Source organism: Hyperoodon ampullatus (assembly GCF_949752795.1).
Source record: "Hyperoodon ampullatus genome assembly, chromosome: X".
Taxonomy (NCBI): domain Eukaryota; kingdom Metazoa; phylum Chordata; class Mammalia; order Artiodactyla; family Ziphiidae; genus Hyperoodon; species Hyperoodon ampullatus.
The window spans coordinates 114,243,226-114,387,404 of record NC_136913.1 but is presented as its reverse complement, the minus strand read 5'-3'; the positions used below and the strand labels follow the sequence as shown (position 1 = coordinate 114,387,404).

The window sequence follows — 144,179 nt, the reverse complement described above, 5'->3', positions numbered from 1 at the left end:
CCTGGTTCTGCCACTTAAGAGCTTTGCTAATTCATTACTTTGGATGAGCCTCACTTTCCTGTTCTTAACATGGGGACATAATGATATTTACCTTATAGAGATTATTGTGAGGATCAGATGAGCTAACTTGTGAAAAATGCTTAGTACAGTGGCTGGCATGGAGTAGTTCCATAGTAAATGGCTGCTATTATAAAGATCATATGCTTAAGTGATAATAAACCATGTTTTTCTTTTTTATATCATTCTTATCTTTTGAATCTATTCTTACGTTTTTGTATCACTTTTATCTGTATCATTCTTACCACATCTCCCTCTGAAGAGAATTTTAAGAAATATACCATATGTTTCAGTACTCAAGGATAATTTGTATAACATATCCTTCAAAGGCTTGGGGAAGAAAATCACCTTTTGGAGCGTGTGATTCTTTAATATTTCTCCTGTTTTCTTCTGCATTTATTAGAACGTATTCAGATAATTCTGACAGTTTTGTCCAAGTGAAAGAAAAATATGAATTTCAGAAATTTTCTCTGCAACCTGAGAATGTTGATCTAGTTATTATCTATGTTTGCAATGATTTCAGGATGCAACTAGTTATTGGATGGCCTCATCACTCCTTCTGTAAGAAATACAGTCTGCATCATTTTACAAAGGGGTTACCTTGGAAGCTGACATTTATTTGACTGTCTAAACCTTTTTAACAATGAGAGTCTGCTGTCTTTTTTTCCTGTTTATCTAATCAGAACCTTTGTGTGAACCCCAGCCCCCCAATTCCCAGCTCTGAATGGAAAATGGAAAAGGCTTGTCAGAAATGGATGAATAATCAGTGTCTATAGCCCTTCAACCACCCTTAAATAGCCAGAGGCTTCTGTATGGAGTGGCCACAAATGATGTCGTGGGGCTGCAGGCTGTGGAGCCATTGCTAGAACAGCAGCAGCAAACAGGACTATCTGCTAATGACATTAGGTGGTGACAATAATTCCACAGGTTCAAAAGAGAAAGGAGGTGCTTCACATTTTTGTGCATAGCACGACCCTGCCCGCACGTCCAATACTGTAGCATCAGTTGACCATCTTTGAAAAAGAATAATAAATGAGTTATGTGCCTTCACAGAGGAGTAAAAACATAATTCTGGTAGAATAAGTTGAGAGTTCAAAAATCCCTCAAAACCATGGGGCACTGATATCTGAGAGTGTTTTACTTTTCATCATCTTTAAAAACACAGCATTTGTTTGGTGGTGGATTACAATAATCCTTTTGTTACTAAACCATTACATAACTTTTAGAATTCTTTCCTGTATCCATCCAAGTTAATTAGATTTATTGTAAGAACAGGCCACTTGAGAGGCTGCTACGTCCTTACCTACAGTCTTAACTTTACATCTGTATGTGTGTTAAGACATAACGGAGAGTACATTCCCTAAGCATATTTAAATGTTTGCTTACCTGTTGTATTTGACTGGCTGCAGGCGGAGGGACAGGAGTGAAAATTTAAATCCAAGTAATGTGAAGCACTGACCTTTGAAGATCCATTAGGAGCAGTGGTTCTGAGGCTATCCCAAAACACAACGAGAGAAGTGTAAGTTATTCAGAGACTATAATGTACATACATTGTTTTAAGAACTCATCTAGTGGGTCAGTGATTACACAACTTGATTTTTCCTGGGTTGTGCCCCCAGTCACGCCGAAGGAAAAGAGAAGAAAAGAAAACGTTGTCTAGCTCTACCCACTCCACTAAAGTGGAAAGTAATTCCAAGGTGAGTCTACCTCAGAGAGCAAATGGGCCCTTTTAAAATGCTGAGGGGAGGAGACAGCAATTTCCTACTGCCTTTGAAAACACTCCCTAATGACCTGGATGCATGGAAATTTGCCTAGCTTCATTTGTCACACCACCCTGGATACAAGGAGGACAGTTTACCAGGCTCAAATTTGTTAATAAGGTTGTTCTCCCCTTCAGTGTGAAAAAGAGAATAATAAAGTCTCATTTGCAACTTTCACTGGTCAGAAATTTCCAGCAAGAGACAGTGTTGAAGCTGTGCTACATTGAGAACCAGCAAACTGACCTACTTGTGACTTGAAATTTATGATAAAACAATTATTTCAGCCATGCAATAACAATAAAATCAAGCCAGCTTGTGTAGGATTAGGGAAAGCCAGAGTGTCCCACAGGAGATGTGGTTTGCCACGGTGGGCAGAGGTAAGGGAACCGGTGTTGACCCAAGTTATGTTTAGCATAAAGACTCCTTTGTTGACTCGCTGTGATAACAGTTCCTCATTTGTTAGATCATTGGGTATAAAGTTATATAATTCAGCCTTGCCCTTCTCTCCAGCCTACTGTGGTAGCCAACACCTCCTACTTTTAGCTATGGCAGTTCCTGGACTGCAAAAGCCATTTCCTATGTCAGCCAACTTCGACTTTTAGAGTAGGGCAGGTCATTTGGCAAGTTGGAAGGGAGGTGGGGAGAGGTGGTTAGGAATGAAAGTGTCTTTTTTCCATTTTTTCAAATAACTAGAAACTCCTGCCTTCTGTTTGACTTATGCTAGGATTCTACCCACTATTACAAACCTATCAGACACCGCCCCTGCACGTTGTCCTGATAACTTTCACAGTGTTTGTCAGATGCCACAGAGGGTTTTTCTCAATTATTTAAAGAGCACAAACTGCTCCTATTATCCCACATTTAACAGTGATTGATTTCTTGCCTAATATCAGCTGGAGAATTCTATTTGGATCAGTCGGGCAGAATTGTTTAAAATGTAATGAGCCTGAGAATTCACTCCACTCTTCTCACTGCTGCTTAAATATCTCCTGTAATGTTTTTGCACTTTCTGCAGAGCATGTAGAACTCTGTACTGGGGTGAAGCAGTTCATTGCAGGAAAGCAGCCCATGAATTGCTATGAGCTTGTCACTGAGGATCCTGCATATGTGTGTGTTTTCAGCTACAACTGTCCTCCTAAGATTAAATAAAAGCATGCGTTTATTATTGTGGGGCTCCAATTAAGGGACAGCTGGTGTTCCTATTACACTTGCATTAAATCGAAACTTGTAATTTAGCTATCCAGATGTACATTATTTTAAGTCAAAATATATAATTGCATTTGCTTTGTCCATTTGTCATTCAAAAGTATCTGGTACCCTACCTAAGGGCTCCTCCTACCCTTCAAACTCCGTTAAAGAGGGGGAACTATTCGCACAGATCAATGATTCCCTTTCTGAGGTTAGCGTCTCAAAGGGAAATAAAAGATTTATAGAAGGGACGGGACCCAGGAAGGCAGCTGGTGAGTACTGGTGAGTATATATATATATATATATATATATATATATATATATATATATACATATTGCCTTCAGTGGGCCGACATATTTATTGACTAAGGTCATTTTTGGAATTACCTATTTCACCTTACCTGTATCCGAAGTGACTATAAAAGTACAGCTTTGAACCACACTGCATTTCTCATTGGCACTTCTGTTCCTGCAGCTCTAGAAACTTTGCTGCCTCCCTCCCCCGCCCCCTCCGGGGCTGTGTGCAAGCTCTGTTTGTTCTCGCTTTTGTAAAACCTGAGCCTTATGATTTGTCCCCCCTCCCCTTCCCTTAATGAAATAACAAAAAGCCTTTGCAGCGGGGGCTGGGCCTGTGGGTTGGGGGGAAAAGGCGCCACACCCCCTGCGAATAAAGCCCGCGCTTCGCTCCGGGAGAAGCGAGCACGAAAGAACGAACCACACAAAGAATATATTTGGCGACGAAACAGCGCCCTACAGGAAGAAAGTGCCCGCACTCAGAGCGGGATCCGGCGCGCGACTTTTTGGCGCTCTCCGGGAGCAGCGAGACGGAGGCGGAAGACAGAGAGTCCCGGGCTGGGCGCGGGAGCGTGGGTAGCACGCAGCACGCAGCCCCATTCCCACGCGTCCTGAGCTGGGAGCGGTGTGCGCCGGGACAGGTGAGGTCGTCGGCGGCGGCGGGGCCGGTGCGGGGTGTGCAACGCTACCTGGCCGGGCGGGGCCGGGCGGCCGAGGGCGGCAGCGTGCCGCCTCCCAGCCCGGGAGCGCCCGCGCACCGCTCCATTGCCCGGCGGAGTTTGGCGGGAGTTGCCGTTCGGGCGCCCGAAGCCCCCTCGCCGGCGCCATGCCCTCGGCGCGCCGCGCGTGTGCCGGGCGCGGGGCGCGGCGAGGGCCTGCCCGCCGCAGGGGCCTGGGCACTGCCGGGGGCCGGCGGGCGGAGGGCACGCCTTTGGCTGCGGCCGGGCGGGGTTTGGACCGGGGTTGCCATGGCAGCCGCTCGCCCGGCCCGGAGCCCAACGCCCGCCTGCAGCTGGGGAGCCGGGGAGCTCTAGGTGTGCTCCAAGTGGACTAAACCAAGCGCTAGGGAGGCGCGGGGAGGGCCGGCCCGGGTTCTCCGCTGTTCCCCGGCCCGCCGGCCGGCCCCGGGGAAGAGCCCCGAAGTAGTCGAGTAAAAGAAAATCTTCTGGCCTCTGGGCCCGAAAGGAGGCTCGCCAAGGCACGGGGCGGGGGGGAGAAGAGGGGATCGGAGGGATCGTCGCCTCCGTCCTGGAGTCCCCGTGTGCGTGTCTCTCGCTTGACATTTTATACCCCACCGCGGCCGACTCGGAGCCGGGTTGCCCGTCCCAGCCCTGAAGTTCTGTTGGTGGGGCGGGCTTTAATTTGCTTATATCTAATGATTTCGGGAGCCTCGCTTTAAAATGGCGGCATTGAGTATTCACCCCTGCTAGAGGCTCTCCCGGCACCGGGGCCACCTCGCTCAGCGCTGCTTTTGCTTCTGCCGCTAACAGATGGCATGTGCCGCTGTCGCTGCCGCTGCCCCCGCCGCTGCCGCTGAGAGCGGGACCCCTTAGGCTCTGGGTTCGCAGTAGCAGCCGAAGGTAAGGATGGCGAGGAGTTGGGGTTGGTGAGCGTGGCTGCCTTCCTAGGACGCCGACGAAATCGAATGCCTTTTAAACTTTATTTTTTCAAAATGGCAAAGAGAAGGAAAAGTAATCCTGCAACTTTTTGCAATTTTAAGGCTTTGGTCTGTCTTCTTATTGTTCTGCTTCCTTCTTTCTTTTTTTCCTTTCTTTTTACTTCTTCTTTATATATATTGCATATATAACATATATAATATATATTTTGTAACTTAAAGGAACTTGCATGGCATATTATCAGCAAATGCTTCTAGCCACTCATTTCCCCGTGGCCATGCGATATCGTGGGCAGTGCCCCAGCTTTCATGCTGAGCTGTGTCTCTTCCCGCTCTGGATCAACACATTTGGGCAGCTTGCTTTTACTACCGGCATCTGAAGGGCCTGAAGATAGATTTTAGGAGACTATTGAAAAGGTAACTTTAATTTTTAGCGTTCATACAAATAGCTCTTATGGTCAGAAAATGAAATTAAATCAAGACGAGCAACCCAAGTTAACATTCAGGTGATTCAATTGTGTAGTTTTATCATTAGTAGACCTACTGTGTGTTTTTCTGTCTACTGACTATTGATTGGTAGAGATTGATACAACAGTGAGGGTGAATTTATTGTTGCTGTAATTAAGGTAGTGTGTTTTCCAAAAGTTCTTTTTTCTTAGATGTTCCTTAAATGCTAGTGTTTATGAATTGGGCATGGATCCCCACAGCCTAACGCTACACATGTACTGAGTTCATGGGAAACCATCAATTAAAACAAAACTATTGCAAGATTTAATTTTGAAATGGTTGATAATTTTTCGCTCTGTTGACTCCCTGGTTTAATGTCTTTGGGTGGTTACTGATATAATGGTTGGAAAGTAGACTTGAAATAGCTGTACAAAAGACTAGACATCGGTGTTTAATACATTTGACCTGAGGTTTTTTTCCCTTTGATGAAAGGCATATTGTCAATGAAGCTTAACAGAGACCTCAGATTTTTCTAGTTACATTCACATTTTCCATTTTGCCTATGAAAATCTAGTCCTTAATGGTTTTTTAAATAAAATTATTTATTTATTTATTTTTGGCTGAGTTGAGTCTTTGTTGCTGGGCACGGGCTTTCTCTAGTTGCAGCGAGCGGGGGTTACTCTTCGTTGCGGTGCGTGGGCTTCTCATTGCAGTGGCTTCTCTTGTTGCGGAGCTCAGGCTCTAGACGTGTGGGCTTCAGTAGTTGTGGCGAACGGGCTTAGTTGCTCCGTGGCATGTGGGATCTTCCCGCACCAGGGCTCGAACCTGTGTCCCCTGCATTGGGAGGCGGATTCTTAACCACTGCACCACCAGGGAAGCCCCTTAATGTTTAAATACTTTTAAAAGTTGTTTTGAAAATGTTTCTCAATATGTAATACTTTGGGGGGATGCTTTCATATTTATTGAAACTTCCCTAAACATAGCCTAAAAGGGCTTCTGCCCATAGCCCAGCTGATACTATTCTACCTCTGTCCACTTTCGACTTCTCCCAAAGCAGTAGAAGCTACTTGGCTGGCAGATTCTCCTGTTATTAAATTAAGCAAGCTTCTGGGGAGTGGCGGGGGAAAAGAGATTGTTTTGCACTTATTAGAAATGGTGCAGTTTTCCTGCCCAGGTGCTGTAGTGTGCCTAAAAAGAACTGAACTGTTTGCAGTGGAGTTACTATGTAATCTGTTTTCCAGATTATTGTTGGGAGAAGTGTTTGGGGCAGTTCATTGCTTCACATCTGAAAGGAGAGTTCCTCCTGCAGGTAGAGAAATAGATAGTTGCATTTTTGCAAGAGAGCAGGGGTGACCAAAAGCAACTTCCCCCATTTTTAGTGATTACATCCTTAGATTCCAGCTCATGAAGCTTTGCTTCCTCATGTGCTGCCTTGTTGCTGAATGACTTTGGACCAAATGCATCCTTAAAAAGGGGGTGACGGGGTGGGTGCTAAACCTTGGGGCCAGAACAGACAAGCTGAACTAGTGTCAGATACATTAGGAAGACATTTTGCCAGTTAAACATTCTGCGGCTTCATATAGTGATGAGATTGGAGACCTTGTGTGAAAACAGGTGAAGGAGTTTGTCAGAAAAAGAAACATATTTTGAGAGAGAATTGATACAGTGCTGGGCTAGGGGTGGTGACTGAATGTTTCACTCTATTTCTAAGAGCTACTTCATTTCTCTAATTTCCTTCTCTGCTTTAAGCCCTCATAATGATTCCCAGGACTATTATAAAGTCCCTTTTTTCCCTCAACTGTCCACTCAAAGCATGTCACAACAGCTGCTTTTTAAGGGGGATAAAACCTATGATTCTGAGCTGGTATCCGAATTCTCTTTGGTAATCTCCTGAACCTACCTTTTACCTAAGCAATGCTTTGCACAAATTAGGTGCTTAATAAATGTCGAGTTAAAAAGAAAAATGAGTAGTCGGTAAACTCACAGAGGAGCAGATTTCGTGCGCAGCTTTTAATTTAAACAGAAGATTTTCTGTTTTTTGTGAGCTGGCAAGAACCTCAAAATTTGAAGTAATTTAGAACAGCATTCCCCTAATTGCTTGCATTTTATTTGCCTCAAATGGGTTCTCTTGCTTCTCACCGCAATGCTAGGCACCTGTGTATTTCATCCTTCTGACCAGTAGGTGTATTATTATCTGCCCAGCTCTACCGTATGAAAAAGTAATCACAGCAGCCTGGGGAAGAAAGGTTTTGTCTTTGGAGGCTGTACAGTACTGCACGTGCTGGAACAGTGGCCATATGTGGGCTGCTGTTCAGATGCTGACAGTGTAGTTGGAAGTACAATTTTGTTCTCCACCCAACTGTCTTTATATGCGAGACGGAAGGGAAGGAAAGAAGAGAGTGAGAAGCCCTAACGTGATGAAGATTTTCCTTCCGAAAAATGTACACTTATCCTGCTTAACAGCACAGTCAATTCAGGAAGGTGGCAGAATTGTTCTGTTTCGAAATAAATCACGTTGTCTGATAGGATTACAAACAGGGATTGGGGCCTAGCAGACAAGAATAAGTTACAGTCCATGTTTGACAAGTAATTTGATCCTGTAATTAAAGTTAGATAATGGTCACTGCCATGTTAAAACTATCAAGTGTCTGAAAGAGCAGTCAGGCTACACTCATCTTGACTTCGTTAAGGTGCTTCCATACAGTTGAGTTTTCTTATAACAATGTCTTAGTAGGGTGAACAGATGGATTTTTTCCCCATTATAAATGTATGTGATGTCAAGAAAGTAGAAATCAGTTTTGTTTCTTTGGGGGATTTTTCTGCCTCTCCCTACGTGTGACGCAGTTCTCGATCCAAAAAATAGAAAGAAACCCGTGCCTCAGATAAAATGAAGTGGGCCTTTTTCCTCTAAGAGAATAAAACTGTTTGGGAGCAAGTAGTTTAATTACCAACCAACCCAAAACAAACAAATGCAAATTATCCAAAAGAAAGGCTTTTAGATGTTAAGGAATCCAGATGGTCTGTGGCATTCTGCTCTTCCTGAATGGTTATATATTGCCTCAGGACAGCCAAATGACAATGTTGGAAAGGCAACTTCGAGAATTAGAATAAATAAGTTATCAGTTACATTATCAGATGTTAATGACATCCATATGACCTAAAAGGGGTCAGAAAAGTTTTTTTTCCAGATCATTCTAGTAAAGACAATATAAAACCATCATTTACTTCTACTTGGTTTTAAATAGAGTGACAGTGTTTTTAAAAGAGGGATGGAGAAATAATGCAATCTGGAAGAGGGACCTTATTTTTATTTGAGAAATAAAGGTACTCCCAAGTTGTCTGGGCACATGAAAGCACACACATGTGCAAATTAGTCTTCATTTTACGACAATTTATACAGCCGTGCATTGATTTATTCCTGGAAGGTTATGGGAAAAATACCTATTTTTACAGCAATCCTCCAACTCAATGAAATTAAAGTTTCTTTTTTTTAAAAGCATTCATAATAAATGCTTGTATTACATGATTGCTCTCTGAGGCTCTGTATGTTCAACTCCAGTCAGTTAACTTTCAGAGAAAGGATACATTGATCACAACTCAAGAGGAAACAGAAATGAAAGGAAGCTTGATTTAAGCACGTGTGTGTGTGTGTGTATGTAAGTGAATATACATATGAATGTATATAACATGTACATTGTATATAACATGTACGCTGTGTATATTCACATACGTATGTCACACACGTATATATATATATATTTTTTCTCCCTCTATATGTATATGATCCTTTTCAAGAAACTCAAGCATATTAACCCCAGAACTCTTTATAATAGCCATGAGAACAAAGTGTTAAGGGGTAAAAAGGAGACCGATGAGAGATTTAGGAATCAATTAGGCACGCTTGTTAAAATATTATGTCCACTCTCAAGTCCTTCCTCCATCAGCATTAAGTTGGCTCATGAGTAGAAGGAGTGCTTTGTTTCTGACGTCAGGCAGGAGTTCGTTTTATGCCCACACAGTGGGTGAACTTGAGGGGCCCAGAAGTGAAGGGCCTCCAATTGAGAAAGGCAGTCTGGGCAGAATTGCAGGAGGTTGGTATTAGACTTCGGGCAGGCTCTGTGATCTCCTTAGGCCATAGGGGCATCCTAGAGACTGACAGTTTGCCGGATCTTGTTTTCCAGTGTGGATCACTCAAATTAGCTTAAAATTGTCCCCAACAGTTATTCTTTGAATCTCGAGCTTCTTGGCATTGCCCGCAACTGGTGTGGAAATCTGAAAATGGTTTCTAAGGCTTATTCAGGCTTCCTTGAATGTATGAGTAACTCCTTATTAGGCAAGTTCCTGGGTCTCCTTACCTCATATCACCAGTGCCTGGCACATACTAGGCTCTCAGTAAAACTTGGTTAAGTAAATGGGAGAATAGTCTTTCTAACTTGTTCTTTTATTTTATGAACAGCCTTCCTGTGATTTCAGGTAGCATTATCTATTTTTTATTGACAAAAAAAATTAACACAACAACAAACAGAATATCCTGCTGGAGGCGTTGATAACAGCTCTCTCACAAGTCCAGGGAAAAGCAAGAAATGGCAACCTTTGGGCTGAGACCTCGAGGAGTAGCCTGAAAACCAGTTGCTCTTTTTCTGTCACCTGTAGTTGCATTTAGTATATCTCCAGCACATCCCAGAGAAATCAGTCTGCAACAAGAAGTTATGTAGAAACAGTCCTTCAAATCATTTCACCAGATAAAAAAAGGAGCAAAATCAGAAATACCGTGACTCAGATGCCTTGTGTCATGTATAGTTTAGAAAGTGATGAAGTCAGACAAAACCCAAAAAGGACACTGAGAGCTGTCTCATTTTCAGTCAAACACTGATTGCCCATTTAGAGGGTGAATTTGCATAGGTTTTTATTTACCAAGATACAGGTATGAATAGCGCCTCTTTTTACTGTGTCCAGAAAGCAAAGTCCACACAGTGGGAGAGACAAGAGCTGCCATTTCAGATCCACCACAATCATCTTTTGTGCCCGGAGAACCATCAGTCTTTAGGTACAGCTTTTGTAGTCTCTCCTTATATAACAACATGAAGAAACCAAACAAGGGGGTGTTTTTTTTGGGGGGGGGTGGCCTGTTAGCAAAAAATGAGAGTGAAAGAACCAGAGAGCTTGCATTTCACCTTTTGTTTTTAGTCTTCAACCTTCACGCGGGAAAACAAAGCAGAACAAAAGCAGCGTGTACAATATTAGCTTGGGCATATATCCCATAGTATAATTCCTCAGTTTTTTGCTTTATAAACTTAGAAAATGAGATTGTCACCTAATGTTAAGGTGGCTGCTTTATTATGATTGGATTCATGTACTATATAGTGGTTTTTCTGAGTTCTATTTAAAACGTATAGAGAAACGCGCTCAACCAGAGGCATGGCACAGTGGCGGAGATCACATTTCACCTCAGCACCCAACTGGAGTTTGTGTTTGTCCTCTGAAAAGCAGGCATTCAATAAATGGCCCAATTGTGGGTGCTATTTTGTTAAAGAACACGTTGGTGTTTCCCCAAATTCTTGCTATCTGTGATAGATGAGGATTCCAAAGAAAAGGAGTGGATTCTTTTCAGAAGTGATTTTGAGAAAAATTTAAACTCCCAAGTCGTTGATGTCAGCATTTTTCCTAAGTAATTGGATAGCACGAAGAAAAACCTTATTAGCTCACCCAGAAGTATGAAGTGAAAAACAGTACAGATTATAGGGTCACATTTCTGTCTAAGGTCTTCAAATGCAGAAAAACATGGGGGGGGCGTGGTCGAGGAGGTGCCATGTAATCTGATCTGTTTCATGAATGCCTATAGCAGTGGCCCCAGCCACAGACACGGGCTGTGTCAATAAGCGCTCTGCGGCTTTCTGAAGCCAGGGTCTGGGCTGGAACCAGATTGACAGGCTCCCCAAGAGAAGGCATTTTTTGAGAAAGACATTAGAGTTTGGCGGAACTTTGGCCAACTAGCTGCCCTGCTACCATTTATTAATCCTCTTTCTCAGATAAACCTGGTTTTGCTGGGGGACTCATTCGGACATACTGTAGCAATAATACGAGGGCAAAATGCTTGTACTCTCCGACTGAAACTTCCCCTCCAAAGCTCTTTTGTGACTGAGAAGTTGACGGGCTGGAGAAATGTGACACAGGGCTTGGCGTTTCACAGTGCTAGAAAAAGAAGAGAATACCTCCATATGTTGTGAAGAGTGTGGTGATAATAATAAAGGATCTAAAATGTGATTCCCTTAGAGAGCTCTCATACATGCACATACTTTGAAGTTGCACACGATGTTGTGGGCTGGTGAGAGAGAGAGAGACAGAGAGTCAGAGGGAGAGAGAAACCAAATTTACGAAGCTAGTTCCTCTTCTCTGGGATATTGTAGTCTGCAGTTCTCTCTTACTAATCAGATGCATGCAAATTGTGGTTCTGAAAATAAACCCAAAATTAACAGGAAACATCTAGGCTATCTAATGTCTGATTCTGAGCACTTTTACTTTTCCTAATGTGGTCTGTTATTCCTGTATTCATTAAAAGTGCAGAAGTTCAAGTGACTGGTTGTATGTATGACCTGTGCTAAGGAAAATTTTTTGGAAAAGTTGCATTTTTCATTTGCAAGCTTAAATCATCTAATAGCCCTCCTCATTGCCCTTCCATCTATCCCCAAATAAATTTCCATAATATTTTTAGCCACCTATGAAAACAGTTCAGACGGAGGCACTGAGAAATGGTGACAAGCAATGACAGGAAATGCCGTTTGCGCTGGTCTCCTTCATAACTTAGTGAGGCCACAGCTGGCTGATTTGATTTTAACTTCCTGTTTGGGGGCTACTTGGGTCAAAAGTAGCAGTGTTTTCTGTATAGAGATTTTTTTGGCTTTTTTCTGTAGGGCCACAGTAAATCTGTCACTGGACTGCATGTTTTATATATTTTATGGACTATCATGTGGTTTGAGTTTAATTTGGAAGGCAGTGCTTTTACAATCAAGATTCCCCCCTCCCACCACACACACGTGCAGCTTTAGGGTCTGGGGTTGCATGGGCCTTTGAAAGTTTATAGCTCTATTTACACAATAGTGATTGCTGAGAAGGGCATTTCCTGCCAGTTAATGACTGGTCGGAAAGGCCAACAGTCCAAATCCAGGGAGAGACGACCATTCATTAAATGCCACTAAGGGACCAGGGCGCTTTTATCACGAAGTGGTGAGGAGAAAGTGAAAACGCAGTCTGCCTTTTGAAGAGCCCAAAGCAGCGCCGGCAGAGCTAGATATGGATGTGCTGCCTTGTGGTATGAAGAGCGGAGCTTCTTTTCATGACAGGGACCAACTGACTTTCCCACAGGGTGCCAAATCAAGACGTGGGTGAGGTTGATGACCCAGTGGAGAGGGGACAAATAAAGATAAGGGCCCTGAACTCGCTAAGTATTAGCTGCCTGAAAATGGTCAACTCACAGGTATTACAGCTACCTTAAAAACCTTTAAGATCACATGGTTGAATTTCCTAATTGGTTGAATAACTGATCATTGCCAAAGTGGACAAGAATTTAGGGATGGAAAGAATGATCTCTTTTCAAGGTCAGTTTAGCAGGACGCCGATATTCCGTTTCAATTCCCTAATATAAAGAAAAGGTAAATAATATGTATGAAGAATGCTTTGCCTCTTGTGGAAGCACCTTTGAGGGCTGTAACATTAACCATTTAACCTAAGACATTCCCAGGAAACAGTTTTGTCCGCAGTATAATTCTTGCCTGCTATAAAGCAGCTGAGGTGTGAAGAATTTGGCATTGATTTAGAGCAAAAACAGAATAAGCCGAGATTAGGTTCACATCCAGGAATTACTGACTTCCTGGCCTGTCCTTTGCTCCCTTAGCTTCCTAAGCCTTCAATTCGCTAAAATGTTAAATGTTTATAAAGGCTAAACATCTGTTCTAAGTTCTTTAATAGATACCTCCACATAAGGGAGGTTGTGGGACACCCCGACTTCAGAACTTGGCTTGGTCCTTTACCTTGAAATTTTCTTTCATATCTACCAAATTTGGTGGGGGAATGGCAGGGGTGGACTGAACCTCTAAAATACAGGCCATCATAATAGGCCAGACACCTGGGTTTCTTCATGGGATTGAGAAATCTGTCACAGGCAGCACAAACCAAATATTACGTTTCATTTTTGGGTCTGGAAAATGTCATTACATGCTTTAAAAATATTCAGTAATCCAAAGATTGCTGGTTATAACCAGTTCAAAAAATAAAAGTTTTCCAAAGTTTAAAACAGTACAAATGAACTGTATACCAATTACTGTTGTTATTATTAGATGAGGCCTCGAGCACATTTATAAACAAAGAAATGACTTGGATGAACTAAAAAAAAATTTGAAAACATGATTTTATTATTTTGAGCATTCTTGCATTTGAATGTTAAGATACACTAAAATTCTGCGAGCTCAGATTAAAGACAATATTCTGATTTATAAAATGTTTTGGATTAAGAACAAATAAGGTTCTTCTGAGTAGATGTCCTATTACCTGAATTAACACACATTTGTAATTAGCAACACAGCTGCATTTAAATAATGATCCAGAAACCTTAGAAGTATCTTGTTCTAGGAGTTTAAGTACCCCTTCCATCTTCTTGACATCATGTTTTGTTTAGCAAACCCTTTCTTTGTAGGTTATCCCAGAATATATTTCAAGCTGGTTCGGATTCAGTTACCACAGTCTGTACTAGTGGCCTCAAAATTAATGAAGATTTACCCTACTATAAGTGAAGCCAATACCATTACCTTGTGGCATGTGAAAAGTCTATTTGTTCTATCAGTGTAGTCTTCAAGTGGTGGGCAATAAGTCATTAGTGCATAATGAAGTCTGTTTAGTAGGTTATGACTAACATTACTTTTAAACAAAATTGAATAAAATATACAGCAAGAAAACATCGGAATATATCGTGTAGTAAGCTTAGATATTTTTTGTGAGACTTATTTCAGATCTATGCACATATGTACTTAGTTAGGATGTAAAATGTATTTCTCACTATTTGTTGCTGTTGAAACGGTTTAAAAGTCAATGTTTTAGTAGATGTTATTTCAAACCAGGTCAGAAATGTTTTTTCCTCTTTTTTTTGAAGGGAAAGTGGTCAAGGGATACTGGGGTCTTGGGTGCTGACATACTGAATGATGTTGGTTAAGTACCTTCACAGTTGTGTGTCTGTTTTTCAAACTGAGAAGTGAGACATATTGCTGTAGGAATGCTGTAAGATTTAACGTCTATGATATGTTGTAGTCCTGAGGGTATACACTTTATGTAAGTATTATGTATTTACCAAGTGATATTGATAGACCATGAGACACAGAAAATAATGCTAGCTAGGAACAGAAGACAAAAAAAGACATCTTAGAAAAACAACAACAATAACTAAAAATCTTGGGATGGCTGGATGTGAGGTGCTTGTAGCAGCAAAAGAATGGTTCAAAAGTTTAAATGTAGAAAAAAGCCCACATTAATATAAGATGAGTTTGATGAGTTCAAAAATTGGTTTTGGTTTTTACAAATCTAAAATGGTCATATCAAGAGAGAAGAAAGCTGATTTTTAAATAAATATAAATGTACACATTTACCATGTTTGGAAGAAAACCTGTGGGTGGCTATTTTCTTCTTCAATGAACAAAGGCACACATTAAAATGAATTTTAAAACTGTGGATGGGAGGCATAAGCCGAGAGTCTGTTAAATATACCTAGGATATTGATGGGAATGATTACACAAAGACAATGGTAGTCACATAGCGTTCCTAATTACTTTTTTGTACTGATGAGAATTAGGCCCAGCAGTAGGAAAAACAAGATTTACTCATATGAGGTACTGAGTATAATCCATTAAGAGACTGGAAACCACCTTAGAAATCTGGACAATTTGTGCATATTGCTTTGAATTAGATCATTGTGAGGGGGAGGAAAATTTTGCCTTCTGGGGTACTGTTGCATCTCTCCAGTACATGGGATCATATGAATCTTGTCCTTACGCCCCCCCCTCCCATCCCCAGTTTTCTGCCAGTGCCATGAAATCTCTTTTATGGCTGAACATGCTGACTTCATTCCCAAAGGTCTTTTACTGTGGACATCTTTCAGAGCCTTAATGCACTGCTGCTTTCTCCACATGGAGAATTTGAAATGAAATTAGGCTTTTCATCGCAGACATTTAAATGTTAAACTTAAGTTACTGCTCTGGAAATAAAATACAATCTCAGTAGTAATCAGTTGGTAACTAAATTCTGTCAATTGTAAATGAGTTCTTATCTCCCTCTTCAGATATGCCATATTTAAAACTTGTTAAGAATAGAGAAAGGCTTACACATCTAATGGTTGTGTAATTAGCAATCAATTTATTAAATGGGATGTAAAACAAATTAAACACCATAATAAAGTGTTATACCATCACCGACAAAAACGTTCCATGCATTACTCTATTCATGATGATAAAAACTAAAAAATGATGGATTAATCTGCATACATTTCCCGATCTTTGGAGCGACAGGTTTTAACTATTTCTTTTTTTTTAAATTTTTTACAACTTTATTGGAGTATAATTGCTTCACAATGGTGTATTAGTTTCTGCTTTATAACAGAGCGAATCAGTTATACATATACATCTGTTCCCATACCCCTTCCCTCTTGTGTCTCCCTCCCTCCCACCCTCCCTATGCCACCCCTCCAGTTGGTCACAAAGCACCGAGCTGATCTCCCTGTGCTATGCGGCTGCTTCCCACTAGCTATCTTATTCTGTTTGTTAAAGCTGTTTAGAGAGCACTAATATGTATGTTTTTAGGCCACAGGATAACTCTGCCTATAGCATCTGTTTCACCATAAACAACATTTTAGTAGCGTAGAGTAGATAGAATAAGATGTGGGCAGTTTAAGTGTGAGTTATTCAGGATTTTCAGTTGTAACAAGCATGTGGTTGTTTGTATGTTTTGGGCAAACAAAATTAGTCATTGGTTTGGGGTGTCAGCTACTTTTTAAAATTTTTAAATTTTTTATACAATTTTAAAGGTTACATTCCATTTACAGTTATTACAAAATAGTGGCTATATTCCTTGAGCCTTTCTTATACCCGATACCTCCCACTCCTTCACCCTTATATTGCCCCTCACCTCCCACTGGTAGCCACTAGTTTGTTCTCTGTATCTGTGAGTCTGCCTCTTTTTTGTTATATTCACTAGTTTGTTGTACTTTTTAGATTCCACACGTAAGTGATATTATACAGTATTTGTCTTTCTCTGTCTGACTTATTTCACTTAGCATAATGCCCTCCAAGTCCATTCATGTTGTTGCAGATGGCAAAATATCATTCTTTCATATGGCTGAGTCGTATTGCAATATATGTATTTATTTTTATTTTTAAATTTTATTGAAGTATAGTTGATTTACAATGTTGTATTAGTTTCGGGTGTACAGCAAAGTGATATACATATATATGTAGGTTATTACAATCTATTGAATACAGTTCCTATGCTATACAGTAGGTCCTTGTTGATTATCTATTTTATATATAGTAGTGTGTTTGTGTTAATCCGAAACTTGTAATTTATCCCTTCCCTGATCTTTCCCCTTTGGTAACCATAAGTTTGTTTTTGAAGTCTGTGAGTCTGTTTCTGTTTTGTAAATAAGTTCATTTGTATCATTTTTATAGATTTCACATTTAATGATATCATAGGATATTTGTGTTTATCTGTCTGACTTACCTCAGTATGATAATCTCTAGGTCTGTCCATGTTGCTGCAGATGGCATTGTGTCATTTTTTTTGTGGCTAAGTAGTATTCCATTTTGTGTGTGTATGTGTGTGTGTGTGTGTGTGTGTGTGTGTGTGTGTGTACATACCACATCCTCTTTATCCTTTCATCTGTTGATGAACACTTAGCTACTTTTTTCACTTTAGCCCTGTGGGTCTTTTTTGTGAATACTTGGCAAATTAATAGTGATAAGAAGAAGCTATGGAAGAAAGTGTGCTAAATCCAACTAAACCCCAAGCTGTCATTCATTTCACACATCATCCTAGCTTTTCTCAGTCTGTGAAATATTATGATCCCTTGTGTAACACATCTGTCAAATTTCATTTAAAACTTCAAGGTATACATGGAACACAAGACCTTCAGCAGGTGAGTTTATTTTGTTTATCGTGAATGAAAATTTCCCTCCGAAGGCAATGAGACTGTGAGGGCAAACTGTCTTCTAGAATGAAGAAGGAAGATGGAGAGAAAGAAGGAGATGCTAGATTTGCTAGTCTTTTGCTTGGATAATTCCTTTTATCATATTCCTCATTTTCGTGGGACCCTATTGGCCAAAAGAAAATTAAGATGTTGGTATTGCTGTTGGCAGAGGTTTTCCTAACTGATAAGTGAGGGAAACCTCTTGCTTCCAAGAATCACCACCATTCATGCTTTCAGGAAGCCTGCAATGATTGCACATAAGAAAAACAAAAGCCTGGTCATCTCAGCTCCAGGACAGGAGCTCTGGTTCCTGTTGTTCCTCATGTTGGGTAATAATTCAAACAAGACAAAACAAACCCCTCTTGAAATGAGAGGCTGGTTGGTTGGTTGGTTCTTAAGTGAAAATAAGCTGGGTTTCCTTGAATCCCTGTAGATGGAGTGTTGTGAAGCACACATGCAGACTTCGGAGTCTTCAAATTTTTAGCTTCCTAGAGCAGGACAGAACTTAGGTAATAAGAAGTCAGAAAGTAGAATCAACAACCATTGCTTTTGTGTCGTTAAGGGTCTGTTTCTGATTTGCTGGGTGTGAATAGTGGTATAGAACTTAACCACGTGAGATGTCAGAGGCCTGCGACTTCCCTTGACACCTTCTTATGCTGGGCAGGCCCAGAAAGGGTGACATTGGCTCTTGGAGTTCTTGGATGGCAGTGCTTACTACCACCTTCGCCTCCAATCTTAATATCTGTAGGCAGGAGTTTATATATAGGAATAAAATTTGAACGCCCAATAAAAATGTCCTATAATAGACGTTTAGAGTCAACTGACATTTATCGAATAGTTACTGTAGCCAGATGCTCTGCTAGGTGCTTTCATTATTGTTATGACAACATTTTCTCTAGCTATGAAGTGCAGTTGGTTCTAGCCAGGCAAATACTCTCTTTGGCATCAGTAGATATCAGGCTAAAAATTGCACCTTCAGCCCTTTGCTCACTTTTTTTTTTTTTTTTTTTTTTTTGCGTTATGCGGGCCTCTCACTGTTGTGGCCTCTCCCCTTGCGGAGCACAGGCTCCGGATGCGCAGGCTCAGCGGCCATGGCTCACAGGCCCAGCCACTCCGCAGCATGTGGGATCCTCCCGGACCGGGGCACGAACCCGTGTCCCCTGCATCGGCAGGCGGACTCTCAACAACTGCGCCACCAGGGAAGCCCCCTTTGCTCACTTTTTAATACAACCCCACAAACACAAAATCATTTCTTCTTTGTCTAGTCATATTCTCTTCATTATTTGGGGACCATCTCATGACCCATGGCCTGCCTCTTCTATCAGTGAAGACGTTTATTTCCTTTTCAGTCAAACCAACATTAATCTCTTAATCATCTTGATAGAACAAATGACTGGTTTAGCTGTCTGGTGGATGGTGCTGCAGTCAGGTGGGAAATAACAGGATGAAGAGTAAGGCGTCAGGAGTGTGAAATGATGTTGAGTGGAAGTGCTGCTGAAACAGCTATGTAGCAAAACCTAGAACAAAGTTGGATTAAACTTGTCTAAAATGCAGAGAAAATAACAGAGCAAAACCTTGCGAGTCAGTCTCTTACCCCTAGGAGTGGTCAGGGCACCCCAAGGAGAGCATCAGGGGAGGAATCTCTCTGTGCCACAGAAGCAAAGGAGAAAGAAAGTTTCTAGGGGTGGGGGGGGGGGCGGGAAATCAACAAATATCAAAGGAATTATGTAAGTTGAGGCCACTAGTTTTGGTATTTAAAAGGTTGTTGGTGACATTTTAGAGACCAGAAACCAGTTTACGGAGGGCTGAGGAGTAAATGAAAAGTTGGGAAATGAAAGTCGTGGTGATTGCTTTTTTGAGATAGTTGATGATTAAGGATGAGAAATGTTGGAACTTAACAAGGAAGTAGGATCAAGGGAAGGAAGAGTTTTGTTGCTGTTTTTAGGGTAGGAGTGACTTAGATGTGCTGACAGGGACGCAGAGGTGAAGCAGAGCTTTCATCCTATCTTTACTCATCAAGTGTAGAAATGTCTGTAAATCACCAAATATGCATCGAGTGCCTATATTACTTGCCCAGCGTCTCGGTTAATATGCACAGTATTATTTGTGCAGTCTGATTAAGTAATCTGTGAAGAGCTCTGGTGTTTATTCATTTTGCCCTTAAGGTAAAGGATTAAGCTTGTCATTAAAGAACTGGGATAGGTTTGGACAAAAAAAAAAAAAAAAAAAAAAAAGACAGTGGAATTCACCCAAAATAATAGATAGGATTGTTTTTAAATGGCTTTAGAGACAAGTCAGTGATACTGAATTAGTGAAAATGTGACTGGCATCTTTCTATAGGTCAGGCTCAATGAAAAAAAAAAAGAGAAGGTGGGAAAAGCTATAAAAAATAATAAGGATTCCAATATAACTGCCAAGGATGGACTTTTACTCTACGATTTCCCTTTAGACTAAGATTCAGTGTCAGTCCTTCATCAAGTTAGAAATTTTAACATGTGCAGCAGCTTCCCTGGGTCACATCTGGCAACTTCAGTTTTTTTGTGGATTTTATATTTTAACATGTAATTTAAAAAGTAAACTTTGGGTCCAGATTCAATTCCCCTCATTTTAATCACTATCCCAGTTCTTTCTTCTTGAACATACTTTGTTCTTCCTTTATTAGAAGCTGATGATTATTGGTACAAATATTTCTAATGTAAGCCTTGTATATAATGTCTAGGGTGATGTTTGATTCTAGTCAAAAAGAAATGGTTGCTGCTTTGAGGTTCTGAAAATGCTTTTTACTCTATAGAGAAGATGATGCAAATTTTGTGACATGTTGAAAAACTTAAATCTTTAAAGTTATTGTAAAGGTACTAATTATCTAAATCAGGATTTCCTAAACTGTGTTTATTTTGCCATATATTCCAGGAAGAAAAAAAGGGCTTCTTAGGTGGAATGCCTGGGAATTGATGGTTAAAATGAATACCATATTTTGGGCTTCCCTGGTGGCGCAGTGGTTGAGAGTCCGCCTGCCGATGCAGGGGACACGGGTTCGTGCCCCGGTCCAGGAAGATCCCATATGCCACGGAGCGGCTGGGCCCGTGAGCCATGGCCGCTGAGCCTGCACGCCCAGAGCCTGTGCTCCGCAACGGGAGAGGCCACAACAGTGAGAGGCCCGTGTACCGCAAAAAAAAAAAAAAAAAATGAATACCATATTCTGAGGATTAAATTGTACTAAAGCTACGTTCCCTCTTCCCCCCCAAACTATATATATACACACACACACGCACACATACATATATACACACACACATATATGTATACATATAAACATACATATATGAGTGGGTGTGTATATGTATATAATTTTTTTCAGCTTTTGGTTTTTTGTGCTGCATTTCAAATTACTGTGCAAACATGACTTGTTGATAAGAATTTAAGACTACTCCATCAACAGGAATCAAAATGGTTTAATAACATTTTCCTGCCAAGAGAACACACTGCACAAAGTCAGCAGTAACTTAGATTAAAAGATTCCCCTTACTGCAAGGAAAATGTTAAGTGTAATTCTAAAATGACTATGAAGAATTTGCCTTTAATTTCTTGTTTATGTAGTTTCAACTTCTTCCTTACCATTTTGTACTGGAGAAAGTAGATTTCTGTACTATCCTAAATAGAGAAGCACACCAAATGGTTTCACATTTAAGTTACTGAGAGTATATTTTACTTTGTTCAGGTAAAAATAGGCAGCAGATCCAAACTTGAAATAATAGCCTGAATGGGCTGATTAAATCTGTGATCAACAATTTTCAGCGCTTTGCTTGATAATTGGAAGAATTGCAAATGAAGGCAAGTTTATATGGTTGGTTTCAATTAAGGCTATTGTTTTGAGAGAATCAGACAGCTTGGTAATCAAGTTGTGAACTCTATGCATCTCTTAACGAGCTAATTTAATCTGATATCTCTTCAAAGGCTGTGTTCCGTGTTACCAATTAACTATACCTCTCAGGCATCCCAGCTCCTCTGCCGGGGTCTGCTCTCTGGTTGATAATTATTACAATTATTTATTGGATTCAGTAAAGCCATTGAATTTGCAAATGGATTCTTTTGGGATTTGTATAGTATCAATAATAGCAACCCCAGAGTCCTTTTGCTCAGTGAAATTATGTTTTTTAACAACAAACTTTACACATTGAAATTAACTAATTAAAATTATTAACACTCATTTGAATGTTTAATAATTAATGATTTAAATAATTAAAATTAAAATACATATAGAGAATGTATTTTTCCCAAAGTCTTTACTGCATTATCTTTGTGCGTGTCTGTGTGTTTGCATGTATGATTAACGACTTGTTTGTCGAGCTTCAAGTGGAAAAATTCCAGCAACGAAGACAAAAGTGAGTGATCAGAGGTATTTCCAAACAGACCTCTCTTAAAATGGCTTTTCAGTAAAAGCCTTTGCCTCCACTTCTGCCCAGCTGCATTAAGTTGCGAGAAACATTTAATTTACTTTAGGATGCAAAGTACGTTGTCTTTTTCAAAGCTAAGGAAGTCTGGTTTTGTCGGACTTGCTGTCTTTTTTTTTTTTAATAGAAAGGACTTGCCGACCTTGAGAGGTAGTTACTCATTTCTTCAGATTCCAGTTCTATTCGATTTCTCTTGTGTCTGTTCATCATCTGAGCTCCCTCTTATGTCAAAAGGTTAGCTTAAGTTTGGCCCTTTAGCCTCAGTTCCTGGAACAACATTAATGTTCCTAAATATCCGTGTTGACATCCAAAGGTCTGTAGCCTCTTTTCTTGGAAGGAATTTGATTCTTCCAATATTCAAATTGAAAACTGTAGTCTTCTATGTGCAGAGCAGTAGATAGAAAAAGGGGAAAGGAGGCAATTTATCTTGACTCCAGTCAAGAAGCTACACAAATTCATATGAAAAAAGCGAATCTGCAAAAAATGCATGGAGAAAAATTAGGTACACCAGCTATGTGTGATTTTTGCAGTTGATTTTCTACAGCATATCAACCCTGGCACCCCTCCAAAGCAGCCTTTGACCAGGAAATCACTATATGTACAACCTTGGAAAATTGCCTCAACAATAAAATATCTTAGTGTATCTTCTTTTTGTTTGAAAAGCATATTTACAATTACGTGTTTATTAGGAGTTTATAATAGGGTATCCTACGTACTAAGTGCCTCCCCCCCAACACATATTCACACAAACACACACAGGAACAGTTTTAACTTCTATTTAAACCTGAGTTATGTAGTAGATTGCGGTTGTATTATAGATATGTAGTATCTTTGGATCTTTTTCAAGTATATCTTCCCATGTAATATCTGACCTAAAATAAAACAATCATACCTTTTTCTTTAAATATAACATTAATTGATAACCAGTTTTTAGTTGCAGAGAAGGCCTAACTCTAGAACAATTTACTAGGGAGAAAAAAAAACGAATATTAAGACCATATTAAGAAGTGATAGGAAGAGGGGATGTAATTTTGTACTCTTTTCTAATGGAAACAGCTACTGACTTTGTGCCAGGCACTGTGATAAGCACTTTACACATATTATCTCATCTCATCCTCATTGCAACCCCGTGAGGTTGGTGTTGTTATTTATCTCCTTTTACAGATGGGGTACCTCAGGCTCAGAGAGATTAGGTAGCGTGCCCAAAGACATTCTTCTAGTAAACAGCAGCGTCCAAACTTGAACTTAACTTTCTAACTCCATAGTCTATGTTTATAACCCCTGTGGCTATATTATGGAAACATAAAAAGGCTTCATTGGGAACCTGAGTTTGCTGCTTGTCTCTTTCATTATGTATTAGTGATCTAGGACTGAGCACTGGATAAAGACAGTGCTGCTTGAAGGAAGTAAACATCTGGAATGACCAGATGCTGCAGACTTTGCAATACACTTCTAAGTTATAGAACTATGAATTGTTAGAAGTGGAAGGGGGTTGTTGATCTACTTTTAAAGAGAAGCAATGGATTGGGACATGTTGGGATTCCCACTTATTCTGTAACATTTATGGGGAAAGTTGATTTCTTACATAAAGACTCACGCTGACAATTTATGTTCTTTGGGGTGCCTCCTTTATTGGTCCCACAATATACTGGGCACTTTGCCTTGCTACCCTGCATGTGGACCAAATCTTTGTTTTCCCACCAGCACAATGTCTTCCATATAGCAGATGTTCACTACTTACATTGGTTTAGCAAGTACTTGTTAGGAACTTAGTATATATGAGGTATTGAGCAGACACTGAAGCTGAATAACACATGCCCTTGAGGAGCTGACAGTCGAGCAAACAGATAAGCAAGGGTTACACTATAGTGTGACAAGTGTTGAGATGGAGATGGCCAGACGTGTTTGATGGGGATGCTGAAACCCTGAGTATGGTTCTGTGTCTGGATCTCATTCATCCACTCATCTGATTTCCATATCCCATCTGAGGCATTCTCCCCTACATTGGAGTACATCCAATAAGAAGGCACTCACTTTTTACCAAGAAGAAGTTAAACTGCATTTTTCTAATCTACCAAATGCCATGTATTTTGACATTAAATCTATGAATGCAATGCAATTACATATTTCATTTGTAAATAAAACTTAAGTAGAGCTGTTGTTAGTATTGCTTGGCACCTCCAGAAATCATATTATATCTTAATAGAACTTAAAAGTACTGGGATTCATTCTGTGCCAAAATATATACCTAGGAATAATCCTTTACATTTTAAACATAGGTTATGTTTGTTCACTTTTGTGCCCATGGGAGGCAGTACAGAGTAGTGATTGACAGCAAGCATTCTAGAGCATGCCTGAATTTGACCCGCCTCTTCCACTCATCCACTGTATGACCTTGGACCAAATTACTTGTCTTTCAGTATCTCAGTTTCCTCATCTATAAAATGGGGAAAATGCTGGTATCTACTTCATAGGATTGTTATGAGCAGTAAATAAATAATGTACATGAAAATGCTAAGGTTAGTGCCAGGCATGTAGTAAACACAGTGTGCATATTTCCTGTTACTATATTTTCAATTCATCTGAAATTTCATGCTTTATTACTCTGTTTTTCATAAATCATACACACTCACCTTTAAATGAAATTCAGATCATTGGAAATTGATGTGAACTTTTCTCTTACACAGAGTCTATAGTCCTTTGAGTCTTTTCACACCAAAAGCTGAGTAGGTTCTCTATTATCTCTGCTTGGAAATGAGAGGTCAACTTTGACATTCCTTTTTGCTCCTTTTACAAGGCCACAGCGTTTTACAATAAGTTACGTTACTATTTCCTATCAGTTATCTTGATAAAATTTCCATAGCTCACGCACCATCTCGTTGCTAAGGGATCAATGCTGTTAGAATGTTTGATGTGTAGTTTAAAATCCCCAAGAAATAAAGCATACAACAGAGTTGGATTTACATTTCTTGACTGCATTGATGCCATTCTGTTTGCCAGTCTTGTGATTTACGTGGGCATTTTTTTAGTCAGCCACTAGCATCATTGGCCAATATGCTGTCTAGGGGCCAGAATTTAGTGGTGACTTTCAGTCTCCTACTGCTGATAAAGGTTTTTGGCAGTGTTTTGGAATTCTGCTTGGCCAAAACAGTTGACAAATACAAAGTCATTTAGAATAATAATAAACTAACATTGAGATTACTGTTTTTGCCTTAGTTCACATTACTGTTAGCCTTTCATCTTTCTACATTATGTCACATTTATTATTTCTAGTACAATGATGATATAGTCATTTTCAGAATTAAGCACATGGAAAAATGCCAAAAATGACAGGAAGGAGTGAGGGAGCCAGTTTGGCACAGAAAACAGAAGACTGGTGGGACTAAATGCTATACTAAGTGCAGCTCATCCAGGGTCCAGGGGAAATCCACTTTGTTCTTCCAGCCTTTATGGACCAAGTTGTTGCAATGTCCTCATCATTATACTTAGATTACAATTTTATCTTTGTCATTAAATGGAAACATATTAATATTGTGCCCACCAAGAAAGCTTCCTCAGTAGCAATAAGTAAATGGGTTAATTATAGCTTTCACATGTATGGTCATTATCAATTTTTAATCTGAAGTTCCCTTAAATAAAATATGTAAGCAGTTAAGTTGGGCTTAGAAATTTACCAACAAATAGTCTTTATAACCTGCTGTAATTATCTCTAGAAATCATCATGTGTTCAAGTGACTAACTCTCCAAAGCTTGTACTAAGATAAACAGAAGCAGCAATAACCAGTTCCCTTGTATTTCCTAATCATTGGCATGCCTTTTAGTCATATTTTAGATTTAAGGAGGGCACTGTCTCTCCCTAGGAATCCAAACTATGCTTTTTCTTAGTTGGCTTCCTGGAAAATCTAAGCCTCCCTCTCGCTCAACAACTTAAGTTCAAACAAGCTTTTGTACATCCCTTTACAATGTGCATGTAATGTCAAGGGATCTGAGCATGTGGCATGCGTTAGCAAGCACCTAGCAGAAAGTATCAGTGTGATAGTCCAGCAGTATACATCCGTATGGGCATATCTTACTGAAATATTTATTGGAATAATTCCTTATTAGTTGGTAAATAGGCACTGACCAGAGCACGCTTTCCACTGCTCACTTCCTGGTCACCCCCATGATTCAGGGTGGGGGGAAAAGGCAATTCCTAGCAGAGTAGCATCAGTCCTGCTTGGCTTGTGCCCATGCTAGAAGTGTTGTTTAATATTTTGGATATCATTCCTGGCTCATAGCCAATTGTGAGATCTATCCCTTTCCCACCACCCATGCCATTGGAGCTCTAAGACCTTCACGGTCTTTTCATGGACTGTTTCCTCCTGGTTGCATCTTAAATGCTAACTAGCATTCTGAGAGAAGAGTCATGTCCCATAAAGAGATGGGGCACTACTTCCAGACTTCAGCTTCTAAACAGACACTTGAGATCTCATGAAAGCCAGATCCTAAAGCTTTTGAACTGTCCTCGTAGAGAAGCCCCCAAGCGCTCCCTAAGAGCATTCCAGAGCCCATGTCATTTGTATTTCAAGACACAAATCTAGCATGTTTGAGTTAACACCTTACACAGAGCAGTTGTCTGCTATGTTTTCTTTGATTGAATCTGGTTTTGTAAAACAGAAAATTTAATCAGTGTTTGTAGGGCAGGTAACAGAGGCAGTTGTACTCTTGAAGTCACAGCTAATAAATACTTGCCAGTGAGGAGGAAGACAGACAGACTATAAAAGTAGGCATGAGGATTCCAAGCACACAGGCATTTGGGACATTTAAAAAGTGCTCAACATTTCCTTCAAGGCGTGACTAATGTTTCTTTGTAATGACGACCTAGAATTATCAGAAAAAGTATAACTTTTCTTTTTTTAAACTATCTTATGTCTAAGGAAGCAACAAAATTTTAAAAACATTTCAGAAAGATTTGTCTCCAGATCGATGATGAGACAAATATTCATGTTTAAGAGTTTTGTTTCTTGAAATCTCAATTTTATTGAATACCTCCTTGCCCGATAGTGTTCTAGTAAATGAGGTGTTATTGTAACAAGACCCTAATGTGAACTTATGGACTTTTGTAGTATCTGATGGGCCAGCAATATTAATAAAAATCATTTGTCATAGAAATTATAGCATTGAGAAAATTACTTTGGGACCAGAGTCATTATCATAAAGAGGTAGTTGCTTTCAGTTTAAGCACTTCCAACTTCATAGAGTTTGTTTGTTGGGGGGAAAGAATACAGAATATTAATCTTCTGTGTCCTCTTTTTCAATGAAATATAATTGAAGAATTATTTTCTCACTAATAGTAGTGTAAGGCAGCCTGGTGAAAAAGTCTAAAACAGGTATCACCACTGAATTTTTGCATGTGCAACTTTTTTTTTTAATAAATATGCATTTGTATCTAGAGGGAAAATTATTTTCTTTCATCAGTATCATACACACTCCAAAATATTTGTTCATTGTTTAGAAATAGAAATGTGGGCTAAAAGTAGAATAAAGATGAACACTTTACAAGGTTTTTTGAGTTTCAGTTTGCCAGTGGAAGTTTTTCCAAATAACAGTAACACTTTGCTTATGCAAGGATTTTCAAGTTCTGTGTGGATGGAATGCTCCTGCTACCCTGTTAGAGGGAGTAATCTCCTGAAAAGAATACCATACAGATGGAAATGTCGCTTGTGTGTGCTTAGTGGAAAACTGCATGCATTTTCTTCAGAAGCAGAGCTTTCAAAGTTAAGTTCAGCTTTGTATCATTCACAGTATAATGAACAACAAATATTCTAATTTATTTAAAAGAGTTACTGCTATCATAACAAAATAAATACATAGTAGTTTACAAGATGTGCCCTAAATAGAGTTTTCTAGGTGCGAATATATATACTCAAAGTAATTTACTCAAGGGAGGCTTTTTGATCGGCTCTATGTTAGAATTCGATATTTACACTGACATGTATTTGTGAAAACCTACTATGCACTCAGCACTAAAAAGTCTGTTTTAGCTCCCTTTTTTCTGCATTACTCCCTTCCCTTTTCTTTTCTGATCCTGTTTTATCATTTCAGCTTACAGCTGCTTTTAGGAAACGGCATTTCTGTTGCATCAGATAGTTTTTAAAGCATGCTCTTCTTACCTCTGCTTAGCATAACTGGTGTATTTGGATAGCAAACACAGTACACATCTTTAGCAGGTACAGCACTATTCCACTTATTACTAATCGTTTTCCTGATTTATCTATCGGTATGAATAACCTGGTAAAGAAATGGAATATGGAATGAGTTGTTTTCTCAGGTTTTAAGTCTCATTTCTAGTTCCTATTAGATGTGAAAATTGAATGTTCTTCCATTCTTTATGTTATCAACCTTTGCAATTGTAATGAGCAGATTTTCTTGATTTTAGCTAGCATTATAAGATATATTTAATTTTGAATTTACATTGTAAGATCATCATTTTCCTTTTACTGAGTATTGTTGATACATTTTGTGAAATACAGTGAATTGTTAAATGGAACTCAACTGTCTGAAACCCACAATCAATAAGAATTTTATCTGCATTTGGTCATTAGGAGAAATAAAATATGAATTTACCAGAGATGATAAGAAAAAAAATTACCTGTGTTGTAGTCTAAGGTCAATTCATATTCAAGCCAAACTCCAACAGCTTCTATTAACTTTGAGAAGAATTGATGTCCAGGAATGCTGGCCTTTAGCCATTATAATATCTCTAGTAATGAAAGAAAGATTTAGATAGGTTTACCGTATGTTGTTTATTAAGACGAAAAGCAAAAAAAAAAAACAAAAACAAAAAAGGGGGACATGTATTGAAAAGATTTCTACCAAAGTGGTTTCTAGTAACCATGACTTTTAAAAAGGATCACCCAGGACTTCCCTAGTGGCACAGTGGTTAAGAATCCGCCTGCCAATGCAGGGGACACCGGTTTGAGCCCTGGTCCGGGAAGATCCCACATGCCACGGAGCAACTAAGCCCGTGCGCCACAACTACTGAGCCTGTGCTCTAGAGCCCGCGAGCCATGACTGCTGAGCCTGCGTGCCGCAACTACTGAAGCCCGCGTGCCTAGAGCCCATGCTCTGCAACAAGACAAACCACCACGGTGAGAAGCTCGTGCACCACAACAAAGAGTAGCCCCCGCTCGCCACAACTAGAGAAAGCCCATGCACAGCAACGAAGACCCAATGCAGCCAAAAATAAGTAAGTAAATAAATAAACAAACAAATAAATATAAAAAAAACAAAAAGGGGGCTTCCCTGGTGGCGCAGTGGTTGAGAGTCTGCCTGCCGGTGCAGGGGACACGGGTTCGTGCCCTGGTCCAGGAGGATCCCACATGCCTCGGAGCGGCTGGGCCCGTGAGCCATGGCCGCTGGGCCTGCGCGTCTGGAGACTGTGCTCCGCAGCGGGAGAGGCCACAGCAGTGAGAGGCCCGCGTACCGCAAAAAACAAAACAAAACAAAAAACAAAAAGGATCACCCAGTGTTTTTATTAATTGAATCTATTTTATATGAGCTATAGATTTTGGACAGTAGCGTGCTTTATCTTTTCATAAAACTGATGAAGAAAAGCTATTTCTTCTCATGCAGTCATTTTTTTATGTTCACAATTTAATGCCAGATTATTCTCCTCTTATCCCTTAAAAAGTTTCAGCCAACCTCTTTTTAGGTACAGTGATGGCTGGACCTTTGTTTAATTTACCATCTGTACAGATCATGTTTGTTTGATTGATTATGAATGAGAAATCCACTCATTTTCTAAATCTTATCCATTGATAGAAACTGCTGTGCAATTGATTCAGCTGTAATAATATGAATGTATTTTAAAATCTACCAAAGTGAGAAAAGCAGTTATTGTAAAGGCATGGCCTTAGTTATTTGGTGACATTTTTGAGATATTACATATTTCTTCCTAAATTATGCTTGTACAGCTAGCCTTATGCAGGCAAGCCACTATGCTTGCAATTCTGTTAGCTGCCACTAGGTCATGCCTGTTTGTAAATTGTAACCATCTGGGCTTCCCACGTGTGAATAACAGCGAGAATAGGTTTATAGTACACAAGTGAATCAGAGTTTTTTCAATGAAAATTAATTATTAAAATGGTCAATATAAATATTCCATCAGTTACCTATTATAGACAGGTTGGTACACCATTTTTAGTAATATTTAAGGAAATGAAAGTGCATGACTAAGTACCTTTCTCCCATCAAACTTTGTTATTAATAACCTCATATGCTTTCTTTAATTTTTTTCTTTAGGGAGAATTTTTCTCTTCCTTTTAACTTTGTGTATTAAGAAGCTTTAGGCTATATGCCTTTATACAGCTTCCTGTAGGCTTTCTGCTTATAGCTTTCTCTTCTACTGCCCTAGTTAATTGCTTTGCTGCTACTTCTAGTTGGCCTAAATGACGAAGGTCTGATTTCTTTAGGTCTCAGGTGAAGTATTATTTCTTGGCACTTTTTATATAGGAAAGAACCATGTCATGTATTCAGTACAGTCTCACTAGGTTTAGCCCCTTTTTAGCCAGCAGTCATAAGATTCTATCCCTTACCCCATCAACACACACACACACACACACACACACACACACACACACACAGCCCGAGTGCGTGCACCCTTCCCTCCCTTCATGCACTGGCTTCTAGCAGTATAATATACACATGTAGATAAGTGGCTGTAACTTCTTTTAGTCTCTGAAAAATCCCGTGGTGGTCTCTCTTCCACCAGCTAGCTGCCAGCCACTGTCACTAATTCTAACTCCTGCTTTCATTTGGACTTTGATGCTTGGATTGTTTTAAAAGCTAATTTGCATCAAATAGTAAAGACCATCTATTAACTTCCCTAGCAAGTTCCTGGCAGTTTTATAGTCTGCTTTGTAAAAAGATGCCATTACTCTATTTCTTCTGAACCTTTGAAAGCATTTATTTCAACTTCCCTTTCAATAAATAGAATGGTTTTAAGTAGAGACAGTGGCTTCAGTTCTTATGATCACATGTGTTCTCATGCTGTGAAAATTAAGAGTTTAAATATGAAGAGAACAAGAGAGAGAGAGAATGATACTGATGGAGGAAGGGAAGAAGGGAGGAGAGAGAGACACACAGAGAGAGACAGACAGAGAAAGAAAGAAAGAAAGAAAAAAAGGTATTAAAACTTCTCCAAGATGTAGAACAAAATACTCAATTTTGGTTGTTAGAACTGAGCTCCTGTGCTGGCTGTGTCACTAACTTTCTTGTAACTGTGACCAAGTGATTTCTCATTTATAGTCCTGTTATCTTGTCTGGAAAATGAAGGAATTGGCCTCTAGATCATCATTGCCCACATTGTGAGTCTGTGACTCAGGCTCGTATTAAAGCAAAAATGTAGGGAATGTATCTTAGCTTCAGGTCTGCTTGAGTTCATGACTAAACAACTCAACTACCAATAAAAAGCACAGATTTTTATGCATAATAAAAATGTATAGGTTCATTCTTTCTCCTCTCCTTTCCTGCATTTCCTGGACCTGCTGCTATCAAGGCAATGCTTCACATTTGGGAGACATTGGTAGATATAACACTTTCATATTCACACTAAAGGAAAACAGGAACCCTGGGGTGCTTATTTCTTTCATTCACATAGACACAGTCATTCTGATTTACAATAAATATTACCTTTGGATAAGAGAGAGTATTCTAAGAGGGCACAGCTTGTCTCTGTATTTCTAGGAGTTTGTGGTTATAAAGCAAGGGACATTCAGAACTTAGTCATATGCTACCTCTAATAATTTGGAGAGGTGAGGTTGTCTCCTCAAATAGATTATAAACTCCTTTAGGGAAGAGAATCTATCTTATATGCATTTTTTTTGTCGCTCAAAGACCAAATGCAGTGGTATGCACGTAGCCTACAAGTTAGCAGTGCACTTCCTCTCTCTGATAAAACGTTACTGACTCATGGCATCTTAGCCTCGTATGGTGATTTTGATGTTTCTAGTCCAACTTCCCATGCAGTGTGATAGAAACCCAATGCAGAGGAGCGCACGACCTAGCGAAGCAGATCAGTGCACTGTTGGACAGCTCAAGCTCTGAGCTGGTCCTTCACTGTGTTGAGCTAACATGTGTCTCTCTCTATACTCTATATTTTCACCCCTAGATCCTTCTGGAGAAACAGAAAACAAGTCAACTGCTTGCCTTTATATTGTTCATCTCCAGAGTTCTTCATTTCCTAAGTATTTATATAAGGAACTTGATGGCTTCAGAGTAAATACATGGCAAAACGTTAAAAAAAATTTTTTAGTCATGGGATGAGGTTTGTGAGATTCCTATTTCAATATTGAACAAAATGAATTCTGATGATTTATTTCAGAAGCACTTTTTAGTGCCAAGCACTCTTCAGAGTGCTTTATAAATATTAACACACTTTAATCTACAATCCAACCCTGTGAGGATTGATACTGTCATTGACACCATTTTATGGATGAGAAAACTGAAGTACAGATGATTTAGATAACTTGCCCAAGGTCTTTTAGCTGGTAAGAGGTAAGATTATGAACAAGGGCTTCTTGTTCCAAAATCCTATTCTCAACCACTAGGCAATGATGGGATATCTTTTAGGGTTTTTTAAAATTTATTTTTTAAGTTGGGTCATTTAATTTTTTTCTCTTTTTCATTCTCATAAATTAGTACTTAGCTGTTTAAAGTTTCCAATTTTTCATGAGACTTATTTAAAATTGTTTCCTTTTTAAAGGTCTGGAAAAGGTACTGCTTAAAGATCTTTCACTTATTGTTTGTTTTTGCCACCTTGAAGCACTATACCTTTATTTTGATTATATAAAACTTTTTCCGATTTAGTTAACTGATGTTGCTAATATCTGGGAAAGTTCTACTCCAGTCTCTAAGGATGCTGTTACATCAGCTCTGTTTTCTGTCCCTAGGGAAGCTCTACTTTTTTCCATCTAGGTCCTTTGCACTCTCCTACACTGAATTTATTGAACTGTTTGCTTTGGCTCAAGCCTAAAACATCAAATAAATACCATAATTTGCTCAGTTATATATTTTTCACTTTCTTTAAATTCCTAGCAACTGGCCTACCATGTCTAAAACCAGTTCTATGTAATTAACCTGGATCTTGGATCTATGGAGTGCGTACCTCACACCAGGGATTTTCACATCTGTCATATGATTTAATCCTGCAAGGAAACTGAGATGCTGAGGTTAAATATCTTGACCAAGGGTCAAATCCAGGTCTTTGTGATTCTAAAGCTCATTCTATACGGTACAGAACAACTAGCCTTTCTTCACTTTCCTGGGCCTTAGTTTTCTCATCTGTGCAATGAAAACAAATGGATTGAGAGGCTATTAAGCATCACGTACCAGGCTAGGTCCTGCGCAAAAGTGGTTCACAGAAATAGCTACACAACTATGACATAATAGGCTCGTGGCGGAGAGTTCTGTTTGAGCACACGGTGATGCCTTCTTCTTGGTAGAGGTGAGAAGCTGCCCCTAGAGGAAAAAGTGAGATTTCTCCCTTTCTAAAGAAGCACATTCTATAATTCTATTCTACCATAAAATAGATACATCGAAAAAAATCATGTACTCTTCTTTCTATAAACAGGTTTATTAAGTGTGTGGCATCACAATTATAGTTTGCTAGACTACTACAGTCCATGAGAAGAAGAACCATGTCCAGTGCCTTGTATATAGTACTTACTACATATTTGGAGGATGAATGAAGGAAAAAAGACATTTTTGTAAATATATGGACTCTTACCTACACATGACTGACAATTCAAAGATTTTTTAATGAGTAACTACTATCTGATGCCTACTGCCACCTCTATTATTTATATAATTTTCAACTCAGCTAACACTTATTGAGAACCTAGTTGTGCTAGGTACTGTGCTAGGGAAGGTAACAGTGAACGTACCTACAGTTCTAGCACTGTTTAATTCAAATTAGCATTGTTCTTGAATGCAGTTGTAGAATGTAGAACAGTTTTAATAGAATGGTGGAGATGGAAGCCATCTTGTAGTGAGTGCAGGAGTGATTGAGAGTGAGGAAGAGGAGGAATCAGTTGGAAGATATTCCAGCAATGAAGGCTTAGGAAGCCTTCCTTGAGAGAGAGGCAGCGCTGAACTATAGAAAAGTTGCATGGATGTTTGTGGGAGAGACAGAATTGCAGCTCAAGAGATAATGGGAAGGGCTTCCATGGTGACACAGTGGTTAAAAATCTGCCTGGTTCGAGCCCTGGTCCGGAAAGATCCCACATGCTTTGGAGCAACTAATCCCGTGTGCCACAACTACTGAGACTGCACTCTAGAGCCTGCGAGCCACAACTACTGAGCCCGCATGCCACAACTACTGAAGCCTGCGCCCGTAGAGCCCATGCTTCACAGCAAGAGAAGCCACCACAATGAGAAGCCCGCGCATCACAACAAAGAATAGCCCCCACTTGCTGCAACTAGAGAAAGCCCGTGTGCGGCAACGAAGACCCAACACAGCCAAAAATAAATAAATTTATTTTTTAAAAAAGAGATAATGGGAAGATTCCTGAGAAACATGGTCACACATGGAGTGAATGAGTTCCTGAGGATATTATGGTTTGGCCTATTCATCAGTAACCTTGTGGGCCTAAACATAGGATTTTTTAAAATGCAAGTTATATAACATCTGGATTCCTGAAATCATGTCACCTATCCACTAAGATTATCTTTTCTAAATTTGTTTGAAATTTTGAAAATAAAATGCAAACACGAGGAGCTGTGGCTTATCTGTGTTTATACCCTTGACATCTAGTTATGTGTCCCTGAAGTTAGTCCTTAATAAATGTTTGTTTGAAGAATATATTTATGAAAGAAATTATGGAAAACTACTATCAATATGTATTCAATAACTGGATATGAGCCATCTACCTGAATGGTTTAGAGTCCTTCATTTACTTGCCTGAAGGTAATGAGCTAGATTTGATCTTTCAGGATTACTTGCAACTCTAGCATTCTTGAAGTCTTTATCCTTTGATGAACGAGTCTTGTTTGACTTTTGACAAACCTAATAACCCAAGCTGTATTGTTTCAGTGATTACTAATGTGAAAGTTGTTTTGTTTCTTGAGGCTTGAATGGTTTTAGTGGAACAAGTACATGTGATTGATGATATCATCCATATTTGGACCCTGGGAATTTAAGTTCAGTTTTATGTCAGTGTGAGTTGAAGAAGTTTCTATTATGCTGAGAACTTTACGATCTTTTGTGAGATGTACTGTTGTTTAAGATAGAATCAAGGCATTTTGGTTTCCTTCACTGATATATTGAACTATATGGCAGTCCAATTTAATCATTTTAGTCACTCAGTACTTGGTGATATAGATGATATTATGTTAACCTAATTTCCTCATCATTCCTATAAGGTATACTCACATGATTTTAAATAGATGAACACAACATGGTAACTACAGTATAGAATTTTATCAGTTTTAATGGGATTCCGTTCACCTGAGTATAAATGTAAATGCTCTCTTTAACCCAATATTTAAGCCGTTACTCCTTGTCCTCCTCCTCCTCCTCTGTTTTTGCTTGGCCATTTAAAAATGAGTCGATTTTTTGAATGATTCTTATCTATAGGTATTTTCTTATTTTCCATGTATGTTGGTGCTTACCTTAGTGTACAGACTTCCTTGCTGGTTTGACTTCAGCATTTTCCTTGAGTTTTATTTTCAAATCCTGCTTTCTTTTCAGGCTCTTACTCAGATCATGTCGTGAAATCCTCATGTGGAGAAATCATTTTTATTTTGTCTTCTCCTTTTGATTTGCATACTCCAGGTTTTGATATAACAAGCTTACAAATTAGCAACAGAGAGAGTTTTAATAGGTGCTGGCTACTTTGCTGTAGTATTATAGCTTCACAGTTTTTTCATAATTTCTCAATCTTGGTTCAAAGTTTTCACTTTGATTTGGATAACCATTTTTTTTGTAGAGAGTTTTATTATTGGGGGAGGGATTTAGTATGCCCAAAGGCTTTTATGCTTCCCTTCTGCCAGCTGGATGCCAGATTTCTGGACCACATGTTCTTTTGAATGGGTGATTTTAAACCCAATGTGTCAAGCATTTTCTAACTTATTTGCCAGACATGCATGAAAAGATATATTCAAAAAATTATAAGCAATTCAGGATCCTCTGGCTTCCATGGATAGGAAGTAATGAGCTTTCATATTGTAATTACAGGAAGCTGGGAAGAAAATTGAGAAACTGGAGATTTTTAAATTAGTGCCCATAGCTCTATTATTATGACATCTGAGAACTTTAAATATTGGAAAACTCAATACCACTATTTGATGACAAGTCTGGAACTGAGATTTGTGACAGATTTTGTTTTGAAATTAGACTTTAACATTGCTCCTTAATATTATCTACTTCATAGAGTATTGGGATGATTGAATGAGATAATGAATATAAAACTCTTAACACAGTGTCTGGTACAGAATATGAGCTCCATAAATGTTAAGTATTTTTAACCTCTAGAGATACCAGTTGTTTAATAACTAAGATACCACTTTAGAATACATCATTAAATCTGCTCAGCAAAGCTAATTTATCCTTCTTATTGTGTTTTAGTCGTTATTTTCTGAACCCTAAACTCACTTTTGGAATGTTTACTCAATAAAATCCGCAGTGTCTCAATTGATTCGAAATTGATATAGAGAATATTCTTAATGGAATAGTTGGTATGTATGTTTATCCTGACCACAGAGGATAGCAGGAGAAATGGACTCTCATAGGTAGATATAGGAAAAGAGAAGCCAAAACCAAACATTTGGTTAGCAGGAGAAATATGCCAGATCATATATTTTGGCTAGCAACAGACTGTGGCCGGGAGGGTCAGTCAGCTGGTTATAAGCAGGTAAACTGAGTCTGATTCTAAAAGGTCTTAGAAATTAAAGAAGACGGCGAAGGAGGCGAGCGAGCGGTGCCGCGAGCAGGTTGCGGGCAGCGGGGGACGGCAAACTTTGCTGTTCGCCGTGCTTCCCCGGCCCGGCCCCTTCTCCCATCGCCAACGTCGCCACCCCACTTTTCTCCAACCCCGCACACCTCTCCCCACCCACCGCACCTCCCGTCGCTCCTCCTCGCCGCCTCGACTCTGCTCTGGGGAAAACTTCAAAGCGCCGGATCGCAGGCTCCCTGCTTACTCCCTGGCTGGGGATTTCAGTTTCCTGAGTTTCTGGGAAGGCCTGGTTTCCCCAAAGGAACGATTTCTGGTAGAAGTCTGAAGGTCTGACCCAAGAAAAAAAATCCAGTATAGAGGGGGTCCGGAGGAAGATGGCGGAAGAGTAAGACGCGGAGATCACCTTCCTCCCCACAGATACATCAGAAATTCATCTACACGTGGAACAACTCCTACAGAACACCTACTGAACGCTGACAGAAGACCTCAGACCCCCCAAAAGGCAAGAAACTCCCCACATACCTGGGTAGGACAAAAGAAAAAAGAATAAACAGAGACAAAAGGATAGGGACGGGACCTGCACCAGTGGGAGGGAGCCGTGAAGGAGGAAAGGTTTCCACACACTAGAAGCCCCTTCGCGGGCGGAGACTGCAAGTGGCGGAGGGGGAAAGCTTCAGAGTAGCCGAGGAGAGCACAGCAACAGGGATGTGGAGGGCAAAGCGGAGAGATTCCCGCACAGAGGACCGGGCCGACCGGCACTCACCAGCCCGAGGGGCTTGTCTGCTCGGCTGCCGGGGCGGGCGGGGCTGGAAGCTGAGGCTCGGGTATTGGGTTTCCGTCGGAGCGCAGGGAGAGGACTGGGGCTGGCGGCAGGAAGAGCCTGAAGGGGTTGGTTTGCCGTGGCTAGCCCGGAGGGAGTCCGGGGAAAAAGTCTGGAGCTGCCGAAGAGGCAAGAGACTTTCTCTTCCCTTTTGTTTCCTGGTGCGCGAGGAGAGGGCATTAAGAGCGCTGCTTAAAGAAGCTCCAGAGACGGGCGTGAGCCGCGGCTGAAGGCGCGCACCCCAGAGACGGGCGTGGGACGCTGGGGCTGCTGCTGCCGCCGCCGCCGCCACAAGGCCTGTGTGCGAGCACAGGTCACTGTCCACCCCCGCTACCGTGGAGCCTGTGCAGCCCGCCACTTCCGGGGTCCCGGGACTCAGGGACGGCTTCCCCAGTAAAGCGCACGGAGCGCCTCGGGCTGGTGCAGTGTCACGCTGGCCTCTGCCGCCGCAGGCCCGCCCCGCACTGCGTGCCCCTCCCTCCCCTCGGCCTGAGTGAGCCAGAGCCCCCGAATCAGTGGCTCCGTTAAACCAGTCCTGACTGAGCAAAGAAAGGACGCCCTCCGGCGACCTACGCGCAGAGGCGGGGCCAGGTCCAAGGCAGAGACCCGGGAGCTGTGAGAGCAGAGAAGAAACAGGGAAATCTCTCTGTGCAGCCTCGGAGGCAGCGGATTAAAGCTCCACGGTCCACTTGATGTGCCCTGCATCTGTGGAGTGCATGAATGGACAGCGAATCATCCCAAATTGAGGAGGTGGACTTTGAGGACAAGATTTAAGATTTTTCCCCCTTTTCCTCTTTTTACAACGAATTATCCCAAATTGAGGAGGTGGACTTTGAGAGCAAGATTTTCTATTTTTCCCCCCTATTCTCTTTTTGTGAATGTGTATGTGTATGCTTCTGTGTGAAATTTTCTCTGTATAGCTTTGCTTCCACCAGAGGTCCCAGGGTTCTATCCGTCCGTTTTTTTTTTCTTTTCAATAATTACTTTTTTATTTTTAATAACGGTACTATATTTTATACTTTATTCTATTTTACTTTATCTTCTCTCTTTCTTTTTTTCCTACCTTCCCTTCCTCCCTCCCTCCCTCTGCCCCTTTCTTTCCTTCCTTCCTCCCTCCCTTCTTTCCTTCTTTCCTTCCTCTCTCCCTCCCTCCCTCCTGTCACTCTTTCTTTTTCTTTCCTTCCTCCCTCTTTTCTTCCTTTCTTTCCGTCCTCCCTCCCACCCTCCCTCCTTTCTTTCTTTCTTCCTTCCTTCCTTCCTTTCCTTCTTCCTTTATTTCTCTCTTTCTTCCTTCTACTAATTCTTCTTTTCTACTTTTTCTTCCTTTTATTCTGAGCCGGGTAGATGAAAAGCTCTTGGTGCTGCAGCCAGGAGTCAGTGCTGTGCCTCTGAACTGGGAGAGCCAACTTCAGGACACGGGTCCACAAGAGACCTCCCAGCTCCACATAATATCAAGTGGCGAAAATATCCCAGAGATCTCCATCTCAACACCAGCACCCAGCTTCAGTCAACGACCAGCAAGCTACAGTGCTGGTAACCCTATGCCAAGCAACTAGCAAGACAGGAACACAACCCAACCCATTAGCAGAGAGGCTGCCTAAAAGCATAATAAGGCCACAGGCACCCCAAAACACACCACCAGACGTGGACCTGTCCACCAGACAGACAAGATCGAGCCTCAACCACCAGAACACAGGCACTAGTCCCCCCCACCAGGAAGCCTACACAACCTACTGAAACAACCTTAGCCACTGGGGACAGACACCAAAAACAACGGGAACTACGAACCTACAGCCTGCAAAAAGGAGGCCCCAAACACAGTAAGATAAGCAAAATGGGAAGACAGAAAAACACACAGCAGGTGAAGGAGCAAGATAAAAACCTACCAGACCTAACAAATGAAGAGGTAATAGGCAGTCTACCTGAAAAAGAATTCAGAATAATGATAGTAAAGCTGATCCAAGATTCTATTTCCCAGATCCAAAATCTTGGAAATAGAATAGACAAAATGCAAGAAACCGTTAACAAGGACCTAGAAGAACTAAAGATGAATCAAGCATCGATTAAAAACACAATAAATGAAATGAAAAATACTCTAGATGGGATCAATAGCAGAATAACTGAGGCAGAAGAACGGATAAGTGAGGTGGAAGATAAAATAGTGGAAATAACTGATGCAGAGCAAAATAAAGAAAAAAGAACGAAAAGAACAGAGGACAGTCTCAGAGACCTCTGGGACAACATTAAACACACCAACATTCGAATTATAGGGGTTCCAGAAGAAGAAGAGAAAAAGAAAGGGACTGAGAAAATATTTGAAGAGATTATAGTTGAAAACTTCCCTAATATTGGAAAGGAAATAGTTAATCAACTCCTGGAGGCACAGAGAGTCCCATACAGAATAAATCCAAGGAGAAATACGCCAAGACACATATTAATCAAACTGTCAAAAATTAAACACAAAGAAATCATATTAAAAGCAGCAAGGGAAAAACAACAAATAACACAAAAGGGAATCCCCATCAGGTTAACAGCTGATCTCTCAGCAGAAACTCTACAAGCCAGAAGGGAGTGGCAGGACATAATTAAAGTGATGAAGGAGAGAAACCTGCAACCAAGATTACTCTAACCAGCAAGGATCTCATTCAGATTTGATGGAGAAATTAAAACGTTTACAGACAAGCAAAAGCTGAGAGAGTTCAGCACCACCAAACCAGCTTTACAACAAATGCTAAAGGAACTTCTCTAGGCAAGAAACACAACAGAAGGAAAATACCTACAATAACGAACCCAAAACAATTAAGGAAATGGGAATAGGAACATACATATCAATAATTACCTTAAATGTAAATGGACTAAATGCTCCCACCAAAAGACACAGAGTGGCTGAATGGATACAAAAACAAGACCCATATATATGCTGTCTACAAGAGACCCACTTCAGACCTAGAGACACATACAGATTGAAAGTAAGGGGATGGAAAAAGATATTCCATGCAAATGGAAACCAAAAGAAAGCTGGAGTAGCAATCCTTATATCAGACAAAATAAACTTTAAAATAAAGACTATTAGAAGAGACAAAGAAGGACACTACATAACGATAAAGGGATCGATCCAAGAAGAAGATATAACAATTGTAAATATTTATGCACCCAACATAGGAGCACCTCAATACATAAGGCAAATACTAACAGCCATAAAAGGGGAAATCGACAGTAACACACTCATAGTAGGGGACTTTAACACCCCACTTTCACCAATGGACAGATCATCCAAAATGAAAATAAATAAGGAAACACAAGCTTTAAATGATACATTAAACAAGATGGACTTAATTGATATTTATAGGACATTCCATCCAAAACAACAGAATACACATTTTTCTCAAGTGCTCATGGAACATTCTCCAGGATAGATCATATCTTGGGTCACAAATCAAGCCTCGGTAAATTTAAGAAAATTGAAATGTTATCAAGAACCTTTTCCGACCACATTGCTATAAGACTAGACATCAATTACAGGAAAAGATCTGTAAAAACTACAAACACATGGAGGCTAAACAATACACTACTCAATAACGAAGTGATCACTGAAGAAATCAAAGAGGAAATAAAAAAATACCTAGAAACAAATGACAATGGAGACACGACGACCCAAAACCTATAGGATGCAGCAAAAGCAGTTCTAAGGGGGAAGTTTATAGCAATGCAGTCCCACCTTAAGAAACAGGAAACATCTCGAGTAAACAACCTGACCCTGCACCTAGAGCAATTAGAGAAAGAAGAACAAAAAACCCCCAAAGTTAGCAGAAGGAAAGAAATCATAAAAATCAGATCAGAAATAAATGAAAAAGAAATGAAGGAAATGATAGCAAAGATCAATAAAACTAAAAGCTGGTTCTTTGAGAAGATAAACAAAATTGATAAAGCATTAGCCAGACTCATCAAGAAAAAAAGGGAGAAGACTCAAATCAATAGAATTAGAAATGAAAAAGGAGAAGTAACAACTGACACTGCAGAAATAGAAAAGATCATGAGAGATTACTACAAGAAACTCTATGCTATTAAATGGACAATCTTCAAGAAATGGACAAATCCTTAGAAATGCACAACCTGACAAGACTGAATCAGGAAGAAATAGAAAATATGAATAGACCAATCACAAGCACTGAAATTGAAACTGTGATTAAAAATCTTCCAACAAACAAAAGCCCAGGACCAGATGGCTTCACAGGCGAATTCTATCAAACATTTAGAGAAGAGCTAACACCTATTCTTCTCAAACTCTTCCAAAATATAGCAGAGGGAGGAGCACTCCCAAACTCATTCTACGAGGCCACCATCACCTTGATACCAAAACCAGGCAAGGATGTCACAAAGAAAGAAAACTACAGGCCAATATCACTGATGAACACAGATGCAAAAATCCTCAACAAAATACTAGCAAACAGAATCCAACAGCACATTAAAAGGATCATACACCATGATCAAGTGGGATTTATTCCAGGAATGCAAGGATTCTTCGATATACGCAAATCAGTCAATGTGATACACCATATTAACAAATTGAAGAAGAAAAACCATATGATCATCTCAATAGATGCAGAAAAAGCTTTTGAAAAAATTCAACACCCATTTATGATAAAAACTCTGCAGAAAGTAGGCATAGAGGGAACTTTCCTCAAAATAATAAAGGCCATATATGACAAACCCACAGCCAACATCGTCCTCAATGGTGAACAACTGAAACCATTTTCACTAAGATCAGGAAGAAGACAAGGCTGCCCACTCTCACCACTCTTATTCAACTTAGTTTTGGAAGTTTTAGCCACAGCAATCAGAGAAGAAAAGGAAATAAAAGGAATCCAAATTGGAAAAGAAGAAGTAAAGCTGTCACTGTTTGCAGATGACATGATACTATACATAGAGAATCCTAAAGATGCTAGCAGAAAACTACTAGAGCTAATCAATGAATTTGGTAAAGTAGCAGGATACAAAATTAATGCACAGAAATCTCTTGCATTCCTGTGTACTAATGATGAAAAATCTGAAAGTGAAATCAAGAAAACACTCCCATTTACCATTGGAACAAGAAGAATAATATATCTAGGAATAAACCTACCTAAGGAGACAAAAGACCTGTATGCAGAAAATTATAAGACACTGATGAAAGAAATTAAAGATGATACAAACAGATGGAGACATATACCATGCTCCTGGATTGGAAGAATCAGTATTGTGAAAATGACTCTACTACCCAAAGCAATCTACAGATTCAATGCAATCCCTATCAAACTACCACTGGCATTTTTCAGAGAACTAGAACAAAAAATTTCAAAATTTGTTTGGAAAAACAAAACACCCCGAATAGCCAAAGCAATCTTGAGAACGAAACACGGAGCTGGAGGAATCCGGCTCCCTGACTCCAGACTATACTACAAAGCTACAGTAATCAAGACAGTGTGGTACTGGCACAAAAACAGAAAAATAGATCAATGGAACAGGATAGAAAGCCCAGAGATAAACCCACGCACATATGGTCAACTTATGTTTGATAAAGGAGACAGGAATGTACAGTGGAGAAAGGACAGCCTCTTCAATAAGTGGTGCTGGGAAAACTGGACAGGGACATGTAAAAGTATGAGATTAGATCATTCCCTAACACCATACACAAAAATAAGCTCAAAATGGATTAAAGACCTAAATGTAAGGCCAGAAACTATCAAACTCTTAGAGGAAAACATAGGCAGAACACTCTATGACATAAATCACAGCAAGATCCTTTTGGACCCACCTCCTAGAGAAATGGAAATATAAACAAAGATAAACAAGTGGGACCTAATGAAACTTCAAAGCTTTTGCACAGCAAAGGAAACCATAAACAAGACCAAAAGACAACCCTCAGAATGGGAGAAAATATTTGCAAATGAAGCAACTGACAAAGGATTAATCTCCAAAATGTATAAGCAGCTCATGCAGCTCAATAGCAAAAAAACAAACAACCCAATCCAAAAATGGGCAGAAGACTTAAATAGGCATTTTTCCAAAGAAGATATACAGACTGCCAACAAACACATGAAAGAATGCTCAACATCATTAATCATTAGAGAAATGCAAATCAAAACTACAATGAGGTATCATCTCACACCAGTCAGAATGGCCATCATCAAGAAATCTAGAAACAATAAATGCTGGAGAGGGTGTGGAGAAAAGGGAACACTCTTGCACTGCTGGTGGGAATGTGAATTGGCACAGCCTCTATGGAGAAGAGTATGGAGGTTCCTTAAAAAACTACAAATAGAACTATCATATGACCCAGCAATCCCACTACTAGGCATATACCCTGAGAAAACCATAATTCAAAAAGAGACATGTACCAAAATGTTCATTGCAGCTCTATTCACAATAGCCCGGAGATGGAAACAACCTAAGTGTCCATCATCGGATGAATGGATAAAGAAGATGTGGCATATATATACAATGGAATATTACTCAGCCATAAAAAGAAATGAAAGTGAGCTATTTGTAATGAGGTGGATAGACCTAGAGTCTGTCATACAGAGTGAAGTAAGTCAGAAAGAGAAAGACAAATACCGTATGCTAACACATATATATGGAATTTAAGAAAAAAATGTCATGAAGAACCTAGGGGTAAAACAGGAATAAAGACACAGACCTACTTAGAATGGACTTGAGGATATGGGGAGGGGGAAGGGTAAGCTGTGAGAAAGCGAAAGAGAGGCATGGACATATATACACTCCGAAACGTAAGGTAGATAGATAGTGGGAAGCAGCCGCATAGCACAGGGAGATCAGCTCAGTGCTTTGTGACCGCCTGGAGGGGTGGGATAGGGAGGGTGGGAGGGAGGGAGACGCAAGAGGGAAGGGATGTGGGAACAGATGTATATGTATGACTGATTCACTTTGTTATAAAGAAGAAAATAATAATAAAAAAAATTAAAGAAGACCAGGTAGACCATCATAGAAAAGTAGAGTCTAAAGTTTGTCTACAGTAGAGAGGCAGTTTGGACAAAATCATGTGTGTAAAGCTGGTGTTCTCTGAAACTGAAAGAGGGTGTCAAGGCAGTTGCACTGAAATTAATGGAAGACACAGACTCACAGGGGTCAATAAATCCTTATAATAGCAGTGGCAAGGGACTGCTTTTCCCCAGGCATTCAAAGCTTCAGATAGTGCCCTTCTGGTTTTCAGCAATGTGAAATTCATCCATAGCCAGGAATTAAGCTCAAACATGGATATGTGTTGTCAGTGAAAGAAACTAAATGAATCAGGACAATTGAGTTAAACTTTGGGAATCTGCCCACCCATTCTTACCGCAGATGGACAAGATATCAGATATGATGCAATCGGACCATGTGCCCTTCATGTGTACACTAACAGTTTCAGGCATTTTAGCCAAGTAGATGAACCTTTCTGGGCCACTGTTCAAGGTTGAAGTAATCAATAGGTTACTTTGCTCCTCACTGGCTTTGATAATTCTTTTTATTTTATTTTATTTTATGTGTTTATTTTATGTATTTATTTTTGGCTGTGTTGGGTCTTTGTTGCTGCACGCGGGCTTTCTCTAGTTGTGGCGAGCGGGGGCTACTCTTCGTTGCGGTGCACAGGCTTCTCATTGAAGTGGCTTCTCTTGTTGTGGAGCACGGGCTTTAGGAGCACTGGCTTCAGGAGTTGTGGCTCGCGGGCTCTAGAGCGCAGGCTCAGTAGTTGTGGCACACAGGCTTAGTTGCTCCGCGCCATGCGGGATCTTCCCAGACCAGGGATCGAACCCTTGTCCCCTGCATTGGCAGGCGGATTCTTAACCACTGCACCACCAGGAAAGACCTGGCTTTGATAATTCTGCTGTGACCACATTTACAGTTATTTGGGGTATTTTCATATTTGATGTGGGCTTGATTTTTCTATACCTTCCTTTTTAAAATCTGAAATCTGGATTTAAATTATACACCTTACAGAAGTAGGAACATAAGTTATTACCCCATTTATTGAGGCAAACCAGAGTTGAAATTGATAGATTTCACAGAATTGTCCTTATAGAAGATGAGTATTACATTTCAGGGTTTAGGTGTTGCTTTCCATTTTCACGGTACAATTTAAGCAATCTTCTTCCTGGCCCCCCTCTGCTTTGGGGGTTTTGTAATCTTTCCTTTGAGACTTGTTGAGATTGACTGAATGATAGAAGAGAACTATTCTATCTGGGACAGAAAGACAACTTTATAATGACAGTATTATAGTTACACACCTTTCTTTAGTGTTAGCGAGGGCATTGACTACTTGTCCAAAATTCAGTTAAAAGCTGTTAAAAAGACAGCCTATTTTACATTTTCTCTAAATTTTTCTATAAAGAAACACCTATAATTTCCAATCCAGTATAAATCACTCTGAAATATCAAGAGAAAAATTGAATTCTTATTTTAGAGGCTGTTAAGGATACTCTCAGGCCAGTGTGAAGTTTGGGAAATGTAGAACTTAAGATTCTGACCTGTCTGTGCTCTGAGCTCTTCACTCCTAATTCTTTTTTTAAAATGCAATTTATTTAAACAAACAAAAATATTCACCCATTTCTCTCACTCCCATCCCCCACCTCTGGCAGCCACCAATCTGTTCTCTATATGTATGAACACTTGGATTTTATGTGTGTGTGTGTGTGTGTGTGTGTATTTTTTCCCACATGTAAGAGAAACCATATGGTATTTGTCTTTCTCTGTCTGACTTATTTCACTTACCATAAAGCCCTCAAGGTCCATCCATGTTGTCACAAATGGGAAGATTTCATTCATTTTTATGGCTGATAATATTCCATTATATATACATATATATCACAATTTCTTTATCCATTCATCCATCCATGGACACTTGGGTTGTTTCCATACCTTGGCTACTGTAAATAATGCTGCAGTGAACACGGAGGTGCATATATCTTTTCAAATTAGTGTTTTCGTTTTCTTTGAATAAATACCCAGAAGTGGGATTGCTGTATCATATGGTAGTTCTATTTTTAATTTTTTAAAGAACCTCCATACTGTTTTTTTTTTTTTTTTGGCGGTACGCGGGCCTCTCAGTGTTGTGGCCTCTCCCGTGTGGAGCACAGGCTCCACACGCGCAGACTCAGCGGCCATGGCTCACGGGCCCAGCCGCTCCGCAGCATGTGGGATCTTCCCGGACTGGGGCACGAACCCGTGTCCCCTGCATCGGCAGGCGGACTCTCAACCACTGCGCCACCAGGGAAGCCCCATACTGGTTTTCATGGTGTCTGTACCAATTTACATTCCCACCAACAGTGCGCTAGGATTCCCTTTTCTCCACATCCTCACCAACATTTGTTATTTCTAGTCTTTTGATAAGAGCCATTCTGACTGGTGTGAGGTGGTATCTCATTGTGGTTTCTCTGATGGTTAATGTTGTAGAGCATCTTTTTATGTATCTGTTGGCCATCTGTATATCCTCTTTGGAAAAATGTCTATTCAGATCTTCTGCACATTTTAAAATCAGATTATTTGGGGATTTTTTGCTATTGAATTGTATGAGTTCTTTATATATTTTGGATTTTAGCCCTTTATCAGGTATATGCATTGCAAATATTTCCTCCTATTCAGTAGGTTGCCTTTTTATTCCATTGGTGGTTTCCTTTGCTGTGCAGAAGCTTTTTATTTCGATGTAGTCCTACTTGTTTATTTTTGCTTTTGTTGCATTCATTTTTGGTGTCAGATTCAAAAAAATCATTGCCAGGACCTATGTCAAGGGGCTTATTACCACCTATGTTTTCTTCTAGGAGTTTTATGGTTTCAGGTCTTATACTCAAATCTTTAATCCATTTTGAGTTAATTTTTGTGTGTGGTGTAAGATAGTGGTTTAGTTTCGTTATTTTGCATGTGGCTGTCCAATGTTCCCAACACGGTTTATTGAAGACACTATCCTTTCCTCACTGTACATTCTTGGCTTCTTTAGTCATAAATTAACTGACCATATATGAGTGGGTTTATTGATGGGCTGTCTATTCTGTTCCATTGATCTATGTATCTGTTTTTATGCCAATACCATTAATTACTATAGCTTTGTAATATAGTTTGAAATCAAGGACCATGGTGTGGTGCCTCCAGCTTTGTTCTTTCTCAAGATTGCTTTGGCTATTTGGGGTCTTTTATGGTTCCATATAAATTTTAGGACTGTTTTTCTATTTTTGTAAAAAATCTCATTGGAATTTTGGTAGGGATTGTATTGAACCTGTATATTGCTTTGGCTAGTATGGACGTTTTAATAATATTAATTCTTTCAATCCATGTGCACAGCATATCTTTTCATTTATTTCTGTCTTCTTCAATTTCTTTCATTAATGTCTTATAGTTTTCAATATATAGGTCTTTTACCTCCTTGGTTAAATTTATTCCTAGGTATTTTATTCTTTTTGATGCAATGGTAAATAGGATGGTTTTCTTTTTTTTAACATCTTTATTGGAGTATAATTGCTTTGCCATGGTGTGTTAGTTTCTGCTTTATAACAGTGAATCAGTTATACATATACATAGGTCCCCATATCTCTTCCCTCTTGTGTCTCCCTCCCACCCTACCTAGCCCACCCCTCTAGGTGGTCACAAAGCACTGAGCTGATCTCCATGTGCTATGTGGCTGCTTCCCACTAGCTATTTGTCTTACGTTTGGAAGTGTATATAAGTCCATGCCACTCCCTCACTTTGTCCCAGCTTACCCTTCCCCCTCCTCGTATCCTCAAGTCCATTCTCTAGTAGGTCTGCATCTTTATTCCCGTCTTGCCCCTAGGTTCTTCTGACCAGTTTTTTTCTTTTTTTTTTTAGATTCCATATATAGGTGTTAGCACATGGTATTTGTTTTTCTCTTTCTGATTTACTTCGCTCTGTGTGACAGTCTCTAGGTCCATCCACCTCACTACAAATAACTCAGTTTCTTTCCTTTTTATGGCTGAGTAATATTCCATTGTATATATGTGTCACATCTTCTTTATCCATTGATCTGTTGATGGACACTTAGGTTGCGTCTGTGTCCTGGCTATTGTAAATAGAGCTGCAATGAACATTGTGGTACATGACTCTTTTTGAATTATGGTTTTCTCAGGGTATATGCCCAGCAGTGGGATTGCTGGGTCGTATGGTAGTTCTATTTTTAGTTCTTTAAGGAGCCTCCATACTGTTGTCCATAGTGGCTGTATCAATTTACATGCCCACCAGCAGTGCAAGAGGGTTCCCTTTTCTCCACACCCTCTCCAGCATTTATTGCTTGTAGATTTTTTGATGATGGCCATTCTGGCTGGTGTGAGATTATATCTCATTGTAGTTTTGATTTGCATTTCTCTAATGATTAATGATGTTGAGCATTCTTTCATGTGTTTGTTGGAAATCTGTATATCTTCTTTGGAGAAATGCCTATTTAGGTCTTCTGCCCAGTTTTGGATTGGGTTGTTTTTTTGATATTGAGCTGCATGAGTTGCTTGTGTGTTTTGGAGATTAATCCTTTGTCAGTTGCTTCATTTGCAAATATTTTCTCCCATTCTGAGGGTTGTCTTTTGGTCTTGTTTATGGTTTCCTTTGCTGTGCAAAAGCTTTGAAGTTTCATTAGGCCCCATTTGTTTATTTTTGTCTTTATTTCCATTTCTCTAGAAGGTGGGTCAAAAAGGATCTTGCTGTGATTTATGTCATAGAATGTTCTGCCTATGTTTTCCTCTAAGAGTTTGATGGTGTCTGGCCTTACATTTAGGTCTTTAATCCATTTTGAGTTTATTTTTGTGTATGGCGTTAGGGAATGCTCTAATTTCATTCTTTTACATGTAGCTGTCCAGTTTTCCCAGCACCACTTATTGAAGAGGCTGTCTTTTCTCCACGGTATATTTTTGCCTCCTTATCAAAGATAAGGTGACCATATGTGCGTGGGTTTATCTCTGGGCTTTCTATCCTGCTCCACTGATCTATATTTCTGTTTTTGTGCCAGTACCATACTGTCTTGATTACTGAAGCTTTGTAGTATAGTCTGAAGTCAGGGAGCCTGATTCCTCCAGCTCCATTTTTCTTTCTCAAGATTGCTTTGGCTCTTCGGGGTCTTTTGTGTTTCCATACAAATTGTGAAATTTTTTGTTCTTGTTTTGTGAAAAATGCCAGTGGTAGTTTGATAAGGATTGCATTGAATCTGTAGATTGCTTTGGGTAGTAGAATCATTTTCACAATTCTTCCAATCCAAGAACATGGTGTATCTCTCCATCTATTTGTATCATCTTTAATTTCTTTCATCAGTGTCTTATAGTCTTCTGCATACAGGTCTTTTGTCTCCTTAGGTAGGTTTATTCCTAGATATTTTATTATTTTTGTTGCAGTGGTAAATGGGAGTGCTTTCTTAATTTCACTTTCAGATTTTTCATCATTAGTGTATAGGAATGCAAGAGATTTCTCTGCATTAATTTTGTGTCCTGCTACTTTAGGATTGTTTTCTTAATTACTCTTTCTGATACTTCATTATTAGTGTATAGAAACACAGCTGACTTTTGTGTACTGATTCTGTATCCTGCAACTTTGCTGAATTCACTTATTTGTTTTAGGAGTTTTCTGATGGAATCTTTAGAGTTTTCTATATGTAATAACATGTCATCTGCAAATAGTGACAGTTTTACTTCTTCCCATCCAATTTGGATTTCTTTTATTTCTTTTTCTTGCATAATTGCTCTGGGTAGGATTCCCAATACTATGTTGAATAAAAGTTTCTGAAAATGGGCATCCTTGTCTGGCTCCTGATACTAGCAGGAAAGCTTTAAGCTTTCAGCCATTGAGTATGATGTTAGCTGTGGGCTTGTTATATATGGCCTTTACTGTGTTCCTCTCTACCCACTTTGTTGAGAGTTTTTATCATAAATGGGTGTTTAATTTTGTCAAATGCTTTTTCTGCATTTGTTAAGATGATCATATGATTTTTATCCTTCATTTTGTTAATGCTGTGTACCACATTGACTGATTTGCAGATGCTGAACCATCTTTTCATCCCTGGAATAAATCCCACTTGATCTTGGAGTATGAACCTTTAATATATTGTTGAATTCAGTTACCTATTTTTTTTTTTTTTTTTGTGGTACACGGCCTCTCACTGTTGTGGCCTCTCCCATTGCAGAGCACAGGCTCCGAACGCGCAGGCTCAGCGGCCATGGCTCACGGGCCTAGACACTCCGCGGCATGTGGGCCCTTCCCAGTCCAGGGCATGAACCCGTGTCCCCTGCATCGGCAGGCGGACTCTCAGCCACTGCGCCACCAGGGGAGCCCCAGTTTTCTAATATTTTGTTGAGAATTTTTGTATCTGTGTTCATCAGGGAAATTGGCCTGTAATTTTCTTTCCTTGTGGCATTTTAAATTTTATTTATTTATTTATTTATTTATGGTTGCGTGGGGTCTGTGTTGCTGTGCGTGGGCTTTCTCTAGTTGCGGCAAGCGGGGGCTACTCTTTGTTGCGGTGTGCGGGCTTCTCATTGCGGTGGCTTCTCTTGTTGTGGAGCATGGGCTCTAGGCGCACAGGCTTCAGTAGTTGTGGCACGTGGGCTCTAGAGCACAGGTCTTCAGTAGTTGTGGTGCACGGGCTTAGTTGCTCCACGATATGTGGGATCTTCCTGGACCAGGGCTCAAACCCATGTCCCCTGCATTGGCAGGCGGATTCTTAACCACTGCGCCACCAGGGAAGTCTTGTTGTGGCATTTTTGACTGGTTTTGATATCAGGGTAATGCAGGCCTTGTAAAATGAGTTTGGAAGAGTTCCATTCTCTTCTAGTTTTTTGGAAGAGTTTGAGAAGGAATGATATTTATTCTTTGAATGTTTGGTAGAATTCACCAGTGAAGCCATCTGGTCCTGGACTTTTGTTTGTTGGGAGGCTTTTTGTTTTCTTTTGTTTTTTGTGGGACACGGGCCTCTCACTGTTGTGGCCTCTCTCGTTGTGGAGCACAGGCTCTGGACACACAGGCTCAGCATCCATGGCTCACGGGCCCAGCCGCTCTGCGGTATGTGGGATCTTCCCAGACCAGGGCACGAACCTGTTTCCCCTGCATCGGCAGGCAGACTCTCAACCACTGCGCCACCAGGGAAGCCCTGTTGGGAGGCTTTTGAGTACTGATTTGATCACCTTATTTGTTATTGGTCTGTTCTGGTTTTCTATTTCACCATGATTTGGACTTAGTAGGTAGTATATTTCTAGGATTTATCCAGTATTTCTAGATTGTCCAATTTGTTAGCATATAATTCCTCATAGTAGTCTCATAATCCTTTGTATTTCTGTGACATCAGTTGTAATATCTACTCTTTTATTTCTGATTTTGAGTCCTCTTCCTTTTTTTTCTTGGTGAATAATTCTTTACTAAAGTACCCAGCTTTCCAATTAACTCTAGGCAATTAGCTTACAGATATAAGTCACAGTCGTGTATAATATGAATGTGAAATAATGCCTCTAGCAACAGTAACTTCAGACATAGAGGATAGAACTCTTGTGTATACTTGCTTAAGAAATTTACTTTCCCAGAAAACTCCCTTCAAGTCTTACTAGAACTTTTGGCATTGATGTATTAAATTACTTGGTCCTTGAAATCAGGTTACCTTTGTCCTCTTCCAACTTTTTTAGCCATAAAGCTTTTTTCCTCTATCCTTTTACTAGTCTTATAAGTGCTCCTAATAAGGATTGGAGGCTTTGTACTGAGATTGAGAATCTGAATTTATTGGGCATAATACCAGTGATGAAGTCAGGTAAGGAAGCCCTCACTGGATGCTTACTAGATACAGTGATGAATCCCCTTACATGATCAAATCACTTAGACGCTATTTTGGTTTACCTCTCTGACAAATAGTCATACTTATGTGACTCACAAATTTGACTAGAGAGTTACTCGAGCTGTTCATAAGTATTTAAAGGATAAATAAACATTTTGTGATAGTTTCTGATGATTGTTTTCCAGTGTGTGTCTGTGTGTGTGTGTGTGTGTGTGTGTGTGTGTGTATGTGTTGGTAAATAGTGAATGTTCAACGAAATCTTATCAGTGAGTAAATTGGCCCTGAAAATTGAATTGAGTTCAATTCAGTATGTACTTTGGGAGGAGCGTGAATACTTTCCAGCCACTGGGGTGCTGGTTAAAGTCCTGTAGCAGGAATTTACAGGATGCCATTACAGCCAAAAGTTGCTATCTAAATTTAACTCCTGGCATGAGCTTGTTCTGTAGCAAAATCTAACTGAAAAAAAGAAATTCTTGCTGAAGTTTCAACTACATTTTTAAAAGGAATTTACCTTGCAGAGAGTAAGACTGAAAGACATTTGAGTCACTTTGTAAAATAGGAATACAGTTATGTGTCCTTAATGATGGGGGTCATTGATAAATGTGTAATTAGCAAAATGAAAGCAAGAAGCTGCACTTTTCAGTTTGTTTTTTTACCCACTTTTCATGGCAGCCTGACTTGAATCACTGCCTGTCCTGTCCTCACAGAGCCTGTGAACTAGAGCAACACTCTGACGTCCACTCACTTCTCTCTCATCTTTTGTTCTTCCAGAGTATGTCAGATGTGTAAACTTTGCTCTGATTGTGTATTGTGGGCTCCTTAAATAAAACAATTTTGCAAGGGCAGCTCATTGTTACCATACTACATTTATGGCCACTAAGTTTCTACTCTGCTTAAAATCTTTGAGAGCGGCTCCTATTTCTATAATAAACATTACAGTCCTTGAGCCATTTTCAAGGATCTTCAGAAACAACCCACACGTGATTTCTCTTCCACAGTATGAACCTGCCATTCTAGCCCGCCCATGTCTGCTCACCATCCTACAAATACCTGATACCTAATCTTCTCATCTCATCCTCATTCGTGCTGTTCCTCTTTCCAGGAAGTCTCTCTGCCCCTCCACCCTCACCTAGGTCCTTCTCATTCTTTAAGGCCCAGCTCCACTTTCTTCTCTTGGAAAACTCCCTTGACAACTTCAGGCCTGAGTGACATCCTCTTCTCAGAACTCTCATCACATTTGTTGTTAATGTTACTGAATTTTGCTCTTAATTGTCTACATCATTTGCTTTTATTTCATATTAAGTTGTTCTTGTCTCCCCAACTCAAAAGAGGTTTCTTGAGTACACAGGCAGTGTTTTAAAGCTCATCTGGTTCCCCAGAAACATGTGACGCAAGTCTGTGCATATTGTTGGTGGACACAATAAATGTTTGTTGATTAACTGACACTTTCCCACATGAACATTTTCTTATTTATTTATTTATTTATTTATTGAGATATAGTTGATTTACGATATTATAAAAGTTTCAGATATACAATAAGTGATTCACAATTTTTAAAAGATTATACTCCATTTATAGGTATTATAAAATATTGGCTATATTCCCTGTTCTGTACAATATATCCTTGTAGCTTATTTTATACATAATAGTTTGTACTTCTTAATCCCCTACCCTTATCTTGCCCCTCCCCTCTTTCCTCTCCCCACTGGCAACCACTTGTTTGTTCTATATATCTGTGAGTCTATTTCTTTTTTGATACATTCACGAGTGTGTTTTATTTTTTAAATTCCACATATAAGTGATAACATACAGTATTTATCTTTCTCTGACTTAATTCAGCAAGCATAGTACCCTTTCAGTCCCTCCATGTTGTTGCAAATGGCAACATTTCATTCTTTTTTATGGCAGAGTAGTATTCCATTGTATATTGTATACTATATCTTCTTTATCCATTCATCTGTTGATGGACACTTAGGTTGCTTCCATATCTTGGCTATTATAAATAAATAATGCTCATCTGAACATTGGGGTGCATGTATCTTTTCAAATTAGTGTTTTCATTTCTTGGGATATATGCCCAGGAGTGGGATTGCTGAATCATATGGTAGTTCTATTTTTAGTTTTTTGAGGAACCTTTGTACTGTTCTCCATAGTGGCTGTACCAATTTATATTCCCATTAACAGTGTACAAGCATTCCCTTTTCTCCACATCCTCACCAATATTTGTTATTCCACATGAACATTTTTAAAGACTTCATTGGCTTGAATTTTAGGGAATCATAATAGGTATTTGTTAAATGGATAAAATGAATGATGGATATGATTTTTTATTTATTTTCACCATCCCCCCCATCCCCATTTGTGGCCAACCAATTGAATGTATGATTCTCAGGACAGGGATTTAATCTTGTTCAACTTTGCGTCCCCAGCACCTAGATCAGTGCCTAGGTCATATTAGATGCCGAATAAATATTTGTTGAATGAATCTTCAGCAAAATCACCCTGCATATATTAAATGCAATGTCTTGTGACATTTTGTATTTCTCTCATCTCAAATGCTTGAGCATTATAGGACTTAAATGGCCAAATATGTTAAGTTCCTACTGTCTTCAATTTTAAATCCAGTTTTTTGGTGATCTTTTAATGGCTCTGGGATTTCTGTCCCATGGACATAAGCAAGCAATTAACCAGTGTTGTTTGATAACAACTGTGTGCAGAATCCAGGCTTTAGGTTGTTTTTATATTAAATTGGATTAGTTTAAAATATTTAAATGGCATTTATTAGCAAGTTCTCATAGTTTCATATATTATTTTAAAAGGATATATCTTTTTTTTAAAAAAAAAAGATGAACTCCTCTGACTAACAAAACCAATCACATTTGTTGCTAGAGCTATGTTTGAAAGAGACAGTGTAGCACCTGTTTTTTTTTCTTTTTCTGACCATATATATGCACTGAGGTGGGTCTTTTAATTGCTTTATGAAACAGAATAACTTGATTTACGTGCTTTTTGTAAAAGATAAATTTGTTACCCTGGGAATATTGTGAAAAAAATTCAATGAAACTTAAAAGAAAAGCTTAATGAAAAAGTTCTGCACATAGGTGAAATGTCCTTATTTTCACACTTATTTTTTTCAGACATAAAACTCAGTTTTCTATAGGATGCTTGTGAAATCATGGCTTCCATCTGCAGTGCTGAGGACCTCTTATATGTCTTAAAGAACTGGATTGGTGGACCACTAAGCTAAACATGTGAGGGAAATAGAACTTGAAGCAAATTAGAAAACTTGAAAGCTTTTAAGCCTTGTCAGCCTGCCAATTCAAGCAGCATATAGCAGGCGTGTCATATATTCATAGAGCCAAAATAAATGGCCACAAGGAATTCCTTGTGGTAATACAGATGTAAGGAAAGCTTAAAATGGAAAGAAAGAACACGTTGTTTTCATTGTTTATTCCAGAGGTCGATAAATACATTTAAAGAAATGCCTCTTCAGATATTGCTTTAGGTGCCAAAGAGCATCTTTGTGATCTTCTGGACCAGGCACTGGCAATGTTTCTGTTATGTGCTGGCTTGTGAAGGGAAGGCAAAAGAAAGGAGGAGACGAGGAAAGTGTAAGAAAAAGTGGGACAAAAGTAACTGCTGGCAGTGGCCTTGCAAGCCACTCTGGAACAAGGTACTATTTCCATTATATCAGTAGAAAATATTTATTTATTTTGTTTTACCATCAAGAACAATTCCATGAGAAAATGTGTGAATCCTTAAAAATATAGATAATCTACTTAATAATAAATCTAGTGTGTATGTAATTTTAAAGTAAAAACTTTTTTTAAATTGAAGTATAGCTGATTTACAATGTTGTGTTTGTTTCTGGTGTACAGCAAGGTGATTCAGGTGTGTGTGTATATATATTCTTTTCCACTATAGCTTACTATAAGATATTAGATATAGTTCCCTATGCTATACAGTAGGACCTTGTGTTTATCTGTTTTATATATAGTAGTTCATATCTGCTAATCCCAAACTCCTAATTTCTCTCTCCCCCTCCCTTTCCCCTTTGGTAACCATAAGTTTGTTTTCTGTGTCTGTGAGTCTGGTTCTGTTTTGTAAATAAGAAGTTCATTTGTATCATATTTTAGATTCCACATATAAGTGATATCATATGATATTTGTTTTTCTCTGTCTGACATTTCACTTAATATGCTATTCCCTGTGTCCATCCATGTTGCTGCAAATGGGCATATTTCATTCTTTTTTATGGCTCAGTAGTATTCCATTATATATATATATATACATATATATATATATATATATATACACACACACATACACACACACCACATTTTCTTTGTCCAGTCATTAGTTGATGGGCACTTGGATTGTTTCCATGTCTTGGCTATTGCAAATGGTGCTGCAATGAGACTGTCTTCTCGCCATTGTATATTCTTGCCTCCTTTGTCAAAAATTAATTGACTGTAGGTGTGTCGGTTTATTTCTGGGCTCTATTCTGTTCCATTGATCCATATGTCTGTTTTTTGTGTCAGTATCTTGCTTTTTGATTACTGTAGCTTTATAGTATAGCCTAAAGTCAGGGAAAACGATGCCTCCTGCTTTGTTCTTTTTCCTCAGGATTGCTTTGGCAATTTAGGGTCTTTTATGGTTCCATATGAATTTTAGGATTATTTGTTCCAGTTCTGTGAAAAATGTCATGGATATTTTGATAGGGATCACATTAAATCTGTAGATTTCTTTGGGTAGTATGGTCATTCTAATAAGATTAATTCTTCCAGTCCAAGAGCATGGGATATCTTTCTGTTTCTTTAAATCATCTTCAATTCCCTTTATCAATGTTTTATAGTTCTCAGCATATAAGTCTTTTTTTTTTTTTTTTTGCTGTACATGGGCCTCTCACCGCTGTGGCCTCTCCCGTTGCAGAGCACAGGCTCCAGATGCGCAGGCTCAGTGGCCATGGCTCACAGGCCCAGCCACTCTGCGGCATGTGGAATCTTCCCGGACTGGGGCACGAACCCATGTCCCCTGCATCAGCAGGCGGACTCTCAACCACTGTGCCACCAGGGAAGCCCAGCATATAAGTCTTTTAACTTCCTTGGTCAGGTTTATTCCTAAGTATTTTTAAATGTGATTTTAAAAAGGGATTGTTTTTTTGAAGTAAAAATGTTTTTTATTTTCCTTATGTTATATCTAATATAGAATTTTTATAAAGGAGCATTAATTAAAATTCAAAAATAACTCTTTTACTTTCAAGGAAAAATATGTGCTTTGGGGATGTTTCTTGTTTCTTCCTGTGGCTCAAATTGAAATCTCCTTCACCCCACTCCCAGTTCAGTTTCATCACACTGATTCTTGGGCAAAAACATTCCAAAAATTAGCCTACTATCCAAAGATATAGAGAGAAGTCATTTGGTTATCTCATATTTTTACTCTAAATCCAAGATAAGATCTTGCTGTTACCAAAAGAGCAGGAATTAAACCATTCTTTATCGAGACTGAGTGCTCTATATATCAAGAATCGCAGGTATTAACATTTCAATTTGAAAGCTAGAATTATGAGAAAATACTCAACTTTACAGATCTGATAGATATGAATCTGACAGAGGTGGCCAAAGCTCAGCCAGCCTAGAGGATGCTCAACTGACAAAAATCCTTGCTTGGAAGGGTTAAGTTACCATTTAATCTTTGACCTTTCGAAGTAAGAATCCTGAGAAATGCTGTCATGCTCTAACTTCCAATGAGAAGATAGAGTCAGCAAAACTAAGTAAAACATGATCTCTACTTTTATGGAATTTACAGTCTGATAAGGGAGAAAACTTAAGGGCCTATAATAAGAATGTGATCCGTGCCATAAGGGAGACACAGTATCATGACATGACTAAGAAGGTGGGCTCTGGTTGCAGACTGCCTGGGTTTGAACCATGGCTTGAGGGTAGCTACATGAAGTTGTGCAAGACTTAACCCATCTCCACCTCTGTTTCCCCATCTGTAAAATGGGAACAGTAGTACTCTCTTCAAGAGGAATCTGGAGAGTAGTAAGATTTGGTGTGAGTAATTTCTGGGGTGTTTCTTTTAGTGACTCGTTTCTATGCAATAGTGTTTGAGTGTGTGTTTAAGAGTATTGTTAAGTTAGAGTGCTTGGTGTACCATTCATGGGAGAATGAGAGACCTGTGTTGGAATCAGAATACCTACAGTCTGCTTCCACCCCTTCATAAACTCTCATAATCATTTCTCTTTGCTGTGCCTTTGGTTTCTTCTCTATTTAAATGAGCATAGGAAGTTCTACGACAGCAGGGACCTTATCAGCCTTGTTCCACATCTAGAACAGTGCTTGGCACATAGTGGATGTGGATAAATGTTGGTGCAGCACAACTCAGGAATATTATGAAGATGGCACCGCAACAGGCATGAACGTAATTTTGAGAAGGAATCATAAGTACTACGCAAAATTGTTTAAGATTCCCAAGAGAGATAAGAGATAAGAAATGATCACTGCTACATTTCTCTGCCAGGATCTAAGCACGAGATTTAGAGTCAGAGGATCTTGCCTGGAGCCATGGCTCTACCACTTAAGGCTATGTAACTTCAGATAAGTAATTTAGCTTCCTTGAGCTTCATTTCCTTCATTGGTCTTTTTGGGTTATCACCCATGCTTTAGAGTATTTTTTAGAGCTCCAAAGATCAATGAAATAAAAACACTTGCAAGCTGCAAGTACCATACAAGTACAAATGTACTAAGAAACAGTAACCTTTCACATTCTACATTAGAGGACTATAAATCATGAAAAGCAAACTCGTATTCCTATTACTCAAGTCTAAAGTAGTGAAGATAAAGTTGTATTGTCCCCCAAACAAAGTTGATCTTTAAAATGGACCCCTCCCTGTCTTTCATACAGAGCCAAGCAGCGCGGCAGGACGGAACCTCTCCACTGTCACACCAGCTCTTTTTAGTTGTTGCACCTAGCTTCTTCTGTGCCAGCTCCAAAAATAGTTCCAGTTTGAAGGAAGACATGCAGATATGCACTGGCTAGAACTGTTTTGAGGAACTGGCCAGGGTCCCATCAGAATTTACAGGTCAATTTTAAAAATGAAGAACATTCCTTCTCCCATTCCCCCTGTCTTACATAAAATGCATGGCCAGAGTTCAATTCCTGTTTGTATTTTTTCGTTTGTAAAAGTTTAAAATTCAAATTTATTATTTATTATTTGTTTCTATACTTGATAGACCTCTGTAGAAAAATCTTTCTCCAGACCCTCATTCACTGTTTATGTTCTGAGGAAAAAACCCATTATATATATATATATATATATATTTTCGTTACTTTTCTTTCAAATGTGTTCAGGCAGCCCATGTAATTTAGTTATAGGATTAAATTTGAATATATCTTTAAATATAAACTTACAAACTCACAGAACATACTCTTTTAGAGTACTTTCTATAATACAAGTGTGGAAATGAATTTACTCTTGAAATTCAACTTCGGAACACTACTTAGAAGAATGTGTGTCTAAGAAGAATCTAAGAAAGAAAAGATTGGGGGTAGCCAATTCCATCGCTTTACGAAGCTTTTTTTTTTTTGGATGTCATGTCTCTTTAGACTTAAAAAAATAGCTTTATTGATATATAATTCACATATTATCCAATTCACTCATTTAAAGTATACAGTTTAGTGAATGGGCTTTGGTATATTCATAAAATTGTGCAACCATCACCACTGTCTAATTCCAGAATATTTTCGTCACCCCCAAAGGAGACCCCATACACATTCAGCAGTTGCTCCACTCTCTCCCCTTCCCCAGGCCCTCACAACCACTAATTTGCTCTCTGACTCTATGGATTTACCTATTCTGGATATTTAATATAAGTGGAAGCATACAATATGTGGCCGCTGTGACTGGCTGCTTCCACTTAGCATCATTTTTGGGGGGTTCATTTGTGTTGTGGCATGTGTCAGTACTTTATTCCTTTTTATGGTAGAATAATATTTCATTGCATTGACGTATCACATTTTGTGTATCCACTCATCCGCTGATGGACACTTGGATTGTTTGTACCTCTTGGCGATTGTGAATAGTGCTGCTATGAACATGAGCGTACACATATGTCTTTGAGATCCTGCTTTCAATTTTTGGGGGTATATTCCTAGGCATGGAACTGCTAGGTTATATGGTAACTGCTTAACATTATGAGGAACTGTTACACTGCCGCAGCAACTGCACTATTTTACATTCCCACCAGCAATGTACGATAGTTTCAATTTCTCCAATTTTTCTTTTTTTTTTTTTTTGCGGTATGCGGGCCTCTCACAGTTGTGGCCTCTCCCGTTGCGGAGCACAGGCTCCGGACGCGCAGGCTCAGCGGCCATGGCTCACGGGCCCAGCTGCTCCGCAGCATGTGGGATCTTCCCGGACCGGGGCACGAACCCATGTCCCCTGCATCGGCAGGCGGACTCTCAACCACTGCACCACCAGGGAAGCCCCTCCAAATTTTCTTTTTTATTGTAGCCATCCTAATGGGTGTGAAGTGGTATCACATTGTGATTTTCATTTGCATTTCCCCCATCTGGCTGTTTAAAATAGATACATATTTTAAATATTTTTAGAGGTCATTCACCTGACAAACTTAACCCTCTAGAACGTGGTCCTGAATGGAACATATTGCAAAAGGGTTTCCAAACCAGTAAGAGTAGTCACAGACCTTCAGCATGAAAGCCCTGCACTTTGCCCACAGGCCCCTCATACAGTGAGTAACTAACTCTTATTCAATGCTCATGATTGGCTATTATGTATTCCAGAAGGGAGCTGGACAATCCACCGTGGCAGATATTGTGGCAGGAAGGGAAGTGACAGTAGAAGCGACAATTAACAATCTGCCACAGAAAGAGAACTATAATACTTTCCAGGGCATTTTATGACCCCGAGTCTTCAACCAGAGCCCAAATTATGTTCAGTATTTTTTAAGAAGGCAAAGCTACATATAAAACATTTTAGAAATATTTCCATGAAGAATGACTTAGAGAAACACGTTTTGCTCTTAAATGGATAAGCCTGCATGAATTTTCTATATACTTAATTTCCTAATGGTATCTGAAAAATTAGGTGATATTGAGTTTCATCTTGAATGCGGAAAGAATAAAGCAAAAATTCAGATTCTGTAAAATTATTGAAGAAACTGTTCAAAAAAGTAAATGAAATGTTTTCAAGTACTTTAATTCTACTTTTTTGATGAAGTTTACAATTAGTTGATTTGTCTGATACTCAGAGCTTACTTTTGCTTTAGAACATCCTTCTTATTTTGCTATGTGTTCATGGCATAATGCCAGTAAATTAACATTTAATCTATCTTCTCAGCTGAGTTCCTAGAAATTGTTGCTGGTCGACACTGGTTTAAAGTAGAAACCCTAAAGCTGCACAGTGTTTAATGTATGACCAGTGTATGAACAGTGCTTTCGGTCTCACTTATTTGTCCATGCTGAAACCTCCTACTGAGTTGTTCCAATATCCATTCATAAAGACTAAGAACTAATAGAGCATACACAGAAAAACAAATCCAGCATCTTTTCAAAGGATTTTTTTTACATCTTTATTGGAGTATAATTGTTTTACAATGGTGTGTTAGTTTCTGCTTTACAACAAAGTGAATCAGTTATACATATACATATGTTCCCATATCTCCTCCCTCTTGCGTCTCCCTCCCTCCCACCCTCCCTATCCCACCCATCCAGGTGGTCAAAAAGCACTGAGCTGATCTCCCTGTGCTATGTGACTGCTTCCCACTAGCTATCTATTTTACATTTGGTAGTGTATATATGTCCATGCCACTCTCTCACTTTGTCACAGCTTACCCTTCCCCCTCCCCATATCCTCAAGTCCATTCTCTAGTAGGTCTGTGTCTTTATTCCCCTCTTACCCCTAGGTACTTCATGACATTGTTTTTTCTTATATTCCATATATATGTGTTAGCATACGGTATTTGTTTTTCTCTTTCTGACTTCCTTCACTCTGTATCACAAACTCTAGGTCCATCCACCTCACTGCAGATAACTCAATTTCGTTTCTTTCTATGGCTGAGTAACATTCCATTGTATATATGTGCCACATCTTCTTTATCCATTCATCTGATGATGGACACTTAGGTTGCTTCCATCTCCGGGCTATTGTGAATAGAGCTGCAATGAACATTTTGGTACATGTCTCTTTTTGAATTATGGTTTTCTCAGGGTATATGCCCAGTAGTGGGATTCCTGGGTCATATGGTAGTTCTATTTGTAGTTTTTTAAGGAACCTCCATACTGTTCTCCATAGCGGCTGTACCAATTCACATTCCCACCAACAGTGCAAGAGTGTTCCCTTTTCTTCACACCCTCTCCGGGATTTATGGTTTGTAGATTTTTTGAATCATGGCCATTCTGACCGGTGTGAGATGATATCTCATTGTAGTTTTGATTTGCATTTCTCTAATGATTAATGATGTTGAGCATTCTTTCATGTGTTTGTTGGCAAACTGTATATCTTCTTTGGAGCAATGTCTATTTAGGTCTTCTGCCCATTTTTGGATTGGTTTGTTTGTTTTTTTTTTGTTATTGAGCTGCATGAGCTGCTTGTAAATTTTGGAGATTAATCCTTTGTCAGTTGCTTCATTTGCAAATATTTTCTCCCATTCTGAGGGTTGTCTTTTGGTCTTGTTTATGGTTTCCTTTGCTGTGCAAAAGCTTTGAAGTTTCATTAGGTCCCATTTGTTGTATTTTTGTTTTTATTTCCATTTCTCTGGAAGGTGGGTCCAAAAGGATCTTGCTGTGATTTATGTCATAGAGTGTTCTGCCTATGTTTTCCTCTAAGAGTTTGATAGTTTCTGGCCTTACATTTCGGTCTTTAATCCATTTTGAGCTTATTTTTGTGTATGGTGTTAAGGAGTGTTCTAATCTCATACTTTTACATGTCCCTGTCCAGTTTTCCCAGCACCACTTATTGAAGAGGCTGTCCTTTCTCCACTGTACATTCCTGCCTCCTTTATCAAAGATAAGGTGACCATATGTGCGTGGGTTTATCTCTGGGCTTTCTATCCTGTTCCATTGATCTATCTTTCTGTTTTTGTGCCAGTACCATACTGTTTTGATTATTGTAGCTTTGTAGTATAGTCTGGAGTCAGGGAGCAGGATTCCTCCAGCTCCGTTGCTCGTTCTCAAGATTGCTTTGGCTATTCGGGGTATTTTGTGTTTCCATACAAATTGTGAAATTTTTTGTTCTTGTTCTGTGAAAAATGCCAGTGGTAGTTTGACAGGGATTGCACTGAATCTGTAGATTGCTTTGGGTAGTAGAGTCATTTTCACAATGTTGATTCTTCCAATCCAAGAACATGATATATCTCACCATCTATTTGCATCATCTTTAATTTCTTTCATCAGTGTCTTATAATTTTCTGCATACAGGTCTTTTGTCTCCTTAGGTAGGTTTATTCCTAGATATTTTATTCTTTTTGTTCCAATGGTAAATGGGAGTGTTTTCCTGATTTCACTTTCAGATTTTTCATAATTAGTGTATAGGAATGCAAGAGATTTCTCTGCATTTATTTTGTATCCTGCTACTTTACCAAATTCATTGATTAGCTCTAGTAGTTTTCTGCTAGCATCCTTAGGATTCTCTATGTGTAGTATCATGTCATCTGCAAACAGTGACAGCTTTACTTCGTTTCCGATTTGGATTCCTTTTATTTCCCTTTCTTCTCTGATTGCTGTGGCTAAAACTTCCAAAACTATGTTGAATAAGAGTGGTGAGAGTGGGCAACCTTGTCTTTTTCCTGATCTTAGTGGAAATGCTTTCAGTTTTTCACCATTGAGGACGAAGTTGGCTGTGGGTTTGTCATATATGGCCTTTATTATGTTGAGGAAAGTTCCCTCTATGCCTACTTTCTGCAGGGTTTTTATCATAAATGGGTGTTGAATTTTGTCGAAAGCTTTCTCTGCATCTATTGAGATGATCATATGGTTTTTCTCCTTCAATTTGTTAATATGGTGTATCACGTTGATTGATTTGCGTATACTGAAGAATCCTTGCATTCCTGGAATAAACCCCAGTTGATCATGGTGTATGATCCTTTTGGTGTGCTGTTGGATTCTGTTTGCTAGTATTTTGTTGAGAGCTTTTGCATCTGTGTTCATCAGTGATATTGGCCTGTAGTTTTCTTTCTTTGTGACATCCTTGTCTGGTTTTGGTATTAGGGTGATGGTGGCCTCGTAGGATGAGTTTGGGAGTGTTCCTCCCTCTGCTATATTTTGGAAGAGTTTGAGAAGGATAGGTGTAAGCTCCTCTCTAAATGTTTGATAGAATTCGCCTGTGAAGCCATCTGGTCCTGGGGTTTTGTTTGTTGGAAGATTTTTAATCACAGTTTCGATTTCAGTGCTTGTGATTGGTATGTTCATACTTTCTGTTTCTTCCTGATTCAGTCTTGGCAGGTTGTGCATTTCTAAGAATTTGTCCATTTCTTCCAGGTTGTCCATTTTATTGGCATAGAGTTGCTTGTAGTAATCTCTCATGATCTTTTGTATTTCTGCAGTGTCAGTTGTTACTTCTCCTTTTTCATTTCTAATTCTGTTGATTTGAGTCTTCTCCCTTTTTTTCTTGATGAGACTAGCTAATGGTTTATCAATTTTGTTTATCTTCTCAAAGAAGCAGCTTTTAGTTTTATTGATCTTTGCTATCGTTTCCTTCATTTCTTTTTCTTTTATTTCTGATCTGATCTTTATGATTTCTTTCCTTCTGCTAACTTTGGGGTATTTTTTTCCTCCTTCTTTCTCTAATTGCTTTAAATGCAAGCTTAGGTTGTTTATTCGAGATGTTTCCTGTTTCTTAATGTAGGATTGCATTGCTATAAACTTCCCTCTTAGAACTGCTTTTGCTGCATCCCATAGGTGTTGTGTCGTCGTGTCTCCATTGTCATTTGTTTCTAGGTATTTTTTGATTTCCTCAGTGGTCACTTTGTTATTAAGTAGTGACTTGTTTAGCCTCCATGTGTTTGTATTTTTACAGATCTTTTCCTGTAATTGATATCTAGTCTCATAGCATTGTGGTCAGAAAAGATACTTGATACAATTTCAATTTTCTTAAATTTACCAAGGCTTGATTTGTGACCCAAGATATGATCTATCCTGGAGAATTTTCCATGAGCACTTGAGAAAAATATGTATTCTGTTGTATTTGGATGGAATGTCCTATAAATATCAGTTAAGTCTATCTTGTTTACTGTATCCTTTAAAGCTTGTGTTTCCTTATTTATTTTCATTTTGGATGATCTGTCCATTGGTTAAAGTGGGGTGTTAATGTCTCCTAGTATGAGTGTGTTACTGTTGATTTCCCTTTTTAATGGCTGTTAGTATTTGCCTTATGTATTGAGGTGCTCCTATGTTGGGTGCATAAATATTTACAATTGTTATATCTTCTTCTTGGATCGATCCCTTGATCATTATTTAGTGTCCTTCTTAGTCTCTTGTAATAGTCTTTATTTTAAAGTCTATTTTGTCTGATATGAGAATTGCTACTCCAGCTTTCTTTTGGATTCCATTTGCATGGAATATCTTTTTCCATCCCCTTACTTTCAGTCTGTATGTGTCTCTAGGTCTGAAGTGGGTCTCTTGTAGACAGCATATATATGGGTCTTGTTTTTGTATCCATTCATCCAGTCTGTGTCTTTTGGTGGGAGCATTTAATCCATTTACATTTGAGTTAATTATCGATATGTATGTTCCTATTCCCCTTTTCTTAGTTGTTTTGGGTTTGTTATTATAGGTCTTTTCCTTCTCTTGTGTTTCTTGCCTAGAGAAGTTCCTTTAGTATTTGTTGTAAAGCTGGTTTGTTGGTGCTGAACTCTCTCAGCTTTTGCTTGTCTGTAAAGGTTTTAATTTCTCCATCAAATCTGAATGAGATCATTGCTGGGTAGAGTAATCTTGGTTGTAGGTTTCTTTCCTTCATCGCTTGAAATATGTCCTGCCAGTCCTTTCTGCCTTGCAGAGTTTCTGCTGAAAGATCAGCTGTTAACCTTATGGGGATTCCCTTGTGTGTTATTTGTTGTTTTTCCGTTGCTGCTTTTAATATGTTTTCTTTGTATTTAATTTTTGACAGTTTGATTAATATGTGTCTTGGCGTATTTCTCCTTGGATTTATCCTGTACGGGACTCTCTGTGCTTCCTGGACTTGATTAACTATTTACTTTCCCATATTAGGGAAGTTTTCAACTATAATCTCTTCAAATATCTTCTCAATCCCTTTCTTTTTCTCTTCTTCTTCTGGGACCCCTATAATTCAAATGTTGGTGCGTTTAATGTTGTCCCAGAAGTCTCTGAGACTGTCCTCAGTTCTTTTCATTCTTTATTCTGCTCTGCAGGAGTTATTTCCACTATTTTATCTTCCAGGTCACTTATCTGTTCTTCTGCCTCAGTTATTCTGCTATTGATCACATCTAGAGTAATTTAAATTTCATTTATTGTGTTGTTCATCATTGCTTGTTTCATCTTTAGTTCTTCTAGGACCTTGTTAAACGTTTCTTGTATCTTCTCCATTCTATTTCCAAGATTTTGGATATCTTTACTGTCATTATTCTGCATTCCTTTTCAGGGAGACTGCCTATTTCCTCTTCATTTGTTAGGTCTGGTGGGTTTTTATCTTGATCCCTCATCTGCTGTGTTTTTCTGTCTTCTCATTTTGCTTATCTTAGTGTCTTTGGGGTCTCCTTTTTGTGGGCTGCAGGTTCGTAGTTACCGTTGTTTTTGGTGTCTGTCCCCACTGGCTAAAGTTGGTTCAGTGGGTTGTGTAGGCTTCCTGGTGGAGGGGACTAGTGCCTGTGTTCTGGTGTATGAGGCTGCATTTTGTCTTTCTGGTGGGCAGGTCCACGTCTGGTGGTGTGTTTTGGGGTGTCTGTGGACTTACTATGATTTTAGGCAGCCTCTCTGCTAATGGGTGGCGTTGTGTTCCTGTCTTGCTAGTTGTTTGGCATAGGGTGTCCAGCACTGGAGCTTGCTGGTCGTTGAGTGAAGCTGGGTGTTGGTGTTCAGATGGAGATCTCTGGGGGGTTTTCGCCATTTGATATTACGTGGAGCTGGCAGGTCTCTTGTGGACCCGTGTCCTGAATTTGGCTCTCCCACCTCAGAGGCACAGCACTGACTCCTGGCTGCAGCACCAAGACCCTTTCATCCACACAGCTCAGAATAAAAGGGAGAAAAAGTAGAAAGGAAGGAAGAAAGAATAAATAGAGGAAAGAAGGAAGAGAGGAAGGTAGGAAGGAAGAAAGAAAGGGGATAAAATAAAATAAAGTTCACAAGCGAATTCTATCAAACATTTAGAGAAGAGCTAACACCTATCCTTCTCAAACTCTTCCAAAATATAGCAGAGGGAGGAGCACTCCCAAACTCATTCTACGAGGCCACCATCACCTTGATACCAAAACCAGGCAAGGATGTCACAAGGAAAGAAAACTACAGGCCAATATCACTGATGAACATAGATGCAAAAATCCTCAACAAAATACTAGCAAACAGAATCCAACAGCACACTAAAAGGATCATACACCATGATCAAGTGGGGTTTATTCCAGGAATGCAAGGATTCTTCAATATATGCAAATCAATCAATGTGATACACCATATTAACAAATTGAAGGAGAAAACCCAAACCCATATGATCATCTCAATAGATGCAGAGAAAGCTTTCGACAAAATTCAACACCCACTTATGATAAAAACCCTGCAGAAAGTAGGCATAGAGGGAACTTTCCTCAACATAATAAAGGCCATATATGACAAACCCACAGCCAACTTCGTCCTCAATGGTGAAAAACTGAAAGCATTTCCACTAAGATCAGGAACAAGACAAGGCTGCCCACTCTCACCACTCTTATTCAACATAGTTTTGGAAGTTTTAGCCACAGCAATCAGAGAAGAAAAGGAAATAAAAGGAATCCAAATTGGAAAAGAAGAAGTAAAGCTGTCACTGTTTCCAGAAGACATGATACTATACATAGAGAATCCTAAAGATGCTAGCAGAAAACTACTAGAGCTAATCAATGAATTTGGTAAAGTAGCAGGATACAAAATTAATGCACAGAAATCTCTGGCATTCCTGTACACTAATGATGAAAAATCTGAAAGTGAAATCAAGAAAATACTCCCATTTACCAATGGAACAAAAAGAATAAAATATCTCGGAAGAAACCTACCTAAGGAGACAAAAGACCTGTATGCAGAAAATTATAAGACACTGATGAAAGAAATTAAAGATGATACAAACAGATGGAGAGATATACCATGCTCCTGGATTGGAAGAATCAATATTGTGAAAATGACTCTACTACCCAAAGCAATCTACAGATTCAATGCAATCCCTATCAAACTACCACTGGAATTCTTCACAGAACTAGAACAAAAAATTTCAAAATTTGTTTGGAAAAACAAAACACCCCAAACAGCCAAAGCAATCTTGAGAACGAAACATGGAGCTGGAGGAATCAGGCTCCCTGACTCCAGACTATACTACAAAGCTACAGTAATCAAGACAGTGTGGTACTGGCACAAAAAACAGAAAAATAGATCAATGGAACAGGATAGAAAGCCCAGAGATAAACCCACGCACATATGGTCAACTTATCTTTGATAAAGGAGGCAGGAATGTACAGTGGAGAAAGGACAGCCTCTTCAATAAGTGGTGCTGGGAAAACTGGACAGGGACATGTAAAAGTATGAGATTAGATCATTCCCTAACACCATACACAAAAATAAGCTCAAAATGGATTAAAGACCTAAATGTAAGGCCAGAAACTATCAAACTCTTAGAGGAAAACATAGGCAGAACACTCTATGACATAAATCACAGCAAGATCCTTTTGGACCCACCTTCCAGAGAAATGGAAATAAAAACAAAGATAAACAAATGGGACCTAATGAAACTTCAAAGCTTTTGCACAGCAAAGGAAACCATAAACAAGACCAAAAGAGAACCCTCAGAATGGGAGAAAATATTTGCAAATGAAGCAACTCCAAAATGTATAAGCAGCTCATGCAGCTCAATAGCAAAAAAACAAACAACCCAATCCAAAAATGGGCAGAAGACTTAAATAGGCATTTCTCCAAAGAAGATATACAGACTGCCAACAAACACATGAAAGAATGCTCAACATCATTAATCATTAGAGAAATGCAAATCAAAACTACAATGAGGTATCATCTCACACCAGTCAGAATGGCCATCATCAAGAAATCTAGAAACAATAAATGCTGGAGAGGGTGTGGAGAAAAGGGAACACTCTTGCACTGCTGGTGGGAATGTGAATTGGCACAGCCACTATGGAGAACAGTATGGAGGTTCCTTAAAAAACTAAAAATAGAACTACCATATGACCCAGCAATCCCACTACTAGGCATATACCCTGAGAAAACCATAATTCAAAAAGAGACATGTACCAAAATGTTTATAGCAGCTCTATTCACAATAGCCCAGAGATAGAAACAACCTAAGTGTCCATCATCGGATGAATGGATAAAGAAGATGTGGCACATATATACAATTAAATATTACTCAGCCATAAAAAGAAATGAAACTGAGCTATTTGTAATGAGGTGGATAGACCTAGAGTCTGTCATACAGAGTGAAGTAAGTCAGAAAGAGAAAGACAAATACCGTATTCTAACACATATATATGGAATTTAAGAAAAAAAATGTCATGAAGAACCTAGGCATAAAACAGGAATAAAGACACAGACCTACTTGAGAATGGACTTGAGCATATGGGGAGGGGGAAGGGTAAGCTGTGACAAAGTGAAAGAGAGGCATGGACATATACAGTACCAAACGTAAGGTAGATAGATACTGGGAAGCAGCCCCATTGCACAGGGAGATCAGCTCGGTGCTTTGTGACTGCCTGGAGGGGTGGGATAGGGAGGGTGGGAGGGAGGGAGACGCAAGAGGGAAGGGATGTGGGAAGAGATGTATATGTATGACTGATTCACTTTGTTATAAAGCAGAAACTAATTAAAAAATAAATAAATAAAGCTGCTATGAACAATGATGCGCAAAAAAAATAAACAAAATAAAAGTAAGATAAAGTTATTAAAATAAAAAATAATTATTAAGAAAAAAAACGGACAGATAGAACCCTAGGACAAATTATGCAAGCAAAGCTATACAGACAAAATCTCACACATAAGCATACACATACACACTTAGAAAAAGAGGAAAAGGGGAAAAAATAATAAATCTTGCTCTCAAAGTCCACCTCCTCAATTTTGGATGATTCTTTGTCTATTCATGCATTCCACAGATGCAAGGTACATCAAGTTGATTGTGGAGCTTTAATCCGCTGCTCCTGAGGCTGCTGGTAGAGATTTCACTTTCTCTTATTTGTTCGCACAGCTCCCGGGGCTCAGCTTTGGATTTGGCCCTGTCTCTGCGTGTAGGTCTCCGGAGGGCGTCTGTTCTTCGCTCAGACAGGACGGGGTTAAAGGAGCCGCTGATTCGGGGACTCTGGCTCACTCAGGCCAGGAGGAGGGAGGGTCACGATGTGGAGCGAGCCTGCGGTGGCAGAGGGCAGCATGATGTTGCACCAGGCTGAGGTGCGTCGTGCGTTCTCCCAGGGAAGTTGTCCCTGGATCCCGGGACCCTGGCAGTGGCAGGCTGCACAGGCTCCCCGGAAGGGAGGTGTGGATAGTGACCTGTGCTCGCACACAGGCTTCTTGGTGGCGGCCGCAGCGGCCTTAGCATCTTATGCCCGTCTCTGGGGTCCGCGCTGTTAGCCGCCGCTCGCGGCCATCTCTGGAGCTCCTTTAAGCAGCGCTCTGAATCCTCTCTCCTCGCGCACCAGGAAACAAAGAGGGAAGAAAAAGTCTCTTGCCTCTTCGGCAGGTCCAGACTTTTCCCCGGACTCCCTCCCAGCTAGCCGTGGTGCACTAGCCCCTTCAGGCTGTGTTCACGCCGCCAACCCCAGCCCTCTCCCTGGGATCCGAACGAAGCCCGAGCCTCAGCTCTCAGCCCCCGCCCACCCCGGTGGGTGAGCAGACAAGCCTCTCGGGCTGATGAGTGCCGGTCGGCACCGATCCTCTGTGCGGGAATCTCTCCGCTTTGCCCTCCGCACCCCTGTTGCTGCGCTCTCCTCTGTGGCTCCGAAGCTGCCCCCCTCTGCCCCCTGCAGTCTCCGCCAGTGAAGGGGCTTCCTAGTGTGTGGAAACCTTTCCTCCTTCACAGCTCCCTCCCGCTGGTGCAGGTCCCGTTCCTATTCTGTTGTCTCTGTTTTTTCTTTTGCCCTACCCAGGTGCGTGGGGAGTTTCTTGCCTTTTGGGTGGCCTGAGGTCTTCTGTCAGCGTTCAGTAGGTGTTCTGTAGGAGCTGTTCCACATGTAGATGTATTTCTGGTGTATCTGTGGGGAGGAAGGTGATCTCCGTGTCTTACTCTTCCGCCATCTTCCCCCTCTCCTCAAAGGATTTCTTTCTTGATCTGAAGCACATTTTACATTTCACAGTCTCTCCCCTCCCTCATTTGCAGTGGGTCTCCAGCTAGTTATGTCATGACTGTTTTATGTGATCATCAACAATTACATTTCAAATACACAGTTACCTCTTGGAGCATCTTAAATTTTCCTAGCGATTCCTGTTTTCTGGATTTTGAGAGCAGATCATCAAGACTTCGATCAGATCATAGTAAAGCCAGTTTAATGGCAGGTCTTTGTTAGCCTCTAAAACCTGAAGACACACAGGTGGATCATGAGTACATAAAGGGATGACATGTCAGGCTCTGTCTTTTTCTGTGCAGTGGACCCCTGAATGAATTTCTGCCCCCAAACAGAACAAAATGAAATAATCTCTTTTTTCTTTTTAATTGGGTTGTTGTCCAGTCTTGTATTTCAACAGTAAATCGAAGTGGTTGCTTCCTTTTACTATGTACAGTTCTACACTGGGAAATGCCCTTTTTATTGACAATGGCTGACTGTCTCCTATGTTGCACTGTCAGTATCTAGATGCTTCCTGTTTTAAAGAGGATATGTTACTGCTTTTCCAAATCTAGAGTTTAAAACGGAAGCAATGTGTTATATTAGCTAATTTTATTTTATTTTATTTTTTGCAGGTTTCTGGAAAGTGCCTTTTCTGAAAACTCTGCTGATTGGATTCCACTTTGGAGCTGCCTCTTTATAAACCCCTCGCCCTACCACCATCACTGCCACCTCTCCCCACCCTGCCCCCACAAAAAAACGCTGGTGTGCTTGTAGTTCATTCTCAGCAACTCGTTCATTCTTTTTTTCTTTGATTCTCAATTTTCATAGTCATTTTTCCTTCTCCCGATACTGCAGCAAAAAAAAAAAAGCAAAAAAATTGCAGTTGTATCATCCTACCAATCTTAATCTTTAAAGCCAAGAGATAGGTAAAAAAACTTTTCTCCCCTTAACCTGAGACCATTCCACACATTGACAGGCAGCCAGCAGCATATGCTTTTTGCAATAATAATTGAAAATATCAACTGGAGAGCACAGAATCCTTTTGAAACTCTGCCAGTTATTTGAAGTAACTTCAGCAGAGGAAAAAAATAAAGCACTCAATATCTTAACCTTGACTGCTGCCCTCTTAGGAGTTGGTCTCTGGTTTGATTTTTAGTTACTCTGATACGATTTTTATTTTATAGTGGGCTTTTTGTTTGACTAGACCAAATTTGACTTAAATGAAAACTTAAGTGCTAACAAAGAAACATTTCACCAAAGCAACCAGTTGTCTCTTCACATTTAGCTTGAATTTATTTTTAACCTTTCAACAACAGCAGTAATAGTGTTCTAGAGAGGGTGCACTTGATTTTAACTTTGCTTTCAATATGACGACTGTCACTATTGCCCTGGTTCGTGATACCAAGTGGCTGACTTTGGAAGTCTGTAGAGAATTTCAGAGAGGAACCTGCTCTCGAGCTGATGCAGATTGCAAGTTTGCCCATCCACCAAGAGTTTGCCATGTGGAAAATGGTCGTGTGATGGCTTGTTTTGATTCTTTAAAGGTGAGTCTCATCTAAATGCACATCATTTTTAATTGAAACTTGTTGATTTCTGGTTTTTTTTGAAATATGTTGTGCCTTGAAATTAATCAAGTTAATAATAGAATGAAAGCAGTAAGTTTGGGTTTTTTTTATTTTTTTAATTTTTATTAGTTTCTGCTTTATAACAAAGTGAATCAGTCATACATATACATCTGTTCCCACATCCCTTCCCTCCTGCGTCTCCCTCCCTCCCACCCTCCCCATCCCACCCCTCCAGGCGGTCACAAAGCACCGAGCCAATCTCCCTGTGCTGTGCGGCTGCTTCCCACTATCTATCTACCTTACGCTTGGTAGTGTATATATGTCCATGCCTCTCTTTCACTATGACACAGCTTACCCTTCCCCCTCCCCATATCCTCAAGTCCATTCTCAAGTAGTTCTGTGTCTTTATTCCTGTTTTACCCCTAGGTTCTTCATGACATTTTTTTCTTAAGTTCCATATATATGTGTTAGCATACGGTATTTGTCTTTCTCTTTCTGACTTACTTCACTCTGTATGACAGACTCTAGGTCTATCCACCTCATTACAAATAGCTCACTTTCGTTTCTTTTTATGGCTGAATAATATTCCATTGTATATATGTGCCACATCTTCTTTATCCATTCATCCGATGATGGACACTTAGGTTGTTTCCATCTCCGGGCTATTGTGAATAGAGCTGCTATGAACATTTTGGTACATGTCTCTTTTTGAATTATGGTTTTCTCAGGGTATATGCCTAGTAGTGGGATTGCTGGGTCATATGGTAGTTCTATTTTTAGTTTTTTAAGGAACCTCCATACTGTTCTCCATAGTGGCTGTGCCAATTCACATTCCCACCAGCAGTGCAAGAGTGTTCCCTTTTCTCCACACCCTCTCCAGCATTTATTGTTTCTAGATTTCTTGACGATGGCCATTCTGACTGGTGTGAGATGATACCTCATTGTAGTTTTGATTTGCATTTCTCTAATGATTAATGATGTTGAGCATTCTTTCATGTGTTTGTTGGCAGTCTGTATATCTTCTTTGGAGAAATGCCTATTTAAGTCTTCTGCCCATTTTTGGATTGGGTTGTTTGTTTTTTTGCTATTGAGCTGCATGAGCTGCATGAGCTGCTTATACATTTTGGAGTTGCTTCATTTGCAAATATTTTCTCCCATTCTGAGGGTTCTCTTTTGGTCTTTTTTATGGTTTCCTTTGCTGTGCAAAAGCTTTGAAGTTTCATTAGGTCCCATTTGTTTATCTTTGTTTTTATTTCCATTTCTCTAGGAGGTGGGTCCAAAAGGATCTTGCTGTGATTTATGTCATAGAGTGTTCTGCCTATGTTTTCCTCTAAGAGTTTGATAGTTTCTGGCCTTACATTTAGGTCTTTAATCCATTTTGAGCTTATTTTTGTGTATGGTGTTAGGGAATGATCTAATCTCATACTTTTACATGTCCCTGTCCAGTTTTCCCAGCACCACTTATTGAAGAGGCTGTCCTTTCTCCACTGTACATTCCTGCCTCCTTTATCAAAGATAAGTTGACCATATGTGCGTGGGTTTATCTCTGGGCTTTCTATCCTGTTCCATTGATCTATTTTTCTGTTTTTTGTGCCAGTACCACACTGTCTTGATTACTGTAGCTTTGTAGTATAGTCTGGAGTCAGGGAGCCTGATTCCTCCAGCTCCATGTTTCGTTCTCAAGATTGCTTTGGCTGTTTGGGGTGTTTTGTTTTTCCAAACAAATTTTGAAATTCTTTGTTCTAGTTCTGTGAAGAATGCCAGTGGTAGTTTGATAGGGATTGCATTGAATCTGTAGATTGCTTTGGGTAGTAGAGTCATTTTCACAATACTGATTCTTCCAATCCAGGAGCATGGTATATCTCTCCATCTGTTTGTATCATCTTTAATTTCTTTCATCAGTGTCTTATAATTTTCTGCATACAGCTCTTTTGTCTCCTTAGGTAGGTTTATTCCTAGATATTTTATTCTTTTTGTTCCAATGGTAAATGGGAGTGTTTTCTTGATTTCAGTTTCAGATTTTTCATCATTAGTGTACAGGAATGCCAGAGATTTCTGTGCATTAATTTTGTATCCTGCTACTTTACCAAATTCATTGATTAGCTCTAGTAGTTTTCTGCTAGCATCTTTAGGATTCTCTATGTATAGTATCATGTCATCTGCAAACAGTGACAGATTTACTTCTTCTTTTCCAATTTGGATTCCTTTTATTTCCTTTTCTTCTCTGATTGCTGTGGCGAAAACTTCCAAAACAATGTTGAATAAGAGTGGTGAGAGTGGGCAGCCTTGTCTTGTTCCTGATCTTAGTGGAAATGCTTTCAGTTTTTCACCATTGAGGACGATGTTGGCTGTGGGTTTGTCATATATGGCCTTTATTATGTTGAGGAGAGTGCCCTCTATGCCTACTTTCTGCAGGGTTTTTATCATAAATGGGTGTTGAATTTTGTCGACAGCTTTCTCTGCATCTATTGAGATGATCATATGGGTTTGGGTTTTCTCCAATTTGTTAATATGGTGTATCACATTGATTGATTTGCGTATATTGAAGAATCCTTGCATTCCTGGAATAAACCCCACTTGATCATGGTGTATGATCCTCTTAATGTGCTGTTGGATTCTGTTTGCTAGTATTTTGTTGAGGAGTTTTGCATCTATGTTCATCAGTGATATTGGCCTGTAGTTTTCTTTCTTTGTGACATCCTTGCCTGGTTTTGGTATCAAGGTGATGGTGGCCTCGTAGAATGAGTTTGGGAGTGCTCCTCCCTCTGCTATATTTTGGAAGAGTTTGAGAAGGATAGGTGTTAGCTCTTCTCTAAATGTTTGATAGAATTCGCCTGTGAAGCCATCTGGTCCTGGGCTTTTGTTTGTTGGAAGATTTTTAATCACAGTTTCAATTTCAGTGCTTGTGATTGGTCTATTCATATTTTCTATTTCTTCCTGATTCAGTCTCGGAAGGTTGTGATTTTCTAAGAATTTGTCCATTTCTTCCAGGTTGTCCATTTTATTGGCGTAGAGTTTCTTGTAGTAATCTCTCATGATCTTTTGTATTCCTGCAGTGTCAGTTGTTACTTCTCCTTTTTCATTTCTAATTCTATTGATTTGAGTCTTCTCCCTTTTTTTCTTGATGAGTCTGGCTAATGCTTTATCAATTTTGTTTATCTTCTCAAAGAACCAGCTTTTAGTTTTATTGATCTTTGCTATCATTTCCTTCATCTCTTTTTCATTTATTTCTGATCTGATCTTTATGATTTCTTTCCTTCTGCTAACTTTGGGGTTTTTTTGTTCTTCTATCTCTAATTGCTTTAGGTGCAGGGTCAGGTTGTTTACTCGAGATGTTTCCTGTTTCTTAAGGTGGGACTGTGTTGCTATAAACTTCCCCCTTAGAACTGCTTTTGCTGCGTCCCATAGGTTTTGGGTCGTCGTGTCTCCATTGTCATTTGTTTCTAGGTATTTTTTTATTTCCTCTTTGATTTCTTCAGTGATCACTTCGTTATTGAGTAGTGTATTGTTTAGCCTCCATGTGTTTGTAGTTTTTACAGATCTTTTCCTGTAATTGATGTCTAGTCTCATAGCATTGTGGTCGGAAAAGATACTTGATACAATTTCAATTTTCTTAAATTTACCGAGGCTTGATTTGTGACCCAAGATATGATCTATCCTGGAGAATGTTCCATGAGCACTTGAGAAAAATGTGTATTCTGTTGTTTTTGGATGGAATGTCCTATAAATATCAATTAAGTCCATCTTGTTTAATGTATCATTTAAAGCTTGTGTTTCCTTATTTATTTTCATTTTGGATGATCTGTCCATTGGTGAAAGTGGGGTGTTAAAGTCCCCTACTATGAGTGTGTTACTGTCGATTTCCCCTTTTATGGCTGTTTGTATTTGCCTTATGTATTGAGGTGCTCCTATGTTGGGTGCATAAATATTTACAATTGTTATATCCTCTTCTTGGATCGATCCCTTTATCATTATGTAGTGTCCTTCTTTTTCTCTTCTAATAGTCTTTATTTTAAAGTCTATTTTGTCTTATATAAGAATTGCTACTCCAGCTTTCTTTTGATTTCCATTTGCATGGAATATCTTTTTCCATCCCCTTACTTTCAATCTGTATGTGTCTCTAGGTCTGAAGTGGGTCTCTTGTAGACAGCATATATATGGGTCTTGTTTTTGTATCCATTCAGCCAATCTGTGTCTTTTGGTGGGAGCATTTAGTCCATTCACATTTAAGGTAATTATTGATATGTATGTTCTTATTCCCATTTCCTTAATTGTTTTGGGTTCATTATTGTAGGTCTTTTCCTTCTGTTGTGTTTCTTGCCTAGAGAAGTTCCTTTAGCATTTGTTGTATAGCTGGTTTGGTGGTGCTGAACTCTCTCAGCTTTTGCTTGTCTGTAAACGTTTTAATTTCTCCATCAAATCTGAATGAGATCCTTGCTGGTTAGAGTAATCTTGGTTGCAGGTTTCTCTCCTTCATCACTTTAATTATGTCCTGCCACTCCCTTCTGGCTTGTAGAGTTTCTGCTGAGAGATCAGCTGTTAACCTGATGGGGATTCCCTTGTGTGTTATTTGTTGTTTTTCCCTTGCTGCTTTTAATATGATTTCTTTGTGTTTAATTTTTGATAGTTTGATTAATATGTGTCTTGGCATATTTCTCCTTGGATTTATTCTGTATGGGACTCTCTGTGCCTCCAGGACTTGATTAACTATTTCCTTTCCCATATTAGGGAAGTTTTCAACTATAATCTCTTCAAATATTTTCTCAGTCCCTTTCTTTTTCTCTTCTTCTTCTGGAACCCCTATAATTCGAATGTTGGTGTGTTTAATGTTGTCCCAGAGGTCTCTGAGACTGTCCTCTGTTCTTTTCATTCTTTTTTCTTTATTTTGCTCTGCATCAGTTATTTCCACTGTTTTATCTTCCACCTCACTTATCCGTTCTTCTGCCTCAGTTATTCTGCTATTGATCCCATCTAGAGTATTTTTCATTTCATTTATTGTGTTTTTAATCGATGCTTGATTCATATTTAGTTCTTCTAGGTCCTTGTTAACTGTTTCTTGCATTTTGTCTATTCTATTTCCAAGATTTTGGATCTTGGAAATAGAATCTTGGATCATCTTTACTATCATTATTCTGAATTCTTTTTCAGGTAGACTGCCTATTACCTCTTCATTTGTTAGGTTTGGTAGGTTTTTATCTTGCTCCTTCACCTGCTGTGTGTGTTTCTGTCTTCTCATTTTGCTTATGTTACTGTGTTTGGGGTCTCCTTTTTGCAGGCTGCAGATTCGTAGTTCCCATTGTTTTTGGTGTCTGTCCCCAGTGGCTAAGGTTGTTTCAGTAGTTTGTGTAGGCTTCCTGGTGGGGGGGACTAGTGCCTGTGTTCTGGTGGTTGAGGCTCGATCTTGTCTTTCTGGTGGACAAATCCATGTGTGGTGGTGTGTTTTGGGGTGCCTGTGGCCTTATTATGTTTTTAGGCAGCCTCTCTGCTAATGGGTGGGGTTGTGTTCCTGTCTTGCTAGTTGCTTGGCATAGGGTGACCAGCACTGTAGCTTGCTGGTCGTTGAGTGAAGCTGGGTGCTGGTGTTGAGATGGAAATCTCTGGGAGATTTTTGCCGCTTGATATTATGTGGAGCTGGGAGGTCTCTTGTGGATCCGTGTCCTGAAGTTGGCTCTCCCACTTCAGAGGCACAGCACTGACTCCTGGCTGCAGCTCCAACAGTCTTTCATCTACCCAGCTCAGAATAAAAGGGAGAAGAAGTTGAAAGAAAGAATTAGTAGAAGAAAGAAAGAGAGAGAGAAAGAAAGGAAGAAGGAAAGAAAGGAAGGAAGTAAGTAAGAAAGTAGGGAGGGAGGGAGGAAGGAAAGAAAAAGAAACAGTGAATGGAAGAAGGGCGGGAGGAAGGAAAGAAAGAAAGAAAGGCAGGCAGGAGGGAGGGAGGGAGGAAGGAAAGAAAAAGAAAGAGTGAAAGGAAGAAGGGAGGGAGCGAGGAAGGAAAGAAAGAAAGAAAGACGGGAGGGAGGGAGGGAGCGAGGAAGGAAAGAAAGAAAGAAAGACGGGAGGGAGGGAGGGAGGGAGGAAGGAAAGAAAAAGAAAGAGTGAAAGGAAGAAGGGAGGGAGGGTGGAAGGAAAGAAAGACAGGAGGGAGGGCGGGAGGAAGGACGTAAAGAAAGAAGGAAAGGAGGGAGGGAGAGAGGAAGGAAAGAAAAAGAAAGTGAAAGGAAGAAAGGGAGGGAGGAAGGAAAGAAAGAAGAAAGAAAGAAAGAAAGACGGGAGGGAGGAAGGACGGAAAGAAAGAAAGAAAGGGAGGGAGGAAGGAAAGAAAAAGAAAGTGAAAGGAAGAAGGGAGGGAGGGAGGAAGGAAAGAAAGAAAGAGAAAGGGGCGGAGGGAGGGAGGAAGGGAAGGTAGGAAAAATAGAAGATAAAGTAAAATAGAATAAAGTATAAAATATAGTAGCATTATTAAAAATAAAAAAGTAATTATTGAAAAAAAAAAACAGACCAACAGAACCCTGGGACCTATGATGGAAGCAAAGCTATACAGAGAAAATCTCACACAGAAGGATACACATACACATTCACAAAAAGAGAACAGGGGGAAAAAATCGAAAATCTTGCTCTCAATGTCCACCTCCTTAATTTGGGATAATTCTTTGTAAAAAGAGGAAAAGGGAAAAAATCTTAAATCTTGTCCTCAAAGTCCATCTCCTCAATTTGGGATGATTTGCTGTCCATTCATGCTCTCCACAGACGCAGGGCACATCAAGCGGACCGTGGAGCTTTAATCCACTGCCTCCGAGGCTACACAGAGAGATTTCCCTGTCTCTTCTCTGCTCTCACAGCTCCCGGGTGTCAGCCTTGGACCGGGCCCCGCCTCTGCGCGTAGGCCGCCAGAGGGCGTCCGTTCTTTGCTCAGACAGGACTGGTTTAAAGGAGCCGCTGATTCGTGGGCTCTGGCTCACTCAAGCCGAGGGGAGGGAGGGGCACGCAGTGCGGGGCGGGCCTGCGGCGGCAGAGGCCGGCGTGACGTTGCACCAGACCGAGGCGCTCCGTGCTCTTTCCCGGGGAAGCCATCCCTGGGTCCCGGGACCCCGGCAGTGGCGGGCTGCACAGGCTCCACGGAAGGGGGGGCGTGGACAGTGACCTGCACTCGCACACAGGCCTTGTGGTGGCGGCAGCAGCAGCCCCAGCGTCCCACGCCCGTCTCCGGGGTCCGCGCCTTTAGCCGTTGCTCGCGCCCGTCTCTGGAGCTTCTTTAAGCAGCGCTCTTAATGCCCTCTCCTCGCGCACCAGGAAACAAAAGGGAAGAAAAAGTCTCTTGCCTCTTCGGCAGCTCCAGAGTTTTTCCCCGGACTCCCTCCGGGTCAGCCGTGGCGCACTAGACCCTTCAGGCTGTCTTCACGCTGCCAACCCCAGTCCTCTCCCTGCGCTCCGACCGAAGCCTGAGCCTTAGCTCCCAGCCCCGCCCGCCCCGGTGGCCGAGCAGACAAGCCTCTCGGGCTGGTGTGTGCCTGAGGGCACCGATCCTCTGTGCGGGAATCTCTCCGCTTTGCCCTCCACACCCCTGCTGCTGTGCTCTCCTCCGCTACTCCGAGGCTTTCCCCCTCCGCCACCTGCAGTCTCTGCCCGCGAAGGGGCTTCTAGTGTGTGGAAACCTTTCCTCCTTCACGGCTCCCTCCCGCTGGTGCAGGTCCCGTCCCTATCCTTTTGTCTCTGTTTATTCTTTTTTCTTTTGCCCTACCCAGGTATGTGGGGAGTTTCTTGCCTTTTGGGGGGTCTGAGGTCTTCTGTCAGCGTTCAGTAGGTGTTCTGTAGGAGTTGTTCCACGTGTAGATGAATTTCTGATGTATCTGTGGGGAGGAAGGTGATCTCCGCGTCTTACTCTTCCGCCATCTTCCTGCCTTCCCCTACAATATCAGTTTGTTTTTTAAGACAGAATGTAGACTTTGTAGAACTAAGCCAGACTGAAGCTCACCAATCAAAGCTCACTGACCGAGATAGATAGACTTAAAGAAAAAAGAATTCAAGAATTTTTGTAGGAGTGAGAAATTGTAGCCTTGCTGTACTTTACATCTGTGTATATTATTTAGATTTTAATACAGTGGTCATAGTCCTCAACTTAGAGGAGTCCTTTACTGAAATATAGCTTATTATCTACGTTATCAAAATACACTTGGCAGAGACCAATCAGAGGATAAATAAAGTCAGACAGAGAAAGTATAAGGTGAAAATCTCACCATCCAGGAGGAAAATGATGGCATTTTGAATTTTCTCAGTTAAAGTATATTTTGAACCTTTAACTTAAACATATTGCTACAAAACTAGGTTCACGTAATTTTCTTCCTGAGCAACTGATTGACCATTTCATATTTGTGAGCACATTTTATAAGGAAAGTTCTATTGCCAATGTCATCAAACCTGAATATCATGTACATGAATATAAATAAAATATGAGGACAGGTGAGATATTATGTAGAATAGAACATATATGATTGCAGAACGAAAAATGCACTGATTTTCATGTTTTATCCATGGTTATCCTTAAATTAAGCGTAAACGTACAAATTAAAGCATAGGAGTAAAAAATGGTAATAGATTCCTGGTTTAATTAGTAAGATTTCCTATGATTCATTTTAGATTTTTTTTCAAAATATGTTAAAATGAATTAAGCTTAATAACCGTTTCAATTTCTTGATATTGTTTTATCCTCATCATGACCAATTTTACCTCATTAACATTTTTATTTATGGCTGCATTGGCTAACAGAGATGTATTCCTTCATGTGATCATTTATTCAGAAAACATTTTATCATGATATCCTACTTAAGTAGTTACTTTTGCTTATTTCGTGGTTGCTAGTTTTTGCTGCAGACCATTCCAGTTCAAGAATGGGAACTAGTTATAAAGATAATGGCAATTCCTAACATTGAAAATGTCTGAATTGCTCTTTTTTGTAGCAGATATTATGACTAAAGGGCTTATTCTGTTTTCTTCATTTCATTTTCATTCATGTTTCATCTACAATTATTTTATGTATTATTTAACTCTTCTGTGTATTATTTAAATCAAGGACTGTGCAGTGCCTTAAATGGAAAAGAGCACTGGACTAGTTCAGGGGGGAAAAAAGGAGATGTCTTTTAGCCAGTTCATATAGAGGGTCCAGCACTGCACTAGTCACTTTACAAATCTTGTTTCAGGAGTCCCAGCCCCACTACTGTTTTTGACTTTAGCTACTTAATCTGACAGAGCTTGAGTTGCTTCATCTCTAATGCATGGGTAATTCTTCTCTACCTAACTTCTATGATTATTGTGGAGATTCCAATGAGATAACATAAATGAAAAGCCATGTATCACTATAAAAGTGAATTAAGGACTTCCCTGGCGGTCCAGTGGTTAGGACTCGGCGCTTTGACTGCATGGCCCCGGTTTCAGTCCCTGGTCGGGGAAGGTCCTGCAAGCTGCATAGTGTGGCCAAAAAAAACCAAAGTGAATTAAATGAAAAGTTTATCTTCTTACTATTGACTAAGATGCTTATTTTAGTTCTTCAAAACAGTTCTATTTCTATTTTATTATCTAAAACTACACATTCATGTTTCAAATGGACATGCCCACATCCAGTTGCCATGAGTGTGATGTTAGTTCTTCAAGCTAAGTATCACTGTTTTTATGGCTTACTCTTAGATATAGAGTTCCTTGCAGGCTTTGTAAATTCTATCTTTTCAGGTGTCTCGTGGAAAGAGATGTGTGATATTACTAATCATTGATATACTTCAGATCAGTTCTCCCATTTAAAGGCAAAAGAATGCCATAATGGAAACATTTTGAAGAAAAGTAATATGGAGCATGATTGTTAACAAAATGCATACTGCACTACCACTTTAAAGCTTGGAAAATGTTTAATTCAGAGACTACATAGATAATGGCTAATGAATAGTAATAAGCCACTTAATTATTTAAATACACTGTCTACTCAGTACATCCAGTGTTTTTAAAATAATTTTTGATATGTTAAAATCTTGATGACCAGTCGCACAAGATAAAGATGATTTACATAATCCTTATTTTCTCAAATTTTAATGAAAATCTTAGTATTTCAACATACAGTGCCTTTCAAACAATTAGTTAGTCATTTAGATAGCACATGCATCACAGTTCCACGTCTGCATAAAAGCTTTGTAGTTCTCTTATTTTATTCCTTATCCATGATAAGCATGAAAACTATACCAAATTGACAATAGTTGACCTACGTGGGTTGTACTACTATCATATCTATAATACACAAATAACAAAATAATATACCTCGATGGTTACTGCAGTATTTGCTACCCACTTTGAGTTTCTGTGATTGAAACACTTTTGAAATGTATCTGTGCACTGTTTCTTCTTCCATGAGTGGTTAAATAACTGAAGCAATCACTTGATGAGTTTTGGGCAGCTGCTTTTGTTTTTGTTGTTTTTATAAGGATTCCATTAGCGCTAGGTACTCTACCAGATGGTGATGGTTCTTTGCCTTCATAATAGTCACAATAGTTAACAATATCCTATACTCACCTCATAATGAGGGAATGTTATGAAAATAAGGAGGGCAAGCTTGATGGCTAATTTTGCATTGTGCTGAAGTGCTGTGCCCATCACTCCATGAATGTTGAGTGTTCAGTGATGAAGTTTGCACCATCTTCAGATAGAGATCTAGATAGCACAGCCCATAGATTAATTTCCAGCTACGTAAAAGAGTCTCGCATCATGTTGATATGCAGCTGTTTTTTGACTCAATTGCCTAGTTGGCTTGGCACAATTTATTTCAGAATTTCTCTCCAAAGTATTGCTTAACTCATTCTGTGCCAATTTCTTGATATTACAGTTTGCAATTGATCTAGGTTGGTATTTTTAGCGACTGTCCCTTGACTTTAACAAAAGATCATTACTGAAAATACCAACCTAGAATCTGTGATTGTTTTCATAGCCAATATTATCTTCATGTATTCTGCTTCAGCAATTTCATGTGTCTTAAACCTTCTCCTCCATACTTGAAGCACTGTGATACCTGCCACTTGTTATCTAGGAAGGATATAAATGCTGTCATTATTTAATTATGAAAGATCAACACCCATCACATCTGCCCACTGCACTCACCACCTTGGGTAGTTTTGTAACAAAAATCTCCTGGCAAGGGCCTTAGCAGCAGGCATAGTCAGAGGACAGCCATGTCAACCCATATACATTCCTAAAAGATGAGAACTGGGTGAGGAAAAAACACAAAACAGCCCCATACTATGTCTCCAAACATCACATATGATTGCAAGCATAATAATATTTTGGCAAGTGAAACTGGTTTTATAGACATATGGATGTGAATCTGTCCTTGTAGGTCAATTTGTCCTGAGTTACCAGTATATTCTGTACTAGTATCCCTAGTCACAGCAGTTTTCCCCAGTTTAAAATTTGATTATTTCTGAGTGAATATTTACCTCAACCCTGTTTGCTAAGGGAAAACTTACTGGGAGCAGAAGACTCCTAGCAACATAATCCCAAGGGTTGCTGAATTATGCAAGATTTAGAATCATTTATGAGCTTGATCAGAGGGGTCTGCCTGTATTGTAAAGATACATAGACAGCACCTGTCATCCTGAGACTCAAGGAAAATAACATTTTACTTAAGGATCTCTATCTTCTATTATTGACCTTAAAAAGGATGTATCTTTGACCGGTAAAAGTCAATGCTATTTTGGACATTTCAAAAATCTCTTTTGAAAGAAAAATGGAATTACAGTCAGTACCCAATGAAATACATATTGATAGCTCAGCCTCACTTGTTAAACTTTTTATTTTGAAATAATTTTAGGCTTACAGAAAAGTTGCAAAAACAGTACAAGGAGTTCCTGCATACCCTTCACCCAGCTTCCTGTAATGTCAACAACTTACATACCATACATAGCACAGTTATCAAAACCAGGAAATAACTCTAGTTCAATACTATTAAGTAAACTAGAGACCTTATTTGAATTTCACCAATTTTCCCTCTAATGTCCTTTCTCTGCTCCAGGACCCCACATTGCATTTACTTGTCATGTTTATTTAGTCTCCTCCAATCTGTGACAGTTCCTCAGCCTTTCCTTGTCTTTCATGACCCTGACACTTTGGATGAGTACTGGTCAGTTATCTTGTAGAATGCCTCTCAATTCGGGTTTGTCAAATGCATTCTCGTGATTTGACTGAGGTCATGCATTTTTGGCAAGAAAACCATAGAAATGATGTGCGTCATATTCGAGGGTACTTGATGTTGATGTATCTCCTCTCTCATGTTAACCTTAATCACCTGATAAAGATGGTGTCTGCTGGGTTTCTCTGCTGTAAAGTGATCAGTTTTCCTCTTGTGAAAATCGATAAATATCTTCTTCATTTATTCAACATATCCTCAACATACCATTGATGGTAAGGGTCATCCCAATATCCAAGCTGTCAAAATGTGGAAGTGTCCATCTTAGAAGTGATGAGTAACACACTTCTCTACTAACTGTCAATCAAGAAAGGAAGGGAGGAGAAAATGGACCTAGAGATGAGGAAAGACTGAGAAACTGTCACAGATTGGAGGAGACTAAATAAACATGACAAGTAAATGCAATATGGGATCCTGGATTGGATACTGGAGCAGAGAGAGGACATTAGGGGAAAAATTGGTGAAACTCAAATAAGGTCTCTAGTTTATTTAATGGTATTGTAGTAAAGATAATTTCCTGGTTTTGATAACTGTGCTATGTATGGTATGTAAGTTATTGACATTACAGGAATCTGAGTTAAGGGTCTCCAGGGGCGTTCTGTACTATTTTTGTAATTTCTCTGTAAGTCTAAAATCATTTCAAAGTTAAATGCTTTAAAAAGAACTTTCTTAGTCTTGCACATGCATCTCCTGTCTTTTGATGCTCAGAAATACAGTGGAGTATTATTGTTTCTTTTTTAAAATCTTTTAAATTTATTAATTTATTAATTAATTAATTTAATTTTTAGCTGCATTGGGTCTTTGTTGCTGTGCGCGGACTTTCCCTAGTTGCGGCGAGCGGGGGCTACTCTTGGTTGCGGTGCGTGGGCTTCTCATTGCCGTGGCTTCTCTTGTTGCGGAGCACGGGCTTCTCATTGCCGTGGCTTCTCTTGTTGCGGAGCACGGGCTTCAGTAGTTGTGGCTCGCGGGCTCTAGAGCGCAAGCTAAGTAGTTGTGGCGCATGGGCTTATTTGCTTCACAGCATATGGGATCTTCCCGGACCAGGGCTTGAACCTGTGTCCCCTGCATTGGTAGGCGGATTCTTAACCACTGTGCCACCAGGGAAGTCCTAATGTTTCTTTTAATTTTTCTTTCTTCTCTCTTTTAAACTTTGGGTGTGGTAATGAGAAAACTCTGAAATCCATGGAGTGGCTGGTCTTGGGACTAACCTCAACTAACTAGATGGGTTGGTTAATTTAAATAGTTAAGAAAGCACTCATACCCATAACTGCGCTTCACAAACCTAGCAAATCAAAAATTTTAAATGTAGAACATTCATTTCAGATTGTCACCATTTACAGATAGGAAACTGGAGATCCAGTGAGGGAGAGTCCCTTGTCCAACGTCACATAAGCAGTTATCAAAAGATCCTGAGAACTCCAGTGTTCTTCCAATCATTTCAGTCTTTTTTCCTGTGGTGAAGAAGGAGATGGAGAAAACATCATTTCCGCTTATTGTGTTTTGTTTTTGATCTTTGCAGCATTCGTTTAATTCTAAGAGAAGAAACATACTGCTCAAAAATATGGAATGCGTCATGAATTTTCGTGTCATCCGTGTGCGGGAGCCATGCTAGTCTTCTCTGTATCTTTCCAATTTTAGAATATGTGCTGTCGAAGCAAGCACTGGGCTATTGTTTTACTAAACCAAAAGTATCCAGTGCTTATCACGTCAGACTGTCCCACGTGACATTGGGATGCCCTGTTTTCAACCTTTCGTGTTTCTCCTTCACTTTCTGTTACTTCAAAAGGGGGGAAAAGTCAACTTTCCCTTTCCTAATCTCTCCCTCATTTATTGTTTCATGACATTGTGTTTAGATGAAGACTTTAATTAAGGTTTCATATTTAGTTCTCTGATAGTCATTTGGGCTATTAATTTTGAAAAGGAGGAAGAGAGGCAGGGTGTTTTTATTTTTAGACCACATTATCTAACTTAGTGATACTAAGCTTTGTTTAATCACCAAGAGTCAGAACACTGAGCTGTCTCTACTCCCTCGTCCATCCTTTTCTCCAAACCCTGCATTGCTGAGTTAGCTAGCCAGAATCGGGGATTGTAACGGGCTGTGGATCATGTATATCTTCACTGCATGAAACTCTTTGATGTCTGATGCTGTTATAGATATACTCATTAGTACAAAGTCCTGGCCAGCTAGGGAGGTACCTGTCACAGATTAACTGAAAATATTGCAGTAGCAGCTCAGCCTTGTTATAGGTCAAATACAGTTTTGTAAAAGAATTTGGAATCTAATCCAATGAATTTAAAATGTTGTTTTATGGAAGCATAGCTCAAGATCATTTCTCTCTCCCCCTTGCAGACAAGGCTGCAATTGACTACCTGGTAAGAAAGGACTTGTGATATGGCCAGGGATGTATTCTTCAACCACAGTTTGGTACCATTAAGATGGACCCTTTGTCACAGGAACCCCATTTAGTACGAGAGGTCTAAATATCTGAAGTTTGAGAACTGTCTACTATATGTCAACTCTTTTGTGTGGAAGAAGCTCTTTACATGTTAGGGAAATAGATGTCTGATCTTACTTGATCATATAACACTTCTCTCATGTCACATAGCTGTATGAAGTCATTATAAATATTGTTTTATTCTTCACGTTTTTGTGAAATGTGGATACAAGGTACTTCTGTGCATCTGGAAATAGCAATTAGTTCTTCTAGGAACATGACTTTATTCATAGAACATCATTTACTCACTGCTGTTTTTGCCCTTACAGATTAGGTTTCTGATTGTAAAGTCCCCAAGTTTGCCTTGTTTTCCTCTATCTCAGCCGGCCGCTTGATTGTTGACCTACAGGGGTATATATTCCAGAGGAATTTTAGCCATCTGTTGTTTCCTCATTATCTCTAAACAATCTTCATTTTTTTTTCTGTATTTCCTCCACTGTGTAATCAGTCTTTGGTTTCTTAAATTTATGGGGGTTTTTTTTGTGTGTGTGGTACGCGGGCCTCTCACTGTTGTGGCCTCTCCCATTGCGGAGCACAGGCTCCGGACGCGCAGGCTCAGCGGCCATGGCTCACGGGCCCAGCCGCTCCGCGGCATGTGGGATCTTCCCGGACCGGGGCACGAACCCGCGTCCCCTGCATCGGCAGGCGGACTCTGAACCACTGCGCCACCAGGGAAGTCCCAAATTTATGGGTTTTGTTGCTGTTGCTGTCTAATCCAGATTTGCAACCCTGCTTAGGTTTTCAGTGTTTTTTTTTTCTGTGCCTTCAGTTCTCACCACAGGGTCAAGTTTTACTGCTAGACGTAATGAGAAGTTTAACTCATGCTTCTTCCTGTCTTTCTTGATACTGTTTTCTTAAAAGTCAGTAAACGATTCCATTTGGTCTACGACCTTTTGTTTTGTAAATCATCTCCACTATTTGGACTTAACCATGTTGTCTAGAGTTGGAGTAAATTATTTTTCCAGTATTATTCCTGATGAGCTTGTATAATATGGCTTAGTGTCATGTCAAACTCTGTTACTTACTGAAGTAGATGTGACAATACGATCCATCGGTTTTTGCGGCTGTTGCTTGGTCATAGGCATGTCAATGTATGCTTTCAATTGGACTTATTTTTCTATTGTAAATGGACATATTTTTTGTTGCTTTTGAAACTCAGATTTTTATTTACCCACTGGGAATTTGTAGAAAAGAGATTAGCCTTTTGTTCCTACACATGTTCTTGTGGGTAGACAGTGAAGGCAGTTTCCACACTGAAAACCATCCAACAGCTTGAAAACATAGTCACAGTGATATAACTGTGTTAAATATGGCAAATTTCCTGAACTAAGTAAGAGATGTCCTATGTGTCAGCCATGATCTGCCAGCTAACTAGGTAGTACTAAGGTTCTAAATTCTGTCTCTAGGATGCAGAAATGCAAACAGAAAACCTTTTTCTCTGTGACTTTAAACTCTTAACCCATCTTTTATATGTGTCTAGGTACATTGAGTAGGCAGCATGATAGTATCAATCATCTCTTACTCCATTCCAAATACATTTTGGAGACTATATTTTTAAGATGACATTGTTTTAAGATCACATTGTCATATTGCCTAAAAATTGTTCATCCTATTTATGAAAAAATAGTAACCCTGAAGTATCCGTTTGAGAACGTTGAATATGTTTAAGAACTCTGTGTGGTTTTAAAACATTTGCTAAATACCTATCCCAGAAGTTGTTTTTCTGTTGTTAATGTTTATATTTATCACACACTTTATTCAATGAACTTAAATCTTTTCCAACTTTTATAAAACATAATCTCTAGAGGTGGTTTTTTTTTTGCCATTTCCTGGTTATTTTGCTTTTTCTATTAGCTGGGAAAGCATTCTATATAGAAACAAATTCAATCTTAACTTACTTCCAAGTAACTGAAAAAAAATTTTTAATTGTCCATTTTTATTCTGCTAGTACCCCACTAGAGGAAGGATTTTTTCCAGCTTTAGTGAGATTTAATTGACATATAACATTGTGTACGTTTAAGGTGTACAGCGTGATGATTTGATACAAGTATATATTGGGAAATGATTACCACAATAAGGTTAGTTAACACCTCTATCACCTCACATAATTACTCTTTTTGTGGTAAGAACAATTTAAGACTTACTGTCTTAAGCAACTGTCAAGTATATAATACAGTTTTGTTCACTATAGTCACAATGCTGTATCTTAGATTACCATAACATATTCACCTTATAACTGGAAGTTTGTACCCTTTGACCACATCTCCCCATTTTCCCCACCCCCAGTCCCTGGTAACCTCCATTCTACTGTGTTTCTATGAGTTTAGCTTTTTTACATTCCTCATATCAGTGAAATTGTACAGTATTTGTCTTTCTGTGTCTGGCCTTCAAGGTACATGCATATTGCCAGAAAAGGCAGGATTTCCTTCTTTCTCATGGCTGAATAATATTCCATTGTATATATTTTGGAATATTGTCTTATTTTTCATAGAGGCCTTAGAGGTAGTCTTGATAAATGCCTCTTTCTTGGGTGAACAACAGATGTAACCATGGAAATGCTTGATGTGAAGCATGGTATCAGCAAGTGGCATAAACGTAGAAAATGCTGACTTGTAATAACAGCTCTAACCAAGGCTCCTTGTGTGGCCTTGAGGAAGTCATGAGAATCCTACCTACCTCTGTTTCTCTTCATACAAGAGCAAGCAGCAGTACTCAATTTGCAGGACTATTGCTTGTGGTTTACTACAAGGATTTTATAAATGTCAGGGGTCATTTAATGCTGAAAGTCCTGTTAAATCCATTAAGAGTTCTGTCTATATACATTCAATTCCCCAAAGAAATGATTCATTCAACAAACATTTATTGAAAACTATTACTCGTTAGGCACAGGGCTGAGTACTGCACAGAATACAAAGTTATGGAAGATAGGGTCCCTGCCTGACCTTTTAGTATGAAGCTGCTTGTGTTATGTGCCATAAGCCAGGTACAAACGAACCACTAAAAGAGTCCAAGGGGGGAGGGAGGGCTGGGATTACATCCAGCTGTGGTGGTTAAAGAAGTAGTCATGGGAGAAGTACCGTGTGAGATATTCTTGGAAGGAGAGACAGGAAGACATTCCAGGCAGAAAGGATAACCTAAGCAAAGACAGAGGGGAAAAAACTGTAGTGTGGATTTGGGGAGTTGAGTGTTAAGTCAGCCTGGCTGAAGCATAGAGCTTGTGTTGGTAGAGGAGTAGCCTTAAAAGGAAGTGAGGAGCTTGAACTTGATTTTGTAGCTCTGAGGAATCTGAACAATTTTGAGTAGAGAAATGGCATCATCAGCCTATGCAAGATGAATGGATAGAGCAAAAGAGACTGGCCACAGGGGGACCTCTTAGAAAGCTGCTGTTGAAGCTTAGAAAGCTTCATAGTGAAGGTATGAAATGATAAGAATTTGAATTAGGGGTGGCAGTGGGAAGGAGAAGCCAGTGATGGAGTTGAGATGCTGCTCAAGTCAACATGGTTAAGTAAGAGGGGGTTGGTTGAAATACTACTTCCACCTACTGCTATTGTGTTCACCTTAATATCCAATTTCATTGAATTTGAAATGAAGATTTGTCATACTTTTTTTGGTTTCACATTAGATGGTGTCTTGTTCACCACCACAGCTTCTGTGCCTAGCACACATAGTACATATTGGGAGCTTGAAAAGTGTTCACTGAATGAAACATTGAGCTTGTTGAATCGCTTTGACAGAGGGAGAACCAATATGGGCTCCCCTGCAAGGTGCCTAGTCATCTCTCCACCTGCATCTGTACTTCTACTCCCAGTTCAGTTTTTACCTAAATATGAATGAAAATTGTATACACCCATGTGCCAACTTTCCTCACTCAACCACATTTTAACCTAGATTTCATGGCCTACAGATTGCTGATTTTTGTGAATTTAATTCTGTCCCTTAGCATTATAGAAATGTTCATTGGCCAAACGCCTTGGATACTCTCCGAATTTAGCATTTGAGTGTTTTTACCCTCTGTGGATTTTTTAAAAACTTACTGAATGGCCACTGTTACATATTATTTTAAAGTAATTAGTGTGATAATCTAGTAATATTCAAGCATCATTTTCTGCCTTAAAATGTTTGAAATTGAATTTTACAGCAAGTGGCTAGCTTGCAAATAAAGGTATTCTTGGAAGCATGATTAGCACTAATAAGGTCATCCTGAGTCAAGTACCAGGTCATAATCTGCAGAAAAGGGTTTTGTGTAAAAGGTGACTGCCTAATCCAATAAAAATATATATTTAAAGTTTAATCAATAATGATTGCTTCGAATGTACAGTGATATTTAAAAAGTCTGAAGAGTTTGAGCATAGAAAGGCAAAGAAAAATTCTTAGAGAGAGAGCCTGTGCATTGACCTTTTAAAATAAACTTACCTAGCAATCTGCTTTTTAAAAGAAATGGGAAAGTGATAAGAAATGGGAAACTAATTTCAAGATGGAATTTTAAAAAAGGATTTCTAGGCTTATGAGCTATACCTTGGTATTTGTGCAGTCAGCTCAATCTCTTATACCTTCTCCATCTTCATCTGCATTTGGTATAGTGATTTCTGTTTTTCAGGACAGACATCCTGAGGCCTTGGGTGCAATCCTTAGTAATCGAGATGTGATTCAGGTTTGGGCAACTGACTGTACTTCAAAAATAAGAAAAGTACCTGGACCATTTTAGAAAAATGTTTCAACAGAGAAGGAAACTTAAAATGGTTTTAAGTATTTAGCAGCATTCAGCTGATGTCATTAATAGTTTACAATAATATCCATAATTGTGACTTGCATATTTTAATAGGCAACTGACAGCTAAGACAAAACCAAGACCCTCTTTCACTCTTCCCAAATTCTCAAGGCCTCACTCCGGTGGCACATGACATTTATTCCATCTATGAAATATTACTGATAAAATGTATTTAATCATATTTCACTATTCCTCCCCCAAATCTCCTATTCTCCCACTAGAGAAACACTTAAGGGAAAAAATGACATTACTTCCATGCCGGAGATTGTAGAGAAAAAAGAAGAAATTCGGAGACACCTATTTGAGAAAAGCTTTTCATTCTGAAATACTTCATCTCCAATAATAATGTATTTGAAGCAAAACCAGAATGAAAGTGTAATGAATAAAATAACATACTAATGAAGGGGGGTGGTGATAGAGAAAGTGAGACTCTGCCAGAGAGAGAATTATTTGTGCCATTTTTATCACACATTATAAACTCCTTGGCTTTCCTTGAAGCAAAAATGAAGAGCTGTGATTAATTATGGCTCAGAGACGTCTCATTCTCCCCATCAAATTTCTCCTCCTCCTCAGTAGCACCTCCAGACCCCTAGTTTAGTCACCTTTGATTTCTACCCCACTGTTTTCCTTTGATTTCTATCCCATAATGTCAAGTGCTAGAGCCCCTCTCAGCAACAGTCCTCAGGCCTCTGCAGTTGCAGAAGAGATAAGATAGGCAAACTTCTTGTGGGCAGGTTCCCTGCCCTATTCATTGTCTTCCATTAGTATCCAGCAGTCTTTTTTACAGAGAGGTGCTTATTAACCAGTGTACTTTCTTTTATCAAGTAATAAGAACAGTGTAGTTCAATACATTTTCCTCTTTACAGTGGTTGCCAGAAAGCTCAGAGCTACATTTAGGGCCCAGCTGAAGCGATTAACCTTATCTAGATTTTTGAAGTTTTTGATGTAATTATCACCACCTTCCCCATTATATCACTCTTACTCTTTAGGCCCATGATAATGGTGTTTTTGGAAGTGTGTCTTTCTTGTAAGTTGTTTCCAAGCCCTTGTGGAAGAATGTAGTTGTATACCTAGTGAGAGGGCAAGGGAAGGGGCTAATTCTATTTCTGAATTTCTTATTTACAGCTTATTAAGCTATTTGAGTGTTTTTCATTTAGACGTGTCAATGTATTGCAAGCATTATGGTATTGCAAACTGGGGGCTTCAGATTTAAATAGGCTGCCAGTGATACTCAGAAGTAAACTGAGTACTGCTGAGACTATTCTTAATCAGAAAGGAAATGATGACAAATACTTGGAACTCCTTAGCCAGGTATTTATTTTCTTCACAATGAAAAGGACAAAGTGTTGTATGGGATGTCCTGTTTCCTTACTGCATCACTGCAGGGTACAACGGATGAACTTTGTATTTGGTGCTTGCTTTGAGGTTTGGGAGTCTATCAATACTTCACCTTTTAGTTATCCATGTTGAAATGCTGTGGTCAACATTGGGTTGTTTGCTTATTTGATGTGAAAAGTATTTCCCTCCTTTGAGCTTGTCTTTTTTCCAGACATCTTTTTTGGGGGTGAGGAGAAGAGGTAGTACTTTCAAATGAGTGTGGTTTCTGCAGTGAGTAAAGGTATTAATTTATTAGAGAGCCGAGGAGAGTTTACTAGAAAATCCTTTATCTGCTTAAATTTGGGTATGTAGCAAACATTTTGAAAAACACTCTGGGGAGATTTGTAGAGCAAATGTAGGCAACATGTAATACAGAGCTCTTATATACTTACCTTTATAACTAATAGCACTACTTTGTAAACAGAAAATGAATGTGTTTTCTAGGAGTAGTAGAATAGAATCTTGAGAGGTCCAATCCTTTTTTTGTGTGACCTGGACTGGCCTTCTTTTATACGACTGCTAACATCATTACTGAGGTCAGAGATGTGGAATTAAGATATCAAAACCCCGTCTATATGACCTTTTAGAAACTGATTATTAGCGACATAAGAAAATGCTTAGTAAATAGCTAAATCTATTGTTTGATAAGACAGCCATTCCCACAGTGTTGGGAAAGTGTTGTTGGCTAACTATCAGCACCGGCTTCACCTGGGAACTTGTTAAAAATGCAAATTCTTGGGCCCTACCCAGAACTGCTGAATCAGAAACTTTGAAGGTGGATCTGACAGTCTCTGTGTTAAAAAGCCCTCCTGGTGATTCTGATGAACACTCAAGTTTGAGGACCACTGGTTTAGAGAAATCCCTAACAGTCCAAGAGAGTATCAACTAAAGATAATGTTTCTCAGTTTCAGAACTCTCAGCACTCTGTATTACTCCCTCAATGCTTTTTCCTTTTTTCCACTTTTGTTCAAATGGTGTCATTCTTGGTTTATTGTTTATACTCAGATCTGGTGGAAAGAAAATGACATCTGTTCAGGAAGACTTATATATCTTTGGGAAACTTATTTTATTTCTCTCCCTAGGGAGCACCACAGTGCTTATTAGCTAAGGCTCTGAGATGTACTGCACAAAAGAGCAGTACGTTACACTTACAGTTCTGTTACACTCAACATTTCTCAAAATTCTTTTACCACAGAGCCCTATTTTTGTGGAGCACATAGAAACTTCCCATGGAACATCTCATCACACGTAGCTGGACAAGAATAACATTGGTGTGTAAATGTGTGGAACCAAGAAGAAAAAGATTATTTTAATCATTTGTCTCTTGTAACCCTTTGGAAGGATTAGTGACTTTTTTATACCCCAAAAGGTCTATTGTAGATGTTACTAGCTGCCACAAGTGGACTTTCAAAGTTTTATATGCAGCAAGTGTGGGGACAGAAAGGGCTTATATATGTATATAACATATATAATATATATTTGTATATAATATATATTTATTATTAGTTCTTTACAATAGAAATATATATTCAATATAATATTCAGTACAATAAGAATATTCAATATATAAGTATATATGTTCCAACGTGTTTCACATTTATATGAGTCAGTCTTGGCTTCTAAGCAGTTGGGCCTGTTGAGATGAAAAATAAGAAAAATGAAAAACTGTTCAAATAGTTAGAAACAGTTTTATAATGAGATTCATTATTATTTTACCAACTTATATAAATAATATTCAAAATCTCTTTGCTATAATTAATTACTTGTTAGTATTTTAAGCACCATTAACATCTTCTCTTATAGCCTAAAGCTTGTTTTGCTTTATCCTCCTAACTTACCAGGAAAAAAATGACTTGCTTGATTTCTTTATATCCTTTTAATATGTGTTATAAATAAAATATAACAGCAGTTTTGGCAAAGTTAAAATATAAAAAGTACCAACCAAAAAATGTGACGCTCCCAACTTTTTCATATGATAGAGATTACTTTGAATGTTTTATTCATTATGACTCTAAAGTGAATTTTCATTATGTGAGATCTTAAAGTAAGAAGCTTGTGATGGTAGAGAAGTAGCCTCTTGACTAGGTAAACTGGTCTTCTAAGTAGGCACTGGCTTATTGCCAATTGTAAAGGGAGCAATAATTCCTTTCTCTTTTCAGTTATTTGCAAGGATAAGATTAAAGCTTGGATCTGCTTCTTTATCCTCTGCTCTTTCACCTACCATTCCCCCTGAGCTGTGGGAGCAGTGGCCTTGGTTTTCTAACATTGTATATAAATTCCCCCTCTAGGCACATGATAATTTATATTACTCACAAAATCAAGGATTCCTCATATAATAATGCATTATCTTCTGTGGGGAGGTAAAATGGTAAAACATAGTTTGTAATCTATTGAATTTTTTATACTTAATTCACAGCAACAATTTTAGTTCTAACTAACTAATAAAGAAAATAAATATGTTTTTTTTTTTTTTACTGATTTTACTTCCAAAGCATACTAAATTTCACTTTTTCCCTTTATTCTTTCAAAGTACTTATGAAGTATCTAGGGGCAGGAATTATTCCTAGAAAAACTGATTAACAGAATTGGAAAATAATTTAGCCATGATCTAAAGGTAATTAGAATCCAGGACACTTAAATCCCAGTTTAGCCCTCTTCCTAATAAAATACTGCATTCATATTTAGTAAAATACTGCATTCATATTAAAAATTTAGATTTATTCCTGCTTTGTCTTGGAATAAATGTGTTAGAAGTCAGAGTATGAACTGCCTGCAACCTGATTCCAAACAGCTGACTCATTTCAACATTGGATTTATTTATCATTATTATTTTCCCCATCAAATTGTCTTCAAAAGTATAAGTACCTTTTGGATTCTACACGTTCAATTGTCTAGTCACTTATATAAGATTTAGGTTCCCTACTACATCATCAGCAAATACCTAGAATATTTTGTCTTTTAAAGGCTGTGGAAAAACCTAAATGCTAAGTTAGAGTGAATAGAATTGATATGTTTACATCATGTTTATATGTTTACCTGATGCATTTACATGTTGATTTGCATTTGAAGTCTTTAGTCTTATTTTGTGAATAATGTTTACTTAACCAAAAATAAATTGACAGTATAGAAAAGAAAATAAGTAAACATAACTTGCTCACAGGCAGAGTTGAAGCATTGAAAAAGTCAAATCCTAGTTCCCAGGCCCACAAATCATCACCCCATGTTGCACCATCTCAAAGTTTATACATTCTCTGGTCATTTAAGTCAAATCCCCACTAAAACTGAGCTTTTGGTGGCGTAGTCTTTTGAGAGGTGGTATGTGTGGTGTGTGTGAATCCTTATTTGTCTGTGTTCTTTGTGGAATGAAATGCTTCAGAAGAACACTTTGTACTTCTTTGTGATAAGGTTGACCTTTTGTCATTGTTTGGGATTTTCTCTGCTTTGTCATAGTGTTGAACCTACAGCACTTAGACATTTATGGTCTGAGTAAACCTGCTTCTAAATGGCACTGCTGTGGTTTTTTTTTTTTTTTTTTTTTTAAGATTCTTCGTTTAGAGTGGTAATAATAATAGTCACAAAAGGCACACAACCGACCCTTTCATTGAGCCCCACTTCCATCTGTTCTCTATGTCCATGGGGTCTTGCAGGACTGTTACTTTTGTCAGGCCATGGTCATTTGTGCTTAAGCTCTCATAACCCGACTCCCAATTCCAGGACACTGCTTCCCCCAGACCAACTGGCAAAATTCTATCATGCAGACATTTGATAAAAAGCTGTGCTAAGAGATGAGATATATGTACTAATTGTTCTGCTTTGGTTAGGATGAAAGACTTCATAATCCGTTTAAAGCACTTTGAACAGTGCCCAGCACATGGTAAATACACAGTAAAGTTATTCAGGTGGATGTGGTGTAAAAAACATTGGACATTCAGTTATCTTGTCTTATTCGTTTTCAAGTCACCTAAGATCCCCAGGTACTTAACAAAACAGCCCACTTGGCACACATTTATCTATTAAATAGTTTCTGGACATACCTAACGGCCAGTTGGTATGCAATCTTTATTATAATCTTAGAAGGAAAATAGTGACCCAACCATTAGAAATATTTGAACGAGCTCATTCCTTAGTTTAGCACACCATGGTGTTGTGAGGCATTAGTGTACTGGTTAGGAATGTGAGCTGCAGACTCAGACCACCTGGGTTCAAATCACAGCTCTGCGACATTTGTTCTGTTACCTTGAGCGTGTCTCTTCACCTCTCTGTGCCTCAGTTCTTCAGTAAAACACTGACTTCCTAGGGTTATATTGTGAAGACTGTATGAGGTAATGCATGTAAAGCACTTTGAACAGTGTCTGGCACATGGTAAATATACTTACTATAAAGTCAGTTGTTATTATCCAGGTGGTCATGATGTGAAAAATAAATGCAAACCTGACCACAGCGTTCAATAAATCCCTCAAATGAGTTGTGTCATTATGACTACTTTCATGATATTAATGGAAAATATAATTTTACAAGGGCCTCAATGTGGTCTCTAAATGTGTGTCAACAATCATCACATGCCAAGTTACATGAGCTAATAAACCTGTAGATACAATTATTCTGTAGCCCACCCATAAATGGTCAGAATTAGTTCACATCTGAAGGGTCATTTGACCTTATACACTAGAGTCTGTAAAACATGAAACAAAACAAAAACAGTTAAATGCTCCAGTTATCTTTAGTAGAAAAATAACTGTGAAATATTGGCACACTGATGTTTTACATGGCCTAGTTTATTTTGCTGTATCACTTGATCAAATATTTTTCCAGAATGGAATTTGATTTACCTTGTATAAGAGACACATAAACTGGGCTCTTTTTTTTTTTTCAGAAAGACATGTTTTCTGAAGTTTTCTAATTTTATTCTGATATTCAGGGAAGGCACAATGAAGCTAGGGATTTGTTTTATTTTTCCTATTTTTCCCCTCACCAGAATAAGGATTCCACTAATTAAAAGGCAGTGACTAGACCTTAGAAACCTTGTTGTGCTTAATATAGAGAGTTTAAAAGAAACACTGAATCCTTACAAGTGCACTGTTCGCCCACTAACTCTTCTAGCTGCTTAAACTGACTTGCGGAGAACAATTAATAGATTTTTAAAACTAATTAACTTTCGCTGTCCTTTGCTTTACTTTGTTTTAGATATGGAGATAGGCATTCTTTGGCAGGGGTCATATTTCAACTTCTTCTCTGTAAAGATATGAGACATTTATGGTTGAGGGATTGATTTATTTTAAAACGTAAAACTTCCATTTATCATTTTATCTTCTTTAAACAACCCCATTTCTAGTTACATTGTTTGTGGATGGCCTTGTTTAGTTCTTTAAATACCAGGAACAGTTTCATCATCATCAAATATTAACTGCTCACTGAAAGCAGAAGGTGAGTTTAACAAGGTTGCTATATTTACTAAGTAAGACTGAGAGAGGATCATTTTTAAACATATTTTTTAAAAAAGTAGTCTGGGTAGTTTCATCTAGAACATTGTCAGTTTTGTTCACATCTCTGAAATACATTTTGGATGAAACTTAATATATTTGGTAAATAATCAGGCCAGGCAGAATAGATCTTTATTTTTAAAAGAGAAAGAATTTATATCAATAAATTGCTTGCTTTTATGTCAGAACAAAAACAAACAGCAACTTGGCTAAAAAAAACCCCACTTTATTTAAATACACAGTGCATTTGGAGTTTGGAGTTTTCTTTGGAGATTTGTCTGATACTCTAAAATGCCTACAGTTTTAATAACAAGTTAGCATAAAGGTTTCAGTAAGGCTTTTGGTGATAAAAATATATTTATCATTAACAAAATGTAGAGCTAGTCCATGCCTCAAAGCATTTTAATGCAGTCCATGTCACCAAGTAAACCTTTCTGCTTGGAAATTGCATATTTGGTATTAGTTTGCTAGTTGGGTAGGGTTGTGAGAAAAATGCTTATTTTAAAGAATATACTTATTTGGCTCTGGCGTTTGAAACACGATTTCTACTTATGAATGTAGCAAGACCCTGTAAATAACCATTTGGTATCATGCTTTTAAATTTCTTTATCTGAAAGAAAACTTATGTCTAGCAAAAAAAAAGAAAAAAGAAAAGGACTGATTTTTATCTCTGTGCCTCTAATTTCAAAAATGCAGAGGTAAATCAATAACTGTATCTGCCCTTTATATAACCTCTGGGTGGAGGGGTACATGGCTGGTTCTAGAGATGTAATTATTTAATTTATTTTAGCAGCATACTGAGCGTTGCAAAGATAAATTGTTACAGCTGAACAATAATCAGTGCCTTTCTCACCTTTTACTCCCCTTAAGTTTGCAAGATATTTGTCTACATTTAATTCTTTGAAATTTTCTTTTTTACTTGGAGACAGGAAATTGAACTTTGCCAGGTGGAAACCTGCAAGGTTTAATTTAAGTTTAGTGCGCAGCTAAGACCTTTAGGAATTGGAGGGATTGCCAAATACATTTCTACTTCCCAAGTTTTAGTGCTGTTAAAACTCACTTGAGACCCTTAAGTCATGGAAAACCTAAGGTAACTGGCATGGTTTCAAGGGATAGAAGTCACAGTGTAGGAAAGCCAGTTAGACAGAGAAGGCTTGAAGTTGTGATTTCAGAAGTTACCTGACTGAAGCATTCAAACAAAAGAAAGCCCCAGAAGCCATTTGGAAAGCTCTGGCAGAACTTACAACTTTGGCAAGGAGCGCTGGGAAGCTGACTGTGGGATCTTTCTTTGTAGCCATCATAGGAAAAATCTACATCTTGTTAGCTGTGCGGAGATCGAGTATGGGCAGGAATGTTCAGTGTCATTTCAACGGACGATCCGGTTCCTTGGAGTTCACTGTATGCCATGGGGCTTGCTTTGAGCTTTAGTAGGAGGGAGTTGAATTAATCAGTATTTTCATAACGATTCTCTAACGAGATATGTTAAAAGGTATTTTTATGGAAAAAAAAAGAGGCATGGGGCTTCCCTGGTGGCGCAGTGGTTGAGAGTCCGCCTGCCGATGCAGGGGACAGGTTCGTGCCCCGGTCCGGGAGGATCCCACATGCCGTGGAGCGGCTGGGCCCGTGAGCCATGGCCGCTGAGCCTGCGCGTCCGGAGCCTGTGCTCCGCAATGGGAGAGACCAGAGCAGTGAGAGGCCCGCGTACCACAAAAAAAAAAAAAAAGAGGCATGGTTTCTGCGATTGAACTGTGTTTCAGTTAACAAAAGTCAGCAGGTTTCTTTACTCTAGGACATGTGAGAGGGAACCTTTACTATGCTCCGGTGGACTGTTAATCTCCAAGAGGGGAATAGAGGGTACCATTCCTTACAAGTATTTCACCAGGAAGCTCAGTTTCTGAGGCTCCTCTCTTGGGAATAGTGGTCTGTGGTACACAGAGTGAAGGATCTCTAAGAGCCTTTCCAGCCTTAGTATTTAATGTTTCTATGACACGTTGTCTATAATATATAAGCTTCCCCAGTGAAGTACAATTTCATTCTCTCTGACCTTACTAATTCTGACTCTTTGATAATTCCAACAAAGGAGACTGCAACCTTAATAAAAAAAATTAATTCAGGATTGTGTCTAGTAACTGATTCCTAAATGTTCACCATTGCCACTTTTGTGATATGCCTGTTCTGTCATGTGGGGCTGTCATGGATTGCCATTTTTGCTGAATATATTATTTTGTTCATTAGAATTAACCATGCCCCTCTACATCTCCCTCTCTTTTAATATGAGTAATCAAGGGTTGACTGAAAAAGACATCTATGCAAATAATGGCTATTCATGCCATTTTTTGCAGGTTTTGAATATGTATCTGCATCGATCTTATGTGTGCATGTAGAAACAATACTTAAGCAGATGTTTTCCTGGGCTTTAATGGATGACTTTTGCTTGAATTTAAGTATACCACCGACAGGACTGAAGAAATTAAGGTTAACCTGCCCTCCTCTCCCTCCCTCCACTAACAAAAACCTTAAAAACATAAAAGCCTCATCTTCCTGTAATAATTCTTATGTTCAAATAATGTATACGAATTTAGAGTCAGGAGTTCCGGCAATGGTGGTCACTCACCACGCCCTCCCCTATCTCAGTTTAAAGGAGGAGCTCCGGCAGGCAGGCATCAAAGTCATTTGAATATACAGTTGCGCCACGGTGATTGGGAAAGTGGACTGGCTGACTGCGTAGGGAGCCGTGCGGAGCTTTTGGTGGGAGGAGCCAGGGAATAAAATATTGCTTTCTCCAACAGTCAACTTCCTTAAATTCCTTGCAGCTGGTCAGGTAAGCTGGGGCTGAGAGTGCCTTCTGCTTTGCTCCGGGCAACTGAAGGCCTAGTAGAGCCTGGGCTGATTCCATAGAGGGGGCTGCTTATGACCTTAAGGTAACGGGAAGAAAATGGGTTTTTGAGGATTTGACTTTATTTAGCTCAACTCACAAGGGTGGATAATAGATAGGGAGAGGGTTGCCGGATAATATTTTGTATGGGGCATACTTTTCCTAAAAAATTAGTCCTTGTTCATTTGAAATTCAAATTTGATTGGGAGTCCTGTGTTTTCATTTGATAAATCTGGCAACCCTAGATAGGAGCCCAGGCAGAAACCCTAGCTGGGAAGAAAGGGTGCAAGCAGCCGGCATCCTTTTTGTCCTGGTTCCAAATCGCTGTGGTTAGTGACTGGACGGGGTGTCCGGAGAAGGAAGCCGCGGGAACCCTGAGAGCCAGAGATTTGACTGCCTAAGGGCCAAGGGAGAGACCCCTTTATGTTGTTTTGTAACAAAGCCTATGTAGTAAGTAGCTTCTTGAAGTTGCATGATTTTGTGTATTTGATTTCTTGGAGTAACAAATTCAATGTCATTCTTTTTTTCTTTCCTTTTTTTCTGTATTTTATGACATTTTACGTTGGCAGCCATCAGCTACTTTAAAGACAGCGTCCGTGAATACTTAGCATCGGAAACGCCTTCTGACTTTTGGTAACTCGGCACCAGTGTGCTTCAATTGTCTTTGGGTTTTAATTTGATTCTGGTTGGCTGTTTTGTAAACAGAGATCATACATTCCTGAGGAGCATATTACTGAACAGATATCCAGTTAATATTTTTCTCAAGCAGTTGAAGGTATTTGATTTGACTAGAGGGGAAAAATTGGGGGGTGGGCAGGAAGCAGATCCGGGGTATTGGGGAGGCAGGCTTGGTTTCACCATGACCAGCAACTATGATTTTTGGTGTTATTTGTTCTTCAAAAAAATTTCAAGCTAATGATTATTTGAAAATGTTTAATGTGAATGCAGCTGAACATGGGTCTTAAAGCACAGCGGGGACATTTTTCTTCTAAGAAGTCAGCATACGCAATAGAGATGCACAAGAAGGCTCCACTCAATGTGATTATCCTGAAGCCTTGTATTCCACCTTTGTCTCAGTAGCTTCAGCGAATTTGACTTGCAGCTGGTTAGAGAAATGCAGGGTGGGGATGGAGCAGTTGGAGAAGGCAGTTTATTCTAAGCTGACCCTAGAAATGCAGTGCTCCCCTTGGGCAGGCCCAGGTGCTGATTAAATATGAATCTGCTGCAGGTTCCTTTATTCTGCTCTGTGGGCCCCTATACCCTGGGGGTTCTTGTGACCACAGACCCCTGGGAATTAGACCAGGGTTTGTGTCTGTGCCTCATGGGTTCCTAACATTTCTGATTCAGTTACACTGAATTACCAGGATTTTTCAGCCATGATGATCACACACACCCCAGCGTATATATTCATAGAAAAAAATTGTTACGAATTAGCTATTTTCTGGACCTGAATAGAATAACGGTTCATTTGCAACAGAAAACCAGGAACAGCCTCAGTTATATGTTGCCTCTTGTTCTCTTCTTGGAGGAAGAAGAAAGAACTTAGGAAAGGAAATGGCAAGAGAAGCAATTAGGCCTCTAAGGCCGACTTAGTGTGATGCCCTATAAAATTATTCTCACAAAGTTTATTCATTCATTCAGCAAACTTTTATGGAGTGGTCACTATTCACCAGGCACAGAAACAGCCCTGGAGGTTCAAAGATGAGGAAGATATAGTCCTGCTTTTAGACAAACTGAAAGTGGAATGGGGAGATAGGCATGCAAACAATGTATCAATGTACACAGTGATAAGTGCTATGATAAAAGGGAGTACAGGATGCGCCTGGAGACACAAAAGAGGGAGAGGGAAGTGGGGGTGGGGTGGGGAGAGGGGTTCAGGAAGATCTTTACAGAGAGTCATTTGAACTGAAAATCCATATTGGGTAGTGAGAGTCTGCAAACTTGGCTTCTGTCCTTACTGAGCTGCTTGTTATTTAGGACAAGCCATCTCATCAATTTGGCCTTCACTTTCTCTGTAAGATAAAAGTGCACAGATGTTCCTTAAAATCCGGTTCAGCCCTAAATGTTCCGATTCTGGTAATCAGGTTATCTTAGCGGGCTGCTGCAGAGAACAATGGTGTGATTGCTGAGCCTACTCCTCCCTTCATCTTTTGGAGGTCGCCATCTGAAACATTTCTTGAGGCAGATAGGCGAGAAAATTCTTCTGCCCTCCTTCCAGCTTCTTACCTATTTAGACTTGGTGTCTGGTTTGCACCGAAGTCATTGCCCTGTATATGTGTATATGGCATGTCAAGAAAGCAGAGTTCATGAGTTTGGGATTAGCAGATGCAAACTATATGTAGGATGGATAAACAACGAGGTCCTGCTGTACAGCACAGGGCACTATATATTCAGTATCCTGTGGTAAACCATAATGGAAAAGAGTATGAAAAAGAATGTATACATATGTATAACTCAGTCACTTTGCTGTACAGCAGAAATTAACACGACAGTGTAAATCAACTATACTTCAATAAAATAAATTTTAAAAAAGGAAAGCAGAGTTCAGCAGAGATGCAGTGCTGACTGCAATTGGGGGAGTGCTTGGCTGGCTCATTAATTTTGCCTTCAATAAACTCAGGAAATGGTTTAATAAAGACTTTTTTAAAAAGATTTTTTGTCTGCATCCCAAATTTAACTTAAAAGTTGTATGCAAGATTTTAAGGATGCTTTTTGTGCATATATATCAGTATTCATAGATGGTACAATACTGGAGGATATCCATTTTTATAAAGACAGAACTCTAAGAGGAAGAAAGTGGGAAATTTGCCGTTAGTATACTGATATCTGGCTAATACTCAGTTTATGTTCATGTTGCCTCACTTTTAGCCATTTCAGATTGTTCCTAGCCCTTAATAGGTCCGTGATGGTTGTAGGAACCAGGCAACCTACTACATATCATTTGTAATTCTAAAATTACTGTTACTTCCTCTGAGAAGCCATGTGTACGCATATGTAAGTATGTTTCAGTGGGGCAGTATAATCAAGAGGATTTTTCATTTAACACATGATCATTAAAATGAAATAATTTTTTCGTAGAAATCAAATCATCTCTTCATTGCCTTTATTTAACATTTAACTTTTAACTCTTGATAGCCTAGCAGAGCAGTGAGGTGTCTTTGAAAAGGTAATCCAGTTACCACTGTATTTGAGAGCTTTTCCCCCCATAATTCCTAATGTATTTGAAGAAGCAAGTCATTCTGCACACAGCTGTTCCTGTTAATATACTGGTGACTGACAAAGGGTAATTTTCAGCTTCCTGGGGTCCTTTTCTTATTCTGATGGATGGTAGAGCTTTCTCTCATGAACATAAAAAAGTACACTTCACAGGGGTTTTCTACCACCAAGTGCCTGGGAAGTCTCGTCTCTGACAGACTCTCACTCTCATACCTCCCAAGACTTAGGTGGGATTTGAATCTCTACAATGCTACTTTTCTCTTTCAGTCAAGTACTCTTTGTGCTCATTTGTGAAAAGCCTGAAGGTAGGAAGAAGGAAATAGATTGAATTTTAGAGGTTTTATGAATGCTCTGCAACTTTTTCCTTTGTCTGTCATCAACTTTTTGATGCCAATGTATTTCAGAAATTTCATTGGTCATTTATTCCCCTGCTGCTTTTTGGGTGCTTTTTCAAAGAGAGTAGATGGGAAAGGGGAGCGGGAAGCTTCATAGATATAGTGGTGCTTATTTCAGCAGAGAATCACTTTCCCATTGAATCGCCTTGCTATTTTCTTGACTCCGTATCACCGTGAAAAACCCAATGAGAATGATGTGTTTTTTAAGGCCGAAGGAAATGGAAAAGGAGTGGAATTGAGGCGAGCCTAAATGAGCTTGCACTCTAACCTCTTCCATGCTTTAATTTTGTGTGTCTGTGGAGGGGAGGGAGAGAGGTTTACACGTCTTGACCGGCCTTAGCTGCTGTTTTTAGGATAGAGCCAGCTCTACCAGTGGATGGCAATTTTCACGGGTACGACATTTAGAGGCGTTTATGACATGGTCTCCTACTTTGCACTGAGCACATGGCAACTCTGAACCTGTGGGTCTAGAAGGAGGGCTTGGACAACGTTGACTTGGCTTGGGAAACACAATGGGTGATTTTTTTCAGCCCAAGATAGTTTCTGGGCTGTTATAGACCTGATGTGATAGGGAGTCCTGTGGCCCATTCAAGAGTGCTTAGCAGGCCTCAGGAAAACATTGGAACCTTTCTACTCCATAGTCGCTGGTTTTCCAAAGGACAAAAACAATAAGTGATTACATACTGTGCTGGGCAGATCCCTCCTCAGCCTCCACCCCGTCCCATTCATACATGCTTACCAAAGCCTTAATCCCCTCCAAGGACTAAAAGCAAACGTTAGCAAAGGTCAAGAGCAAAGTTTGCCACCATCTCCCCAACTCCAATTAAAGTATTTTGGCCTATAATTAAGTTTGGGCCTCTTGAAGAATGAATACAGGGGAGATTTGTTATCACCAAGTGTTGTGCATATAAATATATTATCCTGAATCCTAAAGTCGTTTTGAAAAAACTTGAGGGGCTTGGCTTTCTTTTGAAATACTGTGTTCCACAGATAACATTGATGTTAAGTTATTTGTTCTCATCTATTGTTTGGATAGGAAATGCAGGGTTTTTTTTTTTTCTTTATAAGCTTTCTTTACCATAAGAAGCAGTCTCTGGTAAGGTAGTGTTGCTGTGCATTTGCACTGTTATAGAATTAAATTATGGATTCTGTCCTTCAAAAGAGAATGCTTTATAAATCAAGTAAAATCTCATAACTAAGATGAATAAGTTTTAAAAAATCTTATGCTGCCTCATATTCCATACTTTAGTTTTATAGCCTAACTTGATGTAATTTTTAAAGTGTAATTTTTTTTCTATTTCTGTGTACCATTTTTGATTTGTAAAAATGTCATTAGTTTCCCAAGAAAAAGCTTAAGAAAAGTTATTATATATAAAGCACAGTAACATAACAGCACAAAGGCAGGTAGCAATTCTTTACCTGTAGATTGGCAGGAAATGTGCCACATACACCATGTTCTCTCACTCCCTTCCATTCTCCTCTCCTCTCTGATTACATTCGGTGTAAATGACGTCAAAACTCTAAACTGTAACAAATGGCAAAAATCCTAAGGTATTCCTTTTCCTTTTTTTTTTTTTTAAACTGATCTATTGTTTGGAATTCCTGAATGTAAGAGAGAGTCCTCATCTAATTTTGGGGGCGCAAGGAGTGGGTTACAAATTGTGTTCTGTTTAAATGTTTATGGTTGTGTTTGCCACTTGTCTGGGAAAGCTATCAAGGTGGGTTTGCGATCCTAAGGCAGTCCTGCTCAGCAGGTGCCTGGTTTCTTTTTTCAGGGCTGCTATGCAACTGTCCCAAAGCCTGGGAATTGGAGCAATGGTCCTAAATGCTAGTAGGCAGCAAGAGGAGAGATAGTCTAAGGAGAAGGAAGGTCAGGACTAAGTTGTTCAGACCCGGTTAGGGGGCAGGATTTCCAAATGCAGCTGCAGTTAGTGATAAAAAGACCTGAAATTCAGAAGAGGGGTCAGAGGTAGAGAGAGAGATTTAAGATCTGAGCAATTGCAGTGAGAGATGAAATTTTACCAGCATTTCATTTCTCCAGGGGAAAGAGATTAAGGAGGAGAGCAGAGGATTTAGGACTGTACCTTGGGGAAATCTTTAACGTTAGGGTGTGGGAGGAAAAGAGAAACCCCAGAAGTATAAACTACCATGCTTGGCTCTGGAAGCCACCAAGTGTCACTACTTCCCCTGAGCTGTTAATTCTGAGCCAGATAATCCCAGTTATACTGGGTGGAGGGTGGAGAATCTGGGAACTAAAATCCTTGTGACTATCCTTGCTTTGATGCAGGTTGTAGTAGGTGTAAAGAGAAGCTTATGTTTTCTCTTAGGGGGGACATTACTGGGGGCAACCCTCCATTACCGCAATTTTTAGCGCATATAAGGATTTCCTTATAGTCCTTATATGTGCTAAAATTATGTAGCTGTTTCCTAGGCTACTTAATGAGTTCAGGAAGACTGGGTTCATACCACCCTCAACTCTTACTACCAATAAATTCTTCCTTTTCCAGGATTTCCAGAGAAATATAAAGGCACATTGAAACTAAGGTATTATTTGATTTTATAAATAATTTGATTAAAAATTTGATCAAATTGGAGAAACAACAGGACAAGCCTGACGGAAAACAGTAGTGGCTTCCTTGACTTCTCAAGCTTAAGTTATACTCAGCTTCCTGCCAGGGGAGGTAAAATAAAAGAGCCACCTCGTCCCACTGATCTGATATTTAAAAGATCAGTTGCAGTGCATCTGGTTTTGCTTTATAGGTAACTCTCTAAAATTTTGAAGGACACACCTTGATTCTCAGTGAAATTATAGGAATGCTTGGATAACAAGATAACTAAATATGGAGAAGTGATTACATAATCCGTTAAGGCATCATAAATAGGGAAAATTCGTAGCATGTGTTGAAAACACTTGATGAACTAACTGACTTTCTCCTGGGAATTCGGGTGGCCTAGCAACTTGTGCTCTTGGGTTCAAAAAAAAAGTTGCCTTTTTTTCCCACCCCTCCCTCCAGTAAGCTCACGCGCTATGAAGGATCTTAGCAACTGTGGGAAAAAGAATGGCTTGCAGTTGTGCTTATCTTAAAAGGATTATGGCGGACCTAGTAATCCAAATGAGAGAATCATTAGCTGCTTTGCCCAGTGCTCAAGAGTTAAACAAACACAACAGGTCACATTTGAGAATGTGATAAATACCTGTTCAGTGACATCCTTTGCTACCGCATAGTAAACATCATAATTATCAGCCATATCAGCATTTAGGTAATACCAAACGCACGCATGTTTGGTTCCACAGGACTGACATATGATCCTGTCTGGAAGTGCTTAAACCATCCATAAAACATTCGAATACCGGACACTCCCAAGTACACTTTGGTCTCAATTATCCAAGTGATCCAGGGCCAGTGCCCCTGGAATCTACAGAACAGCATAGCCCCAAGGTAGAGATTTATTCTTTGATTAACAAAATATCAGTGGATTTCAGGATGTTTCTCACATTGTATGGATTCAGGAAAAAACTTTAGAGCCAAAATTATCCAGAATAATGGATCTAAAAGTTTAAAGATACATTTATGTGTATATATGTAACATTTTCCCTCAGTTTTCCTGATTGTATATGTAGATCCACACCCTAAATCATATTTAACATGCATGATGTATCATGTTGGGAAAATTTTATATAAATCTGTAATGTTATGATGATAACCTATTCCTAATGTTTTATATTTTAAACATAAGTTGATGCGTATCAAAGTAGAGCAGAGCAAAGTGGCTAAGAGAATAAGTTCTGGAATCAGACTAACTGGGTTTTAGTTCTGGTTTTGTCATGTTAGCTGTGCAAGCTTCTCTCAGTCTCAGTTTCCTCACCTGGAAGATGAAGATTATGAGAGTATCAGTCTTAGGGGCCTTGTATGAAGACTGAATGCATTCATTCAAGTAAAGTACTTATGACATATACATAAGTACATCACATATGCTAAGAGATTAATAAACTTTTCTTATTTTCTTAGCCACACCAGATTTTTAGAAATATTCATATAAATTCATCTAATCCTTCATTTTCAGGGTCGGTGTGCTAGAGAGAACTGCAAGTACCTTCACCCTCCTCCGCATTTAAAGACGCAGCTGGAAATTAATGGACGGAACAATCTGATTCAACAAAAGACTGCCGCAGCCATGTTCGCCCAGCAGATGCAGTTTATGTTCCAAAATGGTCAAATGCCATCACTTGTAAGTCACAGTGCTGCTTTTTTCAAAATTGCATATGTATGTTATTTTTTAAGGATATATATCTACATTGGAATAACCTTGCAGGGTCTTTGGGAAGTTTGTCACTAAAGGATTGAGGATGCAAGCTGATAGGTAATTGACAGGGAAGTTAGTCATCAAAGGATTGAGGATGCAGGCTGATAGGTAATTGACAGGGAAGTTAGTCATCAAAGGATTGAGGATGCAGGCTGATAGGTAATTGACACTACAAAGCTGCCCTGCATGTGAAGGGAGCAATCAGGTGCGTTGGATTTAAAACCTGGGTTGCAGGAACCATGAATGTAGTTTATAGAAGAATATTAATAAAGGAGCAGGGACATTTTAAGAGGAGGAAGAGGTTTGATTATTATTACATATAACCCTTTTAATTTTAGGATATTAATTCAAACAAATTTCCTTGCTCTTTGATGGTAGTTTTGTTGTTACTTTTTAATAGACTTTTTATTTTAAAATAATTTTAGATTTAAAGAAAAGTTGCAAAGATAGTACAGAGAGTTCCCATATTACCCCTCACCTGGTTTCTCCCACTGTTAATATCTTATATTTCCATGGTATATTTGTCAAAACTAAGGAACTGACATTTACACATTACTATTAACTAAACTCCAGACTTTATTCAGACTTCACCAGATTTTCCATTAGTGTACCCTTTCTGTTCCAGTGTCCAATCCAGGATACCACAGTGCATTTATTTGAATCCTGTCTCCCCTCTCTCCTCTGGTCTGCGACCATTTCTCAGTCTTTCCCTGTTTCCCATGACCCTGACAGTCTTGAGGAATACTGGCCAGGTAGTTGATGGGGGTTTTAACTTAATCTAGCCACAGTTTCCCTTTGCTGAAATTAATAATATTTTGGCGTCATTCTAGACCAATGTCTAGTATTTGTGTGGATCAGTGAGTTTAAATGGATCACCTAAAAAGTAATTTTGTCCTACGGAGAATTCATCTTGTCCTGATACCTTAAAATATCAAGTTGTAGGTTGGTCTTAGAGTTTTAAGGGGGAATTGAAAACTGTCCCTGTCTACTGAGTTCTTCCAGGTCTCAAATTTAGTTCCATGGTGTCTCATTCTAATTCCAGCTGGCCTACTTCCTTTTAATCATTATCCGGATACTAATTTGAAAGGCTTATGTTTTCTTTTTTGTAACCCACTTCATTGGTGACTATATAATGAACACACTGAAAACTGAAAGATGTTTATAGTATTTAGATGCAACAAAAATGTGGGAATAGGTCAATCTGCTCTCAGCAAAGTGTATCTCATTAGAAAGTTGTTTCTCAGAATTCAAGGATATCTGTATAGATAGGGCACCCCTTAATTGGTACCTCTTTATAGATAATACAAAAAACAGGTGCTTGAGGCATTGACAAGTCACTAAAATTTCGTACCATGATACTCTTTCCAGAATGTCTAGAAAATTTTAAGTAGAATAAATAGATTTCATGTTTTACACTATTCATTTGCCAAAAACATTTGCCTTGGAATTCAGTGCTGATTAATTACATTGATAAATTTGTTCCCAGAAGGTAACCCTGGAGTTCCTCTTTGATCTTTAGTAATACTTTACATGGTTGAACTCCTTCAAACTCTGTCCTTAGCTTTCAAACACTGAAGTATTTCAGTTTGTCCTTACTCCTGAAGGGATAAGGAAGAGAAAGTGTTCTAGATACTGAGAATAGTATGAACAAAGCCACAGAGAAATGAATATGCTTGGTGAGTCCAGAAAATGTGAGTAGATGGGGAATAAAGCAAGGGAGACTTCTACCCACCATTACTACTCTTGGCCTCTTGTGGGATGTCCCAATTTCAGACTGAGCAAAGAATAGGAGCCAGATTTTATCACACACCTGAGCCCAGCATTTCCTACACAGCTGGAGCATATATTTTTTCATAGGTCAAGGGACATCAGTCAACTACCCTATTTCAGGGAATCAGAGAACAAGGGCCTGGGGTAAAACAGGGGTAAAGACAGAAGGCAGACTATTCATTCATCTTCCCTTCAGCCTCCAGTCAAGTATCTCCATGCCAAGTCTCAACCCTTCATGCATTATTGATTAGGGAGTGGCTTTTTAGAGTCCAATGAGAGATCCATTGAGTTTTTCAGCCTCTTGTGCTTTGATCCTCCATGCTTTCTATAATAGAATACATTTCCCTTTTTTCTTCAATGAGGGTAATTTCAGGCTGCAGAATATGACTGATATGACTCACAGGAATACAAATTTATTTTATAGCATATCACAAGACATTGCTTAGAAGACCCCAGGGAACAATTGGAAATTGCTTTTCTACCTTGTAGATTATTTAACAGTAGCTGTTGTGATGTGATAAACTGATAAAAGATTGATTTCTGTCCTTACTATGTGTACAAAAAGCTAACCTCGAGATGTTTGATATGCTCTTCTTTTGTGGTCTAGAAAGCTGCCTTGTGGGCGTGTTGTAATTGAGCTAGTGTGAGCAATTTTAAGTGACATTTACCAGTCTGACTTCAAAGAACTGTTCTTTATTATGGATCTTGATTTTACTATGGAAGTAACGTATAATCTTACTTCATTTCCTTGGTACCTACTCTCCCCAAACAACTCTCTATCCCTTCTAACCGCACCCCCCCTCCCGCCCTGATCATCTGATTCTTTTCTCTAAAATATTCAAGCTTCTGTTTAAATTTCCAGTCCTGCTGTCTGTCTGGCTGCATATTAAGACCCATTTGGTATCACTGCCTTGAACCTCAGGTCTTCCCACAAAGCACACTTTGATCTGTTTCTAGGATAACAGAAGAGCACATCTGCTTTTGGAAAATTGAGTATGTTTTGCCTATTATAAGCCCCCAGATAAAGGGAATGTCAACCTAAATGTAGCTAGAGAACAGAACTGTTCAGTGTGACTGAACAATGAATAAAAGCCACACCTAGTCAATTTGGGTGGAATGCTTGCTGTAGCAGGCAAGTTTGTTCACTGTATCTAACAGGTCTGAATTGACATTTGCACGTATAAAATTCCACCTCAGAAAGCTCTTGTTAGCTTTATTGAGGAAGTTTAGCAAGTGAGGCAAAGGGTGTGACTCCCTAGTATTTTTCAGTGCAGTTTAAGAGAGATAGTTGCTGATGTTCACAGCAAAAAATTGTACAATTAAGAACTCCCCTTGGCATAATTAAGAGGCAAACACGAGCACTGGAGAAGAATTTTAGGGCAAGCAGATACATTGGATTCCAACTCTCAAGCAAAGCTAATGTTTCAAAATTTCAGGTCTTTTCACGACTTGGAATCTTCATTACAGAAATAAGTTTCCAAGGAAGGGTTCTCACTGCTGGATGTAATATATGCATGTAAAAGGTGGATATGATGTTATAAGGCTATTAAAAATATTTTTGGCTCAGACATTTTGTATAATCTAGACCTGTCTATATCTAGTAAATTCCTTTTGCTTCTCTGTTTGAATGTGGTGATTCACATGGAAGCAGTTCTTTACACGCAGGTAAACTTGACCCAGTCGGGTGTATTCACCTGATGATTCATGCAGAGATTACTGGATCAGCCATCACGGTGTGCCAAGTCCTCTGGTCTGCTGTATGCTTTTCATGACTTGCATTCCTGTGGCCAAGTCATGGTGTTCCAAACCACAGAGGCTATAAACACAGGACTTCAGTCTTTTTCTTTATCACAGATAGAATCATCTGATGTCTGTCTGGACCCTCCCCACCTTTTTGCTTCATTTTTACAATTCTATTTACCAAATATATGTCTCAGAAACAAGCTTATATGTCTGTCTGTCATTAATATAGTAAGGAATGAAGGTGATGTAACACTTCAGGACCAAATGGGGAAAAATAGGAAGTTGCAGTAGATAAGAGGAAGGGAGATATACTAATTAGTGAATAATTTCAGTATTTTTAGGCTCCCATGTTTTGAATGTTTTTCTTCTTTAATTAAATAGGACCTCTAAGATATTATATTACTCTATGCAACTTTGGACCGGGACAGATTTAAGTGAATAGAAGTAAAATTGCAAAATATTTATTTACTTTTCAAAAAATCTTTTTAATTAGTTAATTTATTTATTTTTGGCTGCATTGGGTCCCCATTGCTGCGCACGGGCTTTCTCTAGTTGCGGCGAGTGGGGGCCACTCCTCGTTGCGGTGTGCGGGCCTCTCACCGTGGCGGCCTCTCTTGTTGCAGAGCACGGGCTCTAGGCACGTGGGCTCCAGAGCGCAGGCTCAGCAGCTGTGGCACACGGGCCCAGGTGCTCCGCGGCATGTGGGACCCTCCCGGACCAGGGCTCGAACCCGTGCCCCCCGCACCGGCAGGCGGACTCCCAACCACTGCACCACCAGGGAAGCCCTTATTTACTTTTTAATTTTTGAAAATGTTAAATGATTTTGTAGTTAAAGATGAAAGGATAATATCCTTCCCTCACCAAGATACATTCTACATTTTGCATATTCATCCAGAGTTATAGTTTTTCTAGCTCACATAAACCAGTTTGATTGAGTGAAGTATATATGCTATCTCCCTGTTGTCAGGGCTCTTCTATTAAAAAATTATCATTAAAAAGGTGAGCAAGACATTTTGTAGATTTAATGGAAAAGGAAATTCTGTCCATTTTCCAGATTACCAGTCTCATGGTCAGTACAGAAATTAGTGAATTTTAATGAAGATTCTTCAGTGAGTTTCTCAGTTTACCTACTCATGAAACGATGAATGACGACCTTTACGTCTTTCATCTCGATGTGGTGACATTTGGTGTTTTGTAAAGTGAGTTTTGCAAAATGTTCAAGTCAGTGGACGACAGGCATTATGTAATTATAAGGTTAATATGCTCTTAATATAATTATGACTGTCATTATCATGTGAAATTCCACATTGACTGAGGTTGAGCAGATCATATCACAGGAGTATTTGGAGTGATACCATGCTAAAAGCGCAAAATTTTATCAAGATTTTACTAAGTTTTCTAAAAAATTAGAAAAGATTTTACTTTTAGATATAGCAACTGAGACCTAATATTATGCATTTGTTCCACAAATTGTTCCCAGGTATAGGCTTACCTTGAGGTTAGTGAAGGCTCAGGGCCCCTCATTTGTGTGGTGTCGTGCCAGGGCCTTGGGAGGAGGCGTAGCAGTGTGTATACAATGTGTTTGTAAAATTTGCCAAAGATATTTGTGTATCCTTTGTTCTGAAGGCCTAAACTTGGGGCCCCACAGATCCTGGATTCACTCCTGATTGCAATTACTTGTCCAAAGTAGAGTAGTTATTCAGGTCCTTTCCCGAGGCTGTGCATGTCACACAGCTTAAAGCTCCTTTTAGAGTAAAGCAAAATAAATCACACCAGCTGGAGGTTTGCTGTCTTGCCCCAACTCGGCTTAATATACAATGTGAAATCTGTTTTTTTTTAAAGTGAAATGAAAATCCTACACTTTTGCTGTCAAACAGAGGGCATTTGTTCATGATACCTTTACAGTGCGCAGTTTCTTTGATAGTGACGAATCTCAATACTCTCCCTTTGTCCTCCCTCATATATTCCCAGGAGATAAATTAAAATGTAATCTCCTCTCAGCCCATTTTGTGTCCTCCTCTGGATCTGGTTAGCTCAGTTGGTGAGAGGCTGGTGCTAATGAGACCATGTGGGCCCATTAGCTTTCCTGCTCGTGGTCACAGTCTAAGCTCCAGCAGCCACCTCAGCGTGGCTTGCTGTTCATCACCAGTGAGGTGAAGGCAGGAAGTTGGGAGGATCTGTGAAAATCGTTTTCCCTGACGGAGGATAAAAAATCACAACAGCAACGAGAAACAAAGTCAATGCTTGGCATTCTCACCTAGAGAGGCTGATACTTTTTTTTTATCACCATCCTCTTGCTCAGATCAGTAGAGTTCAGTGGTTTGTCACTGAGAGGGCCGTCAGGAGACCTAGTGTGAAAAAATGTGGTTGCCCTCCCCACCTGATAATAATCTTTCCCCCAAATAATCCTAATCTGCCATAATAATCTTTACAGATGTACTAAATATTATTTGAAAACCTTCTTCACCTAGTCTCCCCTCTTAAACCATTCTGTGGATATCAGAAACATTAGCAATTCAATTGTCCCCTGGGACCACACATTTTGTAATAAGAAGTTGCATATTTCAGTCTGTAGTATCACTAAACCGTTTTTTTTTTCCAGAACTCTTCATTGGATACCTTTTGATACTGATGATTTAGCCACTCCAATTAAAAACTGCCACACATACATATGTGTGGGGGTGTGTACGTGCATGTGCACATGCATGTGTATGTGTTATACAGTACTCTGTGCCTCTCATACTGTTTAGCATTTCAAAAGACCATTTGGGAGTGGCCTTCTGCTTAAAGTTTTCCCCAGCAGAGACCAAAACTGATGGATTTTTCAATCTCTCTGCCACTACTTTCGATCCCTGAGTGTTTCTTTTGTTTTGTGATTTTTGATTTGGATTTTTCTAACTGGTAAACCTAAAAGTAATCAATGGCTTAGGAATCCCTTTTGACTCAATTCACTAAATATTTCTTGAGCATCTACTCTGTGCCAGGCATTTATAAGAGTCAGAGATGGATTAAAAGGTAAATTAGAAACAGTCTCTACCCTCTAGGAGTATATGATCTAACAGTAGTGAAATGGTGGATTAATGTTTTCGTGATACCCTTCGTTTCTGCTTTGTACCTGATCCTCCGTATTTTTATAGCTTTGGGCTTTCTTTTTTCCTCCGTAGAGTATTTTTATTTTAGCCATGCAAGGTTTTGTTTTAGCTTGTGTTGTTGTTTTGGTGGCGGTGGTGGTGGTGTTTTGTTGAACCTCTGATAATTATAACCCTTTGCATCCATTTATCCTGGATTTGCACTGAGATGTCTCTAGTCTCCAGGCTTCCTGTGGGTTCTTTGCTTTTCTCAGCTCTTGCCATTTCCCCCTCCCCCCAAACCCTTCCTTTTTTCATACCCGTTGTTAAAACTGGGTAACCACTTGATTTTTTAAATACTTTTTCTTTCCTAGTGGTGTACTAAAGTTAATTGAATTGTCACTGTTATTACATAGTGATTCACCAACAAATCATTTTTAGGGCAGTTCTTGTTCACGTCGCAGGAGCAAAGTTAAAATCCCCTCACCCATCTGAGGAAGAAGTCATTTACCCTTCTGCCAGATCCTTACCTCTAGGAATCAGCTGTGGATTATAATTCCTGACCTGCTCTGCAGCTTCTCCCACCACCTACAGGCAGATCCAAACCATGACTTGTTCCCTCTTTCTTGCGATACTTTACACCTTTTATACGCACAATAATCTATCGACCCTTCCCCTACGTGTCTTCCTTCAATGCTTCCCCTTATTTGGAGACTTCCATGATTAATAAGGTCAGAAAAGCCAGGTCTAGGTGAGGATAACTATTCACTTTGACCCTTGAATGTATTTGTTTTTCTTCGCTCTCTCTTGGGCCACACTGACTTATTCATTAACGAGTGTGATTAGTACATAAACACCACTATCGGCTTGCATCTGTTTATAAAGTTCACTCTCAATTATTGAGGGACCAATTAACTAGTCTGGAGGTTATGTGGGCCTCCTGCAGTGTGCCTTTTCGCCACTTCCGTCCCCCTAGAACAACGCTCAGAGAATGTGGACATGACCAAGCAAAAACTGTGGAACAAAAACGATTCAGTTTTGCTCCTCGTGAACAGCTAGTAAAGTCTGATGGAAACAAAAATGATACATTTCATTGTGCTTTGGGATTATCTAAGGATAGAAATACGCATGGTGACTGGTGAAAGGGGCTTCCTTTTGTACTATATAAATGCTTGTAAATGAGTAATAAAATTAAGGTCTTAGGAGTGCTAAAGTTAAGAGTGCTATTTTTCTGGTATTAAAATCAAGTCAACAAATTGTTACCAAATGTTTACCATCCTATAAAAGAAAATGCTTAGTCATCCACCTTTAGACAGGAGTTTAGAGAGAGGAGACCTCAATTATGATGTTGCCTTCAGGCCAGGATTAGCCTAAGTGACTGACTTAAGTGTCTTGCATTCATCCAACAATACTTGTAACTGACCTTGTATATTATTCAAGTAACTACAAATAGATCTAGGCTGTGGGGAGATACAGAGATGGATTTAGCATAACATTTAATTTTTATTTCTTTATACTAGCCTGAGGATTAACTCATTTTAAGTAATAAATCAGTGTTACTAAGATGTATATGTAAACTAGACATATTTATTTGAGGCATCATTTTTCACTGAGTTGTATTATTATTCAAAGGTGCTTCAGAATCCCTTAAGGCCAAAATGTGGTGGCTCCTAAAATTTTACCTTTACAGGAGTCCATCTATCTCCCCATTCTTAGTCACTGAGTAGTTATTGTTTTATAAACAAATAGTTAAGAACATGAATTTTACTAACTATGTAAAAGAACATTTTAGGGAATACTTTAGTATCTGTTTCTAAAGTCTAACTTCTTCAACTTATGGAATCTTGCTACAAGTATTAAATTCACACCAATAGATTTTTATATAATTAGTGCTTTACTTCAGAAATTGATGGAGTGCTTTATTTTTTGGAATCCTGTAGAATGAGGGTCAGCAAAATGTTCTCTTAATGACTAATAAATATTTGAGGCTTTGTGGGACAAGAAACAAAGTTGAGGATATTGTGTAGGTACTTCTGTAACAAGAGAGAAAACAGATATCCACACTTTTTGTTATATAGGTCTACATGTGAGTGCAGTGGAATTTATTTATGGACACTGAAACACGAATTGCATATAATTTTCATGTGTTATGAAATATTACTCATCTTGTACTTTTTTTCAACCATTTAAAAAGGTAGAGAATAACAAATGCTGGAGAGGGTGTGGTAAAAAAGGGAGCCCTCCTACACTGTTGGTGGGAATGTAAATTGGTACAACCGCTACGGAGAACAGTATGGAGGTTCCTTAAAAAACTACAAAATAGAGTTGCTATATGATCCATCAATCCCACTCCTGGGCATATATCCAGACAAAACTATAATTTGGAAAGATACATGCACCCCTATGTTCATAGCAGCATTATTTACCATAGCCAAGACATGGAAACAACCTAAATGTCCATCAATGGATGAATGGATAAAAAAGATGTGGTATATGTATACAATGGAATATTACTCAGCCATAAAAAGAGAATGAATTAATGCCATTTGCAGCAACATGGATGGACCTAGAGATTATCATACTAAGTAAAGTAAGTCAGAAAGAGAAAGACAAATACCATATGATATCACTTATATGTGGAATCTAAAATGTGACACAAAGGAACTTATCTACAAAACAGAGACAGACTCACAGACATAGAGAACAGACTTGTGGTTGCCATGGGGAGGGGTGGGGGGTTGAATTGGGAGTTTGGGATTAGCAGATGCAAACTAATATGTATAGAATGTATAAACAACAAGGTCCTACTGTATAGCACAGGGAACTGTATTTAACATCCTATAATAAACCATAATGGAAAAGAATATGAAAAAGTAGTGTGTATATATATATACTGAATCACTTGGCTGTACACCAGAAACTAACACAACATTGTATATCAACTATACTTCAGATAAAATTTAAAAAAATAAAATAAAAATGTAGAAACCACTCTTACCATTCTGGCCATACAAAAACAGGGCAGGCTGGATTTGGTTCAGGAGCTGTGGTTTGCCAACCGTTACCCTAGAACACAAGCTCTTAAACAGTAAGTCGTCCATAACCCCACCCCAGGGGTGAGTTTCATGAGGTCCTTGAACTTCTTGAGATCAGATGCAGTTTATGCACATACGAATTTTTCCGTGGACAGGGTCTACAGCTCTCAGACTCTCAGAGAAGTTCAGGACTCGAAAAAGATTAGGTGCCCCTGTTCTAGAGGCAATTCACCAAATTTTAGAAAGCATTTCCTAAGGCCCTGATAGTTCCTAGGTACTGTGCAAGTAACTGGTAGCTCACGGGAATTCCTACCCTAGCAGCTAATACTGCAAGAGACATTGAGGGTAAATGATTGTCTAGGTGATCGTTTTATTCATATAGTCAGTTGTCGCCATCATTCTTGTTGGTTTTATAAGTCTCAGAGAAAGATGAAAATCCATACCCCCTGTTCTAGGAGGAAAAGTTTTCTCATATTTTCAAATATTTAGGAAATAATTTAGGTTTGAGTGAATATCTGAAACATATTTAAGTGCCCAGACCATTCAGGCTGTAAATAGAAATCAGATTCAACCTGTTAGGTACCTTTTTCTTTAAAATTAAGATTACCCCACTAATTGGTTCATGTTAGCTCAACTGACATCAAAGCCTGCAGTATAGGTATAGGAAGGATTAAAGTTGCTTATTAAAATTGAATGTGTGAACTTGCAGGCTGCCTGATATAACAGGTGGCTGTTAACTAAAACTAAGCCCTTGAATGTTCAAATTCATGAAAATGGAGTAGTTACCCTGGGGCAGAGGTGGTGGTGAAAAACAGAAATGTCCATTTGAAAATAAATAAGAAACTCAGGGGTTCCTCCCTGTGCCCGAGGGTTGGGAATTAAAAAACCTGCTTCTTCTCAATAAACAGTAATAGAATGAAGTTTATACCAAGGAGGAAAATGGTTATAAAATCTACAATACTAACTTTAAAACCTAAACATGGCACAGTATAACCTTACAAACCCTAAACTTTTTCAGCAAGTCCCTTGCACTATTTATATAGACTTTTAATTTTCAGCTTGTTTTCATACAATTGGAACATGTAACAAACGTGAGAGGGTTAAAACATATTCTAAAGAAAGCAGAAGTTAACCAGGAAATTTCCCCCAAAAAACGAAGGAAAAAATACAGAAGTTCAGAGCTATTATAAATAGGAAGCATTGCTTACATGTACATTATTCTTAAATATTATTAATTGATCGGTTATTTATTAGTGATTAATGATTTTTTAATCTGGAAAATTCACTCACCTGCAAGTTTTCCTTTTAATTCAATAGTTTTCATTCCATAAGAAGTATGACATGTACCTATACCCTGTTACATCACAGCGCTAGTTAGGCTGGGTCAGCCCTTGGCTTTTGTCCTCAAAGCTTAAAGCACCTCCCTGACTGCCCCGTCATCTTTGCTGCCACCTGGTGTCACCCCTTTCCTCTTAAAGCTCTTGGCCACCATGCCTTCTCTACTTAACCCTGGTGAGTCTTGCCAGTTTGGGGAGGAGGGGGCATGCTCTTTCTGCCCTTCCTAATTTGCTAGTTAGCTAATGATAAGCTCATCTAAGGTAGAGTGCTAATGGGGAAGTCCTTCCTTCCAAGCTGAATGTGGTTTATAACAGGGGTTTCATGGAGAAGGCTGTGCTATTGAAAGTTTCAAGTCTGACTAGGGAGTGGCGCCATGAATATAGATCGCCCCTCACTTCATACTCCATAGACTTCTATTCTGCCTGCATTTAGAGCTGTTCCTATTAATGTGATTTAGCAGAAGTTGTGGGCATAGCTTGGCAGTGCAACAGATTATTTTTTTAGTGAAAAATAAAAAGAAAGCAAGAAAGAACAATGCTGCTATTAGTAATACAAGAGACATCACCATTTGCATGACAATGCGCTACCTACCTTATAAAGTCACTATTAGAAATGTACTATATTTAACCATGATGTGTTATTCAGTCATTAAAATGCTTACATTTATTTTTAAATTATGTCATTGATTATATCAATCAGTCATTCACTATATATTGGGTGCTATAGGGGAGACAAGAGAACTATCAAAGAAATTATGACCACATTGAGAAGAAAAGACACCCAAATAGGGATCAAACTGGAAAACAGCACAGTAAAGTGATAAATTATGTGGTTACAGATAATAAAGGCAGTACATACATGAAACTCTTTGAGATCAGGACCACCTAGAGGGGTGGGATAGGGAGGGTGGAAGGGAGATGCAAGAGGGTGGAGATATGGGGACATATGTATATGTATAACTGATTCACTTTGTTATACAGCAGAAACTAACACAGCAATGTAATGCAATTATACTCCAATAAAGATGTCAAAAAAAGAAAAACCAAACATTTGACTAAAAGTTTTCAATAATTTCAACTTAGATTAAATGGGAATTAATAACAAAACTGTGTATCATCTAGAGTGAAGTGTTTATAACTACGCTGTGTTACCATACATTATACGTATTTGTCAGTTCAGAATTTATTTTCAATTAGCCTAAATTAGTTTTTTGTTGTCTCCATAAAGGTTGAGTATTTATGGAGATTAACATTTTTTGTGATGTTTACAATAAGATTTGAGTCAAATAAAATAACCTGTTAATAAAAAAAAAATAGAAAAGCCAGTAAGATTCCTTTGCATTTCCAAGACTTTTCTTTACAAGTTATACTCTGGTGTATGTACCTTATAATCCTGTTATCTCTTCCTGCCTAATATGGATTCTCGTAGCATGTTTAGGGCCCCCTTTTAAACTGTGCTCATCATCTGATCCCTTAGATAAAGACAAGGCTAGGCAAGTCAGATTCATTTGTAAAATAAGACCTCTAAAAAAAATGACCGTACTAATTTCATTTTAGGTAGACAGCAAGAAGTTCTTACAGCTCTCACTTTTCAGAATCTACCCCTTTCTTCCTCCCTTCTTGCTTTCTTCCTTAATTGATAGTGGGCCAAGAAGCAAGTGTTCGGTAGGGCAGTTGGGAACCATGGTAGGACCAGCAGCTTTGGAGCCAAGCAGTACTGTGAGGAAGGGGAAGGGAAGGAAGAGGGTGGGATGAAGGGGGAGAACCTGAAGTCTGTGTGCAAAGGCCATGCTTGTGTGAGGAGACAAGGCAGATTGCCCACGTATATGATATCGTTGGTGACATGGTTTTTAGGTAAAAATGGAAGTGCTAGAGAAAACACATTTGGAACAGACTCTATCAGTGGGATTTAATTTACTTAACTCATGACTGTTAAAATTATGTGGTTTGGCTTATCAGCTTACCAATAAATTTGTTACTCAAAGAGATTTGTGGTTTTAAAAGGAACTCCTCCTATATGGGAATTAGTATGAGACTAAAAATAAAGCAGAAAATACAATGGTAACTTTTGATATGACTTGAGCTTTTAGAAAGAATGCTTCCTTGTGTAATAATAGGGATAATCTGTTGACCTCTAACACCTTTTTTTCTCTTTTAAACATACAGACTTCTTTTCCTGTGACTCCAGCCCTGGTACCTAATCCTGCCATGGCTTTCAATCCCTACTTACCTCATCCTGGGATGGGCCTGGTCCCTGCCGAACTTTTACCAAGTGCACCTGTGCTGATTTCTGGAAGCCCGCCTCTTCCACTGCCAGGAGCTCCTGGTCCAAAACCGATACGTTCAGATAAACTGGAGGTATTTGTGTAGAAATATATAAATCCCTATAGGGTAGATATTAACCTTATGCATAGACATTCTTAGAGCCCAATGTTCTGAATGCTTTAAGTAAGTACATCTGAATTTTAAGCTTATGGAGTATAACCTCAGAGAAATGTTAGACATTTTATTACTGCAATTTTACCTTGTTATGAAGTGCACGGTTGTATAGTAGGTCAAACAATGTCTTAGTGTACCCAGCTGCAGATTGTGCATCTCCTTTGCTATGGCACAGAAAGTCTGATGGGAATGCTCCTTTTAGCCAGGCTCCAGCTTTGCAGAGTGGGATTACTGTATTCGTTGATGAGTCTCTACTTGCTAGAATAACCAAAAAGTCAGCTCCATTGGCAGCTCCTTAAATGCCTTGCCATGTATTGAACTGGAATCTGTGCATGTCCTTTAGTCATGGTCCACAGGTCTGCTTGTAAAAAGCACATTGCACGACTTCCCTGGTGGCGCAGTGGTTAAGAATCTGCCTGCCAGTGCAGGGGACACGGTTCGAGCCCTGGTCCAGGAAGATCCCACGTGCTGCGGAGCAACTAAGCCTGTGCACCACAACTACTGAGCCTGCACTCTAGAGCCCGCGAGCCACAACTACTGAGCCTGTGTGCCACTACTACTGAAGCCCGCGCACCTAGAGCCCGTGCTCCGCAACAAGAGAAGCCACCGCAATGAGAAGCCTGCACACCGCAATGAAGAGTAGTCCCCACTTGCTGCAACTAGAGAAAGCCTCCGCGCAGCAACGAAGACCCAACGCAGCCAAAAATAAATAACTTAATTAAAAAAAAAAAAAGAAAGCACACTGCTGTGTGATAAAGACACATCTTGGACCCTAACAAAATAACCCCCTCTTGCAAACTTAGCTAATTACACTTTAGGCTGTGTATCAAGTGGAGGATTAAAAACTGGTTTTCAACAATACTTGCATTTCAATGTAAGGAAAGCAGACAAACTTTTCCTTTGGGAAGATTGGATTTTTTTCTTCCTCGGAATAGAAATTTTGTTTAGGTTTACATCTCATAGTGAATATGGCTCGACATTATCCTTCAGCTTTTAGAATTTTTCCTAAATAGATGACAAAAGAATGTATACTGTTGCTCTTATACATTCACTGGCAAAATAAATAAAAGCTAATCACCTTCCAAGCATCAATGTGATTTTTTTTTTCTTTAAGGTTTGCCGTGAATTTCAGCGCGGAAATTGTACCCGTGGCGAGAACGATTGCCGCTATGCTCACCCTACAGATTTTTCCATGATTGAGGCAAGTGATAATACCGTGACCATCTGCATGGATTATATCAAAGGTCGATGCTCCCGGGAGAAATGCAAGTACTTTCATCCTCCTGCGCACTTGCAAGCCAAACTCAAGGCAGCTCATCACCAGATGAACCATTCAGGTGCCACTGCGATGGTAAGAACAGGCCAGGGCTCGTCGACTGTTTGGGGATAAAGGGTTCTTATGTCCCTCAATTTGTCTAATATCCTGGAACCATGATCTTGGATAGTCATGAGGGGACCTTAAAATGAATTGCCCAGGTTATAAGCTGGAAAAGAGAGAACCTATTTATTCTAGTTCACTAAAACTTTCTAAAGATAACTATTTAAAATCTTTCCTAATGACTTTAACTTACTGTGCTTTTTCTCCCATTTTTTAAGAAAGAGTAAATTATACAACTTAAACAGTACATTATTTAGGAGTGGTTTTTATAGCCTAACTAACCTTAATATCGTAAAAAGGCAGAAAGTTGCCTTTCTGCCCCGTGAGCCGCCTAGATGGTCACTTTGCTGGTAACATCCTTAATGCCTTTCACAAACAGAGGACTTGGAGGACGGGGTGGAAATAGGTTCTGATTTCCCAAAGGTTAACGATTTCAAGTCAGCAGCCAGCCAAGGCTGGGGGGAAATTTCTACATGGTTGGAGAAGAGGCCTGGCTATTGAGTTGCCCTAGTAAGTAAATATGGGGGGAAAGTTAGTCCTACTGAACCACGAAAAGGTAGGAGGTAGGAAAACATTTGCATAACACTACAGGGTGATAGGTTAAAAAATAGGAATTATGATTACTTATGCTTGTCACAGCTGTCAATTATTTTGATAGGCTGTGGGCTATTCATTTCTTTTATAGTCTGGGCCTTTCCTCATATAATAGGGTATAACCCCAATAGGGAACAAAACCCTGAGGAAACCTCATTTTTCCCGGCTGTGGAAAAAAAATCACCTCCATGACCCTGAAGCCCATGACAGAGACCTTTCCTTTTCATAAGAGAGATACATTTATTTTCAGACATCCCTATTTTTGAGAAGGTTTTCCTCATACTAAGTTAAAATCTACCTTGTTGTAACTGGAACTTACACTTAGTTTATTGCAAAACATGTCAATCCCTATTTCATAGGAGCCTGATTCTCATGTCTTTTCCCTAAGCCAAATACCCCAAATTTGGACTTGTTCTGTTTCTCAGTACCCCTGGTCTCTCAAAACTGAACCCAATACCTTGTGAAAGAGCTGAGTGCCAAAATAGAACAAACTTATTTTCTGCCTTGATCTGGACAGCAGAATTTGTTAATGAATGTTAAAAAAGACTTCACCAAATATTTTTTGTCTTAAGTTCTTTTGAATGAGGGAATTTTAAGCTATGAAAATAGGAAGGTATCCAGAATATTCAATGCAGAATTTAAGCCTCCAATTGTTAGATTATTTCTGTTGGCGGCATAATGTTCAGAAACAACGTACCCTATTGTAAAGGAGAGGAATGCAGTTGGCCCCCTAAAAATAAAGGTTCTCATATGCATGGGATGTACAAGGAATGCCATGCCTGTGCCATGGTGTACCTACCTGTCCAATGCTCAGTCATGGGACCTTCGTATGTATGTGCCTATTTCTGATGATTTTGGTGTGTTTGGTAGAATGCATATAAGTCAGCCCCAAATTTCCATGTAGAGAGTTAAACATACTGTATATAGTAAGGTCTTCAACTGGTACTTTTGAACATCAATATAGAATTCCTTTCTGAGTGACTGATCAGAGCAGCATCTTAAAGGTAAAGTAACACTGGCCCATAGGAATTGGTTTGAGGTGAGATTAAACAAAGGGGGCTGCATGAAGAAATTTAAGCTTTCTATATTTTAAGGATTCAGAGTTGAAATGCTTTGTGAAGCAGAGATTTTTACCCTGTTCGTGTTCATGTGCACAGCTCGGGCTGACTTTACTGAAAGCAGCTTGTATGCATTTAAAAGGAAAGACTTGAAGGGGTGATATTTATTTCCCAAATGAAAATAGAGGTACCATTAGGCCTTCTTATCCATAGGAATAAGGAGGTCATGGCATGCCCCTTTTCGGCTTGTGGAAGGCTAGATACTCAGCATAAGTGTGCCCGTCTCCTTAAGAATTTGCAGCATACCCAATCATTGTTGCCGGGACAAGTTTTTAAAGTACTGTGCAATTTGCTGAGGAAAAAATGTACAGTAATGTCAAATTTCTCCAATGAATCTGATCCAGGGGGAGCTTTGACTGAATATTTTAAGCACAGTGGGATTTTGAAAGAATTGTAGACATGAAAGAAGGATTTTAAAACGCTAAGAGGTTTCAGAATTAAACCTTACAACAAAGCAAACAATACATATCGAAATGCACAGCAAGTCTCTATAAGTGAGAATTGCATACATTTTGCTAACTATCTATGGTATCTGGGTGAGGTGGCTGGGGCAGATTCATTCATTTGCTTTTTCCTTACATGTTAGTTGGGAACTATACAGTTACAGGGTTTGGACCTGAAATCTTTGTATAAATTGAATTTTGGATTTTGGAGCTTTAGACTCTGATCCACTGACATCTGTTTTTTCACCTACATACCATTTATCTCCTAGATTTATATTGGAATTGTAACTGGCAAAAATTTCTTTCCTGCTATATCTGTTGCTTCTGCTAATCTCATTTTAATAGGTTAGTAGATGAGCATCCTTTAGATGTTAATTTTAAATGATTATTTGCTGTCAACAGCATCCTGTCACATCCAGCCCACATGATGAGGTCCTTTTCAGCTTCATTAATTTGTCTAAATTAGTGAAGTTGAAAAGCTTCTTTTCCCCCCGTATGTTTATTTTCTGTTTTGGACTGAGTATGTACTCATATAGAAAAGCTTCTTTTCCTCCCTGTATGTTTATTTTCTGCTTTGGACTGAGTATGTACTCATATAGAAAAGCTTCTTTTCCCCCCTGTATGTTTATTTTCTGTTTTGGACTGAGTATGTACTCATATAGTCAACGGCTTCATCTCTGAAGTTGGTTACCTTGCTCAATGGCGACCCTTGCAAAGGGTTCCCAAGCCAGACCTCATCTAACTGCTGCTTGCTTGGTTTGAGTACATATTTTACTTTCCTTAATACTATTTATTAATCCATCCTTCCCTCACAGGCCCTGCAGCCTGGTGCACTTCAACTGATACCAAAGAGATCGGCACTTGAAAAGACCAATGGTGCCACCCCAGTCTTTAATCCCAGTGTTTTCCACTGCCAGCAGGCTTTGGCTAACCTGCAACTCCCGCAGCCGGCATTTATCCCTGCAGGTGAGGATGGGGCTCTGGGCACCATGAGTTGCTTGATGTTGCGAATGAATACAGTGCCCATCAGCTTCCAAAGAGCATTTATGTGAGAACGGTCAACAGGTATTGTGGTTAGAAATAAAACAAGGCAGTTACGCTCAATCTGTTTGTATACAGAACAAACTGTTTTCCTATGATTCCTGAAAATGAATGGTTTTGAAATCATACTAGGAAACACTGTCAACATTTTTCTTCTGAGCATTTCCTAATTTTTGCTTCTCATGTTTAATTCACTTGTTTCAGTCTCAAACTAATTCCTTGATTCTTAGGTATCACTTTCAAAGACAATGGTCTGCCCTCAAAAAAGAGAAAGTTTCCAAGCTTCAGCATTGCAAAAATAGGTAGTCCACATATCTTTGATATGCCAAAGATAGTTATAATAAAACTACCCTTACATTTACAATATAATAGAGTATAGTATATATATATAAAACAGGTAGTTTTAGCCTCTAACTCTTAAACCAGTTAATATAAAATATATAGCAATTTATCACATTTTCCTGATACTTTGTGGCATATTTATTACCTCCTACATTCAACTATATTTAATAGCATAACAGTTTTGCACTAAATTGAAAAGAAAAACTTAAGCCATAATTTTTTCAAATAAATATCATAGGGGGCTTCCCTGGTGGCGCAGTGGTTAAGAATCCACCTGCCAGTGCAGGGGACATGGGTTCGAGCCCTGGTCCGGGAAGATCCCACATGCCGCTGGTTGATTTGTAGCTGGCAAAATGAAATTATTTCCATGACCAGATATGGGCTCAAACCAGCATTCATGCAGGCCGAGAAGCAGAAGAGCTGAGGTCAAACAAATATCATATATGAGGGGAATTACTTTTCTTCCAGTGGTTCAGTACTTTAAGAATAAGCATACAGTCTCTTAGGAATAAGTTGAAAATACTAACCCCTGGGAATACGGTAGATTATTTTCTTTTTTGTCAGAATCATAAATGCCCCAGTTTGGAAACTGTTAAATGAAAGTTACATGCTTTAAAAATTAATTTAGAAACCTTGTTAATTATAAACATACTAAGCACATGGTATTGTATGCCTGGACTTGAAGAAACCCATTGGTTAACTGATACATTAATCAGTTAATTAATTTTGAAAGAAGCCATAAAAATTCAGTCTTTTGTCTAGTTAACTAACCACAATAGTTCTTCATGATATCATTTAAAAACACAATTTTTAGACTTGTTGGGCTGGATTTGGCTAATTTAAAATCTAGATTTACGAGCAAAAACATCAGAAGAATCCCTTTCTCCTTAATTAACAGCGAAAGAAAAACTTGTCAGGCTGAGAGCCCCCTCTTGATGAAAAGCCTATTTGCCGTATGTTCACAGTCAAGTCCTTGGTTGCGAGGTGGAGAAAGCAATGATAATAGATTAGTGCCCTAAGTAGAACTTACTGGCACCAGCTGCCAGATCCTGGTGCATATTTTGAAAATTGTATGTATAATAAATTAAAATTCTTCCTTTCATAATAAAAATCACTTAGGGTGTATTCATCCAGAATAAATATGTAATTTAAGTGAGCTAATACCTTTAAAGAAAAATTAATGTTCATTTTTATACCTAAGAATCCAAGAATTACTTTGATTACCTGGGTTTGGGATCTTAAGCTGTAATTGTGAGCATAGGAGATTACTGGATATGCATGTGCTGATTGATTAATATTGCTAGGAATATCTTTCTAGTTAGAAATTATTTCTATCAGTAAAACTTTAATAATGAAATATCTCTTTTCTTTACTTTTCACGCTTTTCTGCATGGTGTACAGGGCCAATACCGTGCATGATACCCGCTTCAAGTATTGGTAGGTTTTGTACAAAAATTTTCAACTTTTTACAGTCTGTAAAAAAGTGTTTTTCTGTTGTGACTATGAAAGAGACAAGCAACTGGATGATGTGGCTGGACATTTTCTGAGTATTTAAGGTTTAATATGGTGCTGTCTGTTACATATCTTTGTGGAATCACAACAGTCCTACACTCTCACAGTTGGTTGCCACTGTGGTCAAATACCGACCCTGCCATTTCTGTATTTTCACCCTAAAAATAGTAGCTGAAATATTTTGAAACATTTCCTTATCTAGCCAGAATGGGCAGTTTTATTCTTAGCTTTACATCTGTTACTAAGAAATTGTAAAATATTTTAAATGTATAATTTGTAAAGTACAACACAACAATTCCTCCAAAAAAAAGTTATCCATAAGATCAAAATCATTCAATACTGAGATGTTGCAAAAAAGCAAAGCTAGAGTATTCTGTAGTGTTTTGTGATGATTTCTATAGTGTTCTGGGATGAAGTGCCATCTGCACGGAAACCAGGCACCACAGAATCATTTCGAAATGACTCTTTGGGGGTATGTGATTTTTAATAACCAGTTGCACACAGATCCTTTAATTAGCCACCTATCCAATATGGTAGCCATCTCAAAACCATTTTGTACATCACTAACACTGAAGAAGACAAGGAAAGGGACTTGTTTTCCTCTCAGAACTCCTAGGGAGTTCACAGCTCCTATAGTTTCCATGGGCACCAGGAACAGACCAGGAGAAAATAGCTCTGTTCCATACAGGGAGGAATTATCCCACCTCACCCCACCATCTCATATCAATCCAGTTCCTTTTATCCTTTTTGAGAGTTCGCAACAGCTTGACCTCCGTCCCATCGGTCAACCAAAGTTGATGCAGAGCCCAAAAGGGACTAACAGGTTTATCAAGATAAAACAAAAAAGTCAAAATGACAACTACATAGTAGTAGCACTCACTAACAGGTGAGGCCTCTGTTATTAGCTGTGCTCTGTCAGAATTAAAAACATTTCCACTGGTACTAACAGAAGCATCATATGCATACGATTAGAAAAACATAACTTCTGCAAGTTCGTGAAATGTGTCTCCATCTTCCCATTTTGTGACTCTGCTCCCTTGTCCTTTCACCTAAGAGCTCAGTGTAGGAATGCAAACTGCATGCTTCAGTGGTGCTGCTTCCTGCACAGTTGTTGTGCTCCCAAAGGGAAAACAAGAGTGTTTTTAGAATTGGCATGTGCTACAATAAGGGATGTTGATAGGTAATGGATAACTAGAGATGAGCATGAGAGATAAGTACAGAGTTTCTGTTAATCACCATTTGGGGTACATTTGTGGTTTCTATGACATTGCATGTGTTGATTTTCCTCTCTCCAGGCCATTCACTTTCTCTGTAGACTTTCAGAAAATCTGAATTCAATCGATATATTATAGATGCAAATGATCACATATGCACACGTGCCATTCACACATTAATTCCTTGGCTTGCTATCCAAAATGAGCTAGAAATAAGAAAAGCATCCCAGAAGCTTTCAAAATGACATAGAAACTAGAAAAGGCAAAGAGAAATCAGCCTGAAAGAGATGTTGCAGCTGCTAGTCATTGTCGCTGTAATATTGCAGTGAAGACAAGATTTTGTCGGATATTTACTATGAAGTACCCCTTGGAAATTTCGGCTATTTATGAAACAATAAATAAATGGCCTACGTTGTTTCCTAAGTAGCCTAAGTTTCCAAGGGGGTTGCCAGAGGTGTGCTGAAAAACCTGCGTGCATAGTCCACTGTATTCTTTATCTGCTCCCATACCACATACCCACCAAGCAAACTACGATCTTTTTGTATACAGATCAGGTAAATATATATATAGATAACCGTTCCTTGCACCTGCAAATCCAGTGACAGCACTCATCTCTGTCATGAGTTAGCGAAACCAAACACCAATTCACAGTTCCCTACTCCCATTTTGAATGTGCAGCCCAGTTACTTTTCTGCTTGACTAGCTGTTCATAGCGATTTCTGCTTGACTAGCTGTCCACAGAGATAGCCTTGGTAAACTCAGATTTGTCATAGGTACCCATTGTAACCCCTTCTGAAAATTTGGCCCTTGAAGTCAACTACAGTGTGATTCTGCTCAAAAACTAACTAAATGTTGAGAATGATTCCATTTTCCTTAATGGTAACTATAATTGGCTTTCCCCTTTTCTCTTTTTAAATATTTCCCCCTTCCATGCTGTGTTGCTTTGCACTGACTGTGATTGCATGTTGCACCCTGGTGTATCCATCATGATGATGTTACATGGCTTGTTGCTGTGATACCTGCCACGCCCCATTCATCGTGTATGTCACGGTTACGTAAATGCTCCACCCCCTCGTGTGTTGCTTCCATGATTTCCTACTGAAAGTGCCCATGATGCACGGTGCTACACCTACCGCTGTGTCTGCAGCAACACCACCTGCCACCAGCGTTTCCTTCGCTGCAACAGCTACAGTCAATCAGGTTTGGCCATTTATTTCACCTGTTCAGACCTAGCTAACTATGGTGTGTTGGTGAGGCACAGTATATGCTTTTGGGATTGGTAAGAGACATTAGTCCCTATCCTTATGTGTTTCTTTAGCCGTTGTTACATTTAGAATTTTTCTTTTTGTGTATATTCTAGAGGAATATTCTGCTTTGCTGCTCATCCTGAGATGAGTCAGCAGAGTGTTCTCTTTTTTTAATTGGTTACAGATGTCACTCTTGACATCTTATATATATAGTTGTTGCTACCACGCCAATCCTCAAAGGTATATACTAAATATTTTTTAAATGTTTCTTCATTGGTTGAGAGGAGAATTTATTTTAGTTTACTACCATTTTTGGTTATTGCGTTTGAACTTTCACTTAGTACTATCATCACCTTTACCTTTAGATCTACTGGAAAGAAAGATAACACATTTCTTTCCAAGGCACAGATATGCTTATCATTACCCAGTGATTACATCCGAAATTCCTTCTCATACCAACATTAGATGTGCTTGTGTTGTTTTAATTTTCATTTGCTTGAAGTTTTTACAGGCAGAGTCACAAGGCAAATTATGAATTTGGGGTGAGTCTCGAAATTATAAGGAGATACTTAACAATAATTATTGTGTAATATTATGGCCATTTTGCCTTGTTAAAGTGGTAACCACGCTTAAAGACTGCAAGTTCCACTGCTGTTTCAATTACAAGTGTGATAAACATTTAGGACACAGCATTAATCCATTGGGAAAACAAACCACATTCTAACCTGTGTTTTTTGCAAAATTAACTATTATTGGATATGGTTAGTGTGTCTAAATTTTTCTGTGAAATTGGTTACAGTTATTGATTACCACGTCCAAGCAGTGAACAAAATAAATGGAATTCTCTCAAGAAACTATTTTAATCTAAAATCTTTTTTACTACTATAGATACCCCCATTATCAATAGATGAACTGAATAGCAGCATGTTTGTTTCACAGATGTAGAAGTTACCAGTAGAACAGTAAGTCTCTTTAAGTATTAATATAATATTTGCAGGTTATATCTTTTATCTACACAGTTGCATTTGCTAAAGACTTTGGTAAATATTTTCATTAATAGGCATTGCTTATAACTTAGAGCTTGATTTAAGCATTCTAAATTTTCCACAATGAAATATGGACAGCAAATATGCGATTTTTTAATATGAAAATGACAGCTGGTATTGTATTTTCCCAATGAGCTTACAAATTCCCAAATGTTTTCCCATTATTAAAGGGGTATGATTGGTTAGCCAAAGGCACAGATCGATTTTGAATTTTAATCTTTTAACATTTTTCTAGCTTTGTTTTATTTTAATTGAAATAAAGCAAAGTAATTTTGTCACAATTTGATTAAGATGGTTATCTTAAAGACAGTAGGTGGTATGCTTTTTCTAAAGACATTATGGAAAATGGCGCTTTCACATTCTGCCACTGTGTTGCTTCCCATGTAAGTCTAGCAGAATTGCTCCAGCTGTTTTCAACTTTGAGTGACATAATTTAGTAATTTAATCATTATTTTCATTCACATCATGGCACCTTTTTTTTGGTAATTTTTGTTGTTGTTTTCGGATATTTCCCCCTTCACCTTTGATTTCCTTTGCCTGGTCCAGAGACTGTAATGGCAACAAACTTAATTTGAGCAATTGTTCACTTGGAACGTGTGACTTTTAAAGTCACTCAAGACTCTGAGGCATCTTAACTAATAATTATAGGGAGTTATTAAACAAATACACTGATTCTGAGTTGCATCCATTAGTCATTGAAAGCTTGAAGTTCTCACACCTGGAGTGTTTCACTTGGTTGAAGAAGGCAACAGTTCTGTTCTCTTGATGGACTAGTTCCCCAGAACCTGGCTAGCATTTCTTTTCTGCTGAGGACACACAGGCCCAGAAGACTAACTGTTCTGGACAGAGCATATAGATAACTGTACATTAGATAACAGGTCCCTTCAATCATAAGGAGTGTTTTAAAAAAGACTTCTTTGAGTACACGGAATAACTGAAGTAGCTGTATATTGTAGTAGTTTTCAGGGATATAATTTGGGATAGTGGTAACTTGGGAATAGTACCGAACATGAGAATAATAGGCTTTGTAAACACCTGCCTGATTCTCATGGGCTGCTTCACATCAAGGTAAACAAAAGTGGTCAAATATAGTTAACTTTCCAACAGAACATGTTTGGGAATAGTGATTCTTTTTTACTTGATTCCATTAGAAAATTTAGAGGTATTTGGCACGTCATAATCATTGCAATATGTAACAGATGTTGAAAATTTCTCCAGAGTGCAAAAATGTAATTTTGTAAAATACTGTATACCCAGAATTCACACTTAGGCTATTCCTGCATGGCTCCAAAACATACAGATAAAAAGTTTAAAGTTTGGGGCTTCCCTGGTGGCGCGGTGGTTGAGAGTCCGCCTGCCGATGCAGGGGACACGGGTTCGTGCCCCGGTCCAGGAGGATCCCACATGCCTCAGAGTGGCTGGGCCCGTGAGCCATGGCCGCTGAGCCTGCGCATCCGGAGCCTGTGCCCCGCAACGGGAGAGGCCACAACGGTGAGAGGCCCATGTATTGCAAAAAAAAAAAAAAAAAAAAAAAGTTTAAAGTTTGTTTAATATTTGCATATTTCAAAATGGACTCCAGTATGTTTTGTCAATATATGCTTGTTGGAGGAAGTGGATGGAAGGGCGGATGTTCATGGTGTAGACAGTGCCTTAAACAACGGAGTGCATCTCTGTTAACTTAGGGCAACTGTCCACACTGTCACTCAGTGAGAGCCATAGACTATCAGACTGTCACGCTATGTGACTCCTTAGTGAGCATTTCCAACAGCTCAATTTTCGTAGATTCAGAGTGGGGAATATCTTGGCATATGGTTCACACACAGAACTGGAACAAGAAGCAAGTATCCTGACCCCTACTTCAATAACCCTCCAAGATTTCTCACTCTTTTTTTTCTTCCATTTCAGTTGAAATTCTGAACAACAGAGTTACGGAGTATCAGAACCTCTCCGTGAGAACCTCCATATGGCCTTTCTGTATATATTCACGTATGTCCTCTTCTACCAACACAACAATAAGCATGGTGCAGTCAATATATTAAACGAAACAAACATACCAACCAACAAATTCGAATAAAAACCAAAGCATCAAACAACCAATGGAGATGTTAAAACACCAACAGAAAACTAACAACTACCATCTATCTATCTTATTTGAATTATTAGGTAGAACACCATAACATTTTGTAATTTATCACACTATTCTTTGTGATTTTCCAATAACCATTATGCTGAGTGAATCTCTACAGTGGACTGCTGGCTTATTGTGCATTCTTGGTGGATAAATGTTCGGTCTGTTTTGAAGTGTTACCTTACCGTTTTGTTTACACAATAGTCTGTTGGTTTGATTCAGAAAGTAACAAATATATCCAATACCATTTTCCCCATTACTGTATTGTATTGTACTGTGGTGTGTTGTGTTAGGTTTTTACATACTATAGTGTTTTGCTGTAATGTGTGGTGTTTGATTTTAACTAAAATGCTTTTAATGGGAAGCAGAAACACATGTGCTTGAAAAACATGACAGGTTAATGTTGATATGCTCTCTCTCTCTCTTTAGAATATTTCTGTAGGTTTCTTGAGGCAGACGTTTAAAAGGCCTCACTTTTGAGTGTGTCCAAAACCTCTTCATAAACATGGATGTATATAGTTTGTACCTGTAGATCTGACCTTGCATAGTACAATCACATTACTGGATTTTTTTGTGAGAGAGAAATAATTACCTGAAAATAACAGGGAACTTCTTAAAACATTAACCCGAATTTCACTCCTTAAGTAGATTGAAAAACTAGAATTTAAAGTGCCCATTACATTTTTTGTGGCTCAAGGATCCTGTCTTCTAGGTTGAGTGTCTAAAACTGAGCCATTTGTCATTTTCAGCTGAAAAATTGGTTCTTGGAAGCTTAAAGGTATTCTAATGACAGGTTATAAATTAAGCAGAGAGAGGGGGGCTTGGAGCTAGTTTTTACATATTGGAGGAAAGTGTGTAAAAACCATTGCAATGTAACCTTTGATACAAGTGCCACTTTCTGAATGCAGATGGCTCATGCTCTTTCGACTACTCTTTGAATAATAAGTAAGATGCAGTCCGGAAAAGTCAGTCAGGGTGAAGGAGAATTGGTTCCAAGTGAGGCCTTTCCTCCCCAAATGGACAGTCTCTTCTGTTCATCACAGCTGGAGTCTGAGTTTAGATTTGGAGAAATGGCGGGACTGGGGAGGGGGGTAGGGAGCCATTTGAAATTACTCTTCAATTTATTTAAAAGTTCTAAGAAGGATGTCCACAGTTGTCTTTAGCCTCAGTTCAGCTGAGTTAAGCTCAGCTGAGTTAAGTTCAGCTCAGTTCAGTTTTGTTAAACATTTCAGTGAAGGAGCAAGTGCCTGTGATATGTTAAGTGTTGCCCTTCCCAAACTTTATTAACAGCAGAATCTGTCATATCATAACCAAGCCTCTTTTTTTGTTTGTTTGGATTTCTTTGTTTGTATATGTTTTGAAAATTATAATAGAGACGAATAGAGAGGTTTGTAACACCCTTTGGATGAGACAGGGTGGCTACACTCCACAGAGCTGACCTGAATTCACATTACTAATACTTTTGAAATAATTGTAACACCAAGTAAAATAGTAACTAATTCCTATGGTATGTCACATACTTCTTCCACCCTACACAGTAATTCAAGTTACTATTATTAATCAGTGGTAGAACCACATGATAGTTTGCATTGATTTAGACAGATTTAATATTTTCTACTAAATATGTGTTATCTCACTGGAAAGTATAAAATCATCAGATTTGATGTATACCAAGTTTATTTTTCTCCTTCATGAAAATGACAAGCAAAGGGAAAATCTGATTTAGGATACCTTAAGCCGGCTAGTAGTGTTTGAATCACAGAACAGTGGAACTGGCAAAACCTTTTCACAGCCAGGGCATGTGATTCGCCCAGGGCTGCCTAACTACTTGGTAGCAGCTGGACCCAGAAATATCTCCTGACTCCTGGTTGTTCGCCTTTTTCACATTGTTTGTGCTTCAGAACATTTGAGACTCCATCCCAAAGCAGATCATTTTGGCTCAGAATACAGAGGAGCAAAATTAACTCCTCAGTAGCTGATATCCTGTTGATCTTAATTATCAATCCAAATCATGATCATCAGGGATTTCTAAATGGTCTTGCTTGTACTGAGCCATCGTCATCTGCTAACAGTATTGTCTGGAGTTAGAGAGCAAGAAGTGTCTTGAGTTTTACCTTTTGGTCCTTTGAACCACTTAATTTCTGTTGCCCAAAATCTTAACATTGCTAGAGAAGAAGGTAGAATATGCCTTTGTGAAATTACTTGTGTTTGGAACTGAGTTTTGTAAAACCTGTGCTGGTGCCTCTCAGGAAGGGCAGATTTGATCACATGAATCCAGGAGGGATGCACCTGAGCTACTCTAGATGTATTCCTTAAAAGAGACAGAGACATTTTCAGTGTGAAATGAACATTTTTGTCATTTGACATTTTGATACAGCATACTGTCTCATTTAACTTTTTAAACTTCTGACAAAGATGTACATGGACAATGAACCTAGAGTACAGCTGTTTGCATGTTGCCTTAAGCACTGGAAGACATGAATAATGACATATTTTTTAGTAAGAGGTTCAGTGAGAGATTCAGAGTAGTGGTATTTTTGGTGCAACAATTTTTGATATTGTTGGCATTCTAAAAGTTGCTTTGTGAGTGAATTTAAAGAAAGAAAACTCAAAGCACTGAGGTTTTGATCAGAGGTGAAAGAATTTTGACAAAAATGCAATTTTAAGATAGCACTCTTTAACTAGTTGTGCAATGACTTATTCAAGTGATCTTTATTCAAGAAAAGGAAAGAAGTCATTAGACTATAAATTTCTGGTGAAAAAGACAAGTCACAAAACTAATCAGTGACTCTAAACGACAATTTACTGGATTATCTGTATATATAAAATTCTAATCACTTGTGATGCTTAGTTAACGTTTTATAAGCTTTGTAATTTACAAGGGCTTGTTTTTATTTATCCAAAATTTTTGTTTCTGTCCATTCCTCTCAGCCTTTTGCAAAAATATGCAAGCGTGCTGAAACTTGGATAAAACAGGTCATATATACAGAGAAAATAATCTAAAGGTTTTCTGTTAAGAGGGTTTTAGTAGTGTCATAGTTTTTAAAGCACTATGTGACCACAACATAAGTATATTTTAAAGAGGATTAAGATTACATTTAAATTAAATGGATTCATAAAATCCATGCAGTATTTGCTTTTGCAGTTGGAGCATGATTCCTCAACTACCTGTTGCATTTCATTGCATTTGTCTAAATTAGAGTCTTTAATTTGTAGTTAATCATGATATGAAAAGCCATCCTCTCCCTACTCCACCGATCTTTGCCATCCATTTCTGAACACGCTAAAGCACTTTGATCTTGCCATAAGTGTTGTCCTACACCACTAGGCTGTGTTCACTAATGGGCAGCCTAAGCTCACCAGCTCTCCAATGGGGGCAAAGCAAGTACCTCCTCCTTACCATCAGCAGGAACCAAATAAAATTAATCTTTACAACATGAATCTCTTTTTCATGGCATGACCAGTAAGCACAGTGATGTCTGATTAAGGACAACATTGACATCAAATTTTATTAAATAGTATGTAGGGAAGGCCTGTGTGCTACTTGGAATATTATTTGGTCCTTCCTCCACTCCTTTGGAGAGTACATGAGGATGCTCTTAGGTAAAATGCAGCCACACGTTTTCAAGTTATTTCAGTCTGTAGGGTAGGCTGTGATGCACAGAATCAACTGAAACTGGAATATTCTTTCTTTGACCTCTTCTACATTTCACACACGTTGAAATAGAAATAGGGAAATATGATTGAGGAAAATATGATTTCCCAATCCTGTTGAATAGATTTAGGAAGATAGTGGCCTCATTTTTAATTTTACCAGTGCCTGTCAAAGGCAATAGAATAAACACTATGTAAAAGAGTATGACAACTTTTTTTTGCAAGTTTAGTTGACAGCCTAATCAAACTGTAAATATAATTACAAATAGAGGTTCTGGGCACCAACTCACTAATTGGTGCCACGTTTTCATTTTTCTTATTACTTTCTAAAGTTTTTATTTTATTCCCTTTTCATATCTTTAAGTAACTAGTGAATTTAATTTTGAAGGAGAGTTAGAGAAGCTTTAAGATTTTACTACAGGTATTCAACCCGCCTAGATAGGTCCTCAACTGACACTGAAAAACAACAAGGTATAGAGTATAGTTCATAACTATTCCTTACAGTTCACAGTTTAAGAACAAACTTAACTTTATATACAAATAATAATGTTTAACTAATTGTATTTAGTTGTTGCTTTAGCAACAAACCTACAACATGGCTACCTTTAGACTTTTTTTGTGCGTGAAAATTTTACTTGTAAACTCTGTGTGCTTTTTGACAGTGTGAGCATGTAACAGATACAGCTCAAAGCTCAAAAATAGATATGGTTGATTTTTCTTTTCAATCCAAATTCCCATGTGAAAATTGAATTTGTGTCCTTGTGTGACTTTTTTGAGCAAAAAGTTTACAACATCTGGATTCTAGAATCAGGCTTTAGAGCTGATAGAATTTGTTGTGTGGATAGGGTTATTCCACAGTATTTAGACTCCAAAACACAATCGTATTTATAATATGCCCCGATCTCTTTGCATAACCTTACTTATTCAGAATCATTCTATTCAAGTGGCATAGCTGTAGCTACAAAAATTCTCTTTTACAAATCTATCCAAATGAGGGTTAAAGAATGACGAAAGCACAGATTAAGTTAATTCATCTTTGTGAAACCATCCATACAGATACTGTGGAATGACCCCATAACAGTGTTGAAGAGACATATGCTGCAGTTAACTGATGGTCTCAGTTAGGGTGCGAACGTGTGAGAGACACCTTTTTTGCACTGATGTACATAGTCCATGAAAGCGATCCTTGGAGCTTTTTTTTTTAATATAAGTCTGTGATAATAGTGGAAAAGTTAGTAAGAGAGAGTTATTTCTAAGGCTTTGAGAAGGGTTTTTTTTTTTTGCTACAAGACTTAACTAAAACGTGATATTGCTTTGCTGTTGTGGAGGCTTTCTAGTTTGCTAGGGCTCGTCATAAGACAAGACTGGTTACAGGTTAACAGGTCAACTTCAGCTAACGGCACTAAACAAAAGTTAAGGTACTTCAGCTTTTAGCAAGATTGCTAGCAGAGATCGTTTGTTTTTAAATTAATCCTCACTGTAAACACACACACACACACACACACATACACACGGCAGCAGGTTTCTGGCTGAGGTCTTCTTTTTTCAATGGTTGCAAGGAGTTGTAAATTTCAAGATGTATATTCCCATTCTGATCTAGTTAGATTTCATCTTTCACAGAAAATGGTCAATCGAGCTATATCGGTTACATCAATTAATATGTATTTAAGTGACAAATTGCTAACATTTGCCACTACTTCCCCTTCAAGATCCAGAAGCCAAAACCAAATTGGCAACTACTGAAAGATGTAATTTAACAGTTAAGTATGGCCAGCACAGAGCATTTCATTCCCTTCAGCAAAGGAAAAAATGCTCCTGGCACAATTTTAGAAATGGCTGTTTTCTGACTTACCTTTACCAGATGAGACAGCGCTTCACCGTGCCACTTCAGCCTCCTACTCTTTTAACGAAACAAGAGAACTAGCCGAAATCTTGTGTACATCAGAGCTGTAAAAGAATGTTTCAATCAGATCATCTCTGCCAATTTCAGCTCCCACATCACCTACAGATCACCATTTATCTTTTTGTTGCCTCCAGTGATGAGGCCTAGAAAAGGTCGAGGTTAGAAAGGTTTAAGGATAGATCACCATGAGGGCTTTGAGTCCTTCCCATCTTGAGGCCTGTTGTCCTTACCCTGGAGAAGGAGCCCATCTTGGGATTGAGGGAGTTGTTATTAGTATTGCTACCCATTTTGATAGTTCTCACTTACAGAGACAGGAAAATAAGCCAAAGCCAGAAAGCAATCCAAGCCTTACAGTTGTCCAATAGCTCAGGGCCAGTTGGTTAGAAATGTCCTTTTTTTTCCCCCTTGAGCCCGTAACCACTTAGAGTCAGCCATACAGCTAACAGCCTGACCATCTGACCAGCATTTCCATTGATAGAAAATGTAAGCATTCACTCCTTCTGTAGTTAGGAACTCCAACTTTAACCTTATCACCAACATATTTCCCCAACTTAACCCATGTCCTTGTGTTGACATTTCCTTGTGAAACTATAAGCCACACGAATATATTTTCATAAGGTCAATAGAAATATAGTAAGATTTTAAGTCAGGCAGAATCCCCTATAAAATAGTAAGAATGAACCTAGAAGCATCACAAAAGATAACCAGTTAATTGATGGCATGTGGTGCATACTGACAGCCACTATGTCACACTCTTTGGAGCTTAAACACAGTGCTGTCTTTTAAGTAAGTAAAATTAGAGAATGAAAGGACCTCTATTATGAAGCCCAGGAAAGGATTTAGTTTGACTGATTCAGTTTCCAGCCCCTCCACTTGTTCTTCCCTGAAAGAGAACCACCCATCAATACTCCAAAGCAGGGTTATTCCAGAGGAATTTTATCTTTAAATAGAACCCATCCTCAATTATAGCATATCACTGTGAAATACGTCACAGGTATATCATTATTACTTTAATTAAAAAAAAACAAACTCTGTAACAAGACCTAAAAGTAACCCAACTTTAAGCAGTGCTCTTTTCTCCCCAAACACACAACCTAAAACATTTGTTCTGTCACAGAACTGCATGATTCCAAAGCTTTATTCCGGTGTACAGATGCTGTTTGTTAATGATGGAAACCAAATTATTTTCTTGCTGTGTCTTTTGTGTCTAGCAGTTGAGAGAATTACATGACCATTATATCATTGGACTCTGGGATTGCCCTTTTCAAAATACATTTCCTTTTATTATTGTTGTTGCTTTAATTGTTAGAAAATGAACCATTTGTGACATGCCCCCAAATTACAATAGTTTAAATAAGTTTTCTTAAAAAGATGCTCCAAAATATACTCTTTTAAAGGGCTAATTTTATGCCTTTGTATAACAATAATCCAGTATAATGTCGAAAATGGAAGCACATATTTTGGGCAGAAAAATGCCAATTTAAAAATACTTATCAATAAGAAAATTATTAGCCCTGTGCAACACTTATAGATTTAAATAATCACTGTATTTAATAAATATAAGCTGTTCCCATAATATTTGCCTCCAAAATGCAATAGCTCGTTCCCTCAACTGCTATCAGTGGGCAAATGCTTTGATTTTGGGGGGGGGGGGGTTCCAAGTTATAGTGTGTACTGCTTGTTTGTGTTTAGAAGTGTGCATTATGCAGTTAATTTTAGTATGCTATTTCTATGTTGTTTATTTTTTGTTCTTTCAATAAAATGTGAAAATGTCTTGGTTTTCCTTTTTTATGAATCCATATTCACACATTACGAGTTCACCTAAAAGCTATTTGTCTTCTAGTATATTAATCCTAATATTTAGTAATTCTAATATAAGATTTGATTTGGTTCAGTGCTATATTTCATACATAGAATAAATTTATTACTAAATATATACCTTCAGTATTTTGAATTATATAGCTAATACATCCATTGTATTAGATGTATTATTCCTATAATATTGAAGTCATTAACGCAAGAAAGACACACTTATATTTTAGCAAAAGAACATTAAAAATTTGTGATAACGCTTACTGGTTTCTATTGTGCTTCAGAAATTCTGAGGCATATTCTAAGATACATTATTATTATTAGTTTGTATTTTCCTATTATTCATTTCTATCCTGCATGTTGAGTGTAATATATGAAACCAGTGTCATTCATTTTATTCTTTTCAAGATGGGCATCAATGGTCTCATAACAACGGGATGCATGACTTTTTCCATTAAAATGTTTTCTCTCACTTAAAATTGGTTTTCTCCAACAAATGGCACAGGAAGGAACGGATAATCGGGTTTGTTCTTTAAAGAAAGCAAAATGTAACTTGGTAATTCTTTATTCGGTCAGATTTGTAAATATTTAAAAACACTAATCAGGAACTTCTCCATATCGCTGCTGTT

At 38.9% G+C, this 144,179-nt stretch overlaps 1 protein-coding gene across 3 annotated transcripts; it reads left to right on the top strand.

Annotated features, from left to right (window-relative positions):
* Positions 1-73,403: 73,403 nt before the first annotated feature.
* On the top strand, positions 73,404-135,970 carry MBNL3 (muscleblind like splicing regulator 3; the record flags this gene model as incomplete). Of its 3 annotated transcripts, none has more annotated exons than XM_079727224.1 (8): positions 73,404-73,580; positions 110,487-110,651; positions 123,846-124,037; positions 125,233-125,469; positions 128,467-128,617; positions 130,436-130,471; positions 132,866-132,960; positions 135,959-135,970. In XM_079727224.1, the coding sequence occupies 8 exons, from the start codon at positions 73,404-73,406 to the stop codon at positions 135,968-135,970; spliced, it is 1,065 nt and encodes a 354-aa protein (XP_079583350.1). The 3 variants fall into 3 exon arrangements, with proteins under 3 accessions (XP_079583350.1, XP_079583351.1, XP_079583349.1); XM_079727225.1 differs by lacking the exon at positions 135,959-135,970 and adding an exon at positions 133,896-133,952 and having other exon boundaries at positions 128,572-128,617; XM_079727223.1 differs by lacking the exon at positions 135,959-135,970 and adding an exon at positions 133,896-133,952.
* Positions 135,971-144,179: the final 8,209 nt, after the last annotated feature.